This window comes from Thunnus maccoyii, chromosome 16 (genome assembly GCF_910596095.1).
Source record: "Thunnus maccoyii chromosome 16, fThuMac1.1, whole genome shotgun sequence".
NCBI lineage: Eukaryota > Metazoa > Chordata > Actinopteri > Scombriformes > Scombridae > Thunnus > Thunnus maccoyii.
In genome coordinates this window covers 18,024,146-18,168,324 of record NC_056548.1, presented here as the reverse complement: position 1 = coordinate 18,168,324, position 144,179 = coordinate 18,024,146, and the positions used below count along the sequence as shown (strand labels likewise).

The 144,179-nt window shown below is 41.4% G+C and overlaps 5 protein-coding genes across 10 annotated transcripts; 1 reads left to right on the top strand and 4 right to left on the bottom strand.

Moving 5' to 3' along the window:
* Positions 1 to 8,960: 8,960 nt before the first annotated feature.
* On the top strand, positions 8,961 to 16,226 carry LOC121881085 (synapse differentiation-inducing gene protein 1-like). Of its 2 annotated transcripts, none has more exons than XM_042388726.1 (4): positions 8,961 to 9,249; positions 10,974 to 11,450; positions 14,498 to 14,635; positions 15,325 to 16,226. In XM_042388726.1, the coding sequence occupies exons 2-4, from the start codon at positions 11,034 to 11,036 to the stop codon at positions 15,481 to 15,483; spliced, it is 714 nt and encodes a 237-aa protein (XP_042244660.1). In that variant the 5' UTR covers positions 8,961 to 9,249; positions 10,974 to 11,033; the 3' UTR covers positions 15,484 to 16,226. The 2 variants fall into 2 exon arrangements, with proteins under 2 accessions (XP_042244660.1, XP_042244661.1); XM_042388727.1 differs by lacking the exon at positions 8,961 to 9,249 and adding an exon at positions 10,269 to 10,354.
* Positions 16,227 to 27,869: 11,643 nt separating this feature from the next.
* On the bottom strand, positions 27,870 to 34,447 carry vsx2 (visual system homeobox 2). Of its 2 annotated transcripts, none has more exons than XM_042388822.1 (5): positions 33,363 to 34,447; positions 32,927 to 33,011; positions 32,280 to 32,403; positions 29,282 to 29,462; positions 27,870 to 28,910 (listed from the first exon to the last, which is right to left on the bottom strand). In XM_042388822.1, exons 1-5 carry the CDS (start codon positions 33,778 to 33,780, stop codon positions 28,531 to 28,533), a joined length of 1,188 nt encoding a protein of 395 aa, XP_042244756.1. In that variant the 5' UTR covers positions 33,781 to 34,447; the 3' UTR covers positions 27,870 to 28,530. The 2 variants fall into 2 exon arrangements, with proteins under 2 accessions (XP_042244756.1, XP_042244757.1); XM_042388823.1 differs by having other exon boundaries at positions 27,870 to 28,847.
* A 4,047-nt stretch (positions 34,448 to 38,494) lies between these two features.
* Positions 38,495 to 50,002, bottom strand: lin52 (lin-52 DREAM MuvB core complex component). The gene is made up of 6 exons (XM_042436760.1): positions 49,931 to 50,002; positions 48,443 to 48,517; positions 48,296 to 48,333; positions 48,110 to 48,176; positions 47,840 to 47,923; positions 38,495 to 38,932 (listed from the first exon to the last, which is right to left on the bottom strand). Exons 1-6 carry the CDS (start codon positions 49,947 to 49,949, stop codon positions 38,877 to 38,879), a joined length of 339 nt encoding a protein of 112 aa, XP_042292694.1. The 5' UTR covers positions 49,950 to 50,002; the 3' UTR covers positions 38,495 to 38,876.
* Positions 50,003 to 51,813: 1,811 nt separating this feature from the next.
* pomt2 (protein-O-mannosyltransferase 2) lies at positions 51,814 to 58,747 on the bottom strand. Of its 3 annotated transcripts, none has more exons than XM_042388348.1 (22): positions 58,538 to 58,747; positions 57,992 to 58,117; positions 57,818 to 57,902; positions 57,633 to 57,737; positions 57,410 to 57,518; positions 56,941 to 57,049; positions 56,119 to 56,278; positions 55,916 to 56,022; positions 55,725 to 55,807; positions 55,259 to 55,368; positions 55,102 to 55,168; positions 54,945 to 55,005; positions 54,760 to 54,838; positions 54,443 to 54,594; positions 54,265 to 54,356; positions 54,090 to 54,166; positions 53,924 to 53,995; positions 53,760 to 53,819; positions 53,563 to 53,668; positions 53,341 to 53,481; positions 53,137 to 53,248; positions 51,814 to 52,495 (listed from the first exon to the last, which is right to left on the bottom strand). In XM_042388348.1, the coding sequence occupies exons 2-22, from the start codon at positions 58,054 to 58,056 to the stop codon at positions 52,390 to 52,392; spliced, it is 2,058 nt and encodes a 685-aa protein (XP_042244282.1). In that variant the 5' UTR covers positions 58,057 to 58,117; positions 58,538 to 58,747; the 3' UTR covers positions 51,814 to 52,389. The 3 variants fall into 3 exon arrangements, with proteins under 3 accessions (XP_042244282.1, XP_042244283.1, XP_042244281.1); XM_042388349.1 differs by having other exon boundaries at positions 58,580 to 58,747; XM_042388347.1 differs by having other exon boundaries at positions 57,992 to 58,747.
* Positions 58,748 to 59,990: 1,243 nt separating this feature from the next.
* On the bottom strand, positions 59,991 to 143,965 carry LOC121880933 (latent-transforming growth factor beta-binding protein 2-like). Of its 2 annotated transcripts, none has more exons than XM_042388568.1 (41): positions 143,172 to 143,965; positions 140,533 to 140,606; positions 128,290 to 128,560; positions 109,797 to 110,062; positions 108,626 to 108,811; positions 105,489 to 105,686; positions 103,691 to 103,974; positions 102,386 to 102,488; positions 94,372 to 94,446; positions 90,404 to 90,526; positions 90,120 to 90,284; positions 88,311 to 88,640; positions 87,453 to 87,472; positions 87,168 to 87,204; positions 86,595 to 86,681; positions 85,617 to 85,742; positions 84,982 to 85,110; positions 84,649 to 84,768; positions 84,241 to 84,360; positions 81,691 to 81,810; positions 81,380 to 81,502; positions 81,141 to 81,266; positions 80,908 to 81,033; positions 80,592 to 80,717; positions 80,289 to 80,414; positions 79,635 to 79,760; positions 78,566 to 78,691; positions 78,182 to 78,301; positions 77,915 to 78,040; positions 76,024 to 76,146; positions 75,246 to 75,374; positions 69,083 to 69,211; positions 68,142 to 68,276; positions 66,951 to 67,157; positions 66,710 to 66,802; positions 66,286 to 66,414; positions 65,773 to 65,913; positions 65,381 to 65,554; positions 65,018 to 65,293; positions 63,923 to 64,072; positions 59,991 to 62,343 (listed from the first exon to the last, which is right to left on the bottom strand). In XM_042388568.1, exons 1-41 carry the CDS (start codon positions 143,648 to 143,650, stop codon positions 62,168 to 62,170), a joined length of 6,300 nt encoding a protein of 2,099 aa, XP_042244502.1. In that variant the 5' UTR covers positions 143,651 to 143,965; the 3' UTR covers positions 59,991 to 62,167. The 2 variants fall into 2 exon arrangements, with proteins under 2 accessions (XP_042244502.1, XP_042244503.1); XM_042388569.1 differs by having other exon boundaries at positions 65,381 to 65,551.
* Positions 143,966 to 144,179: the final 214 nt, after the last annotated feature.

Sequence of the window (144,179 nt, the reverse complement as noted above, 5' to 3'; positions counted from 1 at the left end):
TAATTAGCAAACCCTATCACACTAAACTGAGATGGTTAAAACATGTTAAACATTATACCTGCTAAACATCAGCATGCTGGCATTGTCATTGTGAATATGTTAGCAGTCTGATGTTAGCATTTAGCTCAAAGCACTGCTTTGTCTGAATACAATGTTGCAGAGCATCAACGCCATAGACTCTTAATTTGTTTAAACTCAATGTTGAATAATGTCATCTAAGAGATTATGTAAGAACAGGATCTATGCCCAAACAGGCATAAAACAGCAGCTACAGTTTTTTTACACTACAGTACATGTCTAATTCTGCAAAACTGAACTTGATCTCATCTCTATTCAATTTCAGTGCAAGGAAAGTCCTTGGATTTTTCAGAGATCAGTGAACATCAGTATCTCACATTATACTTTTATTTCTAGCTTCCAAAGGGAAAATCTACATGGAACTTTCTTACTGACAGTTCGCATTGCCACAGTAAAAAAAGCATGCCCACCTCTGACTCAATGTCAAGTGAGAAATAGGTCATTATGAAATGAATGAGAGATTAAAAGGGACCTGATTAAATCTCCATCCGAGCCATCACTCAACATAATGAGCACTTCAATAAAATATGGATATGCCAATAAAATATGTATACTTGCAGCAGTCTCCAGAGTGAAACTGACCTAACTTTGGCGTCCAGCATCTCTGGAGTCACAGTTAGTTTATTATGGGCCTTGATAAGCCAATATTGCATGCATTCACATTAATGCATAAACGTTCAGTTTAGAATTTAGACAAAGAGTGAGAAAAACATAACACCCTGCACTGCTGTAGTCTAGTTTGCCCTGATTGCTTCAATTGTGGTTGTGATGTTCTCATTACGTCCTGCATCTGTTTTTCTCTTGATGACTAGAATTAACGACTGACAGAGTGACTGACTGTGACAACTCCAGCCTTGAATTCAGGAAAAAGAATTCCACAAATACTGCATTTCAGCTGAATTATGCATAGCGGGGCATCTATTATTCAGCTTAACAAGGTACATGTCGTCAAGTATCATCCATAGTAAGATCTTCTCATGCAGAGTCTTTCAGTAATCATTCTCACATTGGACACATTTTCTCAGACAGTGTCAACGTCATGTGGATTTCACTGCCTATTTTTTAGCATTATATTAACCGAACCATTATCCTTCTTAGTTCGAGATCATGAGAATATTCCTGCCATGAAATAAGATATGATGACCATGTTGACCATGAAAAATATCACCCACATCTTCTCCTGCTGCATTGCTTTTCAGAGGATCACTCTATTGCAGCTGACAGCTGTCCAGGGATAGATGACCAAACTAATATGGCAGAGCAGACTGGTCATTTAAAGGGCCTTGGACCAGCGTGCTCAAACGGATGAGCAGTTATAAGAATTCATCTCTCTTCATCTTGGATCTCGATGATTGCTCCTCTCCCAGGGGTTACACATGTGAGCATTGATTCTCTTAAAAGGCTGCCCATGTCAACACATATCCTGTGGAGCAGTTGTGAGTTGCCATTGACGCAGAAAACGATTGTGGAGCAGAACATCATAGATTTGTGGCAGGCTGTAATTATGTCCAGATTGGTCCTTCACCATGGAAACAAGAGTCACATCTCCTGTGGGTCCATTATAGGCTTTTGAAGATTAGAGGTAAGATAGCACAAACAAACAAGTAGTCCTTTCTGACCTTTTGACACTGACAAGAATCCTGGGGTCTCTTGTATTGTTTATTGGTCACAACATGAGCCACACTGACTGTGTACTGAAAATAGCTTTTTAAATAGGGGCACTAATGTCAGCCTGCCAAGGCTCACATAATAAACCCACCTGAAATTACAGCTCAGAGAAGAACATTAAAGAGGAACATTAAAGAGGAACCTTAGGGAATGTGTAACTATTGATTGATTGATTCAAATCAGAGTTGGGAGCAGAGGAGGAGTTTTTCAGTGCATACATAATGCAAGCTCCATGAAATGAAATAATTAGTTTGAGAGTTTTTGTTTCCACAGAATATGGTTTTCAAAGACATAACACTGCAGAAGCTCATGCAATCTACTATGATCTTTACGTCAGCATTTTAGTTGTATCTTTTCACACCGCACCAAATGATTTTGTACATGACAGAAACTGTAATATACAGATAAAAAATTTCTGGGACAGCCTTATTTCCACAGCTGCTGATTGCACAAAGGCATTAGACTTTTGTGAATAAACCACAATCTTTATCAGGGCTCTCAAGTGCCGGAAAAACAATATAAGGCTGGGGAGCTAAACTAGCTAAAACTACAGTTAAAGCACTCTTAGCTTCAACAGAAAATGCTTCTACTGTGTTTAAATGTTTCAGATTGTTTTGGTAAAGGCCCTGAACAACAACCCACATTAGCTTTTCTGCTTCTTATCTAACTTACAAACATGAACACACATCTTGTCCTGCACCTTAGCTTGTTGAATGAGCTAATTAGCTGCTCAGCTGCAGCACATTAAACAACATGTCAATCAGTCCAATCAGATGCTGGTTTGGATATTGCTCTTCAAAATATCTGTAAGGAACACTGCCCATGACTTTTAGCTACAGTAGTTCGTTGACTTCAGTCCATACAGTGTAACAGCAGTAGCCTGCCAGCTAATATCAATCAAAGACGTCTCCCCCAGACTTAGAATCAGTAGAATCAGTGATTCTAATCCACATGGTCTACTAGCTGTCTGTTCTCTTTGTGCGCTGAAAAAAAATCCAGTGTTCATACACAGCACTAGTTCTGTAAATGAGCTTGTAAACACAGTGGCTCGCTGAAAACACACTGAAATAGTGATGGCTATGGATACGCCTATCTCTGAATCTGGGGTAACACCATGGTTACATTACCTAACCAATGCTGTCACTCAAAGTGGCCATGCCCTTAATTATGCATAACTTTAAGCCTTAATAAAATTTAAACAGGCGAGTTATATAAAAATTCACCTGTTGTACAGTTGACATGAAAGGGGAAATTAGCTGTAGAGACCAAAGTCGTTTTTTTGTACCAGGCTATAAACATGTTTATTTCTGCTGCAAAGTTGGGCATTTTAACATGGGGTCTAAGGGGACTGACTTGCTTTTGGAGCCAACTTCAAGTGGCCATTCCAGGAACTGCAGTTTTTGGCACTTCGCGTTGGCTTCATTTTTCCACCCCGGAGGTTGCCGCTTGGTGAGGACATGACAGTCTCCCATCTCCAGCAACCACTGAATGGTGGGGGAGGGCTGGCAAACTGGAGAGAGAGGGCATGGCCAATTCACATAGAAAGTGTTTTCTCACAGAACAGATACATTTCCATTTTATTAAATATATCAATCCATACTGAATTAGAGACAGTCACACAGAGACCCCCTGTGTTTTTTTACACTAGTCTGTTTCTGTCATGTTTAGTGAAGCATAATCTGAGCAGACAGCTGTTTACATCACACAAATATCCTGGTGTATATGTGTTTTGAACTTATTAACTGTATCAATGAAGCAATAAATACAAATATTGTCGATTTCTTCCCGTGGAGCCGACAGGCAAACTATTTTGGTTCAGTTAATTTCTGTCAGTCAGCCTGGTGAAGGCAGTTTTGCTGGCTGCTCTCCTCTCAGCTCCCCAGGAGCTGAAGCTGAGGGCTGCTTCTGTGGACAGAGACAGTGAACGCGCACCGAGTGAGAAGTGGGGAGGCTGCAGAGAAGCGGAGAGTGTGGATGGACTGCTGTGCTCACATGAGACAATGACAGAATTTTTTTCCCACTCGTGATAATGTATGAGAGGAAGAGAAGTGACTCTAGCTGACGCATCTCTCTGGATTCCACCATACAGTATTTCTCTTTTGGTCGTTGCCATGGCAATGCTCATCCATGAATTTGGGGGGCGGAGCTTCTGAAGGAGCACAAAGGGCTTTGTTTGAATGTTTCGTTCAAATATCAACAATCTTTCTCCAGAATGACTGACTCTACCTTTAAAGGAGCATTTCTGACATTTCCCCAAAGACCGCGACATTATTAACTTTGACATAATTTTTGACTTCAAAAAGGGATGATTAAATGTGATTTCAGTTGGATTTTAAAGCTGTGAACACAACACTGACATATAATCACTTTAGGTTGATATGCTAACATGTTAGCAAACAGCTGCCTATTCACACAACATTTATTTAGAGTCATGTTCGTGTCCACCAGATGAACATAAGAACAATATTCACTTCACTTTGAGCTCTAGTTCGGTCTCCACTAACTCCCAAGAGAAACACAGTATTTGCTTCTTTAGTAATTACTCTACTATAGTTCACTAACTGGCTGCTAATTTTATCTGCTATTTGGTGCTAGGCAGGTAAAGTGGGTTTTTATAGTTTTTTCAGTGAAAACAGCAGCCTGCTGCGGCTGGAAACAATGCCATGGGAGTAACAGTAAAGTCGGGGGCCGTAAAACCAGAACAATGAGCTGAAAAATGCTAAGACGCTCTGCTAAAGAGCTGAGAGTTGAATGATAATTCTCTGTGGGTTTGTCGCTATGTGACTCCTTTCACATTACACACAGTCATTTGAAAATATGGATAATAGCAGCTTTATTAAATTGGGGGAAATGTTAGTATAGTAGATTACAGTGATGCACTCTCTCCAGCTGGTTCTTGTTTATGCGTGCAAATCAGTGGTTCAGAGGTGGTGGCAGGGGGTGCAGTGACAGGTGCAAACATCAGGTAACTGACATGATGCAAAGAGACAGGGCGATGAGTCACCCCAGCCCCCAGCAAGCTCCCTTGCTTAACCTGCAGCGGCTCCTAAATGATTAACTATTTATAACTCTTCTACAGCATTCCCCAAATCTGGCTTCATCTGAGCTCTGTTTTGCTCAGAAGCCTATTTAAGACGTACTGCTAAATCCAATGCTGTTTAATAGGTGGTATATTAGGTTTAATAGGGAATCTTAAAGCAGGGAGCTCTGACATATGCTGACTGTTCCTGTAACACATCAGGGACAGAAGCTCTCGCAGGGTTGAGCACATTTAATTGTTAATTCTTCTTATTGGACTGATGGGATTCACTGTGAATAAAACCATATCCCTGCAAGTCACATGGCAGACTGTCATGCCTGGCTGACTCATCACCTGGTCTACCTGCACGAACACTTTAAGACAGGATTGTCTGATTCACTGGCATTTTGCTCATTAGCTCTAATAATGTACTTCTTTGAAATCCTCTGCGGTAATACTTCTTTAAAAATCTTTAATCCCCCTAAAGAGGAACAGCCTCAGTATCAAATTATGACTGTTTACAATCTACAAATCAATAATGCAAACAATGTACACTGCTATTATATTTTTTCCTTTTATTTTACAGCTAGGACTTCTGGCACGGCATCTCTACATTAGAGGGAATCCATCATATTAATGATCCTGAGGCTACTTCATTATTCACAGAGAAGCAGCTCGGCTGTCCAAATAAATTATCATTGGTGTTCCATTAATGGAAGTTTTCAAATCTCACCACGGAGGATGCCATTAATCTGCACACAGTATCTCTCTGGAGTGGAACGGTTGGCTACTGTACCACTGCCAGCGATCTGTGAAGATGAGAAACTCCCCACTGTCCTCGTTCACTTTCCTTCCATGGGAGGAAGTCCAATTATGATTGACGTTAACTACAGCGGATCCAGACTGGATCTCTCCCAAGTTGCACACTTTGCATTTTTTATGCATTGCTAAGGGGATGTGTGCTTATAGGTGAAGGGTAGAGCTACAAAGTGGTGCTTCTTTCTGAAAATGTCGATGACAAACTCCAACCTTTCCCCTCCTGATGGAGCGCTTTTCACTAATTCGACACATATTGCATTTGTGTGTTAGATAATGGCAAAGCCAAAAGCCTCTGCGGCTCCCTCGGGACTCCCCACATATCCATTCTCTTTGCACCGTCACACAGACGTGGGCCAACTTCCACACACATACTGTTAATATTCTGATTGAACATTTGTAGAGGGACCTTGAAAAGTCACATACTGTGCAACTTTCTAACACTTTAATGAAATTGCTTCTCATAACGTTGGCATTCACAGACTATTATGTTTTTCATTATGACAACCTACGGTAGGAGTCAAACTCATTTTCATTTTCTCTGGACATAAGAGGGCAATAAATCCATTTCCTTTAATGCCCTACAGACTGCCTGGCTTTGCTATCAGACCTTAACAAATAACTAAAGTGAAGTTCTGTAATACGGCTCTCAGAAATTAATTCTGTGGGAGCCTGATAGCAGCGTTTTATGGTAAACAAACTGAGCTTTATAAAAGGGCTTTTGATGTGCTTGTCGGCTGTTAAGCTCAATTTGCTCCTTTGGAAAAGTGGTGTCTGTTTGAAGGTGAACAGCAGGATCTGTTATTTATTTCCCCACCTACTATGTTATTCATCACCACCTCTGATTTATATACTCTCTGTTCACCCGCTTTCCCACCCGTAACAGGACATGACGCTGTCATCCGCTTCCTGGCCAATTCATTGTACACTGAGTCAGGTGGCAGTATTTGGCTGCGGCTTTCTGTTTTCAGTTTGAGGCTTGCAGCATGCCTCTAGGTCTGGAAGCAGCTCCAGCCTCTGTTCCTGCCAAAACCTTCCCATATGCCTGAGCCTCCTCCTGCTCTGCACCTGAACCTGGCGCCGCAGGGATTGAAGTCTCGCTGTTTTCTGCAAACTGACCTCTCTGGCCAAATGGATGAGTTCCTCACACAGCACCTGATGTCTGCGATGAACACCAGCAACAGAAATAGTTGTTAAAATGTCCACAAATATGACAATTGGTTGACTTCTTTTGATATGAAAACAGTGGGACAGAAATAATGTTGGTTTAAGTGTTCTGCCTACATTAAATACCAAGTATTCACACTGATTTAATAGTCTATTTTTACTCTTTTTCATCAGTCTCATGGGTTATTTCAGCGGTCAGAGGTGCTCTATTGGCATACGCCTTCTTAAAGTGTTCAATCAAACAGGAAATAATGCACAGAATGGCCATGTGGGAAAAGCTGCTTAAATCCCCCCTTTTTTCGCAAAAGCCGCCTACGGCAGATCAAATTAAGTGGTTTGATACTTTCTCTGCCAATCGGATTAGGCTGATTAATTCCCAAAAGCGTTTAAATGATTAAAGCTGTTTAATGGGCCTTAGGAAAGTTCATGGTGTCAGAGTTGGCTGCGATATCAAACAGGGTGGCAAAGTCAATACAAGTGGTTAACTGTAGAAACATTTTCTGCCTCAGTGTTGCTTTTTGTCAATTGTCAGTACATGAATACCATGCAGCTCTAATGATCTTTTTGTTTGTGAAATTACAAGACTTTGAGAGAAAAAAAAAAAGCTTGACAAATAGCGCATCTGCTCTGTAGTGACACAGTGCCTAAATATAGAGTGGAAAATGGAGCAGAAGAAAGGGGCACAGTGAGGACCATAAATATTCACAGTCCATCTCCAGAAGGGTGGCAACAGACTGGTCCAAGGAGAAACCTTGTCTTCTTATAAACTTAAAGTGGCACCAGTTGTACTGTTTCTGCCTCTGTGCTGATATACTTTAGATCTGGATGTTTCAGGTGCTGGATGTTCCTGTGCCAATTTGACATTGATCTTTATCAGAAAATGTTACCCTGAAGTCTGCTATGAAGGCAGACAGACAGAGAGAGAGAGAGAGAGAGAGAGAGAGAGAGAGAGAGAGAGAGAGAAAGCAAGAGGGAGAGAGGATAAACAGTTACAGGTTCTGGTCCCCCCCTCGCCCCCTCTTCTAATATACTCATCTCCTGAGGGAGTGGGATCCATCACGGAGACGGCAGGGATGTTATGCCACGTTGCCTCATGCATGTGAACACAAGGTGACTCCGGGATAGACGCAGCTCACGTGTGCCCAGTCTTATAAATGCAGCCCCATGTTTCCACCATAAAGTGTCCATCAGCACCTTAATGCATCTCACAGTGAAAGTGACAGAGCCTGGGCTTGCACATTATTAACTCCAGACATTTTTATGAGCCTGTGGAACAGAGTGCTCCTTCTGAATAAGATATGTGTCCAGTGTTCAGAGGCTGTATATCAGTCTTTTACTTTTAGGCATAGCATTACAACCTGTGATAGACACTGTTTTTAGTGTGTTTTTAAATGAGTCCAAACCACAGACTGACTCCCTTTAAATACTGTCGTTCTGTCATTATCATTCTCCACTGGGATCAAAATAAATTAGGCTTAATTTTGTTGTGTGTAATCTATTATGCCACACATTTGCTTGCATAGGAAATACATCTATATTAATGTTATGTAAACTGTGTTTACAATGATAAATGGTGACATAAAAGCATAAGCAGCTTAGCAGAGTGAGGTTAAAGGCACAACCAAATTGGCAGGCTCATGATAAATGCATGAGATTTGTCTAAAATATTAATCAAATATAAATGTGCAATGAATTTAATAGTGGCTTATTCCTGGGCTATATTTGGAGACAGCTCAGAGGCATGTAGGGACCAGCCATTTGTTGGAAATTAAGATAAATTGGAATCTTCTCTGGAAAAAAAAAAAAGAATAAAAGTGGAAATTAAGTGAAGAAGGGGAATCCTTTATAACAAATGCAACAGATTTGTGAAGTTGCCGTCTGTGTTGTGTGTTTTCTACATTTAGTGGGCGTCCTCAGTGGGGAAGAAAATAACACTTAAACAGCCTACAATGAAACTGTGAAAGTATAAATATGAGTCTGCAAAGTGAGAATGCTGCCTCATGTTTGATCTAAAACTAATTCGGTGTCTTCCTCGGGAAGTGGGGGCGGGGGCGTAAGACCCCCAGCCAGAAGCAGTCATCACCAGGATGGAGCTATGGGATGGAGGCAGACGCCCAAGCAAGGCAAGTAGATTTTTGGAAATGTCAAATCCGTGGTCGGCAGTAGAGTTTACAGCGCGCCTCACACAGCCAATCAGTTGGCTGGAGTCAGCTCAGCCTCTGCCGGAGTTGTTTGGGAGTCTGAGCTCAATGTGATACTGTGCGTAAAATCTACCTGTCAGACGCAGCGGTGGTATGGCAGGCAGGGCTCAGCGAGCAAAGTCCATTCTTACACACACACACGGAATAACTTCCTTTAATCGGATGCCGTATGTTGTACTAGGATGGCAGCTTCCCAAAACTGATAATGTGAAGTAGAAAGGCTGGTCCGTCCGTCTCCATCGAGTCAGTTGCGCCGAGGAACGATGCTGAATAAACCTGCCGAAGGATTTTCCACTACAGGTAAGACTCATTACTTATTATTTTTCGGATATTTTCAGCTAGTATCCAAGAAATTCCCCCTAGATTGTCAATTTTGGGCGGATGTGAGATTTCTTTATAAAACAAAATAGTCCAAAATTCTGAAAATTGTACTTATGATGAGGTAGAAAATTTGTAAATGTGGTATTTCCAATGTTAATGTGAAGTAAGATCATGAAAATAGTATGTTTTTGCTTGTGTGTATGAGAGCGAGGGAGAGTGAGAGAGACAGAGAGAGAGAGAGAAAGGGAGAGGGGGACAGAGATGTACATATTGTAATAAATAAACAGAAGGAGAGAGAGAAGGTAGAGGGTACTCATGATCATTAATAATTGTGGAGTCCAAGCACACACACACACACACATAACACACACACACACACACACACACACACACACACACACACACACGTGCTAAGTGCCCATCTCCTTGTGTCAGATGAATTATTTGTGGATGTGGGATGTGGTTTTTGTTGTCTAATGTGGTGTATAATGGCATTCTCTGTTATCTGAGAGAGTGGCTCAGACTGAGAGGCATGTGAGAATGGAAACCGCAGGACACTGTGTAGAAGATACCGAGCCTGTCTAGTGTGTGGGATCAGAATCAGCCGCTGGCCCACATAATTCAGACTGAACAACTCTGCGCATACCGTGTCTGCGTGCACTTTGGTTCTCGGGGTCACGGAGGCAAAAGGTCCTCTGTAGATCCACTTATCTTCTCTTGAAGGACAGTGGAACTATTACACATGCAGGATATATGATGAGTCCAATACAATACTAGCTTTGTGAGCCTTTCTATATTTTAGCTTTTGTTAAATTTGTGTCTTGAGGCTAAAGTTTATAATGTTCTTGCACTAGATGGCATTACATTTTAAGGTGTTTCTCTGTATGTCTATATTTCACTCTGTGCCACTCAGTCCCCTACCTAAACCACATAAATCAAGCCCTGCCACACTCGTTTGACTCTGACTTGATTTGCTACTTTCTGCTGATTCCTAAATTTGATGCAGCTGCTTCAGTGGCTAATATGTTATTTCAACATGGGATGAAAGATTAATTTGATGGATAAAGTCTTTGTTGATCAAGAGGTTGGTGCTGAATGGCTAATTTACAAAATAAAATATAATGTATTTGCTTACTCAAATCTGGACATGCTCAGATCACAGCTTGTAAGTGGAGGAACTGTTCTCTCTTGATAGTGTTTCTGTGTTTTATAGAATAGATTTTTTCCCAAACTCAATTGTCCCACTCTTCAGTAACATGGCCTGTTCGTGATCTGTGCATTTGAAAACATTCAGGAGACGTCAGGGAGGCCAATCCACAGACTAGTCAAAGTAATCAGTATGCACTGCAAGATACAGCAGCACCTGCCACACTTTTGCCGGTTTTCAATATAGGCAGCTGTGACATGTGGAAGATATTTTTTCCCTACATGTTTATATGAATCTGGGGGTGTAAGATGCAACAGTTGAACGTACAGCAGATGGTGATTTTATGGCTCAGACTGGAGAGAGAGTGTGTGAGAGGAATACTGATTGCTAAACAAGATTAAATATTCCACCAAATAAATTCATGTACTAGAGAGCAGATTATTGCTAAAACCCCATGTTTTATCTGACTGCACAGTCACGATTTTACTCTTTTAAAGGTTGTATTAATCAAGCTTTATTGTAACTGTGCTTAACGTGTTTTTTTTCCCGCTGCCAGACTGCCAAACCTTTCTCGGACTCCATCCTCTGATCCACTAGACATCTGAACCTGCCAATCATGGAGAGCCTCAGCGAGCTCCAGAACCCTCTGCTAGACAAAACCAGCAGGCACACGGTGCACAACGACTACCAAGGTTACCAGTGCGACTACCCAAGCCAGCCTTACCAGGACAGCCTCATCGGCTACTACTACACTGGGACTAATGGCAAGAATAAGACTCAGCAGTTCCTGGATGCCACTTCTCTTCATCTTGCGGTCGAGGCCTTCTACAGGCCGAATTTCATCTTGTACAAGGATGACACCAGCCTCCACAGCAAGGACTCAAAGAGCGAGAGTTTTGAGACCACTTTCACAGAGAGTAAGGACACTGTGTTGGACGGAGTTTCCACAGAGAACCCTTTGGACAGCATACAAGGAGACAAGATCCAGACGGTGTCATACGAGGTGGAGGAGGAGCAGGGTCCTGAATATGAGGTCAGAGATCACACACCAGAACAAAGCATGATGTTTCGGGCATTGTAGGTGCCTGATATACTGGGTCCCCACAACCCTGCAGTATATATTTCAATTGTAGCCTGATATATGGTTATAAGTGTGCAGAGGCAGAAAGGTACTTCAGATGTCTCACTTCTGCTCCAAGCTATATGGAAATAATTACCTTAACCAACATATGCAAAATGGCTTACTTGCAAAATGATGCAAGTAAGAGCCATTTGGCAGTGTTTGACAGCGTAATTATAATATTGAGGTGCTATATGAAATTAAAGGTGTTTTAACACTTACTTGTGACTGTCAGGTCCATCTTTCAGTGAAATGTGACTCATGGTGATGCTTATTATTTCATTTACTGTTCTAATAGACTGCCAGTGTGATTCATGCCCATTTCTCATGCTGTTCTCTAAATGGTCAATTTGCTCGACCCTTTCAAATCTAGTGCTGGGTAATTGTACACTTTTGTTTTATAATTGCATTTTAAGAAAATGACACATCTGATTTCATCTATCCAGGCTATTGTTCTCTTAGAACTATAACTATGCTCCCCAAGGAAAGCCATGACAGCAAGAGAGCAAAGTCTTTTCAGAAGTGGTAAAAATCTAATTTCACCCAGGAAGGCTTGTGAAATACCCAGGGCTCTGAGCTGGCAGAAGAAGAATAGCACCCTAACTGGGCTGATGATCGCGCTAGCTCTTGTCACTCGGAGGCCCGGCAGATAGATAGAGACATGGCAGCAACTGCCATTAATGCCATAAGTAATGCCGTGCTTTGAGCGTATTAAGAGGAACTCTGCTGATGCATGGCTGTCGGAGCAGGTGAGCCAGGAGCTTAAGTTATTCCATGTCAATTGAAAAGAGCAAATGAATATGATGAACAGCTCTGAGATGAAAGTTGGTTTTCCAGCTGGATTATAAGACTAACTGCTCAGCACCTGTGTTTCTTTACTTTCCCTTCCTGTGTGTGTGTGTGTGTGTGTGTGTGTGTGTGTGTGTGTGTGTGTGTGTGTGTGTGTGTGTGTGTGTGTGTGTTACTATGTGCACAGATCTCTGTGTTTTGTATACATGAAAACACACACAAACCTGCACATTATAGATTTATTTAGGGATAAACATTAATTCAAGTCTTGGGTATGTGCCAAATGTGTGTTGATGTATAGAGGTTTTATACAACAGCAAGTCAGACATTTAGAGGACTTTCACAGTTATTGGCAGATGGCAGAGTTTCGTAAACATCCTAAAAGTCCAGTATATAATCTGTAGCAGTTTGCATCTGCTGTTTACACAGTACAGTAGTGTTTTTTCTCCTCCTTACTGCAACCCATATGATCACTGTACATTTCCACTGCAGACTATCCACTGTGTAGACCCAGCAACAGAAAAAAGCAAGTAGTGTTACTTAATAATAATAATTCCACCCATAGTATTTATCAGCAGATGTTTGACATCTGTGTCACAGAGAAAAAATAAAATCCATGCAACAAAGTCACAAGAACCTGTGCCACTGTGATTGCCTCTGACTAACAGGGCACTGGGGTCTGCATGTGTTCCCTCTTGTTGCGTCGACTGTCCCCTCCAGACTCTAACGAGGCCTCGGAGAGAGCTGTGACAGGGTTATTAAAGGCACTGCACCTTGATGGAGACCCATCAGTTATACTGGCAACCAACCAGACTGGGACCGTGTCCCCAGCTGACCGGACTCAGTGTCATGCAGACTGTCAGTGGGACTGAATGCACCAGTCATTCAGAACTGTTATCAGGTCTTGCTACAAAGATAAAAGGAGATTACTGCTGTTTGTGCCCACCAGTTTATTCATGTGATGTCAGATTATGTGGTTATGACCAGCTGCTGTTTTGATGGATCACACCCAGCTGTCCAGGTGGACAGTGTTCATAAAGCAGATAACAGAGAGCTTCATAATCTTTTCTTGGCAAAGGTAGTTGTTAGGAGACAGTTTGGATAGTATAGCGCTGCCATCCTCCACTTCCCTCGTATATCTAAATAACAGAAACGCTCCCAAAATAGCACAAGATAATTACATTAGATCCTGTGGTTTGGTGAATGTAGATAAGATAAGAAGGCAAAAGAAGGAATTGTGCACAACATGCTTGAAATTTTGTTTTTAGTGCACAAATATGCTTCCTTTTTTCTTTGTCCGCTTCCCTGACAGTTCTTTAATTACCTCTAAAATGGTTGGCTCAGTTCCTGCCTTACATATCGATTTCTATTTTGCACCTTCTTTTTCCCTGCTTTGATTGATCCCTGCAGGCAGCAAGACTAACAAATGAAAGCTGGTCCTTATGGGAGCTATTTATTTAGACAAACATCCACTCCGTCTCTGGGACAGCAGAGAAAAGTAAGGCCACGTCCTTTTAAAGGTCACCCATGCAGTCACATTGCCACCCTTGCTGCAGGCACGATGTGCCAATGTAGTCTGAGTGGCATTCGAATCCATCATTCATTAGTCGGCTCAGCCCCTGTGGCTCGGAGTTTGAGTGTTGAGGCACAGTAGTAGGGAGCCTGTTGAACACTCACTGGCTTACAGGCTGCCTGGTGTATTGAGGAGAACGACGGGAGAGATGGTGGACGTCTCTCATGCTGTAGAAGCAATTTAGCACATAAATGACACTGTCTTCTTGCCGTTTCCCCTGTCACCTCGCAATGATGGAACAATCCGTTAATCCTGTGTTATCTGTCAGGCCGCTCATGGGTGTTGACAGAGGCACCAAATCCTCTCTGGCTGGCTAAGCACATCCTGTCCTGGGTGGTAGTGGAAAAAGGGCAGATAGGCTGGCCTGTGTTGTCAAGCTGCACCACTGTGAAGATGTCCAAAATAGACCTGACTTTCTACATGTCTCCCTTACTCTATTATTATTTTGGTGTCAATCTCACTACTGCTCATCTTTGTCTCATTCTAAAGATGTGTCATTTGTCTCATAAAATGTACTTCCACTGTGAAAATATACACTAAGTACTCTCATCCTTTCCTTTTCTGACATTTAATTATTTTTAATCAAACTGTCTTCCAGAGTGACAGCTCCAGTGACAGTGAGAGTGAGGACAACTTCATTGTGCTGCCCCCTCGAGACTACCTGGGCCTAGCCATCTTCTCCATGCTCTGCTGCTTCTGGCCCTTGGGCATCATTGCCTTTTACTATTCTCACAAGGTAAAAGCCCAGAAACCTCAAGCCTGTCATTACCTCTGATTATACTGCATTCTACTTAAGGTCAGTGAGCATAAGCACTAAGACAAGAGCTACTGCAGCCCATTTTCCACCCTGTGACCCTCCTTGTAGTTGTTTCAGATGATTGACTGCGTAAATTTAGCAGGTTCGGCCCTCTTGTGAGCGCACTGTATTCTCATTAACAACCCATTAACATTGATATTTTTCTCTGTAAGCAGTGGACTGCGATCGCATTATTCTGCTAATACACGGTCACAGCATGTCATTGTATTTGTCATTATAGCCTCACCTTAGGTGTGTCCAATGTTAGTATCTTTCTGATCTGAGAAAAAACAAGGCTCAAGCCCTGCAACCACAAACAAAGTACAGCATACATCTTAGTGGTTTTGCAACATCACCCAGAATAATTGCAGAGACAATTATACTGAAACAGAAAATAATGTGTCAGAAGAATGAATAAAGGCCAGGCTCATTTTTTGATAGGAAACCAAAACACCCAAACAACACATTTGTCACTGTCAGAGGTATAATGACCTAATTGCCATGGTAACTAATGGCTCCCTGAGAGCATTTCTTGTTTTCTCTCTTTTAACTGTGGCTTAACACCTACTCATACACTCGGTGCTGATGAGTAACACCGCCTCATTTCACTCTCTGTTTTGTTTTGTCAGACTGGCAAGGCCATCGCTAAGGGAGACTTCTCCAGAGCAGGAATGAGCTCCAGAAGAGCCCTATTCCTGGCTGCTCTTTCCATTACTGTTGGAACAGGGATGTATGTGGGGGTGGTTGTGGCCCTCATAGCCTACCTGTCCAAGCCTGGACACGTATAGCGCTGGGACTGGTCTGCTTGGGGGAAGATAGAGAGAAAGAGGAGGTAAGGTGGGAGGAAGGGAAAAGACGAGCTTGGACAGATCTGTTCGCCTGTCCTGAAGGTGTGTGCTGCTGCTGCTGCCTGTCTGTCTGTCTGGGAAAAGAAGAAGCTATACAGTATGAAGAGAAAAGACTAACCAGAGAGAGAGAAAGAAAAAAAACAAGATGTGTGGATGGATTAGCTACTTGGACTGCATATTGATCTGGACTGAATCTTTATTTCTGGGATACAACACTCCCACCAAGGTATTCCACCACCACAAGAAGAAGAGACAGTAAGAAGAAGAAAAGACAGTGCTGACAAAGATGAAAAATCTTCCACAAAGACTATGCTGTATCTATATGTTAGAAAAAACTGAGCTCATAGCGGTCAAATAACTACCTACCGTCTGCCACATTAGACGTTTACAGCATTTTTATTTTACCTTTACAGTAGATGTATTCTCTGTCAATACTATTGCAGATTGTGTATTGTCCACTTTGTAAATTAATTCCATGGAAAACAGTCAGCCAGTGGGTTTTTATGTGACTGTTTACTGAAGGAATACACCGAAAATTAATCCAGTTGGTAAACAGTGAAAAGTGGACCCATAATAGAGGGTTATTGTCAGACTGTACACAAAGCTGCTGAGCAGTGAGGGTTATTTGTGTTTATTGTGTACTGTAAATTGAGTAAATAAATACATTTGGCATGAATAATGAATCATCTCTCATGTCTCTCATCTTCATATTAATTGTCTCTCATGAGCACAGTGTTTTAGAGCAGTGAGTTCCAACCAGAAGGTTATCCTGCAGTTGCCAGGGGATACATTGAAAGCTCAACTAATTAACTAATTAAGGTAAACTAAAGATTGGATTTAATAAAAATATCCACATTCTTATGTCAAGGAGGAAAATAATCAGTCAAATAAGGTTACAAATTGGTTTTATGCTAATCTTTACTATATTTATAATAAGCTGCCCATCAGTCTGAGTTGTAGCACATGTCTGCTAGTATGTGAAAACTAGTGAGCAAATGAGCAGGGAATTTGAAATTATTGAAAGTTGAAATTGTCCGCTAAAAGTAATTCATAAACAGTTCAAATAGTTAGTTAAAAGTAATGGATAAATAGTTCAAATGGTTAGCCTAAAGTAATGAATGAACGGTTCAAATCTAATAATGCTAACTTCAAAAAGTTGATGCCAAGACATGTTACAAGAGAAGGTGGTTTTTCCAAAAAATACAGTTGGTATCTGGTAGTTGGTAACTTCGGTACTTAATTTGACATTTAAGTACAGGCATTTGCAACTTAAATAAACTTCAACAGGATATTATTGAGGAAAACCCAAAGTGTCATTCCTCGAGGTCCATACAACCACATATAAAGCTCACTCCAGCGCCATCTTGGCTCCGCCCAGTTCAAATCATTGACTGCCTATAAATATGGACGTCATGACAGCTCCCCAAAAGTGAAGCCAAAACATCTCAATCGCCCCCTGGTGGCTGGCAGCAGTATGGGTCTTAAGTCCCACCCCCTTCATGTTAGCGGATGGGACATGAGCCAAACTAAAAAATCAGAGTACAACAACAAGAAGCCTATGTGACGTCATTTGGAGCCAGAGTCTGCACAGTAGATTCCGGTGGCGGGATGATGGCCCGTGGGACACGCTCCCCCAGCCGTCCTGTCGCCTGATGGAGGTTTGAGAGCAACCGTCACAGCTGTCAATCACGACGTTACACCCTCTTTTTATATCATCAAATAACTAATTAAAAACAAACTTATCAGAAAAATGAGCACTTGGACAAAGATCAGTGTGATAAGAACTACCTAAAATGACAGAAACCATCTTTTGGAAAAATTTATTTGACGTGCACTTTAATTTTTATGGATTGGTTCATGTCCCATCCACTAACATGCAGATCGCAGGATTTATGACCTTTACTGCAGCCAGCCACCAGGGGGCAATCAAGATATTTTGGCTTCACTTTTGGTGAGCTGTCATGTCGTCCATCTTTATATAAAGTCATGAGTAAGACCCACCTTCTCAGAGTTTGCTGACCAATCAATACACAAATGACAACCTGTGAAGTAATGGATAAAGGGTTGAATCATACAGCTTTGGACACTCCAAGTGATACAGTAGTAGCACAAATGCAAACTTGAGCAAAGCAACCACAATATTGACAATTTAACTGTATGAAAAAAAATGTAACTATATCCACTTTTATATCGTTCATAATAAATAATATCCAGTTTATATTAAAGTCATTCATAGCATATTTGGAACATGATGGGTGGGGTTGATGGGAAGGGCACTTAAGCTCATCTGGGCTGTGGTGATACATCAGACAATAAAGGTTGTGAAACACTGTTCTAGAGAACAAGACATGAATTGTGTGGTTAGAGAAGCCTGTCAGAGCGTATTGTCGACAAAAGCGTGTTATATTGACAATTTGCTATTGCAGGCACAAGCCTCTGCTGTAACTGGCATGGCTCTTCGCCGTCTTTTGGCATCACTCACTGTCTAGCCTGGAGGTGACTTTAGCTGCCAAAGTGCTGTTAGCATCAGGAACAATGCCTGCTCTCTGAAGTCATGATGTCAGAACAAAATGAGAGCTGCACTTTATTCCCCTCTAGGACTTGGAAGGATCATCATGCTTGTCCCATTCTCTTTCCCCCCACCTGCCATCCAATCAGAACATTTGCCCTCAGAGCCAGTGTATCCTAAACCACTCAGTGCCCCTCAGATTCAACTTTGCAGACAGCATTGATCATATGCTCAGCTCAAGAAACAGAAGAGAAAAGATTCATTACACCTCTACCATTCACTGCAATAGGCTAAATGGAGCAGATGGCAAGGTAAGCAAGACTTAAAGATATAGCTTTCGCAGCCTGACCTCTCCTATATTTGTCTGTTTTCTCTTTTGTACCTTCTCTCCAGGCAAGTCCCTAATGCATGAAATGTGGCTCGATGGGGGAGACGGGGGCGAAAGTGCTACTCTCATCAATGGGAGCTGTATGGGGTGCTGAAGTGGGCTCTCTCTGTGAGCGAGTGCAGCACTGCATGTGTTTTCTCTCCCTCAATAGATAGGAAGCTTCACCCACGCCTGCTCACTCACTCACTCACAGCATCTATAGCTCAGACCACCAGAAGCAAACTGATTTTATTAGTCATCCACCCCCATGTGAATAAAAACTTACCAAGAGGCAGACGCAGGTTGAATCTGAGCTACTGCCAGTATTTCATTATATAGATTCAGTTATAGAGTGAAGAACATTGTATGCAGCACAGGTTTTGTTTTATAGCGATTATTAAATTGTGCACAATGTGTTTCTAAATATAATCATCTCAACTAAAATTAACCACAAGTCTGTTTTTGTCAAGTCTGACAAAGTCATACTCCGACCTGTCACATCTAGCAAATGACTAAAAAGGAAAATGAATGGGTCTAGCATGCAAAACTGAAGTGGAAAAACACATTTCTAGAGGAAAACAATGATGAATGGGCTGAAACAAAATGGATAAGAAACTTGAAGGGAGTGGAAAGACAAAAAGACATTAGAACTGAGAGCTACATTAATAAGGAGCATGATGCTCTTGACTGTTCATGCGACTGAAAGGCATTTTCAGATTCTTATCATTGCTTTGATGAAATACCTGTCACCACTCTGCTCATGGACAACACACACATAACAACATTGTTGGTTTGTGCCATGCCTCCACAAAAGAGTATTCATTTCAAGTGGTTGCAACAGTAACAGTGAAAAAGCTGTGATGGTAGACTTTGTATCATTTCGTTTACTGGACATGAACAAATCCTGGAAAGCTACAGAATTTCACTCGTGAAAAGACAAAAAAGTCAAGTGAGAGACACTAAAACAAGATTCACACACCTTTTCAACTCACCACCCAAAACAACAATGTGAGGATGGGAATGAGGAGTGTGGAAATTGTGTCCTGAATTTTAAAGTCATTTGGGGAAACAGTGGTTATGTTGTAAAAGTGGAAAATAGATCTTAAATTAGAACCACGCAGTTCATTTTGGTAGATTACAGACACTTGCATGCTGTTTGAAGTTCATCCAGAGATTATTTTTCATGCAGCCAGATAAATTTAATGTATATTTGATTATTACAGGGACACTTTCTAGGTCAACAGCAGAACCAATGACGTCTCTGACAATGGATGGAGCCAAATGTCTGGCGCCTTTTGAGATTTCAACAGGTTACACACAGAAATGAATAGAAATGAGAATAGGATAGCACTTACTCAGCATTGCAACACACTGGGAGTTTCATATACTGGTATTCCAACACATCCAGAGCCAAATCCAGAAGATTTTTACTGCAGCCAGAGTATGTATTTTATTTTACATTCACAGTAATTTTGTGAACTGATGATGAGTATATCCCTCCTGTTCCCTAGTATATGAAAATAGATGTAAGCATGGATTAAACTCATGAATTGTTAAGAGGACTAATAACATGCAACAGCTAAACACAGAGCTTATGAAAATTGTATTTTTGTTTGACTTGTACTTGAGTTAAGATTTAAGTCTGCTTCTCAAGAATATGTGTCTTGCCTTTTGTAAAATGGAAAATCCTTGCATAAAGCAAGTTTATCATTAAGTAATTCTTTATGTCAAAGCAACACGTTTTTGGTTTCTAGTTTCTGGTTTCTGGTTCTTCTCTATTGGCTCTACAGCTTACTAAATGCAGCAGTTAATTAGATGAACAAAGGGAGTCTGAGAAAACTCCCTCAAGCGATTTCACTTGAGGCCAGAGGCATCATGCACATGCTCCATTGGACAGCTTTAGAAATCGCAAATGTTTATTTTCACAGTAAGTGTTTTTGGCCACAATAATATAGGCTACTTAGTTCCCTCCAGCTATAAAGCAAGTGGTAGCAGAAAGCTCGTACAGCAGAAGTGTGGAAGCATAGACTGTAAAAAACACAATGGACATAACCACCGACATCACCCATTGCTTTGTGGACTCCCAAGTTTGGCATTTTGACCATCAGCATCTTGGATTTTTGGAGCCAGAGGTGACCATATTTGGACTAGAGGGTAGAGCTAGCCCTAACACTAGCTGCTAGCTTGGTTAGTGCAGCGCATTTACAGTTTATGGTTAACTGTGATAATGCTAATGCTAATTTTGGCTAGCGAAAAACAGGCTTAAAACAAAATGTACTTGCCGGAAAAACTGAAGAGCTGATTCCTTAGAGGGTCTTTTAGTACAACCGAACCCTGAACAAGACTTTTTTTAGGCAATCAAAATGTTAGTTAACTTTCATGAACTGAAAACATACTAAAATAGCAACAGCTCTGCCTATAGTCCTATTCTAATCTGGGGTTACAATATTTAGTGTACGTAATCAATTTACGCACCACAGTAGTGACTTGTCAATCACAAGGTAGCCAGGCCCTAAAGCAAACCCTACTTTATTGGCTATTTTACTTTAAATGGGACCATAATTTCCAAAATGAAAATCATGCTGTGTTGAAGAAGACTTGTAACTAGCAATTGAAACCATAAATTCATTAGGAAAGTGTTTACTGAGGTAATAAATCAAGTGAGAAGTAAGGTCATATTCTCATAGACTTATATACAATCAGACTTCTTTTTGGAGGAAGCGGAGTCACCCCCTGCTGGCTATTAGAGAAAATGCAGGTTTAAGGCACTTTGGCATTGGCTTTCAGACCCGGAGCTTCCCGCTTGTGTGGAAGTCGTGTTGATCGTTGCAAACTGTGGTTGTGTTAACTGCAATGTAAGTATGAACAACCGATCTTAGCTCACATCATAATATGCCATATTATGGTATGACTTGAATGAATTTGTAAATTATTTAGAGCTTCAGAATTTCTCTATTTAAAGTGACTTAAGCATCAGTAGTTTTATTTTATAACCCTCAAAGTAATTAATATTAGTGTTAACAAGTGCCAACAAGTGTTAGTTTGTCGTCCCCTGCTATTATCAATAGCTAAATTTCCATCCTACAAAACAGGGAATGTACATAAGGAGATTTTTTTACAAAGAGTAAAGGGCTAAACAATGTCAGTAAAAACAGCAACTACTTGTTTGTGAGCTTTCTTTAATTAACATTAAATAATCATCAGTGCTAGCTAGCTAACCAGCTAACATTATCCCTGAGCTTAAGGCCTTTTCGCTTTAAATGCAGTATAGTGTCATTCAGTGATAGTTCCAGATAGTTACTTATACAGGGACTGTTTGGTCATAAAAATGGATGCAAAAGAAGATAATTACTGGTAACAACTTGATTGGCTGTGAACATTAATAGATGCATGGTGAAATATGCTTGAGGCAACACTGATTATAAGTTTGAATGTGTGGAGTTAAGGTTACCAAATCTCTGTAGCCCGCTCCTCGTTTCTGCTTGGGGCTACATTAGCCGCTACTAGCATAACACATCCCAATCTCCGACCAAAATGTAGGAGCCAAGTTTTGACACAATAAGAAGAATGTATGGAACACGAAAGGCGATATCTCTGGTTCTGCTGCATCAATTTTGATTTTTAAAAAACTGACTCCATCTTCAGTCGGACAGTGATAAATTGGCGGAGAGCTCTTTTAAGTAACAGATCTGAGTACTTCTTCCACCCCTGCTTAGCTTTAGCAAGACAAATCTGTATCCCCAACAGGATTTTTATGGCATTTTTCAGCATGCATGAGGAAATGAAGACATCCCTACAGGAACGCTTACCACAACAGATGTCAGCATCCATTTCTGAACACCCATCTCTCTCTCTCTCGCTCTCTCTCTCTCTCGCTCTCTTTCTTTCAAACCCCACTTTCACATCAGAGTTAAGCTCATCTTTGAAGCATTTCACACATACATGCTTATCTGCCCTGACACCTTTGTCACACAGCAACATGACTCTCTCTGTGGCGCCAGCATTTGCCAGGATGCACTCTGGACTGATAAGGACCTCACAGCCTCATCTACTGGCTTCACTTATCACTCTTGAGCAAAAAGGGAACGCTGTCTATCTGTTCATATTTCTCTTTTCTTGATAAGTACAGACTGGACTTTTTTTTTTTTTTTTTTTTTAATAGCTCTGAGCGATCCTCAAAACTGCAGTCTTGTGCCAGCAGAAACATCTATGCAGCTTTCAGATAAGACTCGGAGAGATGTGATGGTTTTTAATTCCAAACTGAGTACCTGACACTTCACAGGGAGATGATGTCATTTTCTGAGACAAGGAATATGAAGAAGTAAGTAATAGAGACTGGTAAGATAATACTAAAGAAAACAGTGACTAACACAGTTTATGTCTGCCCCATAAGACTCCCATAGCACTAAAAGTTCCTAGCAAAGAGTTTCCTCTGAAACTTATACTGAGAGAACTCCTAAGCTAAGAGGAGCAGGATTGATCCTGTTGTTATGTATGACATCATGTTTTTGAATTTATTTACTCACTGTGTCTACAGTGATTGGTTGACAGCCGACTTGTCTGTGTCTGTGAAAAGTTTCAATAAAAAATGATTAATTTAATTTCATTGATGAATTCAAGTCATTTCATTTCATAAAAACATTAAGTGATGTTCAATTAAATTAAATTGAAATTGAAAAATATGTCGTGTCTATTCAATTAAATTAGAAATTATGTTAAATAGATGAATATATTTACTTAAAAAATATTTAAATACATTAACTCTAATCTTAAATTCTTAATTTAATTTAAATACAAATTTAATTTAATACACTTAAATTAAATTAAGTTTATTTATTAAATTTAATCAATTGAATTCAATTTCAATTTAATTTAAGTAAATTAAGTGTTAATACATTCAATTCAATTAAACAGAATATTAAATTAGAGCTTAAATTTTAATGAAATGTTACTTTTACTATAATTTTAAATCAAAATTAAATAATTAAAAAAAGATCAGCATTTAACTGACTTTGAGTAGGTCTTTGTGATGATGACCCACTCACTTACTTTTCTTTTACTTAGGATCTACTTGTAGCACAAAAGTGTTTTGTAAATTACTCTCAAACCAAAAACTTAGCGTTAAATGTTAGCAGTGACATGCCCATTATTTTTACAAATTTCTCCTAACTCAGCCAGTTACAAGCTACTTTTATGCTTATATATTTTATGAACATGGCCCCAGAAGTTGGCATCCAAACTGCCCACAGATGGCCTGCTGAAAATACCGGGCACTGAGGGCTGGAGTGGACGGCTGCTGGTGATGTGCCACACATCATAAATCTTTCTGAGACAAGCAGTCAAGTCCAACTTCAAGAGAAAACGATATCCATTAGACTAGGCAGAACTGACAGAGAGGAGTCTTGGTCTATGAGAGCTGAGCTGTTGCAGAAAAGGTTATCCAGGGATACAGACCTCCCATCATCCTACTGTAATCAGTCCAACCCTTTAATCCAGACTGCACAATATTCAAAAAGCTTTTAAGCCCAACACCTTTTTTTGTAGGGAAAATAAAATAATAAATATGTTTTATGCGGGCTTGGACAATATGAAGACAATTCATTCTCTTTTTCATTTCACTGTTTTACTTTACAGCTTTGATGCTAAAGGAAATGCCAACAGCAGGCGAGTAAATAAAATACTGTCCTGATACTAAAATACTTTTCATTATGTAATTTCCTTGTTCCCTCATCTGGTGTAATCAGACTTCAATCTTCATCATTAAAGTATAGAGTAGTATTCAATAGGCTGCAGATGTAACACTTCAATCAGCAGCCTAAAAGACTTGTTGAGCTAAATTGGCGTTATTATTGCACAAATATAGCTATAATATCCTGCACAAACCCAGATTACTGATTTCTGTGAGATGGAGCAATGATGATTCTTATCCAGTGAAGTGTAAAGGAGAACTCCATGTGATCAACCCAGGATGGCTTTGGAAAAATGAACCTTGGAGATGAAATCAGCCCCCAACCAGGACACATCATTTAGCCGCAGTATCAATCCAGTCTCCATTAACCCACAGCAGACAGCCTCATCACCGGCAGCACCACAAGAGTGACAAGAAATGACAAATATTGATCAAAATAACAGATCATGTCTTCTCAAAAGCCTGTAATATAACTCTTTTTTTCACCCTGACAGATGTGAATCAATTTCAAGATGTACATGATGTTTCAGTGCCAGGATTTTCATATATTGACTGTATTATGGCAAACGATGTGATGGTGAGCTTGTAATTTAATTCACATGCACATCAGTTTACAAGGGTTCTGATTTTGAATAAAGCTCAAGACCGCCACCATGTGGACAAATATTGCACTTCAACATTTTCGGCAAATTCATCTCTAGATTACAAGCATCAAAAAGAGAAGAGAAAACCAGCTCTAATATGTCATTAGAAGAAGCAAAATGAACAATGAATGAAGCAACTGCACATTCATGTACACATGTATTTACACATAAATAAAGGTGTGAGAATATGTATGTAGTATGTAAATATACTGTACGTGTATACTGTGTGTACTGTATGTGTGTGTGTAAACATGCTTTATGTGTGTATCAGTATGCCCTGTATAACAGTATACAGTAGTAAATAAACAGTATACACATACAGTATACAGTACATAAATACACACACCATACATAACTACTCACACTATATAATTTAATATAAATACTCACACATAAGCACCCACATACTGTATAACACATGTACATATACATTTTGTGTATGTATGTTTATGTATACATGTGTATACACTACATTGTATACATATGTGTTTACAATATATACATATGTATGTGTTTATGTGCAAATGCTTCATTCATTGTACATGTATATTGCAGTTAATGACTAACTCAGAAACTATTTTGACCAACAGATTACAAAAGCAGCATGCAAAAGTTTAACATTAAGAATGGGATTCATATAAAGTTTAATGGACAAAAAATACATTTTACACAAACAACTCAAATCAAAGTCTGTTAACTCACCTTTTCTGTATCTTTCAACTCCATCACAGCATTTTTGTCTGCTGTTTCCAAGGTCAAGAATGAACTGTCAAGCTCAAGAAACTGTTTTTTGAGCACATTCGACAAATGTAAAACATTCATAATTTAATATGAAAAAAATGCCATTTCAGTGTATTTTGCAAATGTTTTTTAGTTTAACCATGTCTGAGAGCTCAGTTGTATGACAATAAATACATTTAAATGATGCATAATTTTAGTTGAATTTTCTTGTTTAATCTGACAATTTTCATATGGACACGTTAAAAGACAAAACATATGCATACAGGCCTGACAGTAACTAATGATTATGATATTTACTTTTATTTATTAATTTTCCTCTCTGCTTTTGTTTTTGTTGTGTAGTTCATTTACTCTCAAGTACACACTGGTATTTGAACAGATTTAATTGACATTTGTGCAGTAATTCCCCAAAAATCTGCACACTTTCAAGATTCTCTTCATTGCGTTTTTGTATTTCATTGAATATCTTGAGGGATTCAGCTTTAAACACAACCATCTTGGGTTTTAGCTGTACTGATAAATCTGTGCAGCAGAGGGCAGAACAATACCACAGTTCAACACTCTACAGTCTGACTACATCCAGTGTTTCATCTCAACTCTACATGCAACTGGAGCCAAGACTCTTCCCAAAATGATCTGTAGGCACTTAATCTCACCAATGAAATCATACTGCTCATAACCCCATCAAAAAAGAAATTGAATATTAATATCACATTAGTCAAAAATCTTTCCATAAACCTCCCCTGATCTCACTCTGCATGGATTGGGATGATCTTATGATGGTCTTCAACAAACAGGCTGTCCATCATAAGGGATACTGTGAATTACCTCCTCATATCCAATGTAAACAGCTTGATCTTCACCAAATCTGATCTATCATAACCTTCTATTCCACTCTCAGAGGATTAAATAGCTTTGCACTTAGAGGAATAATCCTCACTCTGTATATGTCTTGGCCTCAATAACAGAATTGGGATGAGGGTCTGTGGAGGTGGGGGCTCGGTCTGTTTGCAAAACTCACTCAGCCTCAAATGGTTATTGGACTGCATAAGAATTCCACCTTTAAAGAGGATGTGCAAGGAGGATGTTTGATAATGTAGGCCTAATTCTCCTGAAATTACAGACTCAAATCAAAATGTTCTGATTTGTGTGGGTTCAAAGATACTTTTGGAAATGCTGCTTCCAGCAAATCATCATTTACAAGTTATTAATTTTTAGTTTTAAGAAGGTTTTTGGCGTAGTTGAAGGCCAAAAAAGTTTGGGTCAGGTGAACTCAATTGAAATGAAAAGGAAACTGTTCTGTAGCTGACTTTCTATTCTGACCCCAACATATAATAGGCAAACGAGGATTTTTACAATGAATGTATATTTTTGATGTATGTAAATGTGGATGCATGATTTCACAGAACTTTTCGTGTACTAAAGTAACACAAAACTTTTTTAAAGTGAATTTCCCCCCCTAATCTCATGTACGACTTTTTTCTTGTGATAAGTGGTCAAGCATCCTCCCTGAATCTAAACTTCAAAATACACCAATCAATGTTATTCCCAGGCTCATAGTCTCAACATTTCTATTATCCTGACACACTCAAGTCCATCTCCCTAGCCATCATTAATTATTGTGTGTATACTTATCTCTGTCAACAATGTAATTAGCAACCTTTTCCCCATCCGATGACATTATGGTTCCAATCTGAGAGCCATTCAGTGCTGAGACATGCAGCAGCATACTGATAATAGTCATCCCTTGTCCTTTGAAATTGCTCTCTGTTTAATTGGAATAGAACTCAACTCATTAGGAAGGCCCATTAGTTAACTGAGGATGAAGTGTAAAATGTGTTATGGATTACAGCTAATGCGCCTGCATAGACGTGTTATAAAACTGAGTTCAAGTGGCCTGATGCAAAGTTTTATGAACATGTCGGAGCAGCTTGGGGAAAAAAGAAGATTGCCAACAAATAAAGCTGTTAGACTTTGGCTTGACTGTTGGTTGGTAACAGCGTCTATTAAAGTGATTTGAAATCATGCTGAGGTCAATCTGCTTGGGGGATGCTTGCACTCTTTCTCCCGTCCCGAAAGCACTGGTCCCCTAGTTTAATCTGAAATTGAAGGCTGTCAACTGCGACGGATTACAGGGGCTAACCCAGGCATTCAGCCGGGGGACTGTCTCCTAATGAGCCAAGCCAGCAGAGCATCAAGTGACAACAAGTAGCTACTCCAACAACGAGGGCGACTTCATGCCATTTAGGAGCTACAGTTAAGCCTTGTGCAAGCTCATATTGAAATCATGTTTTTAGAGCATTCAGCTGCAAGGAAAGTAGAATGACAGACACCAAAAAGCCACATTTAATAAAAGGTGATTTCTATTTTATGCTTTGTGAGTTATACATATTTTCAAATGAAAACACAAACATTTTTAAGACTACAAGAGGACATTTTTCAAATTTGTGCCTTGGTTAGAGAGGTTAATATATCAAGTATATACAGCGCGATATACAGTAGGACAACAATTACTTTCTTTCTCTTAAAAGAGAACTGTCGGTGGGATGGTTCTTATTTGAAGTTTCACCATTTAGTAACTGTACAAGCAACATTAAAAATGAATGTCAAGGATGAAATGTAGATCTTCAAAGACTGACTGCTCATTGGTCATTGGTAGTCCTAATTAATACTGGATAAAATGTTACTCATCTGACTCTAAATATAATTATGGGATCTATATACATCAATAATACTTTACTCCCACGCAGTCAGATCTCCTCTACTATGTATAAGCAACAACAACTGGAAGTAAATCAGAATAAAAAGTGCATTTGCATCTTCTGTGCAGCAGTGAACCAGCCGGATGAGTTTTCTTCTAGAAGAAGTCCAGATGCAGGCCAGTTTAGAGAAGTCAATGAAGGATGAGGTGGAAACGGTGGAACGGTGGAAACCTGCAGGACAGTGAGAGATGAGTATGTTGGGTAAGTCCGTACACATGCTGAAAGCAGCCAGCTCCACTGCATGAGAGTAACAGTCCTCAGGTACTCGATCGTCTCTACGGACTTGTCGCCTCCTCTGCTGGACTCAAGGGATCGCTGGCTTTCTCCTCGGCCGCCTGTCTCTCCTGTTTGCCCTCCGGCTGTCTGTCGTGAGAAACCGTCCCCAGCACTTTGGCACTGTGTTCCTGTGCCTTGGCCCTGAGTGCGGCAATGCTGTTCTCTCTCAGTTCCTCTTTAGAAATGGTGGACTTGCCCTCCGATCTCTTCTCCTCCGCCTCCGAATCTTCTGCCCTCTGAGAGCTCGGCTGCAGGGGCTCATCGCACTTTCCTGTAGGCGGGGGGACGACAGCCTCCATGGACTTTTTGTGCATCCCTGCAAAGAGTTGCGGGTATTCAGATTTAGAATAGCGTCTGTTGATTGGTAAGCCATCTTGGACTGAAAATAGCAAGCAAAAAATAGTTCTGGTTTAGAATTTAATGTCTGAATGGACAACGGCAATGCATGACCAGGGACGAGGATGAAAATATTTAATGTGATGCAAAGATTGCGCCAAGTTCTTTATTTAAATACGTTGCTTAAAAGAGTCATGCTTAGTAAATGAGAAGATCTGCCATACTTGTCCTGCACATGCAGTATTAGTCAGTATTGCAGTGAGATATTACGCATAAATACCTTTCAAACAACCACATAGAAAATACTGATGATGTTACAATTGAATCCTGTGGTAAATATACACTAAACAATCATGAAGTGCTGACAGGATGATACTGAATGTGTGAGAGGAAACAACAAGACAGCAGCCTCACCAAGCAGCCAGGGGGCACAGGACTCCATGATGCCGTCCTTGGCAGACTTGAGGATGGACTCTGGCAGGGGGATTGAATGCCTCACCATAGCACCGTACAGCCCATACTCAGCCATCACAGTGCTGCGGCCCCAGCATTTCTCCCTCTTCCTCCACTTGGCTCTGCGGTTCTGAAACCACACCTGTAACAGGAGAACAAATAAAACAATTATGTCATTATCTTCTACAGTAATGTGTAGTCTTCCAACGGAAGCAAACATTTCAGATTCTGCCAGGAAGGAAAATATGTGGATGTAAATATTTGATCATGAGCTTAAATTTGTTGCATGTTTTATGTTTTTTTTTAATATTTAATGGTTAACCTGTTGTCTACTTGCAAGGAGACTGAGACTGGTGGTCCTGATCATTTTTGACTGATGTGGCAGAGACTAAACAATGAATGAAATCTCAATAATTTGGGAAACATTAAGATGGAACTACTTGAGTTTGAGCTTCAGAGGAAATTCTAAGATTCATTATTCTTTCAAGGATTACAAACAATCCAATTGCATTTCCTTATATGTGCAAGATGCAGCTATTGGTACCACTTTCCAATAAGTTCCCCTTTATAAAGGATTTGTATGTTGTGACCAATGTCTTTATTGCTCTTGATATAAATCGCCAATAAGAACAACTTGGATTGCCCTGTGAAAAATCCACTTAATCCTTTCTGATTAGCCATGATGAAGTTATAAATGTTAGTAATCCATTAATAAATGCTTAATAAATTGTCTTGGACTTTGGTCCAGATCCTCAGCAGCCATTTTCACAAAGTACAGTCCAATTAGTCAAAGGGATTGTCCACAACCTGGCAACTCAAAAGCTGCTCTTATTAATGGCTTATGGCTGATCTTTAAAACTTTAGTAAACATTCATTAATCAATAATACATTATAAACATTTTATAAAGGTGGCACCAAACTATTTCTATACTTTGTACAATGAAAACTCAATTTCAGCATTTCACTATAGTTATTTTAAAGTAGGCCTACTTTGAAATCTCTAGTGTGATTCACAGTAACTTAAGATAACAACTGCTCCGTTTTGATTTAGTCCATCGATTTCCCGTAACCTCCCAGCTACAGGTGTGAAGGATCTCTGCCTCCTGTCAGAGCTCATCTCCAGCTACCTGTGGTGACATTATAGATGGTTTGACACATCAAGACACTTCCACTCGGCCACAGCCAACAACTGCTTAAGGGCTGGAGGCTATCTGTCAGCTCAGAGAGAGGCTAAATTGATTGTATAGCACAACACAGGATTGTTAAACACTCTGCTTAGACACCTGTGATGGCTCTGTGAGGAGAGCTAGAAAAAAAAAGGAAGAGGAGGAGGAGGAGGGGGGGGCTAGAGAGAAGATTCAAGTGAGGGGACAGATATTAAATTGAAAACGATCAAAACGTTTTCAAGCTCCTTTTTTTTCTTGGTAATTTTGATGATAACCCTTATTTCATACAAGATACTTTTTTTTTTATGAGAAATTGCTTCTCTGCTCCTCAAAAGAAGCCAGTGTGGAAGCTGCGAGGAGGAGCGACCCTGGGGCACCCCGAGGCTGATTGAAAAATAAGTTAATTTCAGTCCCAATCGATGGCGGGCAGGCGGGCAAATATCACGGGAAATTAAACTACCGGGACTCGGGGGAGCAGCGCTATTGACCCGTGCTAATAAATTCAATGTAGTTATTTCATTTGAACTCCCTGCGTCTCTCCAGCAGCAGCCAGCCTCCCGAGCTCGTCTGATTTAACTAATTACACTCAATGAGAAAATTGGGTGTTAATTTTATTTAGGATAGGAACGGGGGGCCTCGCGGCTTATTTATTTATTTATTTTCCTTTTATTATTTATCCGCGGCTGTGCTGTTGCAGCCCGTAATGAGAACGAGATTAAAAGGCACCACGGCAGATGGATGGTCCAGGTCACACTGCAATCTTCTTCCGCCTTGATAGCTTGATTAGGTCGTTAGTGGCTCCTTCTCCGAGAACAAATTGTTTCACATCCAACTGCGCCTGATGAGAGATTATCTGTCGTGGCTGGCTGAGAGGATGCTGGAGGAGAGCAGCCTTTGTTGAGACAGGAGGGGAGCATCGCTGATCGATTTACAGGGGCTCACTTAGCCTTTTCTTCCCCTTAAACATTTTTAGAACAGCAGAACAGGCAGCTGGTAGCCAAATATTACAGTTGCATGATGAGGTTGTTGCCACTGACGGAGAAGTGAAGGATGTGTTAACTGCAACGTGGACTCCAATCGGTGCAAGAATTTCACAAACAATTGTAATATTCACACAAATCAATTAGGTCTTTAATTTTTAAAAAAAAAAAACCTCATCAGGCTGTTCTTCAACATAAAACACACAAACTGTTTTTTATGACTTATGCGTTGCAATGTGCAGTGTCAGTCTAAACATGAAGAGATATTTCATGTTTGCAGTGAAATCAGGAACTTGTAAATGTTTGGCTTATTATTATATTTTCCATATAGCATCTGAAAAAGCAGCCAGATTTGCCTCTTTAAAAAAATATTCATTTTCATGGATCCATCTGTATCTGAATATTTTTACTTGTCATAAAAAAAATAAATTACAATGGTCAGCACACAGGGTATTATCTTGTTTTATATTTCGTGTTTTATCCCAAAAATATGGGCAACAAGTGGAGCCTGAACACCTTAATGTGTCATTTAAATTATGGTTCACTTGTTAATAATAATAAAAGTGAAAGGCTGCGTCTAATTCATATTCAGTCTTAATAAATGTACTGTAAACACACTCATATAAGCTCAAACACATGACATACACTCTCTTCTGCTAATAAAAACTGCCTTTGTCAAAATATTTAGGATCACAAAAAAGCAGGATGATCCATGTTCAAATGTCGTTAAGAATTTTTTTTTTCGATTGAATAATACAGGATTAATATTATTAGCTAATAATAAAAACACAGGGTGATAACGTGGAGCTTTACCTGTATCCTGTCTTCAGGTAACTCTGTTTTCATGGCCAGCATCTCTCGCGCGTAAACATCCGGGTAGTGCGCTTCATTAAAGGCCTTTTCCAGCTCCTCCAGCTGATATGAGGTGAATATGGTCCTGTGGAAATGAAACATTTAAAGAATTAACGTGAATAAGTGAAATCCTGCAGAAATATTTCTTTGTGGTCTTCCATTTAAACTAAAATGAAAGGTAAATGTGATTTAAAGATAAAGCCAGGAATAAAAACGCAGAAGGTCAAATTTTAAGAAATAATCTCCAGTTTCAATAATTGATTCCTTCCTGTGCATTGATGTAAAGAATGAAGCAAACTTGCTCACACAAAAGTCTCATATTTTACACGATCTACATATCTGTATTTAACTCAATATGAACCTATGACAGCTGTGAAAAATACAAACAATATGTGTCCAGTTTGTAGGAAATTCTGATCAGCATCTGGACTCATTTATTATTTGTATCAATAATGGCAGCTACAATAAAAACACAAAAAGAACAATTATAATTGCACTTTCATTGGAGTAATTGTCCCTGTAAAGGATAAATTAATTTCATGAAAAAAGATGGTCTTGTGTGAATATCTGAGAATGAAATTTCTGAGTATTAATAAATCAGCACTAACCGGTGACGTCTTTTCTTGCGTTTCTTGCTCTGACTTACTGATGACTTTGAGAGTTTTCGTTCATTTGAAGACAAATCGTCCGAGTCTGGATTAAAACAAGAAGAAAGATTTCAGGTTATTGCAGCGAGATGAAGAGCATTTTAGAAATTTCACAAACTGTTCCTCTAGCATGACTATTTTTTTTATTACACCATTAGATTTGAATTATTTCATTCAAAATCACACACCCTATACTCCAACTACTAGACTAACAATAATAATAATAACAATAATAATATATATATATAATACATATAATAATATACTACATCGTATTAAAAAAATAGGCAATGTATGCATAATAACCCAGACTGTAAATGCTATTACTATAAACAGTGTTGCAGTGAGGTCGGTGTTCATTATGCACAGTAGTAATCAGACAGTGGTTGCAGATCACCTGAGCTGGCGGACTGGCTGGTGTCCAGCGGCCCTGCGGACCTGCTGTGGGGCTGCAGGTGAACATCGTGTGCGTCCGACAGCACAGTCTCCAAAAATGCAGGTTGGCTGTAAAACGACGGAATTCCACCAGGGCCGATTAATCCCATCCCGACTCCCACGCCAGCGGGGCCCAGCACGGACCTGGCGGCGATCAGTTGCGCCCCGGCCGGCAACGAGCCCAGAGGGTGTCTCGGGGCCACAGACGGTTCCTTGTTCAGCCCCAGTATCTCCTGGATGCCAAAGCCGGTGCACCTGGGCGGCGGATGGGTCGCGCTGCTCTTCGGCTGGTGGCTGTTACTCCCTCCATTTGCGCCCAGAGAGGTCCTCTCCGATATATTTAAACTTTCCGACAGCACGGCGCCTTGTTTCCCAGTCATGATGTCTTCGATGCTACTTGAAAGGCTTATTTCTTATTATACCGTCTTACAGGAAGGTCCCCAGTGCATGATCCACTGTGTAACACATAGTCCTTTAGAAAATGGTCCTTTTATCCAACAGGTCCATCCCAACAAGAGGCAGGACCCAGCAGCCAATCAGCTGCAAGGATTCAGGATTCCTGTGGATCATGGATGCATTATACGCCCTCTCGGATACATATCTGCATTTTCCTGAGGACTATATGGATAAACGACGTAGGGATTTAGGCTACAGAAAGAAAGGAAGGAACGAATTATGCTGTCTTCGAGGCTGCATGCAGAAAACCAAAAATGCTGAAAATGGAAACTACATTACGAAAAAGAACCTAGAATGCTGCTCATTTTACATTAAATATCACATAATAGAAGGAACATTAAACTAAAAATATTCTAACAAACACCTTTTCCACCATATGTGAACTCACTGCTGCTATCTTAGTGCGTTGGGGAGACAGACCTAATTAAATAGTCTATTTCACACCTCTTACTTATCTTTGAAATGCTGCGGGTTTAGAAAATTACCTCAATCTGCTAGAATAAATCAGTATATATTACCTTTCGCTGAATGGTTTACACACACAGCCAGCTATGATCTCTCTGCCCAACCACTGGCTCAATGGATAATTGATCTCCAGATGCTATGGGAAACTCATCACACGCAAATCAAAGGCCCTCCCAAAAAAAAAAAAAAAAAAAAAAAAAAGAAAAAGAAAAAGAAAAAACGACAGCTGGACGATATGCACCCACTCTGCTGCTGCTGGTCCTGCAGAGCGATAATCCCACAGCAGCAGAGGCTGCAGAGCAGATTAAATCACAGGGACCTTTTCCTCCGAGGAAATGGAAAATGATACAGAATGTGGGCCAAAATAGTAGGACAAATAACCAGGTGATATTTTACTAATTATTAGTCTTTATTTATTTTTAATTAAATAATAATAATAATAATCATAACAATAATAATAATAATGAACTAATTAAAAATGATATTAATTTCTTATTTAGTATTATCATTCTAATAGAAATTATTATTGTAAACTATGTCTGTTAATACAGTTAATAATGAAGGCCTGAAACTGTGTAATAGAGGTGCATAAAAAGTGGGAAATCTTGATGTCGAGTTTATTAAACATGTATGATTTATTGATGTGTTGAATATTGGTGACATATTTGTATTTACATGTGAAAAATCAACAGATGATTTTGGTTATTTGGTGAGTTAATTGCAGAGAAACAGGACCAAATGCTTATTTTTGGGTTATGTGTAGTCCTGCTCTCTTAAGCATGTTCAAGGTGTCGCCCAGGTGTTCCAGTATCATTCAGAAAAAACAGACATAATGTTGACAGAACGGGTTTAACATTTCAACTCATCATATGACGTGAATATGTTGTTTTCCTAACTGCTTATGATATCATTTAGTGTTTATTACACTGGTAATTAGTACCAAATTAGGATTAGATCACCACATGTGGTACTAATGTAATCCACACAGATTGCATGTGCACACACTGCAATAGGCACAGTATTAGTGGTTGTTGAAACTAATCAGGGCCTATTTAGTGGAAATTCTATTAATGAAGAAATCAATGTTATTAGGATATGCTAATGACTCATCAGCCTGTTGGGATCAAGTCATTTATTAACAAGGAAGGGTGAGTCAGGATGACCCGTCGATTCCAGGCAAGTTACTGCCTCCCTCTTACTCCATCATCACCTCTGCTGCAATCTGTACAGACTTTTCTGTTTGTTTGTTTGTTTGTTTGTTAATAACACGTTCTCCTCTCTGTATGGCTTTTTAATAATCCATCTCCCATGAAAATGGCTGCATGCTGATTTACATGCAGAAGAGAGGCTGCCTAATAAGGCTCTAGATTAAGGGAAGATTTAGTTCAGTCATTCGTGTAGATTGGGTTGCCAATCAAAGGCCGCAGGATCTGACGGATGCAGATTAAAAAGCAAACAGCTGTTGGAAAATGTGCCCCCCCACCCTCCCCTTCCCTCCTCCTTTACTGCTCCTGTTGTGACAGTTTTAGACTTGATGCAAAATTAGGAACAAAGCTTTACAAAGTCTTTACAGATATATAGTTCCTCTTCGCAGGAAGGTCAGAAGCTGACCCCCCATTGTGAATAAGAAGTAAGGAGGGAAAGCTCTTACGCAAGACTCTGGTGTGATCCGGTCTCTGTGGTGCTGAATCAAGCTGCCTCCTCGGTGTTAAAACAGGGCGCAGGCAACTTGATGACAGCACACATGTAGCGCCGAGTCAGGGGAAAAACTAAAGCACAGCCGGAGCCTCTGCTTTCCCAAATCACTTACAGGGCGTGATGTGATGCGATGCCCTCCTCCCACCCCCCATCCCCCTTTTCCTCCAGAACAGAAAGAGTTTGCAAGCCCCGCAGCTTTCTCATGGCTCCTCCACAATGGCATGTTTGGTAGCTGGCCGTCGGCATTGCTTAATTAGGCGAGGAGTTGATTAATTTGCACTAATTGACAGCTAATTTAAGGACTCGGGGCACATCGGATTGACGTTTGTCGGGACACAGAGGCTATGTGAGGTCAAGGCAACGCACTGTGGATGAATGAATGGATGGATGGATGGGTGGGTGAGTGGATAGAGGGGCTCTGGTTTTTTTTTCACCCCCTCCATATGGATGACCAGCTCTGAGGGGGGCTGCTGGCCCGTTCCTTGAGGAGCCTGTTTGGCTGCAGGGAGGCTGCGGGTGACTGGCAGCCACCGGTGCCTGCACCATATTGAGGATGTCAGGTCGCTTACCACGTCAACGCTCTGCAAGACTGATCAATGTTCATCAGTCAGCACCAACAAGTGTCCGCATCCCAGCAGTCCCAATGACAGCAAGGTCACCTTGCAATTTTTAATACTTGTAAAAACTTTAGTATTTTACACAGAACTTGCGTGCAGATGGTTCAACTGAGTTTAAAGTCTACAGTAGCTACAACACTTTCTCATAATGCATCCATACGTTGTAATTATTTAGCATTATTTGTGGTTAATATTGTATGCTTTATTGATCACTTATAAGCTAATAATTACAATGATTGGTGGCAGGTTGTGATTCTTTATCTTTTCTCTTATTTGGTAATTATGATAATAGTTTATAATGCATAAATAAATACTGATTTTTTTCATATTCTAACTAGCCATCAAGTCTGCAATTATGAATGTTAATAAGCAGCCTAATTAATAAAGTCTGCAGTAAACTGTTCATGAATGGATTAAGTAGAGCTGCAACAATTAGTCACCAACAATTTCCATGGACAGAAAATTAATTGGTAACTATGATAATGATCGATTAATCGTTTTGAGTCATTTTTTTAAAAAGAAAAATATGCAAAAATTCTCTGGTTTCGGCTTCTTAAATGTGAAAGTTGCATCCTGGGTTTTGTAAAACGGTGATCAATATATTTCAAAATTTTGTGGCATTTTATATACCAAACGACTAATTGATTAACCGAGAAAATAATCTACAAGTAAACTGATAATGAAAATAATCGCTAGTTGCAGCCCTAGGATTACTGTCCAGATGCTCTGCAACTCTTTTCCAGAAGGTGATCAGATGTTACATTAACAAACACAACAACCTCAGGAATTTTTCACGACCTGGCAACCTAAAAGCTTTTCAGCTATACGGTATTAGTAAAGGCTCCTTATAGGTCTATATTCAGTGATAAATATGCAAATATACTTAGACTAATTGTTTAAAAGTAACAATTAAAAGCATTCATTCATTTTTCTAAAAGCCCACAGTATTTTAAGGGACGTATCAATCAGTTTGTCAGTGATAAGTTCCAGTAGGCTACTATTATCAGACTGAGCACTAATTAAAGGACATTTTCTGCACATGCGTCCAAGACTTCCCACATGGGTCTCTCTCTCTCTCTCTCTCTCTCTCTCTCTCTCTCTCTCTCTCTCTGTCCCCACACTGGAGCAGCACACACAGACGAAGTCACTCTTTCTGAGTGCTTGTAAAATTGTATAAATAATCCATATTTTTTCGGAGGGGTGAACCAGGGTCCGTGTGAGAGGCAGGGGGTGAAGCCACTGAGGCAATGGCGGCCTCTGTCCGTGTGAATCGGAAAGACGATTAGGGGCTTATTAGCGGCCTGGGGAGAAGTGTAACTTGTTGGGAGTGAGCGACCAGAGCCCCAACGACATCTCCAGCTGAGAACAGTCCGAGGCATTGTCTTACCTAATTATGGCGGATGGACTTCTTTTTGTTTCCCATTCGGCATGCCTGTCTGATTCTCTTTTTGCCTGGCCGCTAGCTCCGACAACGCTGAAGTGTGCTAATTAGAAAAGAAATGGTCCTAGTAATTATGTCAACTCTGATTAACGGCGATGACAATGAGCAATATTATTTTTACGCAATGTTTTGTGTATGGGACCCTGCTTCCAATGCTCATTAAATGGAAAACATGCCCTGGTAGCCGGGAAAGCACTCTCACGTCGGAGCTCTTTACATGTGCTCAGCCGGAGAGGTGCTGCACTTTGAGGAATGGCAGAGATGAAGTTATTGCCCTAATTAAAAGCTCAACAGTCTCTAAAAAAAAAAAACTGTTGCATCCATTTTTTTTAGCTGCAAACTTCATCAACTTGAGGGAACTTTAAACAACAGGCAATCCTCTCTTCATTTTAAAACTTTTTATTATACAACTTCACAAATTGCAAAAATGTAAATCATGTTTAAAATAGAAATAAGAATAAATAGGGAACATTTAATCAAGGCAGGTCTACAGTTAACTTTAGCGAAAAGTAAATAATCATTTTTGAGTTTTGATAAAAGTAAAAGGCATCTATCTATCTAGGAGGACAGGTGCACCCAGGAGTTTGGAGCACTTGGAAGTTTTAAAGGAGGCCACAGCTGTGGAGATTGAGCAGTTTGCTCCATTTCAGTGTTGAAATTGAATATCGAAAGTCTTTGAACATTGTTGCGAAGATCTGAACAAGTTCAGAGCATATTGGTAAACATAAATCAGATTCACCTTGCAGTCCCAAATTTCCTGTTGCTTGCAAGAAAACAAAAAGAAAAAGAAAAGACAATGTCACTTCTTGGGCCTCTCCAAGATGTTCAGGAACTTGCCTCTGGTCATTTCCCTGGCTGGAAAAAAAACAAACAACAACATCACATATTTAAAACAAACCATTGAACAGTTTGATTTACCACCTTCCTTCAATCTTGGATAAGTTGGTAAAAATCATAAAACTGTCAGACTTACACAACAAGTGCCTGCAGCACTAACTAATCCAGAACTGTTGTTTAGTAATGCAAAGCATGTATTTAATATCTGCAGTGTCACACTGGGAGGTAATTTATACAAACATCTGTTCATTCAGGACATGGAAAACAACATAAAATGGAGACATAGCAACCAAAGAGACTTGTGATTTGCTTGATTGCTGTCTCAGTGCAGTGCGGTACAAGAGCTCAGACCTACACATGTATGAATGTTCACGTACATGCAACTCATCGAGATGAGAGAATACTGAGAGGATAAATGTCTCTATTCACTTTAACATGTGATTATAGAATATGCTCATGTATGAAATCACTGACAGATGACCAGAAAAATAAAAATAAGGAAACCATTTTCAAGGCAAAAGAGCACTTTTCATCTTAGCAGTCACAAAGACTAAACAGTAACAATATGCTGCATGTGATGCATATAACATGTACTGTATATCTTTTTTTTTTTACTATGTACATACTGTATATATATTTGTTTTTTTTTATCACTGCTATTTACTTGTGAAACAATGGATCGCATTTTAACTTCAGTTTTCTAAAAACGATTCAAATTAAACAATGTGAGATGGGCACCGTAGATTAACGCTTGCCAAAGTATATTTATGACAAGGGGTTAAAAGTAGGCACCACTTCATATAAAGGTTAGGTAGTCCCTAACTTTTGACAAAGGTCAAAGGTTAGGGACAACACACTCTGGTAGTTTAATGGTTGGGATACATGCCACAAAACAGCAACTAATGAGGTTAGATTCTGGACCATTGTTGTAGGGCTGCAACTGACATTTATTTTCAGTATCAATTAATCTGGAAATAATTTTCTCAACTAATCATTTAGTCAAGGAAATGTTAAAAAATAGTTTTAAAAAAAACACATTCACAATTTCTCAGAAGGCACAGTAATTTCTTTAATTAGCTTGTTTTGTCTGCCTATGAGCTTAAAATGTTAAGATATTAAATTTACTGACAAGGAAATACAGCAAATTGTCACATTTGAGAAGCTGGACCTAAAACTGTTTAAAAAATCTCTGTAACAATTAATCAGTTGTCAAAATAGCTGTCGATTAATTTTCTGTCGATCAACTAATTGATAAATAGACTAACTGTTGCAGTTCTAATTTGTTGCATGTCGTATGCCTCTTTATATCCATGTTTCCCGTCAACTGAGACAAGAAATGCCCCCAAAAAATCTTTGATTCTGTTTTTTTTTCTCCTCAGAGACCATATCACTAACACCTGTAAATAAATGGACCAATAATCATATTAAAAAACACAGTCACATACTGTTCCTGACATCATGGTATTGAATGGATAATATATCGTTCATTTTGCAAATATTTCACAGCTCAACTACTCGTCCCCTGCTGAATTGTAATGACATGCGCTGCAAATAAAACTTTTTTTTGTTTTGCTAATTAAAATGGTTAACATGGGTAAACACAACAGCGAGGTAATTCCATGTTGCCATATTGAAGATGTCTGGGTGGAATCTGGTGAACAAGCGCCGCACACAGTCCTACAACAGAATTGTCCCAACTGGAGGCTCTTTGTGAAACCGCTCTTTACTGAGAGAGCAAACATTGCTGAGGCTTTTCTGTCAAAGACAAACTCTTGTGTCACCACAGAGACTGCAGGGACCTTCCTGCAGCATCATCATAAACCCTGGAGAGGCGCCAACCAGGTACAGTAATTACTCTTTGTTAAAGATAAGAACAGGATCAGGCTCTCAGCTCCACTACAGTGTTTATGAGCTGCCAAGCTGGAATCACCTCGGTGACTTTATTCAGCGTCTAACTAACCTTGTACATCACACAAATGCAAGACTACAGAGGAGCAGAGTGAGGACTGATTTCAAATGGGCACTAAGCAGAAAGTCATCCACCTTCATAATGCCTGCAAGAGAAATGTGATCAGGATCTCAACTGGCTGCTGTCTGCCTGTGTGCTGGCGTGAAGGCGCCCCTCCTCTCCTGCCCATGGCGGCTAATGAAAAAGCCGGGGCAGTTAGTAATTTAGATGAGTTGCCCGGTGTGGAATGATAATGGTGCATCTGGGCGTGGGGGCCACGTCACCTTGAGGTGTCCGTCATTAGGTTAAAGATGATGCTAATTGGAATGGGATGGATTCATTTTGCACTTTGCTGTCTCTTCAGATCACCCTAAACAAAGTCATCAGGGGGACCTCTGGACATGCGTAGGGTGCTTCAGATTGAAATGAAGCCATCAGAATTAGGTGAGGCAAAGTAATTACATCAGGATGACCTGGAAATCGCAAGGAGGTTGATGTCACTTTCTTATTAGGAGCAGTTATGCTAGGAAAGGTAAAGGGTAGCGGTTCATATTTTTGATTTTTAAGTTGTCATGCTTCTCTCTATTTTGTTATCTCTTCCCCGTCTCTCGATGAGCCCAAACTTTAAAACAGATCAGGGATGGTTGTGCCACTCCTCCTGAGACCCCCTCGCCCCGCTGAGCGTCTCATTAATTACGGTTCAGTGCAGCCTTCCCCCTACTCTGATAGAAACTCATACCATTGATATCATCGCATTAAAGACCCAATTAAACATAAATCAATGCTCAATTTACGATGCATGGCTCTTCTTTTTATAAAAAGGAATTATGTGGTTGCGATTGGCAGGCTGAAGGTGAGCTCTGTGTCAGTGATGGGGCTCAAAATTCAAACATCAGCATCTCATTACAGTACATGAAAGATTGGGAAGAACTGAAAGCAAGTAACTTAAAGGCCTGCAGTGCAGGTTGTCAGTATTTGGACAGTTACACATTTTTCATTCTTCAGGCTCTGTATTTCAGAACAGTCAATACTGAAATAAAATTGTGGACACTACATAAAAGTGCCAAGTCTTAGATTTAATTTGAGAAGGTTTATGTCAATATTGAAATAACTGTGTGTGAGATATTTACCTTTTAACACACAGTGCCCAAATTGCAAGGGTTCAAAAGTAATTGGACACTTATTTCATGCACAAAAGAGCTCACACATGGCTCAGAGTAACTGTCAAAATGCTTACAGTGCTGGACTGTACGTAGTAGGAGAACTGACAATGGAAAGAGCAGCAATATGCTTGTGTCGCAGCAGACATTTGAAGTTTTTATAGTAGGAAAGGCACAGGTTAACATTAACAATGTCTCCAAGTGTCCCAGTAAGCCATGACAGTGTGACAGTGAGCCAGAATTCACAACACCAGGACCCCGAAACTGTGGCAGCTAAATGGAATTCAGCCATCATTAATTTGATTATTTACACCTGTGATTTTCCTACTGTGACACGTCAAAATGTCCTCAGTGAAAAACTGGTCATAAAAATAAAGAATATAAAAAATGTGTACGAGTTATTAAAGTTATTTAACAAACTATATATATGAAGACATTTGTTTTTTGTCAGAAGAAATATGAAGACTAATCATCAACATAAAATACTGCAATGCTTGTTAATCTGTATGATAAATACATAAACAGATGAGTATAGGAAGCTTCAAAGACACACACGCCCACACACTTGTACACTCCCCTACACACACACACACACACACACACACACACACACACACACACACACACACATACACACACACACACACATGGGCTTTGTCATACAACAGGGCAGATCAATACTGATTAGGGGGACTTAGAGATTTGTTTAGTTGATTAGAAAGGTCAATTACTAATTTTGCACTAAGTTAATCAGCATCTTGTTACGACTGCCATCCATACTAAATGACACCTTATGGATTGTGCGGGCCATCTCCTCGCCCTGTTGATTTGTTGCTATCTAATTATCATTTAGCACTAACTCGTCGGCGATTCCATCAGAGTCTACTGTGCTGAAAAGGGGCACGTGTAAACAAAGCCACAAAATTACTGTATTTAATCATTTTACCCAAAATTCACGATTCCCCTGTTGCTTGACTGCAATTCACTTTTTTTTTTAAAATCATTTTAAATGTTTCAAATAGACACACAAACTGAGCTTAGCCACGTTATCATCAGATGATGGCAGGAGGCCAGTATGGAGCAGATAACTGAGGATGAGCTGCTGCTGAAGGCTCCTGTACCCCCCCGGCTCCAGTAATCCTCAAGCTGTAGATTTTGGCCTGATTACTGCTGCTCAGGTACATTGTCAAAATGAAGATTAACCCAAATCTGCAAACAGCTAAATATGCCCTGTGGCTATTTAAAATCTTGCCCTTTTTCCTAAATTAAACACCAAGCGCCAAAAGCTACACTGTAGGAAATCCTGTGGTGCAACTCGGAATGTTCCTGCAATATTCTCCGCGCTCTGCACTGGCAAATCATTTTCATTAGGCAAACGCCGAGTGGTTGGAATGTAAATGCACAGGAAACGCTGTGGTGTAACATCTTACTTTCCCCTCGTTTACGGTGAGTGATCTCGGTGTCATTGTCACAGCCCACTCCCAGCCCCCCACCATGACTCCCCTGTGTATAAAATGAGAGTAATCATCACTTCGCCCCCCTCAACAACCCCTCCCCCGCAACACCCACTCACCCCCCCCCCCCCCCCCCCCCCCCCCCCCCCCCCACTCCCCTGCCCGCCTCTCTCAGTGGCACGCTCCCGGTGAGCCGCTGGACGCCTGTTAGCTCAAAAGACAGATGACCACCTGGGTTAACTGGAGTCCTGGACCCCGGCCCTGACTGCCCCAATTCACTTTCATTAAGAGTTAAGAGGACTTATCTGACCCTCGCTGCCCATCTCCGAGTGCTGCTCAGCTATTACGGGCTGTAAGCTTTATTTAATGGATTTAACATCCACTTTCACTGCCCTCGTCCCCGGGGACAAGGGAGACACAGAGGAGATGACACACACAAACACACACACACACGCATGGAAACACTTGGAGACACACACATTCAGCCTAACAACCCCCCCACCTCCCCCCCAAACACCCCCACCCTGCAACACATACACCTGACGCTCATGTTTGTGTTCAAAATTCAATTACCCACTTATTGATACTTCACAGGGATATTTAAGATGCAGACACGAGCTGTGATTTCCCAGGGGAGCCACTGGTTCCTCTTTATGTCCCAACCGAGAGGGCCCACCCCTCCTCTCTTCCTCCTCCTTCTCCGATGCATTTTCGCCTGGCTGACACACACACACACATTCACACACCAAAACAAACACATCTGTACCTCCCAACCCCTGCCCCAGCCTATGCCTGTTCAAGAGGTGTCCTTATTAATAGGCAATCAGTCAAAAATCATTCATTAAAAAGCCTAAAAGGTTTTACACCCGCACTATGATTAGCTGGGAAAGAAAATCCAATGAATTCCTAATGCCTTTATGGAAATGAGGTGTCATTTCCGATCTGCTCAGGGAGGCGGCAGGCAGGCAGAACTGAAGAGCGGTGTATGAGAGTGTGTGTGTGTATGTGTGTGTGTATGTGTGTGTTAAACTGCCTCCCGTTCTTTTCACATAGCTCCAACACTGATCCTGTTTAAGATATGGACAAGCTGTATCAGATACAAGCTGCAACCTGCTAACACCGTGGAAGGAGATACTCATGTCATCCTGTTTTGCGAAATGTGTGTGGAACTGCTAAAGATTTTACAACAATGACTATAAGTAGCAGCGCCGTTATGAAATAGCAAGCCCAATAAATGTGACGGCTAACGCTACGGGAGCTAATTTGAGAGAACTAATCACATAAGGCACAAGGTTAGGCACAAGGAATTTGATCATGTTTGAAATTCTCGAGCAAAACTCCAACAGCTCAATGCCCTTCCATGTTTCACTTTCCGTTCAAGGAGACACACCACAACACTGCCATTCATCGCCACTATGAGCCTGTGGAGGAGCTGGGGAGAGGTGAAAAGATGAGCACAGCAGAGTAAAGGAGGTGATGAGGAGGAGGAAGGAGGGTAGCATCCCCTGTTCCTCATTCAGCGGCTGTCAGCACAGGCACTTCATAACCGCCCGCCCCGCGGTCAGCCCGCACTGATGGATTGATGGAGGCACATTAGCACCAGTGGGGCCCAGTGAATGCAATCATATTCAGCAGCGGCACGCTTCTAATAGGCCGGAGATTGATCCTGAGGGTGAGGAGGGGGGTGGGGGGGGGGTGGTGAATGCAGGCCCATTAGGAGCTGTCAGGGCAGGGCGACCTTCAGTCTCACCTTCACACAGGCAGACGCAACAGGGGTCAGCCCGGGTCTACGCCAGGTGGCATCGTGGCTGGGGGAAGAGGGGTGTTCAACGAGAAACAACAGGTGGTCCGATACGGAGAATGCACTAGATATGATAAGATTTTGCTTGTTGCGGAAATAAATGTTGTCTTTTCCTTGTCTTAAAAGTTAAAAGATTCTTTTCTGAAGTATCTGTCAAAAGAACAAAGAATTTTCTTACGTGTAAATATCTCCAGAAAGGATTACCCTGAAAATATCCTCACATTATCAGAATTAACTTTTACACGGCCCTACAAGCTCCTTAGTTAGCTTCTGAGTCTCAATTTTCTTTGTAATTGGTGAAATCCTTACTGAAGTTAAAGATACAATAATGAAGACGCTGCAGAGACTTCAACTTGAGACAAATCAAAATTAACGAGCAGAGTGCACAGTAAAAACCTTTCCTAATTAACAGCCCGTCCTAGCAGGACACGTGTTAAATGGTGGTCTGTAGCCTTGAGCCCACAAGTGTGATAGAGCACCGTCACCAACTCCAGCAGCCATGTTAGCAGCCGTCTCAGTAGCCGAGGCCCTCCAGTGTGTCCCAAAGGAGCACTCAGCTTTCAATTACCTCCAATAACAGCACTTATCAGAGTCCTCGGCTTTCCCCAGAGACCTGGGGCTTGATGCCCACGCTCAGCGGCCCGAGACAGCGGCATTCATCATGGGGCGGAGTAACAGCTGGGGCCTGAGGAAGAGGCACGCGTCAAGCCCCGCTGGGACTAGACCGGGCCAGCGTCACACAGCCATTGTTGGGGGTGCTTGTGGTTAGGGAGGGGGGGGGGGGGGGGGGCATAAAGGGTGTGTCACATCCTCCCCTCACATCCATGTTAACACATATGTACAAAGTGAATGTGCACAGTGTACAAACAGAAATGAACACTAGTACTGCTTAGGTGTATTTTAGAGATGGAGGTATGGTGTTCTCATATTAATTTCAGGTTCAGGTCCACTTTCTCACTGCAGTAGGGTAGGCGAGTTTTTACTGCTTGATTGTGCTCTGCCCATTAACCAGCTTCCTCTTTAATGGTCCACATGTTGAAGGGGGAGGGGCAGTAAATCCTGTCCCCTGCCCTCACTCCACCGTGCCTCTGCGGAGTCTCGTTTACGGGTACTGAAGAGTACACAAACATGATGAAAAAGTAGCTGAGATTTACGAGGCCTCCCCTGACAGCCAGGAAAAGGAGAAAATTAAACCAGAGAGCATTAAACAGGCACCCATTACAGGGCTGCTCCGACACCAATAATAACCATTGTGTCCCGTCATCCCGGGGTACATGACATGATTGCAAATCCTGCAGTCCTCCACCTATGACAGCTAACATCTTTATACCAGCCAGATTACATGCTTCTGCAGGTTTAGGGAAGTCAGGGAGATTAGACACTTTTTAGAGCGAAATTAATTTGCAACTTGTGGTATATGCAAATCATCAACACACGCTACACAATCTATAGACACTTTCTTTAGCCTTTTAATATGATTTACTCCTCTCTAGGCTCTCAAGATTCCTATATATGGTATATATTCTATATATGTCTATTTGGGTACCACTGCAGCAATGTTTTACTCAATATGGAGTCAACTCCCCTGCCAAAAATCTGATGATCTCTTTTGATAATTAAAAAGTTTCCACATATGTACTTATCAAATTTGATCAAAGACTTTCCAATTTATGTTTAGCTGAATTTGATTCATGAGGGCATGCCGTCTTTAAGGAATTCTACAAAGCATTGAGCTCATTACAAGCCAATGGGGCAGGCAGGCCGCAGTGCAACATTTCTACTCTTTAAACCCTACATTATAATGCTCCATCTTTATGTACAGGCTTGTTGGTTGTATTTAACTGACTTGGGGGGAAAAAAAAACATTTATACATTTCATCCTAGTAACAGGGTGGGTGGGTCTATACCACAATTCCTCATTGCTTGTTTGCTTTTTCGCTGGAAAAATAAATACCCATTTTTCTCTTAGGAAAATATGAGCACTTAGCTACATCTCTCTAATCCACACTCCATAAGGATTATGACAATGGAGGTAGTAAGAGGGGAATGGATTAAAAACTAGATTTTGCATCCATCAAATGCTTGAGCACTTGTTGTATGGGCTCATGCGGGCATGCCCTTGTTTCTTACCTTTTTCCAATTTAACAAGATTGACCTAAATCCATTATTTTAACACCTCAAGGTCAACTCAGTGATGTTGTTTTGGAGATCGGAGTTGAGTCTGAATATCAAAGTTCACATTTCTACATATATTCTGTCTTTGGATAACAATACAAAATTATTTGTAGTCAGTCTGTTTATGTTCTGAATGTGAAAGCACACAAGGATACTGAGAAATCAACTACTGCTGGATATAGATACAAAAAAAGCTAGAAAGCTTATGAGCACCATCTAGTGGTAACATGAGAACTTCAATCGTCTGTTTCACAGCTCTTGTTTGTACATTTGCACACTTGTCACACATATTTTTAATGTGTGATCAGAAAAAGCAACAAAATTTTTTTTTTGCCTCTGTGCGCATATGCACTGAATTACATGGTTTGTGTTGTTCATGGTACTCACACTCCTCTAAGCCCAGCTGGTAAGCGAGGTTCTGAAGTCCTTTGACCTTCTCCATCAGGTTGGCTGTAGTCAGACTACCCAGCTCTACAGAAGGATAACAAGATCCATAATCAAAGCTTTTAGCTTCATGTAACTAGTTTTAGCAAAGTGTTATCTTGTGTGACAGGATTATATGTCTATATTTCCTCCACTCTCCCTGTTTAACACCAGCTGTTGCAGGTATACAGAAAATAGTTCAATATAACAGATTTCCAATGTTTTGTACATTACCTTTCAACATTTCAATGTCCTCACTCTCTAGTTCAGCCATCCACTTGGGGGGAGAATTAGTGATGGGCTGTGACATAAGAAACAACACAGGTCTTATTATAGATCAGGACTGTATATTACAGTATGTCTAATCTATTTAGATTTCCAGTTTGTAAATCAAAGTGAGCCGAGGTGAATTTAACTCACATTTTTACAAGATGCAGCAAATTCTGCAACTCCAGGTACTGTGTGAGAGATTACAGGTTAATTAAGATTAAAACAACGTAAGACATAGTAACCATAGTAACCATCCATAGTAACTAATGACACAAGAGAGAGAGAAAGCAAACTTACACTGCTCCGGCCACAGGTCTGGTGACGCTCTGTCTAGCTTCTCAAAACTCAGCAAAGAAGACTCAAAGTCGTCACCTATAAAGATACAAAAAGTAGTTTTGCCTTTTATTTTCTACTGAAAATACATTAATTCCCTTTTTCTTAAATAATGTAGTTGCACAGTTTTAGAGAATTAGAGTGAACACAGAGTTGAACACTGAAAGTGACTTTCAGTGCTTTGTGTACATTATTTTCACTTCCAGCTGAGGGACTCAACAGTGTCATATGTCATATGTTTACCTCTAAACAACAAATGTGGAGTTAAGACAAGGGTGTCGCAACTTGAGTTAGATGAATATAGCTGACAGGTATTGGCCTTTTATTAAATATAGTAAATAATTTACATCACGAGAGATACATGTAAAACATTAAGCCTCTTTTTTTCCTCCATATGTGTTCATTTGATCCTTTAAATATGATCCTGTAATTTATTTCTTCATCTAAAGGTCTGATGTGGTCCTTTCTGTGACTGAACAGGTGCACATTGCTAACAAACAACATCCAGCTGTGTTTCAGTTAACACACAGAAAAGTAAAGCAAACTGTTATAGAAAACTGTAAAAAGTTACAGTAAACCACAGCGTAACTTTAGTCAGGAGTAATGTGAATTTACAGCAGCCTTTCTGAGGGCCCACTGATTCATAGTTGTTGTAAAATGTACAAATCATATATGATTTGATACTGCATATGATCGTATAATGTTTGTTATTTTCTGCCATAATATTGGCCATTTTCATGAAGATATCATACAACATTATAATGACATGTTTTGGACATTGTTTTAACACTATATACATGTTTTGTACGTGACATGTACTATATGTCATATACAAAACATTAGCACGTAAACATGTCTTATATACAAAACTTATTATATAGAATCTGTATGAAAGTAACCATCAAATAACACAAAATAAATAAAAATATAAAGTTTATACTGTGATAGTTTGTCACCAGATAAGACAACTCGCGGGTTTAATATAATGCTGTACTATTAAGGTGCTTTACTGTAAAAACGCACAACTACGCAGTAATAACAACAACGTCACTATCACAGCAAATAATAGTCAAGTAAATAATAACGATGTTGTGAAACATAAGACTGTAACTGTTACCCCATAATGTAACATAGTTTAGCAGCACAGAAGCAGGATTCAGAGAGTATTTCTATGTTTAAAGCTCAGCTGTCTGGTTAAAACTACACGAAGATGTTCAGGCAGCTTGTCTGCTCTGCTGCTCTGGACAGACAAAACACTAGTGGCTAGTGAAGGCTGTAGCCAACGGTGAAAAAACATCTCCAAACAGTAAGAATACAGAGCTAAGATGTGTGCTCTGTCGTCTTGGGATGTTCGAGTACGACAGGAGAAGAGTGGTTACCGATTTACGGCCCTTAATAATGTCAAATGTCCAGTTTATACACGGCATAGCAGCGTAAGGAATTAGAATTTACCTCCATTTGGAGACGCCATCTTCAGAATAAACACGTGACGGACGGCAGCCAATGACAGCAGGCGTCCTCAGAGTTGACGCGTATTGGTGTAGTTCACCAAATCTGCCACTAGGAGGCCGGCTGGTTTATTCCAGTATAAGTCCAGGGTCCAGGTGTATGGCGCACAAAAAATGACACAACTAAAAAAAATATATATATATATCAAAAATAAATAAATAAATGAATGATTATTTATGGAAATGAAGAGAATAAATCCAAGACATTAATTTAATTATGTCCCTTTTCATTACCAAAATGCATTTTTTTCCCCCTTTATTTATGTATTTAACTATTTATTTCTGCATTTATTTATGCTTATGTCATTTTTTGTGATCCATACGGGTGAAGCTACAGGTATAAATATTTATACGTACTAGGCTGTACTATGGCTACATTAACATTTACTGCATTACACTACACTACACTTAAGCAACCGAGTATGAGAATGGAGCTCACTGAGTGAGAGTGACAGTTTAGTGATAAAGTGCTGCAGAAAAATAAAATCAAAATTAAAATTTGTAGCTCTGTACTACAGTTTTTCCTTTATTAGGGCCCAAGCACCTAACAGTTCGTTCACACTCTCCATTCAAATATATGAGTATTTTTCTGTGTCCAGCTACAGTTACTTATTGTCTCTACACACCTGACAGTACACATTTCAATCAAACTTTGACCAGGTCATGTGGGTTAAAAGTCTTTATTTTTCTAAAAATAAACTTGATGAAAATTAGGAAATTAATTTGTTTTACACACAAACTCATCAGGAGTTTTGTTTACTGATTGCAATTCAAGTGAATGGGCCCAAAACTTTTACATAATTAATTAACAACATAATTTTGATGCCACAGGTGTGAGCAAGACAGACATCTCTTACCCTGCAGTAAATTCTCATCCTCGCACCATTGAGATTTGATGCTTCGCCATGACAGAGGAAGTTGCTATAACTTTATTGTACATGCTCCAGTCTGCACCAAACTTTACATGTTTGATAAAAGTCCCAGCCTGAACAAGTCTACATGACAATATTCCATCAGTGATGCAAACTGGCTGAAAAGCCCCCCCACGAAATTTCAGTGAAGCAGCCCCAACAGCGGGCAAAACAGTGGACAAAGCAAGTGATGTTTATCTCCTTCTTGCATTGTCTGAAAACAGCCCGGGTCTGAAGACATCTACATGTCTGTGACAGAAGACCTTCGATTGCGTCGTGGCCCGACGTGCATGGAGGCGCGAGGGCCCATTCATCGCTGCCTGCAGCTTTAATTACATTTCCTACTTGAAGTCATTTAATTTTCATAGAAAATTTTATGGTTTAATGATACCAGTCTATGTAACCAGACCCAAAAGGTACTGAGATCCTCAAAAAAAAATTAATATGAATATATAAACAGATATAGGAACAATTCAGATTGGTTTTATAGCCTATTTTAAGGTTTGAGGCAACTCTTTGGTTGCTTTAAGGCACCATTTAGGTTGTGTCTAGGATGAAAATGTTTTGTATAATTGTATACTAAATTCTATCCATTATTTTTTACAATTGTATTTCTTTTGATTTCTGATTTTATGGCAAATCTTATGTTATCTGTCTCACGTTGTTATAAAGTCTGTAACTCTCTGTTACTGTTTTCTTAACCTGGACAATTTTAAATATCAGTGAAGCTGTCCTGGTTAAATAAAGTTTTGTTTTTGTTTTTTTAAAGAGAAAATAATGGAAAGACTTGCAACTGTGTATAGAAAAAAAGACTATAGGTTACTTGAAGCAGTTTCTTAGTGAAAGTGAAAACTCAGTTTTTGTTGTTACTGAAGAGGATGAAATATTGATGATAGGAGCATGAGAAAGCACAGGCTACAAGAATAACATAGTTTATTGATCACACACAGTCAGCAGTAGTCTTATTGTCAAAAATGAAGCCAGTACTAGACAGCATTAATGGCTAAAAACAATACAAAAATACCGGGCACAAACATCAATACAGTCTCTGATAGCCTATTAAAGGGTTTTTAAAAAGGGTTTTCAGTAAATTAGTCGAGCAAAGAAATGTAGTAATGGAACATTTCAGGATTTACTTTCACTAGCTCCTTGGAGGCACTTTAGCTTATTATTGTGACATACAGTATAAATCCAGGATGTAATCTGTGTTGTGAGTTAAGGCAGTTTGGTGACAATTAGTGTTTAGATCCTTCTTCTCAAACACTCCACAAGACTCTGGCTTTCATATTGCACTGGTTCAAGTCCATCTTATACATACATGATAAACTACAATACTTGGACATAAGACACATAAATACTTGGACAGGTAGAGATACTATTGTAGTGTGTACAGTACCTTTGAAATATTATTTCTATCTGTAAACGATGTCCCTTATATTCAGAACATTTGTTATATATCACTGTCATTAGTGTCATCTTAATGCAAAGCTGACTAAAACTCCCAGGAGTCCATCCACTTCAGGCCAGCCATGGAGCTGCCCAGCTCGTGCGCCAGAGGCCCCGTCATGCCATAGGTGAGCGGATGAAACAGGTAGAAACTGACAAAGAACAAATGCCAATCAGTTACACAAAACGAAGCACATTTAAACTTTACATGTTACAGTCATCTAAAATCATTCGATGAGAATCTCATCTAACTCTTGGCAAGAAAGTTTAAATGTTCAATATGAAGTTAATTTTCTTTAGCTTAGTTAAGCATAAAAAATGGAAGCAAGGGGAAACAGCTAGCCTGGCTCTGTCCAAAGATAAAAAAATCTGTCTACCAGCACCTTTAAAGCTCACTAATTATCATATTATATCACATTTAATCCTTAACAAACAAAATATAACATGTTAATTAGTGAGATTTAGTGGCAGTGTTTTTTTGCCTTTGGATAGAGCCAAGCTACAAGTTTCCCCCTGCTTCCAATCAGCTTCTAATTTAGCGTGCATACATGAGAACTCTTGGCAAGCAAGCCAATAAGCCTCTTACCCAAAATGAGAAACTATTATTTTAATATCACAATCTTTCTTCATCTATACATCAACCCACAGCAGACAGAGTAAGTGCAGGAATGTTTTTTGGGGCTATCAAAAGGCATTTTGAGATTATCAAAGGAAAGAATTGATGCTTAATCACAAGAGACCTCATTAATTTCAACAGATATCACACATTGATGATATACTGTTTACGACTCACCTGTAAAGAACACTAAGCAGAAGTAAAATCTGCACGACTCTCTGCAGCCAATCGCAGTAAGGTGGATGGAGCAGCAGATCAGCGCTCTTTAGCAGGATGTCTAATGTAATTCCTGCGAGAAACAAACAGAATGCTTCAAACAACATGATCGCTTCTGTATCTTCTATCTTCTATCTACATAACAGGATGCATAATGTGATGTACCTGTCAGCATGCTGCTGAAGAGCATGGCAGGGAAGTAGTGATGGTAGTAGAGGACACGGCCCATGGTGTAGAAAGGTGCATAGTGCAGAAGCCAGCCGAGGAGTAGGAGTCCTCCTCCTCTCATGAGCACACAGGAATGCTCTGAAACAAAGCAAGAAAAACTGTTAATTTATTTGACAGTAAAAATCTACAATGAGATGATGCCACTGTCGATAATCCTACCTCTTCTCTTTTGGTCCACTGAGACACCTCTTTGTAGGGCGATAGAAGCCACGACCACCATGATGAGATACAATCCCAAACTGGCCAGATTCATCCACCAGACCACCTGAGAGGAAGAGTATTTAATCACAGTGTGTACTGATAAAACAAAACCTACAAAACCACATAGAAATGAATAAAGCCAAATACAGACTTACAGGGTTCCCCAGCAGGTAAACACGATACTCTGTTTCATTCACTCCAGAAAATCTCAATCCCTTCACAAAAAAAAAACCAAGAACATGTGCAGAAGTAAACTTAACTATTCATTTAACTGGACCACTGTGTATTAAAAAAACAGATCATAGATCATGTGATGCACCTGATAGTTGATGGGCCAGTGCCAGGGTTTTGAGTTCATTTCATTGTCTTTGGGTTTCAAACCACTGTTGCCCTAAAAAGACACATTTTTTGTTACAATAATCACTTCAGACAAAACATATTAATTAAGAACAGGTGGGTAAACATCTTTTTGCATAGCTCCTTACTCTTATCATAACAATATGGGACTCCAACAAGATCTCCAGAAAGTGAGGCTTCAGCACTGACAGACTAATGTTGGGCACTGTCAGAACATACAAGGAGAAACAGCGTGTTGGTTAATGCTCAACATCTAAAATATGAAAAAAAAAACACAGGAGCTCAAGGAAATGTGTATCATACATTTGGGATTGATGTGATCTTCAATGTTCCACTGAGAGCTCGGAGTCTCCTTCAAGTAGGGACTACAGGTCACCTCCACCTGTTCCCAGCCCCTGAACAGAGTCAAGACCTGCAGTCAGCTTCCACTGTCCACACACAGAATGAATCTTTATTTTAAATAAGATAAAGCCATTCTTACCATTTGGGAAGAGTCTTGCCAGAGGAGTAAAGCACACAACCGGTTGCTCGGTGCAGAAAGCGGACTTTGCTGCGCAGCACCTTCACCAGGTCACCCTTCCGACCTCCACACACCTCAACCTGCCAAAGGTCATTGGTGTCTCCTGTACCGTTCTAACAGGCCAAAGGTTAAAAGGTGTTTAGGACATAAGCAGAATTTAATGTTATAATACTATACAACTGTCCAGCAACTTTACATTGTGCTTCAAATAAGGTGGGTTATTTATTATTACACACCTAATCATTTGGTGTGCAGCTTTATGTTATAGGCTTACTCACAATGCCATATCCTGTAACCTGGAAGTGTTTCTTAGTCAGAGGGGCCTCATGGAGGTGACTATGAAGGTTGCGAGTTGTTCTGAAGGAACAAAGAAAATGAACAGGATAGAACAAACATGTAAAGTAATTTTGAATAGAAAGAGAGTGAATCATTTAAATCAGCTCTGTGGTGTCATGATACTTACTCTTTGTGCTCCAATCGGATTATGTCACCGTGACGGACCAGATCAGGGGCTCCAGACTGAGCTTTATAAGGATAAATAATAGAGGATTATACATTACTTTAATATGATTCCATAATAAATGTTATTGGTATTGATGAAACAGTAAATCAACCCTCACAGTTATTATCATCCTGTCTGTGAACCAGCCACAAGTTGTTGTAGTCCTTATGAAGGTAGGATGTCACCTGTAAGCACACAATGGAAAAATTTAGAGGAAGTAAAACTTATTATGTATATATTTTATTATATTTGACAATGTTTCCATGTGGCCTGACCTGCTGCTGCTTTGCTCCCACTCCCTCTGGATATAAGTGCCAGTGAGAGTGCAAATAGCCTCCAGCAATACGCAGGTTTTTTATTGTAATGGTGGAGCCGTACGCCAAGTCTGCAGCAGAAAAATAGATAGAAAAAAAGATATTGCCTCACATTGTAAAAAACAAAAGAACGAGTACATTTAATGGAAAATGTATTTGAGAAATAAATTAAAGTGGCAGCCAGTCCCCACAATAGGCAATTATGGAACTGAGCATAAACAAGAACAAAAAGCTTTCATAGAATAACTTCGATATTTCACTTTGATTCGTGAAGACAGTGAAATGTAAGCAAAACGTTTGACCCCGTCTGGCTATCATCAATACTAAAGGAATGCATAAATTTCTCTTTGAGCTTCTTTTCCATTAGTGTTTTAGTAAACACAGCTGCACTGCCATGTGGTTTTATTCACACGTGTTTGGGACTCACACTCAGGCATGGATGCATTATGTAGATTGTTCCCGATTAGACGAGACTGGAAGGCAGAACTGAAGAAACCGTCTCCTGGTCCACTGGTGAAAGAGAACGATTGTGACTACTCAGACAATGCAGTTGGATGTTATCGCACAGTATTGTGTGAGCGGAGCAGTAATCACACTGTATCCAACAATCAAACTTACCTTTTGTTCAAAACAACAAAGTGGATTGCGAATATTGTAATGTAGAGGAAGAGGGGAAGCAAGATGAGTCCAACAACTCGAGCCAGGAAGTGTTTTGCAATGTCAACCTAAAGTCAGGAAAGACAGAAAAGTCAGCTGAACTGCTAAAATCACTCATCAACACCATCAGTTACCAGAATGATTAAATGAATGCTGCTGTTTACCAGTGACAGACTCAGGTCCCCCAAAAGTCTCCAGAGGTCCGAGACTGTGTTCAGTCCCACCAGCAGGATGACAAATAGACCCACAAACTTCACCCCCAAAGCTCCAGCAAGATTTACACCAGTCAGTACCAGCCACAGCCACCAGGGGGGAGTAAAAGGCCTGACAAGCAGTGGGACAAATCAAATGTGTACCATTTACTGCTTATTAAACCAGCAGTTATACCCTGACTACCTGCCAAACATTAAACATTGCAAGTAAGGAAAGTGGTTTAATGATAAGCACCTTATTGCAAAATTAAAAATGTTTTAAAAATCTATCATTCGGTTAATAAAATACAAAAATAAACTAATAAACTAAAAATTAATGACAAATGCAGATCACAGAGCACAAAAGGAAAGTCTTAAATAAGTTAATTTAGTTTGACCAAAAGTCATCAGTGTTCCATTTACAGTAACACTAAATCCCCTTATTCAGCCTTTAAAAGCAAATTGTTAATAAATTGTTTTAACACACTATAGTGTAGTTATAAACAGATATAAGGACATTTTAAGGTTTATTAATGTACTATATTTGTCAACAATCATAACTGCTCCTATGAAAACATATTTGATATTAATACAAACCACTGAACTGTTACTTATGAAGCCATAGCCAGCTAATGTGTGGTAGTTTTACTTGAAAATGTACTTAAACGATTAATTGATAATCAAAATATCAGTCAATTAATTTGCTGTTGAATTCATTGGTTAATCTATTTATAATTTTAACAATATAAAGCAGAAAACAAGACAGAAAACTTAAAGTTCTAGTGGTGTCCTTACCTGTGTCTCTGCTGGTTGAACTTGACCATGCTCAGCACTGCTGCCATGATGAAGAACATGAGTATGGGGTCCAACAGGATGTACTGGGAAATAGTGATGCAGCCGGTGTCTGTCAGGAGGGTGGAATTAAACACAGATTCTTCTCATCTCATCATTTCAACAGAATAAATGTATGCTGCTCTTGCATGAATTCAATCGTTTAATGTAACATGCAAACTGATTATCTTAACACACAAAACACTCATCAGTTGTCTAATTGCCATATTGGTAAAATCAGCATATGACAGACTTCTGCTAATAAAATTATATGGAAAATGACTTAAATTACACTTTCCACATGGTCATTTCTCTCTCTCTCTATATATATATATATATATGTCAGATCTATCCAGAGTTACTGTGCATGTTGTTTTTATTTTTTCCAGAAAAAAAATCATGCAACATGTACAATGTAAGGATGATTACTTACCAAATATGAGCAGAGTAGCAGTGATGAAAGCAGCACGGTGAGACTGAGACAACTCCAGCACTATGAGGTAGGCAAAGATGGGGAGAAAGGATCCTAACACGGCACAGAACTGGAGGGCAGGAGGAAGGACAGAAGTTGTGACAGGACCACATGGTTATATATTCAAATTATATTGTAAAGCATTTGGAAAAGGGAAGGTTTCCCAGTGCAGAGAGCAGCATACCCCTCTCATCCCCCAGTAGTTGTGGTGTTCATATTTATCTCCTGGCTTTATGAAGGGAAAGGTGCCGTCATAGCCGGTCATGTAACCAGCGAGACCTATCAGCATCTAGAAAAGAGCAAAGGAGGTCAATATTCATCAAACTAGACAGTTGAACCTATACAGAGTGTAACAACCTGTCATCTTACTTTTCCAAGAGGAGGATGGACATCAAAAAAGAAGGTCCTGTTGATGTAATAGCTTCCCATCTTCCCAAAGTGTGTCTCATCCCAGCTGAAACACCAAGAAGAGCCCTCGTGTGACAAATGATGCAGTAAGATGGGCAGAAACCACACATATACATGCAGAAGACATTCACTCACCACACATGAGGGGGCTCTGTTATTTTGTACAGACGTGTGGAGAAGGAGAGCCCCATTACCACCATCAGCAGCAGCAGTCTGCATGAGGGTTCCTCACTGGTATTAGAGGTTCTTCCTCTGTTTGACCTGTGAGCAGATGTTCCATTTGAAGACTGCCTGTCATCCTCTGATGAGTGTTGAGTGTTTTTGGATGGATTTTGGAAGGTCTGAATTTTTTCTGAAGTGGGACAGCTTTTCCTGTTTCGTAGTTTTGAGGTGTCCCTTGCTATGTTGCACTGTGTGATGCATTCCTCCTTTGCCATTAGGATTTTAAATCTGTGTGTAAACCCCCTTCCAAACCAGCAAGGTGAGATCCAATACTGTGATAATACTATTTACTCATATAGTCATGGCCACCAGGGACAAATATCCCTAATATCTACAGTTAGCATAGATATTAACAAGATTTAATACTGGTATATTCCTCAATACTGTAACCCACAATATCTCACCACTCAACAAATTATCACACATAATATTTGTTACATTATCGAGCTATTAACACACTTTCATCAGTGAAATACTTATCCGAGCTTGCTACTTTCTAACCAACTGTCCACTCGTCCAATGGCGGCATCCCAAACAACAACAGACAGGTTTGTGTCGCCTCAAATAAGTACAGTTTTATTCTTCAGAGGTTTACACACTAGCAACACAGTCAAAACGAGAGGTTACGGATCGAGTCAACGACAGCACGTATGAAGAGAGGTGGTTTCTGGGAAGTGTATTCTACTGTGCAATTTATGTCGGCAAGGGACGTGCGGCTAGACTCAATTTCCCAGCATCCTCCTGGAATAGCTCCTCGTCCCACTGGTATCCAATGGGAAAAGAGCGGAGCCTGTGATTGTGCGGTTTGCTTACTGGACACTAGAGGGCAATATCGTTTAATAAATCATTTTAATGCCAATTTCTTGTTTTTCATGACAGTTAACGTTTTGTTAATATAACAGGTATTGCCCAGTTCTGACTTATTCGTAGGTTCGAGTAGTGGTTTTCAGAGTGGGTTCCGGGGACCCCCAGGGGTCCATGAGGGGGTTCAAGTGGGTCCCCAGCAAAAAGGGGAATAATTTATTTTCACTATAAATCCATCCAGAAGTAACACAATGACAGAATGTATGTCTGTTTTGGTCATAGTTTTCTGTAATAAAACATCTAAAAGCAAAAATCTTATCAGATGGGGGTATATGGTCTAATTTGAGTCAGTTTAGGGGTCCTTAACGTGGAAAAAGTCTGAGAACCACTGGGTAAGAGTATTTCTGACTATAGGCTACAAAATATGTGGTTCATATGTGCTGAAAACCCAAAACACCAGTGGTAGAAATGAAATACTGGAGAATATTGTACCTTATTCCACTACATTTATTTTGCAGCTACAGCTATTACTTCTCAGACTAAGTTTTTACATAGGCCTGCAAAACATGAGCTTACATAACACGTTGAACATGTTCCTAATTAAACTAACCAGCAGTTTATAAATGAGTTGCAATCATCTCCACCTTGACCAGCTGCAACATTAAAATGGTGCTTGCATGCTAACATGATCATTATAATCCAGTAGTGTAATATATAATACCAACACTCTGCAAGGGCACTTTTACCTCTTATGCTTAGTACATGATAAATTTTGCCACACTAATTCACTTTTACTTGAGTTAAGGATCTAAGTACAACTATTTGGACACAACTTGAGAGTTACATAATAATGTGTCAGCCATCCCTGTGCAAACATATAACAAACTGTTCCACTGCTGTATTATCATTGGTCGTGGTTGTAGACTATTAATAACTACAACTAACAAAACACAGCATCCTGTCAATTGTTTCAATACAGGTGAGAAACTTTCATAAGTAACTGAATATTTACATGATGTGTGCCAGGTGTGCTGGGTGCCATTTCTCAAAGAAAATTCTCAAAGAGATTTATATTTTTTACATTTTTATTTTGATGACTGATAGTGATTACAGTCAAGAGGTAAACAAAATGAATGAGCATGATATTTCCAATGACCATAGCTTTACAACAAAACATTATCTGAAGTTATTTGCGGGTTCAAAAGGCTTTAAATATTCCAACTTTGACCTAAATGTTAAACTTCTGGTCCGGTTCCGGTTGATGATTAGAGCAGCACGGTAAAGTACAGTGGACATCAAGTGGAAACATTTGTACATTTGCAAGTTTATAGTTTATGAATGCAGGTTAAGGGCATAAGTCATTAACTTAACTCATCCTACAACATTAGAATTCCTTCTATGTTTATGTGCTGCTGAGATTTCTGGAGAGAATTTCAGTCCATTAAACAAATAATGACATTATTTTCTTAAACCTGAATATAAAAGACAAAAAAGCATGAGTGGGAATTCAAATACAGAAACCAAACAAGTGGGCTGATACTGCTTATGATACATTCATGACATAAGGATCCAACAAAGAGACTAAAAGAAATAATGTTCACAATTACTAATATTTAACCGTAGGGTTGTAACACACAGAAGTTGGTGCTTGCATTTCAAAAGCATTGTCTTTGTAATGAACTTGAAGAGACAAAATGTCTGCAATCAGAACGATGCTGCCACTTCCAAAAAATATATTTCATTGTCTGCTCCACAGGGCAGGGTATACACACACAGTTCTTCTGGTACAGTGTCAGCCACTCTCCTCATACATAAAAAGATATGCTTTTTAAAAAAAAAAAAAATTTTTACAGACATGTATAAATCTACAAAGCTATAATGCCAGATTTTTCTTACATTTTCTGTTTTTATGTCAAACAAAATATTGGTTGTGCTATAATGCATTAAGAGAATATGTAACAAAAATAATACATAGTACTAGATCTGTACAAAATATACCAAACCTCTCCAACGAAGCCTTTGTCTTTACATGCATTCAGCGATGCACACATGGGAATGGAGACCAGGGATCCAGTGGCATTGCAGTTGAATGAATAATCCTTTTGCCTGTGCAACATGGTAACATAAAACTAATCTTTTACTTTAAGCAGTGACATTTGTTGGATCATTTCAACTAATTAAGCTTCCTGTAGTTTCACAGAGGTGAGGCTAGAACATCGCCTCGTATCAGACTTCAATAAGTCTTTTTAGGAGTATAAAACAAGTTAATACTGTTAGAATCAGCAACTGTCAAAATTTTACTACTTCATTGCTGGTATTAAAATTGTGAAATTAAAAAAAAATAACTGCAATAAATGATGTCAAACAAAGGAAGGTAGGTAATACCTATTGCACCTTTTACAAAACATTATATAGTCAGATCATCATATACATCTACAGTTTTTCCAGGTCCAGGCTGAAGCTTTTAATATTAAAGTTTGGCTGTGTTTTCATCCCAGTTCTTGGTCCAGAGATCCAACAACTTGATGTATAGCTTGCAGTTAATCTTGAAGAACAGAAAGATAGATGTGGGAATAGTTCTTTCTTTGAATTTCTGTTGTTTGTCAACCCCGGCATGATCCGTTTAGTCCGAGGTCAATGCAATTTATAATGAGTGAGATATTATTGGTGAAAGGCTTGACAGTGATGCATGATGCTGATTTCAGGCTGAATTCTTATGACATTCCTTCTTTTACAAAAGACATTTATTATCTCCCCACACTGTCACTGAAGTCAATTGGTCAGACAAATAAAAAAAGAGGAATCAGGTTTGCCCTCTGAAATAGGTTTCTTGCTTAGTTTGCAGAGGCCCGTCATGTAAATGAAATAAATAACACAACAAAAAAAAAAAGAAGAAGAAGAAGAAAGTGACAGAAAATAAAGTGGAAAATATATCTGCATATCAAATTGCCTGGGGTTACTGAATAAAACAGATCAGTCCACAAAATCCCTTTAAGGCAAATGGATATCTGGTAAAATACTAAATCCCATGTAATTCATTCACTGCACAATTCCTGGTCCTCTTGTAAATGTAGGAGGGGAAATTAGTGTATTCTGTGCTGAATGCAAGTGTGTATGTTGTTGTATATCTGTGGTGTGTGTCAGTGGTATGTAGGGAAACGAGTTTGGACGTTTCAGCGTTACTGTTGGAGGTTTAGTGCCAGGCCCTTTAGGGGAAAAAGGGCAGAGGGGTGTATGGTGATCTTTGAAGGAGCAGGATGAAGCCAGCGCTCAAAAGTCACTGTCTCAGTTTCCTGTCTCTCGAAGCACAGACTCTGGGATCGTTGGGATGCATTTGTGCGGCTTGGCAGAGGCAACGAAGCCGGGCAAACAGGTGCACTTGTAGGACCCTTCCGTGTTGGTGCATTGCCCGTTCTCACACAAGGGCACCTTGTCACTGATGTCCTCACATTCGTTTATGTCTGCAGGAAAAGGAGACATGACGATTTAGTCAGTGGGGAGATTTCACAGCTGAAACAGCTGCCTGCACCACATCTGCAGCTGCGTGGTCTTATGGGTATGAGAGGTGGAATGCTAAAATGATTCATATTTCTGATTTCTCTTAAACTGTTCTTTGGTCTTTCTTTCTCATTCTCTTGTATTCTCTAATCATATTGACTCAAACTTTGGGGATTTTTGATCATGAGTTTCATTGTTGAGCTTGGAAACGGCAGTTGATAAAAAAAAAAAAAAATTCCATTCCAAAAGGTCCATTAAGTGTTGTGGAGCCTTCAATCATACACATAAGTTTTGGATCACATGCCTTCTTCAGCAGATGGAGTTTGAGACATGGACGAGAAGTCCTCAAAATGCTCAGTAAAAATGAAAATTTTAACATCCACATTTCCATGAGAACTGGGCAAACTCCTACCTGTTGATGAAGATCATGTGATATGATCGAAATCTCCACAACAGCTACTAAACGGACCTTGAGGTGAAACTGTCTTGTCAACTACATTGAATTTGTTTGAATGATCTGAAAGTTTTCTCTGTGTTAAAAACATTACACGCTGCTTATGAGCCAGAACCAAAGATGTTTTAATTAGTTCCACTAAACTTCACATTTGGAGGTTTACAACATAAATGATATGTTGCATAATATCCCATCTTGTATATCTTTAATCAAACATGCCGTCATGTTGCGTGTTGGCTGGATAGACTCTGAACTTGAATTCCCAGCCACCTTGAACACTAAACTGTTCAGAATGATGGTAAAATTAACAATGCATTGGATTCTGTTTCCTTTTGGCCTTCAACTGGTTTTTCTTTCCTCTTTTCAGCCCGGGAGGTCTGATTGTCGTTTCAAAGCAGTCAATCTCAAATGACTCTCCTTCTGTTTATGTCATGTTCTGATGGGGAAATGCTAGTGTGGTGATATTTATAAAAGGAGGCATGGCACGAGTTGTGCAGCTCCCACATGTTTCCACAGTGTCGGAATTCACTTCGTTTCCTTGGGAAAGCAGCTGACCTTGGAGCTGATAAGCCCATTCGCAGACTGAATATTGTAATCATTGCATTTCATTACGACAAGACAGTCTCACTTTCTTACAAAACAAACAAAGTACACTTCAAAGATATAATATCTGATGTAATGGCTAAGATTCAAGGTCTTACTCTTGGCAGCGTGCGACTAGTCAGACCAAAGGGTAACACATGATGGTTTTGAGGAGTACACTGCTTTCATTAGTTTCCCATAAAACATAACTTAATGCAACGTTGTTAAATTCAAAGCTTCTCCTTGAGCTTGATGATATACTGCACGAAGAGTTACCTCACTGAAATTAATCCGAGACCTGGCTCCAAAAGGATTAACACTGAGGGAGAGAGTTCACCGTGGTTTGATTTCAAAATTCAGCACCACATCTTGAAGCAGGATTAAATGAACTGATTGATTGCCTATTGATTCTAGGAAGTCCCTGAACATTTTTGACTTGGAACACGGAGTCTAAATGTGGGTGGTCTGTTGAGAAAGATATCCAAGATACTGGAGAAAGGACCCACCTATACAGGCCATCTTGTTTAGGTTGAGCTCATAACCATCGAAGCAGTCACAGGTGTAGCCTTCCCGCACACGAACGCAGCGGCCGTTTTCACAGCCATTCAGGACTCCACATTCCTCCGCTCGGAGACCCTCAAAGCCTTCATAGCGCTCTGGAATGGAAGGAGAAATATGTAAGAGAAAAATCTTTCTCTTTTTTGACACTTTTATAATTAAAAAAAGAAAAGTGTTCTCTTATTTACAGGGAGGAAAGGTCAGTATCAATACATCCTCATGGAAGGATGGTATCCCTCGTCTCCATGCCGCCTTAAATCATCATGTAAGAACTGGATGAGCTCAGAGGTTTCCTTAAGAGGCAGTTAAATCCATCTAAACTCAGTTAATGGATCTGTACTTTTTTATTGAGAGGGAGTTACCCATCTAAATGTGGCATGTTCTTTTTTTAGCATAGCTCTTTTTTGACTGTAAAATCAAAATAAATAAAGTTTTGTAGTATATACAGTCAACTGTGTTGGTTATGCACATTTAAATTACACATACAGTACAAAAGTTTGGACATACATTCTCACTGAAGAGAGAAGAAATTTGTGTTTAAACTTTTGACTGGTGCTGTATAAGGAAAAGAACAATGCATATGTGCTGAAATATTGTACATTTTATCCAGAGTAAGGTTTTATAGGCAACATATTTCACAAGCTAAAACTTTTGCTCTCAATACTTAGATCCATTTAAGAGATAATATCTATATAGTATTAGTAAAAACATACATTTGAAGGCAAGACTTGTACTGTAATGGAGTCATTTTCCATTGTGCTATTGCTACTAATGAATTTAAGGACCTCACAAGTTAGGTATGTTTTTTGCATCATGATGGTCACTAACTGGTGTTCATAGTTTATAGGTATCTTATTTACCACTGCATTATTGCATATAATATACAGTACCAGTCCAAAGTTTGGAAGCACCTTCCTATTGACTTGAATGAGAAAGTGTGTCCAAACTTTGGACTGGTACTATATACTATACACAATTGCTCTGACCTATAAATTTATTGGGGAAACCCTGACAATGTCTCTGTGTCTGAAAAAGACACCTACCGGCGTAGGAATCCACTGGTTGTGGCTGGTGCTCCCATGGTCGATGGTTGGGGATACGGGAAGGTGGCTGTCGAGAGCTGTAGTCATTGTCGTTGAACAGAGGAACACTCTCAGGAATGTCATAGGGTCCTGCAGGGCTGCCATAGTTGTCCCAGTATGGAGGAACGAAAGGCTCCGCAGGATCCTCTGGCCCCTCAAGACCGTACTCATATCCTGGCCGCTCTCGCAAACTGTTTGAACCTCTCCGAGGCAGATTGCACATTACTGCGTAGTCATCTGGAAGCAGCAGCACATATGACAGAGTTATACAGGTATTTTGGAAAATTAAAAACAGTGTGTTTGCATGCACATTCTGCAACTCACCAGAGTCTCTCCTGGGACAGAGGGCACACTGTCCACTCCAGGCTACACCATACAGGCAGCAACACTCAGTGTATGTAGTTCTGCGGTTCTGGAGGGGTTCGGAACACATGTCGTCTATCTCCAGATGCTGCCAGCAGACATCCATGTGCACATCGTGATCAGACTCTATAGCTTCTGGGACGAAGGACAAAGAAGGATTAACAAAGACTGACAAAATTGGAAAGAACCATAAAGTGAGGATACCAAAATTATCTTATCACATTCAGTGGTGGAGAAAACAAAAGTGAATGTATCTGTACTTTTCTTAACATGTTCTCTGTTTTTGCTTTTTCTGTGTACAGTACTTTTGTAATTGTGCAAACAGTATGATCAGATGTGTTTGTGTGTCACACCTTCTGTTGTGTTGAGACGAATGCAGCGCCGCCGGGTGTTGTCCAGGACTGATGGAGGAAGGCAGAAACAGAAGAAAGACCCGGCCGTGTTCACACATACTCCATCCTCACAGTAACCTCCATGTTCACACTCATCAAAATCTAGAAAACACAGTGGCACACAGACACATCTATAAAGGTGCAGCATGCAACTTTTTAATCAGTAGCAACACATCAGCTGTGACACAGACTTTCCGTGAAATCTGCTGGATTGTTTTACAAGCACAGAGGAATCTGGATGGATAAAGTACAAAATAAAAAGTAAAAACATCCTCTATGTGACTGAAAGAAATGGGGTTTATGGGAATGTGGTCTTGATAAGAGAAGTCAAAACATTGTCATGACACATACAGTAGGCGACCAATCATCTTGAATATGGTCTCATTTGATGAAATACGTGTACAGTTGCATCATAGTTCATACGTAACATCACACTGATGTTGTCAAATGTTAAAAACAGACGTCATTTCTTACCCACACACTCAAGCCTGATGGTGTCATAATAGTAGCCGTGGCGACAGTAGCAGGTATATGTAGAGAAGAGATTCGAACAGTGTCCATTCTTGCAAATGTCTGAACCAAACATCTCACACTCATTTGCATCTGAGGAGAGAGTGAGAGATAAGTAAGTAGCTGCCAGGACACACTACCATTACAGTAATTATTCAGGTATGCAGGCAGGTATCCCATTAAGCCTTGGCTAGCGGCAGAGACACCCCCATAAAGGCGTTGAAAGATTATGTCTGTCTATCTGGCTTTAAAAGTGGCTGCAGCTGAAAATAAAACAGGGGCTGACTTTGCACCTTTTTGTGCCAATGTAAAGTTTTGTGTAAAAGGAAGCTGTGAAAGCTTATCAACAGGGGATATCAATAAAATAAGTTAGTATTTATGAAAGTACCTATGTAAGGCCGCTTTTCTTCAGAACTTTGTGTAGAGGAATGAGGCTGGGGTAATAATCCACTGCCATGAGGGCACAACTGGTTATAATCATCTGGAAAATAAAATGTGGCTTTATTAGTGAACAAGAAGATGCAATAGGACTAAAAACGAGTTGCAGATGACATGTTAACACGCAATGAAAAATCTTGAATCACTTTATTTAGATTGTGTCAGTACAGAGCATCTGCCTCTTGTTGTACCTCTTCCTGGGACAGGACAGGCATGGATCTCACAGTTGTCCCCCCAGCCTGCCCCCACTGTGCAGCAGCACTCCTGCTTTGTGGTGTTGCGAGACAAGACATTGTCACAGAAGTTGGCGTCATTCAGGTTGTAATAACACTCCTTCCTCTCCTCAGTTGAAGGAGCTGAAGGAGGGACTGGAACAGCCGGCTTCGGTTCAACATCAGCTGCAGATAAAGAGAAAGACACCATTTAGTTAGCTCAGAGGGGTCAGAGGTCATTTTAGCTACAGTAAAGGGTTTATCTGCCAGTAAATATAATCACAGTAGACCATAGCACTTCGGTATTATCACACAGGAACAGCATCAAGTGGCCTCTGCTCCTCATCTGTCAGAGTGTGTCCGCATGCCTCCCAGCAGGTAATGCATTACCCTCGCCTGCCTCTGCTGAGCCTGCTCATTTGTCCAAAGGCATGGGCTTAGGCATTTTACCCTTAAGCTGCCGGCTTAGCCAAATGGAAACACTGGCATGTGAGTCAACACACAATTCACTCTCACATGATTGATTAACACACGTCAAAAGCAAACAGCGGAATGTGGCAAAAAGGTACACAGAGGCATAGCTGGGGTTTAGTGCCCAGGCAGAAGAAAAAACATCCCTGCTGAGGGCGCGCCGCTTAATAATGTAAATAAGCCCCAATTCCCGTACACATACGCCTATCAAGCTGGAGATGTGATGGTGTTTCCATGACTCAAAGTGCTTTTTCTGTCATTCTGAAATTGCAGTACATTGCATATCTGTAAGCTGTGCACTTAAGATGATGTTGGCATGGAAAAGAGCAATGTGTCTATAGCATTAATTGACAATAATTACAAACTATTTATCCTTGTTAGTGGGGAAATAGGGTTACAGTAACATGACCCTCAGGGAATTCGCTTGGCTTTACTATAGGAGAAACTACATCATTTGTCCACGGGACTAGGTTAATGCAATTTTTTGTAGGAAATCCACCTAACTATAACCCTAGCCTATAAAACAGCCAAGTCCAAAGATACTCTAAGAGACGTGGAGTAAGTCATGTCCACCTCATCACCCTTGTTGTTTGGATAATGAGAGACGGCTCATTAAATAAGGGAAAACTCTGTCTCCCAACGATGGGATGGAGAATTAAGTCCTGTGAGTCACTGTGAGCGCTAGTCCTGTCCTATTACCCAGGGAGCGGCACTGGCTGGTGATGGGATCAAATTCCTCATTGTCGTTGGGGCAGATGCACAGGAAGCTGCCATCGAAGTTCTCACACAGGGCCTCCCCACACAGCGCCAAGCTCATCTCGCACTCGTTCACGTCTGAGAAAGACAGGAAGGTGTGAGGTCAGTAAAGGATCAGGCATGTACGCACAGGCATGCGCTCAACAAGGTCGTGGCAAGGTCACACAAAATAATCTTTATTGTCTTGTTGCTGGAAGAGTAATTCACCAGTTTTTCCAGTTCAAGAAAAAAGTAATGCAGAAATTCATAATAGATAGATACATTTCTTAATAAAGTACCATATACAGTACATTTGTGAAATCAATCATTTTCTGTGAGGAGGAGACACTTTTTCCAAATGGTGGATGTCAGATTTTGGAGCAAATCTCATCTCCCTGTATATAAAATGGTGAAAGTTGTTTAAATTTGCTAAATAAAAGTGTCACAATTGTAAACTGAAGGATTAGTCTGATGATATTCTATATCAAAACCAAGAAAGTGTTATTCCATCTCTCAATGCTTTGTACTCAACCCCAAGCCCACTGATTCCTCCTGAAGAAATAAATATTTAAAAATGGGTCAGAGATATATACTCTCCTTATTAAAAAGACTAAATAATTTCCTAAATCAGCTGGGCACTGCAGGTTTTAGCAAGTATTAAATACTGCATTGGTTGAGGACTATTTTCAGCTGCGTATTAACACACATTTAGTGAGTGTTTCTGGCAGCAGGACAGCATATGTGGGATTGAATCAAAATAAACTACTACTCATTGTTAGTTTTAGTCTTTCAGGAGATTTGTTAATAACAAGAAAAAATGTAAAATATCACCAGATGTATCCTTTAAGCAGTAATGTGAAGTGGGCTTATCAATCTTGAGTATTTATTGCAGCGCAGTTACACACCAACACATCTGCTCATATCTCCGGATGGGTTGGTGTAGCCTTGGTCACACTTGCAGCGGAAGGAGCCGTCTGTGTTCTCACAGAAGCCGTGGCTCCCACAGATGGTTTCATTGAGGCATTCGTCAATATCTGCAAGGTCAGAGAGAAGTGCACAACATTAATATTTACAATGTCACTTCACCACAACAGACGTTCAAACTCAGTAAACATGGTGCCACTTTCCCAAAGTAAATTACCATTCTGACCTCACAATAACAACAGAAATCACTGCCATCATAACATGTCAGAAATTATGTACAGATTAGACAATTCATTAAGAGGGTTTTCAAACTTTGTGGTTTGAAATTCAGGGAGACTTTGTGACACTTAGTTCACTGGGACGTTGGTAAGTTTACAGCCTTTGCGTGGGCTAGGCATTTAACCAGACACTTCACATGCAGTAAGAGATTTTATGGCAGATTTTTGGCAGGAATTACTTCCCATCCTAATCGATTAATCTGTTTAAACCCAATTTTAAGTGTTAAATTGAAAGAATTCTGAATATGGCTTGATTTTAGGTCCAAAAGCGTCGCCAGAATCAAATCTGGCAGGAGGCAGCCCACAGTAGTTCCTTGTTTGCATGGCAATAAATCATAAAACAACATTAATAAAACTAGAGGAGGGACCATGCTATATATCAGTATATATGGAGAGGGAGAGGTTGTTAACACTGGACCAGCACTGCCGATTCTCGACCACTCACTGTTTAAAGGCAACATTTGTTAGCAATTTCTTATATAAATGATTTAGTATTTCTTGGCATACAGAGTACAACAGAGAGGCCAAAGACTGATACTGTTAGAGGGCAAGGTTGATTATAATTGTTTAAAAAACAATCAGAGAGTTTTAAATGATCACACTTTAGTCACGTGAATTTGTTCCCTGGTCAGTTTAAAGATATATTATGCAGGATTTGTCAGTTTGTGTTTGTAAACACAGCATTCAAAGTTGTCCCCTCCTTCCCAGGTCAACGAGAGCAAGGTGAAAGCAGAGCGAGAGACAGAGACAAAGAGTAGCGGTGGTCAAGCAAGCTAGAGAGTGAATGAAGAGAGCGAGTAGCACTGGCGAGAACAAAGCTATGAATCAGATGAATAAAACGTTATTTTTTTATTATTTTTTTAAAGCACAAATAAACACGCCCACAGCTCCTCACAACCCTGCGGGAGGGTGCCGCACTGCCTGATTTTGTGTGAATGCAGAGCTTCATCCTGTTTGCTGTGGGCTCTCTGCTCTGCGTGTGTGTAGCTCAGCCCCACCCTCAGTCAAGCAAAGCTCTTTCTACATCCATGACACAGAGACAGAGAGCAGAGCAGAGCGAGGAGGAGAGAGACGGAGAGAGCAATGTAACCTGGTCGCTACGCTACGAGTCCTGACCTCACACCCTGCACGCTGTTGTTGGCGGGGGCTACACACCCACTGCCCAAAGGCTGAGGCCCAGAAGCGTCCAAACACAAGATTGAGAGGGATTATTTTTGTATGAGTCTATAGATTGTTTTTTAGGAAAATCCTGCATAGTTTACCTTTAAGTTGCCACTGGTCAATATATCCCTACCTGTGTTTGGACAAGTTACCAAGCCTGGTGACATGCACCAGTTATCAGTTTTTCAATTCTGTTAAACTAAGACAGAACATTTTGGTAAATGCTTATTTAATCTAAAGAGCAAAGACACCCATACGAAATCCAATCTTGGTCCAGTCTATCAACCTTTAGTGAGGTATTTGGCAACTTATGTTACCACATCCTGTGACAGGTCTTTTCAATTTAGAAATGTTTTAAAATGCAGCTAAACCTAGTATTTATTTAAATCAGCTCTTCAATGTTTTCTGCAAGTCATTAAGTTCAGAACATTATGACAGACAGCTCTGTTATTTGATATGAAGTGCGTTGATGAAATTAGAGGACACACCACTTCATCTGTTTAAGCATCAGTGTGATTTTTTGTTGACTTTTTAGTTTCGTAACCACCCTCCATGTCCATCTCATTCAAAGTTTCCATGACTAATGGTAACTTGGTTTAGAAAAACAGGAAGGCCTATTTCAAACACGGAAAATAATGCTGACAATGAAATTACAACAATTTCAATATTTACATAATTTTTTGATTGATTACAATAAACAGCCTCATTCTGTACTTGTAAAGCTCATTTTGGACACATCTGATTCAGTTGGGAGACACAAGATGTCAAGTCCAATGGCACCTCAGAGGTTTCAGACAAACTGATTTATAGAGTGAAAAGCACATGTCATTCACATGTTGTCTAAACTTTTATTTTTCCTCTGAGCACTCATAGAGGCTGTGGGCCACAGAAACCACAACCAATCTGATTTGAGCACAGTGCTTGGCCAGGGCCCCGTCTGCGCCCCCCCCACCCCCCACCCCCAAACACAGACAACTGCTTTCTCAGGGTTGCTGAGGGACTAGTCTTCTGTCAGGGTTCCTGTCCTGACTTGGCTACTTCTCTAACATGCCTCTGGGGTCAAAGACAGGGTCTCCCACAAGCTAATAAAACTGCGGACACAAAACTGTCTTTGTCATTTTGTACAACCTTTCATAGGGAATTCTGAAAAGGACCTAAATTACTAGAATAGACTTGTGGGCTTAAATGGCTGCAAATGAAGGAGAATGGATGTACGCATACTGAAAACCGCCAACCCAGTAGATTTGCATTTTGCAGCTGAGGATTCATATGCCAAACTGGTGTAGTAAGAGGCTGCATAAAATTGCAAAATACATTTTTGAGAAGAATATTCCCACAGGTTAATCAAGAATATCCTCAGAGTAAGGTTTAGTGTATTCTACATCAGAGTTTGAGGAACATTTCCTCAAGTCTGAATAGTGTAGTTTGGAATGTTGGAATGACAGCGGCAGCCAGCTGGGAGGTCGGGAGAGGAAAGGCAGAGAAAGCTCTCCGCTAATATATGAAATAATCAGTGTCTGCAAGCCGCTTTTCATTCATGTGTAACATGGAACAAAATCCGTTGCAAACCACATGTTGTGATGAGATGCAATCAAAGTATCATCCCAGGGAGGAATGAGTGCACAGAGACCAAAACAATTTTAATGACTTTTGTTTTTCTGTGTAGTGCTTGTGTGGCAGGTTTACTTGACCATCCATTTAGATCCGTCTGCATCCAGAGAGAGAGTCAGCGTACTAATCATAGCATTAATGGCTTGTGGGAAAAAATGAATAACACAGAATGAGATAACTCCAACAAGAGCTAGTCTCACACCAGCAGGACATGGGGTTGCCTTTCTTACTCTTTCCATGTAATAATCAGTTACGTCAGGACACATGCAGCTTTGTAAATTGGCCGGAGGGAAGAACTGAAGCAGGGGAGAGGGTGAGGAGTTCAGTTTGGATGGGAGTTGCTAGGGGTAAGGGGCGACCCGAAAAATAGGCACCCATCCTAATAGTTTGACCCAGGAGAACGGGCTTCCTGGATAAGTGTGGGTCTCTGTGCTTTGTGTTAATCTGGAGCACATGGTGGCAGGCAACAATAATATAAGAATCAGTGACTGTTGGCTCACACTCCGCAGCCCACACTTCTGCCATATTCTCTGGGCAACCCCTTGTCTGATTGGACCCATATGCAGAGGTTATTTCACACGCGATTGGGCAAGGATGGGGTGAGGTATTTGTTTTCAGGGAACCATGTTTTTGCACTTTAACTGACATTACATCTTCAACCTGTCTTGGGTTGACTACAATGGAAGTTAAACTGTCAGATAATGAGCGTCCATCAAGGGAAAAAACATCTGCACAAGAACATGAGCAATCACACACATGGTAAAGTCTTTACATTTCTATAAGTTTACTGGGGTGGGAGGTTGGCATGAGTGTGACCGCAGACAATTTCCGCCCTTGGGCAAGCCTTACTAAAGACATGGCATAGCTCGAGTGAATTTATGAGCATGATGGTGAATTAAAGCTTAAAAACAATGACACATCCACTCATACACACATGCTGCCTTTTTCAGATGCTGTGCCCACAGGGTCCATGTGTGCAGCATCATTGCAGGGCTGCAATGATGCTTCACTGCTGCGGAAAAAACCCTGTTTTTCCCTTTTGTATTATGGCCTCTAAATCTAAATGAGTGCAGCGAGAAAGCCAAAGACAGCCGCTGCCCCTTCGAAGGTCGGTGAGTAAAAATAAAACAACGCCCCTCGCAGAACCTGCAAATTACAGTGTCTGGCCTCTTCTTAAATATTTGATGATTTTTACAAGCAGACAAAAAATGCCCCAGAGTAATTGAGCTCCCTCCCTTGACTTTTATTGGGGTGACGGCAGCATCTTCCACAACTTTTCATCGTGAGGTGAAACAAGCTGCTATTGTGTGTGGTTTTGGGCTTCTGAGGGTAAGAAGGGCTCGGTCCTCGATCTGGACGTGTGAGTCAATACTGAGCTGTACGAATGTTTGTTGTGGGGTCTAGTGAAATCATGACCAGCTGGCGTCATAACATAGCAACGGGAGGAACGATGGTCAGACATGGTCATAACTGGGCAACCGTACAGACAAGTTTAATCTGTTTTGTGGCACCAGAGGGGACACTGGGAAACTTTTTAAAATCAAGTCCCACCTAACTATAATTCTCTACAAGGCATGTCTGGTCAGGAAATGTATAACTTACAGCATATAACATGGCAGTTGAAGTCCTTGGCTGCTGATGTTAACATCTAACACCAAATAACGCTACACTGATTTGAATCTACAGTATATGAGCTGTTCAGCCGTATGTTGACTCTGACACTAAAGGAGCAGAGGTGAGCAGCTGGTTTCAATCTGCCCTTATCACACTGCAGGCCTCCACACTCTTCAGCTTGTGCCAGACAGACAACATCATAAAGTGCAGTGAGGAGGCAGCCACACGTAGCTGGGATAAGGGTGATGGAGGGGGTGGAGGTCTGATCTGTCACTGATCAACGCCGCAGCAGCGTATTCTCCCCTGATCTCCATCTGTTGATAGTCCAATAAAAACTCTGGGTCATGAGAATATGTGAGGCTGCGCTGCACTCCGAATGCATCTCTACAACCGTTGCAGTCTCTGGTTCTTTCTCTCTAACACAAACACACAGGCGAGGACGCACAAAAACTCACAGTTAACCACATGCACACACACAATCACCCACAAACACCCACAGCTTCCATCTGCAGTCCAATACATCATTCCATTCTGATGCTCTCAGACTGCTTTCCCCTCCTCGCCTGTCACTCTCCGGTGACTGTTTGGATTCTGTCTTAATACGAGGAAAATATTTGGCCTTTAGTTTTTTATCTCTCATAGACCTCATAAACTCGGCTTGTTGTTTTATGGTGCTATGAGAGCAACAAAGACAAGCAACACCACACTACAAAATAAAGAGTGCTAAGCTCAAATCGTTGTGCAACAAACCATATTAATATCACAAACCCAAGGTGTCTCTTATTGCCAGTAAACACATAAGGCTCCATGTATTCTGGATGTCATGGAGATGTGTCTGTTGTTGTTGGCCAGCTGTGGACCCAGATGTAGCAAATGTACAAATGCAGCCAGCCAAATCAGGTGACTGGGCTCCTCCATAGGGGGGACAAGGAGGTAAGGGACCATGTAAGCTGGCCTCACAATCCTATCCCCTATCCAAAGAAGAACAGCAGTGATCAGATTCCATCTTCTGTCTGCCAGAGGCACTCTATTAGCTTCATTGTCAGAAGGATGAGATTATTAGGAGCTACTGGCCTCACACACTGCCTCTAGTGACAGTGCATTCCTCTTTCTAAAGTGCCCCTATTTCAGGGGCCATTTCGCCTCATCTCCCCCATGGCCTCTTGTGTAGAAAGACCTTGAGTACCTGATAGCTTTTCATTCACATCAGCCTCTTTGTGTCTGTGTGCCAAACAGATATCATTATCTTCAGAGACCTGAAGAGTATGTAGAGTGATGAGTGAATTTGAGGCTACCCTATCTAAAAGTCAATCCCAAAGTGAATGGTAAATGGACTGACAGAATGGACTCCAGATACACACTGTATTTGGTCCACCGTCCATCCAATATTTTGCTTCAGCCAAAAAGGCTCAAAATCTGCCAGTTTTTTCTCAACACAGTGTTTGCTATTATTTTAACTATACGCGGTTTGACCACTCACCACAGTCTGTGGTGTCCTCTCCCTCAAGGCCGGGCTGGCAGTCCCTGAAGCACCGGTAGGAGCCGATGGTGTTCTCGCAGCGCCAGGTACCACACACTGAGCTTCCAAACTCCATGCATTCATTCTGGTCTGCGCAAAGAGACAGAGAGACAGATGTTGGTTAGTAACTGACAAACAGAGGCACAAACGCAACCACATGTGCAATCAGACACTAACACGGACGCATGCGCCCCCGCACACACACTCTTAATCCCTCCTCAGCTCCTTTGCTTCCAGTGTAATGGCTGTGCAGTAGAAGTCGGCCAGGAGGCCTGTGGTGTAGCTGTCCTCAGTAAACGCAGCAGGCAACGGGAATGGCCAAGAAAAATATTATCACAGCAACTAAAGAACTTGTGAAGGAGCTAAGGGGAGACGTTCCAGAGGGAGAAACACCTCCTGCTCACAATGGGGTCATTCATACTTCCCTCGGGGAAGAGGGAGTACAGGGCTGCAGCCATGTCATCCAGGCACCCCTCAGTCCTCAGACCATGGAGGAAAGCTGTAAGCCTGGCTTGAGCAATTTCATTGAAGCTCGTTCCCCACTGGCTATAGATAATCAATCATAGCCAAGTGCGCTATACTGAGTATGCTTAATTCTAAATGTAGCATGACAATCAAAGAGCTAATGCTGACATCTTGGGTCACGCAGAGAGTAGAAACCTCAGAGTAGAGTTTGGGGTCAATAATCACTATTATGTACACTACATAACTATCAGAAGGGAGTTTTATTCTGTCTTACCTTCACAGTCAGCCGTGTCAGCATTGAACTTGAAGCCAGATGCACACAAGCACAAGAAAGAGCCATCAGTGTTGAGACACTCGCCCCGGATGCACACGTTGTCTTTGCTGCACTCATCCTCATCTAAGGCAGAGAGAAGGGGGGGGGGAGGCAGACAAATTAAGAGAGATAATTAGAGAAAGGTTGGGCCAAGATTTGTTAGATATTGATTATTGCTAAATATCACCGTATATTCTCTGTCTTCTTTAAGTCTACGGGGAACACCACTCCTTTTCATAAGTATCCCAAAAAGAATGTGTAATCAAGCACTTGTCTGAACACAAGATGCATTGGCCATTTGGAGCACTTAACGGCGTACTGGCAAACAGGAAACAAGGGGAAAAAACACATCTACCTCAGCTTCTCAGGCTACAAGCCCTCCCTCTGACTCGTAAAAATTTATAATGAATGCTACATGCTTGATTAGCTGTAGATTGGTGGATAATTGCAGCATTACAACATAACTTGTAGGGTACTTGGAACAGGGGTAAAAAGGGGAGGTAGGAAAGTGCGGAAAACTCATCGCAGGGGAAAAGCCTGTCTTCCTTTTCCAAACTTTGATAATCAATTGAATCTTTCGGAGACGACAAGGTAAACACCCATTTGCAAAGATAGGATGAAAAAAAACAATACCCCAGACTATGAGTAAACACATAAATATGCAGTGACTGGATTGCTTTGGAGTTAATTCAAGGACTTCAAAGCCTGTATTGAAAGGCCCAGCTAGGCTATGGCACAACCTTTTGATTTGGATTGAATTTAGATGTGTTTCAGTCTGCTGTCAGCCCTTTATTATGTGTGTTCTGTTCTTTCTGAAAGGCTCAAGGCCAAGCATCATTTTGGCCTCACCTGACTAAACCCATCTTTCATTCCCATAAACTCACATACCCTCATCCTCCCTTCACCTCCCCTTGCAGGCCTATGTTAGAGGGGTCTGGCTTTCATTGTGTCAGCACTGTACACACAATGGTGGACTGCATGAAAATATACGACAACTGCTGATTTATAGGATAATCAGAGCCCAGTATTTGTTGTGGCGGGCAGCCAAAGTACCTGATGCAGGCTGGGCAGTTTGCTCGGTGTGCTGTGGATGATATCTGGCACAATGAGCCTCCAAAGCCTCAGTGGAAGTATGTCCCTATGCAAGGACTAACCCTAGTCCTCTTAGTCACCCTCGCCAATTGCAGGACCTTGCCAGCATTTTGCAAGACAGAGATTGAACACCTACAGCACCTGCTTCACATCACCATAGGATTATTCACTGCCAGGCATACTGTCGTTTACTTAACTTCACCTCTTACTGTACTTGCAGGACACACCAGAAATAACACTGATCCAATTCGGACATCCTAGCCAAAGCTATTTCATGTATTTTGACAGCAAATGCTTCAGTTTGTTGAAAAGAGAAGCTTGTCTTCCTTAGCTGATGATCAGGCTACATTTTTTCCCCCATTGCTATGACCAGTGGGTCACTGGGTGCGGCTGGAATAACATCAAACTGATGTCCGAGCTGAGAGCGAGTGAGCCGAGACAGTTGATGAGGCCATGGCCAATTACACAGAATGGTTGGACTGAGCACCCATGCCAGGAGTCCCAGGCTTGGCCTCAGCACCCATGAGGCAGGTATGCAGGGACAGTATGGTGAGGACACTGTCTGTCAGCCAGCTGCCATCGTATAAAGAAACTTTTCTATAAAACAACTTGGGCGATATGGGCTAAAAAACATTATTACATTATTACTAACTTTCTCCAATTGTGGCTGTGCCTCACCCAGTTACACAAATCCCATAAAACCATTAGAAAAATGATTTCCCATTGCTTTTAGTATTCTTGCTGCAGTGTGTTACTGCACCTTGGCAGCCAGTCCTTCCATTGATGGTGCTATATCCATTAGGACAGTTGCATGTGAAGGAGCCCTCGGTATTCAGACAGTTTCCCTCTCCGCAGATCCCCATGATGGTTAAACATTCATTGATATCTGTCACACACACAAGCACAAATATACACACATAGCTGTGTCAAAATGCCGACATGAGGTAAGCCACAAGAAATGCTTAACCACTAATGATATATTTTACGCGTGTCAAATGACACGCAGTGCATATGTGAGTGTGTATACCTCTGCAAGACGTCCCATCCACCAGCTCCAGACCGGCGGGGCAGGAGCAACTATAGGAGCCGATGGTGTTGGTGCACTGGCCTCCCACACACATGCTTGCGTCCTCACATTCATTCACATCTGCATTGACACACACATATAGACGTCATCATTATGAAACATTCACACCAGCTGTAAATCACTGGGTCTCACGCCAAAATTTCCCAAGTTTTGTCATCTGGGTGAGGAGCTTCCAGACCACAGTGAACATGTCAGAGAAGTCATGCATCATCTGCATCCGCAAGTAATAACTTACTATAATAGGTCATACAGGGCTGGAACGGATGACTGTGAAAATGATTACAAAGCCATCGTATATGTTAATGACCACTTTGAACCACCCACCTTCACATGAGAGTCCATTGGGCGCCACTGTGAAGCCTGGGTCACAGGACATACAGGAGAAGGAGCCCTCTGTGTTAGTGCAAACACCGGTGGGGCACGCACCTGGGGTCTCGCACTCATTGATGTCTGAGAGATAGAAGAAGAAGAAAAGGTTAGCTATAGGTTGTCATCTTAAGTAAAGAGTCCATTTTTTGCGAGTCCAATGTCTTATCTGTTAAAATTATTAATGGCTGAATGTGACTCAGTCTAACTTACTGCCTAACATACAGTAAGCAGAGCCCTCTTTATTAGATCGCACTGACAGTGTTTTATTAAAAAGGGTGGAAAGATAAGTATGCGGGACGGTCATCAAATCCAAAACAGCAAGCTATTACAGGTGGTGTATAATTACTGTATCTACAAACAGTCACTGGCTCGCTGTTATGTGATCATTGGAAATTCCTCGGCCTCGGTACAGATTGTATTTCTTAAGGAGAAAATAGTGTGGGCCATTGTTAAGTGATTGAGACGGCTCTGTTATGCCTTTGGGTGAACAGAGCGAGTTCAACAGGGCGAGCTCGCTGCAGTACGTGGAAGGCAGGGGAGTGGCTGACTTCATTTCAAATTAAGCCCTTAATATTTTCCATGGCATCAGAGAGACATCCATTAAAATCCTATCAGAGGCCGACTTGGACTTCAGCTTGTTTTGTAAAACTTTTTCCAAGCACAAAGACACATATCAGTGGGGGATCTTCCTCTCCGGCTAGATCCACACTTCCATTCAAAAACACACCACAGTATATGCAACTAACCGAAGCCATGTTTGAATCCATTTAAATAATCATTCCTTTTCCCCTTCCCATGAAGTCATGACAGATCTAACCTCCCTGGATTCGTCAAAGCAGCCGTGTTACTGCATTGATCTCATAAATCATGTCATGCTAAATTACTGAGTACTGTAAAGATTTTCTGTAATCATACTCTGGGTCTAATACATTCCTTTTTTACTGAGGTCTAAATCTGGTCTATTGTTTACTATAGTGACAGCTCAAACTATCGTAGGCAGGAAGGTAAATAGAGGTTGTTTTACCCTCACAGTTGTGACCGTCCTCAGACAGTTGCAAGCCAGCTCCACAGCTCCTGCAGATGTAAGATCCTGGTGTGTTGGAGCACAGCTGGCCCAGGCACACGTTAGCCACCAAGCACTCATCCACATCTGGACGCAAATACATGGAAACATCATAACACAGATTACCATCTCTGGCTTCAAATAAATACAGCTCGCCAGTTGTAATCACTTATATCGGTAATCACTGGAACTAGGAATTACAAATGTCGCCACCTCTATCTTTCTAGCTGAGCTATCTGCAGAACATTTGCCTGACATCATCATGTTCTATTTGAGGGCTGGTGTCTCATTGTGTTGAGCAAGGATCAGATGAGTGGTGCCAGAGACGGATGATTCCAGGATCCAGCTATGATGTGATGTCTAGGAGGTGTATTTTGGGATTTTGAGCTCAGATGATGGGGTTTTGTGTCCAAGCTGTCACACCTGATGCTGTTTACATACAACCTGAACCAGCTGGGAAAATGCTCTTGGCACATTCACCCTTAACAGAGACTCTGTTAGGTATGGAGGCAAGGCCTGGCATGTTTGGATGAAAGAGGATGCTACACGCACCTGTGTGCAAGTATACAAACATAACAAAGCACATTCCTGCACAAACACAGCCAAAAGTCTCACCGTCGCACTGTTGTCTGTCCTCAGAGACTCTGAAACCAGGTTGACAGACGATACATGTGAAGGAACCCTCTGTGTTTGTACATGTTCCTTGGGGGCATGTAGTGGGCAGCACACACTCATCAATATCTGGCATGAAACAACACAGACTATTAGACATTTATTGCAGGACAGGGGTGTCTCCACAGCCAAAACATCTAAATTCATGATGACAGGGAAGAACCAATATTCCCACCAGCCTGAATATAAGATATATACAAATGTTAAACAGTGGTCCATTTAGATGAGTGGTGTTGATAAACCAACCTTCACAGAGCTCTCCATTATATGATACTCTGTAACCTGTAGGGCAGTTCTCACAGGTGTAAGAGCCTTCAGAGTTTAGGCAGATCCCGTTGGCACAGGTCGACAGGGACTGGCACTCATCAATGTCTGTGTGGAACACATGCACACCAACATAGACATGCTTGGACATCACTATAAGACTGACAAAATTCTGTTGTAAAGCAAAGAATTTGTCCTGAAAAACTGCTCAAATGAGATGCTGAAAAAGTCTTTAACAGTTGTTACAAAACTAATGTTTTTTTACTAAATGAGGAACACAGCTGGAGATTGATTTTACCTTCACACCTCTGCCGGTCTGGAGACACTTTGTAGCCAGCCTTACACCTGGTGCAGGTGTAGGATCCCTCCGTGTTGGCACACACCCCACCAAGACACAAGTCATCCTGAGCACACTCATTCACATCTGGACACAAAAAGACCCTAATTCACCACAACTGGGAAAAATCATCACTATTTACCAGTGTTTGTCGACAATTGCATCTCAGTGTAAATCAACAGAGGATTTCATACCTTCACATCTAAGCCCATCAACAGATGGTCCAAACCCAGGCCTGCAGTTCTGGCAAGTGTAGGAACCTGCAGTGTTGATGCAAATTCCCGCGGGGCACACATTACCAGTTGCGCACTCGTTGACATCTAACAAAAAGAAATAATTTGCAGACATTATGCTGCTGTCGAGAGAGCTCCACAAGCTGTAAAGTATGCTGTGATGAGTTACACCCAAGAGCTCTAGATAATCCTTTGCAGACCTTCACAGGCTTTGCTGTCTGAGGTGACTTGGTAACCATGGTCACAGGTGCATTTGTGGGTACCGTCCAGATTGAGACAGCGGCCATGGAGGCAGACTTCTGGGAGCACACACTCATCCACATCTGGAGAGAAGATAAAGAGGAACAAAAGGGGGCCTCAGAAAATAAAAAGACAACCGCAAACTCTTTGTAGCCTTTTTATAAACCTTCAATGGTACCGCAAAGGCTTCTGTAGAAGCGCTGTGGAGAAATATTTACAGAGCTGTTACTTTGAGATGTTAAAAATGTCTGATCTTTTGACTGACAGTTACCTTGGCATACGTTGTCTAGTGTGAGTTTGTATCCTTGGAAACAGTTGCACCTATAGGAGCCCTCAGTGTTGACACACCTACCAGGACCGCACACAGTTTGGTTCAAGCACTCGTTAACATCTGGGGACAGGCAGAGTCAGGACAGGACACAACATGTACAGTATAAGTTTGTGATTTTAGGTTTTATCTTGCAACAACTGCAAGGGTTAGTTTACTCAAAATACAAAAAAAATATTTTCTCACTGAAACCTAGCCATCCAGATAGTTTTGGTTTTATTTGTCAAGGTTTTGAGATATCGGCCTGTGGGATTTTGAGACAAACATAATTCACCATAAGATGCATGGTTAAGGATCCCTGTGGGAAAATTTGCCATAGCTATAAAGATGTGTATACAAAATAAAGGTTGCAGTACAGCAGTAAAGGGGAAACAATTACAGCATAATTAGTGTGCAAAATAACAGCAGTCATTAAATTGCATCAGTGCACAGGTCCAAACCTCATTCATGAAGGCCTTTTACTGTTTGGGGTAGTAGCTGTCTTTTCCACTTCATGAGTCAGAACAGTTGACCCAGGAATTATACTTGTGGAAAACCTCATGCAGAAACATTATTTTATAGTGGAATTTATCAAGTGTTAACAAGAAGGTAAAGGTGTGGGGAGAGAAGGCAGTCCGATGATGTGAGAGTAAGAGACAATAAAGAAGGAGCAGAAGGAGGAGGAGGAAGGGAAAACGGGTAGAGGAAGGAAAAGTAAGGAGGTGGAGAGAGGACGTTACTGAGAGGTGATAGACACGGCCAGAGCACGGTGAAAATACTGCGAGAGAGTCACAGGCTGGGTTTTGTTTGGCCAGCCGCGGGTACTGCCAAACGTCTGTCAGTGTGGCCCAATGCTTTGTTTCTGCAATCATTCCGCATATCTCAGGCCTCTGCGATAAGCCCTGACAAGGGAATGGAGCTGTTTTCTCTATCACACCAGCAATTAGGCTTATCCACGTTTCAGCCAATTGGGCCCAAACTACTGTGCTGCTGTCAATTGACTGAAGCAAATACTGGAAACCCTGCACTCATGTTGCCTGTTTATGTGACTCCCACAGCGCCAGCCATGTACTGTAGGTCTGTTAGCAGTCTGAGTGGATATTCAGAGTAAAAATATTTACCTAATGTTATCCCTCATTTACCAGGTTCCTCTCAGTTACTATTTATACACCACAGATTTATACAGACTGGACAATATTAGTGAGCTGACAAACAGAAACTAGCTAAAGCGGTGTTTTCTCTGGAAGCAAAGAAAGCATGAGACTTTAAACAAGGGCACACATGCCAGTGATTTGCTTCCATCAGACATCAGGCTCACTGAAAAATCAGTTTTAAAGAAGTACCAGCAACTTCTAAAGTAAATTTCCATATTTTCCATCATTCATTCAGTCTCTCAGCCTTTCACATTTCTGGAATACTGAAGCCATAAGCTTGGGTTTCTAAACAAATTAGAGGGGTGCAAGGTCATAAAGAGGGGATGTGGTAAGTAACACCAGTCAGGCTGTTATGTAACTGGGCCACTTTCAGGATGGGAGCTTCTAGCGTGTTAGCTTAAACACAACACACGCCGAATGTAGTTTGTTGGCCTTTTGTGTATTCAAATCTAATAATCCGCAGTAAGATTTTTACAGTGGATCACAGACAACACTATGGGTGAGTGAGAGAATTTGTTTGTGTTGGGACCTCTTCGCAGAGGGGAATTGAACCTTTGACCTTCTCATACATCTCCTTTGACTGCTCAGCCTTCTCACCTAGCCCAGCAGTGGTAATAAAGCTTCGCTGGCCTCCACTGGGCCCAAAAGTACAGTGGCCAGAGCTCTCCAACAATAATATGCTGTTTGTTCAAGGCTGTGGCCAAGAGAAAATATTTGGACTCTCCCAAATTGAAGTATTATCAACAATCTTTTTACGGGGGCCAGTGATATCTAAAGATCAGCAATAACACGGCAAATGTGTTTAAACAATATTGGGGATATGCAGAGGCTGCTGGGCGGAGGAGTTGATATTTCATACGTAGAGATGCTGAATGGACAGAGAGGGCGGACAACTGAGCCCAGCCCATGTAATATAGCTATTATCACTGTGGTTTTGGGCTGTCGTTTGGGCCCAGTAGCGGTCCACAGTGGATATAAAACATCCAATGCAAAGTCCTTTGAAGCATAAATGCAATTTATTTTATATAATTTTCGTGCACATCAGCAGCCGGCATGTCCTTTTGAGCAAAAAGCCGCAATTCAGTAGAGCCAATTCAGCTTGAGCTATTCAGTGAACTGTGCATCACAGGCTGTCAGCAGGTCATTAACGGCACGGCTTGTTGCCATGTCGCCTTGGTTATTTTTGGTGATGCCAACTGGGAGCAGCAGCTTTGTCTACGTAAATGTTACCTAATACAGGAAGCTTTTACAGCGAGGGGAACCCAACTTATTTCCATGCAGTGGTTGGAAACACCCTTTGGAGTTTGGGAAAGATGCAGTGGTGCTGCTGCTGCTATGATGGGGCGTGGGCTTGCCTTACCCAGACATCTTTCACTGACTGGCCTGAACCCTGGGCCGCAGGCCTGGCACTGGAAGGAGCCGGGAGTGTTGATGCAGACACCGTTGGGACAGGAGCTGGGATCTCTGCACTCATCTATATCTGCTCGAGGAGAAGGTGAGACATGAAAATAATCATTTGAATCATCAGCTATTATCAAAACAATTTGCACATCCATGGAGGGAAAAGAATGCAAGGTCACAAATGCTAATATATACAAACTGAACTGAACATAGTTTTCTTCTTGGCTCAGACTAGAGGAAAATCTACCAGGCTACATATAAACTCATGGCAGCAAACAAATAGGTTTGGCTAGCATTGTGCCATTACATTAAGTTGACTTGTGTGTGTGTATGCTTCAAAGGCTCTGTGTGTGTGTGTGCATGTCACCTTCGCATTGGCCTCTCCAAGACTTGGCATAGCCACTGTTGCATTCACAGGTGTAAGATCCTTCTGTGTTGATGCATTCGCCATTCTGGCACTTGTTGGGCATGCTGCATTCATTAATGTCTGCCAGTTTGAATGAAAACCAAGGAAAATGGAAAAGAAAGTGACTATTGTGTTCCACAGCATTAATTAGGGCAGGATGCTTTTTTAAATGAACAGCGCTGACAGACAAGAACCTGCAGTCTAACAGAAAGTTAGACAGCTAACAGCAGCTTGTGGTGTCTTTCATCCATCAAGAACATTATACATACTGCCGTCATGTGTGTTATGTCTTACCTTGACAAAACTTCCTGTTCTGAGTGATCACCTGGCTGTAGCCGCTGTGGCATTGACAGGTGTAGGAGCCATAGCTGTTAATACAGCTGCCCTTTCCTTCACATGGGTCATCGTCGCACTCATTCACGTCTGCAAAGGGAGACAGAGAATGACAGAAGACAAAGAAGGAGAGGAGTTTTAATGCAACATTATATCGCAGCTCCATTTCACCAGGAGAGACTGTTCACTTTCCAAGCTCTGACTTTGGAGCTCCTCTACTGTACAGGCATTCCTCTGTGATGGGCCCGAGCCCAGCCGATTGCAGCAGAGGCTGCAGCCAAGGCCTTCACCGTGAGGTAAGGGATCACAGCACCGTGGCAGCTCTTTGGATGGCCTATACGCTGTTGTCAGGAATCACAGAACAGGTCAACATAAACAAACGTATCACTTTCATTTTGGCTCGCTTCATTTCTCAAGGCTTCTGTGCCGTGTAATGTTTGGTGTTGAAGCCTTGCTTGCACCGAGATGATGATAGACAAAACCGCCGAGGCCTCTGCTGTCAGCATGTGTGTGCTTGTGTGCTCCTCCTTCTCTTTGAGTGTCCTACCATTACCCCTGTCTTAGTCCGTATGCCTCTCTCTCTCATCATTGCTTACCGATGCAGTTGGTCTGTAGCGCACTGAGCTTGAATCCAGGCTCACAGTGGCAGGTGTAGCCGGTCTGCACAGGAATACATTTCCCATGGCCGCATATGGTGGGGGTGGTTGCACACTTGTCAACACCTTAAGAAAGACCACAGATAGATGTGCACAGTCAATACTCAGATAACAGATAACAATATTGTTGACCTTGGGTTACGCAACATCACAGACACTAAAAAAAAAAAGAAGAAAGTGCATTCCACTAACACATGTTGCTCTCCATGGGAACCGTCTTACTGTTTTATAGGTGGGGTCTTGGATGAGAGGACAGGTTTTACAGCACTGTAGCGTTCTAACAGGTGGTATGGACCACTTACAAAGGGGTCGGCAAGGAACAGGTCATGCACAGTAGAGCCTAACATTACTGTTGTTCTTGTCTTTTTCCGTCCAAATGGACTGTGGTAAAACAGAGACATGGAACTGAGCCCCTGTGTCTGACTGAACTACGTCTTTCTCTGTAGGATTACTGTAAATTCTCCTCACTCCCTCGGTATCTCTATCACTCTTTCTCTCACTTTACCCGCCACCCAAACAGACTCTGTTCTGCTCTTCTTCCATTTTTCATAAATCTGGACTCTGTCCACTCAGAATAGCTTCACCTTCCAAGAGGCACACTTTTTCTTGGTTTTGTGCCCTCTCACCCTCTGTGCAGCACGGCATCTTCAAGCCAATTTGGCTTGAGAAAAGGGGTCAAATAAAAGCACAATACAAGCTCTCCTGGGCTAAACTCGGGGTAAGCCTACAAAAATGTCTTATAAGACATGCCTGTGTCTGCCAGCAGTTGACTGAGAACAGAAAAAATGAGAGTTGAGTTTTATGCTGCTCTTATGCTCTTACACATGGTAGTCATACAGCTCCACACCCAACTGTCATTTGGGTTTTTAGATATATATTCAGTGAGATGGGACAAGCGCAGTTTAATGTATGTCTTACCTGTGGCTGTGGCTGTGGCTGTGGCTGTGTCGGTTGTTTCCCTTGAATCTGGCTTCGGGTGAATGCTGGTGGAGTCTGGAGAGGTTTCTGTTAAGTAGAATAAGGGTAGTTATGAGGTACTGGGTGAGCACGAACAGAGACAACCACTGGCACACAAAGTAAGTTCTCTTTCTCTACAACCTAAACGATACACTGCTTGTTTTCCCAACCACTACTGCCTTTGGCTGTCATTCACTGACACAATTGTATAAAAATGATCTATACTTTTCTCTAGGCTAAAAACAGCACACGACTGGACTCACAGGACAGAGTCAAACTTCAGACTTTATTGTCAATGTTTTCACTGGCGCAAAGGCAGAGCCGACACAAGGACTAAGACTGCCACCGCTGTGCAGGAGTGAGCAATTTATAGAGAATACATCACGTCTGTGCCTGACTGAAAAAACAGGAAATCACTGTTAGCCCTTGAGCTTGGAGATGCTAAATCAAATCACAATAGAATAGATAACAGTCATAACTCTTGTTAACGGTGAAAAAGTAGTAGTGTATGAATAAAGGCAAAAGAACAAATACCTGGATATTGAAATGGTGAGTCAGTCACAACAGCTGGCTAGAAAACAAGCAAATATCACTTGTTAAAAAGATTTTGGTTACAGCATCGCACACTTATGTTCATACAGTATGTCTGGTTTTGTCTTCCTATTCAGCGCTAATTAGCTGTGTGCATACACCAAAATGTGGTCTGAATAAGTTATGTAATCATAACAAACCCTCCAGCTGAGATAGCTAGAGCATATCGTTCTAAGATAAACATTTCAAAAGCATGTGCCCAGAGGTCGACAGGGAGGGAGAACTTACCGGGCTCAGAATTTCCACATCTGCCACGAGACAGAAAGAAGAGGAAAAGTTTATCAGTAGCGAACGTTGACATTCTGTTTGCATTAAGAAGCACCTTTACTGAATACACACAACATACACAACAACCTGTGTTCTCCTTAGGCACTTGACTTGCAGCTTTGGAGGTCTTTATTTCCAATAAAACAAAGCTTATGCCACATTTATCCTTTAAGCTGGGCAGAGAAAGCTGCATCTAAAAGGTAGTGCAGACAACTGGCCGAGGAAAAATGCAAAGAGAGACGAGGAAACAGATATCTGTGATAATGAAGACAAAAATCCATAAATATTTACGGAATTTTTTCCTGATATAAATCAAAATGTCATGGCTTAGCCAATAAAGTATCTCACAAGCATTAAATCAGGAAGATACATTTTCAGAAAATCCTGAGGATTTAGATGTATGGCCAGTGCGGATTACTTGTGTGTATTGCTGTGATGCTCGGAGGGGTTTCACTTTGATGGATGGGGGACATGAATACTACTCTGAATATGCTTGGTGCTGGATGAGGCATTTATTTATAGAGATGAAAACATCCTGTTGATGTTTGGATTCTTACAAAATCCTAAGCTACATCCCGTAAAAAATTCCTATTGCTTAATCGTTCTGCTGCATTGCATAGTTCATACCAGGGACTGTGGTAAAAATGTTCAAGTGGTTAAGTGAATGCCATTTTTGGATGAGTGCAAGGCCTAAGTGCATAATATGTAAGGAACATTCAGCAGAAACAACTATTCATCTATTTACTATTCAAAGTAAACATTTACCAACCTTAAAGTCAACTTGGCAGAGATGCAATGTACCAAACATTTTATTCTCACCTTCCGGCTGTGTAGGTGTCTCTATGGCTGGTTGAGAGGGATGACTTGGCTCCTGTGGAGTGAGAGGGTACTGGGGTGCTTGCGGTGTCTCTGGATACTCAGGGTACTGAGGTATTTCTGGAGTCTGTGGGTAGCTGGGATACTGTGGCCCGCTGGGCAGCTGCAGTGAGGGCTGGGAGGATGGAGGCTGAAAGTGGGTGGGGCTCTGCTCCTCCCAAGACACTCCTGTGCTCTGCAGAACACCGTGCTCCAGCTGTCTCAGAGAAATCTGCACATCAGAGCGCGAGTAGGTATATCCATGACCGGCTGGGCAGATCTCCTTGAAATGGTCTGCATTGTAGGAAACACACAACAGCAAACCATAAACCATGGAAAACATTACCTCTGTATCCTGCTTTCGAGCTCCTAAAGCTAACACGAAACGCTGCCAGAATATAATTGTAACTCATGTTTCTGTCTGATGTTCACAGCAATACCATAAGCCATCCGTGTAATACTGTTATGTTGAGCATGCTATGCTTTACTGTGTGCTATGAATGACGAGGTTGGGTTTCAGCTATTATTGCTGCAGAACTAGCTAGCTGGCAGGCCAGTGACAGCTGTCACAGAGGGTTACCAGCGGGGGGATTTGGAAAGATTGGGGGATATCTGCACACTAAAACAAACAGCCATGCCAACAAGGGAAGTAGAGCATCATGTAATACCGAATGACCTTTGAACTCTTTGGTGTAAAGACGTGCGAGTGAGAGGCTAATGGAGGATTGGCTGGCTAGATAAAAGGAGGGAGACTGCACCTCTTTGTGTCTGAGCCCGGCAAACCTCAGCAATGGTGAATCCATTACAAGTGAGAAGCTCTGTGTCCCCTACCTGACCTGAAACCAGCAACTCTACGCCAAAAGAGTCTGGAATAGAGATATGAGTAATGACAGATATGTGGTCGCTGTAAATGCTTGTGTAAATGCAGGAAATGTGGATATGATAGGCTACTGAATGATGAATTTAAAGTGGAGGGAAATGAGGCTATATATGATCAGGAGCCACATCAGAGAAACTGGAGTAAATATGGAATGAAAGTCAGCAAGCTCCTGTTACGGAGTCTCAAGTAATGGGCCTGGCCTGCTTTGTTCAGAACACGGCTCTAACAGCTTGTCAGGCCATACAAAAGCCAGGGTCCGAGGAATCAGAGGCTGTGTGTCTGTGTACTGTGTCAGTCCTGGCTGAGCAGCACCATGGAGGTCTGTGTCTGTGATATCTGATCTATGACAATCCCCATGAATCACTGGCCAGTACAGACACTCCATAAAACCAGCCTGTTTCTCTCAGACTTTGAAGATTAGATCGGTATGAAAAAAAAAACCTACTTCCCATGTTTCACTTGGCCAAGCTATTTATTTCTGCTGTGAAGCTTTGCCGGTCTATTAGTGGGGTTTCTCTCTGAGGGTTGGAGTGATAACACAAGACTGACTCCCACTATTATGTAGTCTCCAAAATATGAAAACTGTTATGTTTTTGGTCCCTATCCATTTCAAACACATTTGGTTATTTTGAACTGCTTTACACGCCTGGCAGACAGCAGAATGTGACTGAGTGGTAAATATTCTTTGCCTGTTCTTTCACTATCACTGCTAGACATTGCGTAAGATTACACGTGACATTTTATATCTGCAAAAGCGTATAACCCTGCAAGATGTTCTTCAGCAACTACTGTCCAGTAAAACCAGAAACGGACTTTAGGTTTGCAGATTGAGGAAAAGACAAGTCTTAGAATTTAAACTGTGTGTGTAGTAGAGGAGTTTTTGGTGGTTATACCTGTTCCTGGCAAAGGGCAGCGATCACACCCAGCACCCCAGGCTTTGCCCACTCGGCTGCAGCAGCAGATCTGCTTGGTGATGTGCTGAGAAAGTGGCAGAGAACATGTGCCTGCTGACACTGATCTGTAGCAAAATGCCCTCTGGTCTGACACCGCCTTGTCCGCTGGAAAGAAAGTTGATACATCCATCACATAAACCAATGCAATACATAGCAAAATGATCTCAACCTTAGATTATGTTTTACAGATAGATAATGTTTTACAGACAATGAGCAATACTTACAAACACAGTGGCTCCTGGCAGGGTCTAACATGTAGCCTGGTTTACATGTGCACCTGTAGCTTCCTTTAGTGTTGAGACATTCAGCATTCTTACAGAGCCCAGGCAACAGGCACTCATTGATGTCTGTGAAACATGCACCACGTCAGTCATGTAGTATCTAGTACATTCAGATTATGGAAATATCATGAAGTCATGTTTTTCCCCTGACAAGAATTTTTTGAACTCCCACTGAACCCCTATGACTAAACTTCATACAAGTATCAATATCGGATTAAGAGCTCTTAGAGCTTTCAGGTCTGCAGACCAGCAATGATGTAAGGCTTCAGAAATAATTTACACCTTGAAAGGTGACAAAATATTGCAATTGATCATGTAGTCAAAACCACCAGCTGTTGGAAGGGAATGAAATATGGAAACTTTTAGGTTGCACAATTGTGTAAAACCAAGGAGGAGTGATGACACAAGGGAAACACATGCAGACCAGAATGCACTCAAAATAACTGAGATATTATAAACTCTCAAAGCTGTGGTAACCTTGACTTTGAAAGCTGGACAGTCAGGCGCACACTGAGGAAATAGTAGAATGTTGTATATAATCATTCTTCCTCCGCATCTTTCCGTTACAGTGTCCAATAAGGTCACAGCATCTTCCGCTTACGTCAATGAGTGAAAGTCATAAAGAGGTTTTTTCCCTCTGTCTGGCCTAAACCGTGTGCTGGAGCGATACGGGGGCCAGCAGAGTGTTTGCTTATTGCTCCAACAGCTCCCGAGTCACTAAGCCAAATGGAGGCAAGCAAGCCAGTTAATGTGCCAGGCAGGAGCATAGGGGGACATATTTCAGGCGCTTAGTCATGCGATCACACTGGGACCAGGCAAAGTTTGTTGTTCTACCGTGTTAAACAAAGAGTACATCATTAGGTCTTTTCCTATTGCTTTGATGACTGGAACCCGACAGCCTGCCACCACAGATTTTCCCAATTCTAATTAATCTGCTCTTGTTTTGTTGTTTTGCTTCCTGCTGGAAAAAGTGAGCTTATAAGGGATTGAGGCTGATAAATTCTGTGGACTGAAGCAAATCCAGGGAACGCCTCAATGTTTCTTTGTTGTTTACTTTGCAGTTGTTTCTTCTTTTGTATCTCAGTGGCTCTTTGTTTCTCTTTGCACTTTTCTATCACTCTTACACATACATTTAAACTGAACCTGGCCTTACAATCACAAAGCATCCAGCTTCTATGCCATTACAGTATAAACAAGCCTGTTTCTCTATAAGCAAAGGCGACCTGTCACTGCAATTTGTTTGGATGAGCCAGGATGGGGCACATGCTGTGAAGACAATGAAGCAGACTGCAGATGTCATGCCTGCCTCTGCTGATATTAACACTTTAAAACCTAAAAACAACAGTATTCTGTATGCAGGTGCTGTGGGGGCTTGGGTTTAGTTTTAACAGCATGCTTTCTGGTCAGAGTTCAGGTCAGTATTGGGCTCAGTCTTCATCACATGGGGTCTTTAATCCCTGGTTTGGTTGAGTCCCAGATTAGTGCTATTGTTACAGTCTGCTGGTGGGTTGACTGGGATTGAAACTGACTTCCATGACAACCTGTCATGGCCAGCACTAATCTCAGCATCATTTTTGAATTTATGCTTGGTTGCTCTCATTGACATATTGTGGTAAGAGCCCAGAATCCATCAGAAGCTTGTATCATGACTGTTTTTATTGCTTCATGACATATATGAATAACTGCAGTACATCGAAAAAGTTTCACAACTCTGGCCTAAGTGACAACCAGTTTGCTGTGGCCTTACATGACCTTACCCGCTCCTAACTTCTGGAAAAACCAAGATTCACATTAACACCTGCAGAATTATTTATGGGCACTGTAAAGAAAACTGGCAGCATTACTCTCTTTATTATGTATTGGCTGTTATAGCCAAAGGGAGTACTGTATAACTACTTTGGAAGTCTTACACCAGACATAACTTATGGAGCCAGAAATGCATCCATTTAGAAACTGTGAATAGGGAATGCTCATTCCCAAAATACTGCCAGAGCAGCTATTGCTGGGAAAAGTTTTCAGTGGCTTTCTACTGCATAACCAGATACATCGAGGACTCTCAACCTGTTGACCCAATATGATAAATGTTAAATGAAAGTGTTTTTAAATTGTTTGTAGCTTTTATTAAGCTGATCCAAAATGTGAAAAGAGTTATGTAAGACTTCCATCATCTCATCTTTGAAGTGGTGTATGAGTAATGTGACCTGCTCCCAGCACCAGTTTACTGCCTACAATAGAGACTGCACATGCATCTATGTGGGCCTTTCATCTAACAAACACAGCTACAAATGGCCAATTCAGCTGACCTAGTTTCCGAGAAGCACTTTCTCAGAAGATAAGGAACCTTCTCTGAAGTCAGAGATCAGCATATGGCTTTGATGGGGCATCTTATCGTATCATAGTGTGAATGTTTCTGACCACAAGGTTCACCATAAGGCAGAGCAGTGCATCATGCCTGTTACCAAATGTGAGACAAGCTCTGCTCTTTTCCAGTAAAATACACTTCAAGCAGTGCCGACTAGAAGTCCCAGTTTGGCAAGCTGGACACCATCCTGATAATAATGAGAAAAATCCCAGAAAAAGCAGGTTTTTGCCTTTTTGGCAATTGTTGCAAAACCTGAAATTAGAAATAATTTTTGGGAATGGAGCTGCCACTGAACGGGACAGAGACTTTAAAGAACTCCAGTAAATATTGTGGGTAACTGTCAGCTTTGCTTTTTTGGAACTCAAGAAATGAGCAACTGAAAGGGAGGAACATCTTGAAGCAATCATACAAGAAAAGCATGAATAATAGAAAGCTAAATTTCCACATTTGTTGGCTAGTTGACACACTATTGGAAAATAAGTACGTCCTTGTCCACAGGTCTTTGTTATATTAAAATATGTTTCCCAGGTCAATCATTACCTGAGAACATCAATAGGCCAATAGTGCTGTGCAGATCAGAAAACTTGTTGAACTTGCTGAACTAGTGGATGAGGCTACAGAGGTTACAGATGTAGTCAAAGCTGCCCATTGGACCATTGTTGTTGTTACACTCCACGGGCTTCAGCAAGCATTGCCCTTTGGATTATGACACCATTAATCAAGTCAGTGGGTATCAAGAGGACCTATAAATCCTAACTGTCATTGACAGAGCTTAAACAAGTAGATTGTCAGTAAAGCTGCATTTTGTTATTCAAAGTCTAAGCATCAGCTGTCAGTGCTTTCCCTTGTTCACAGATCAAGCAGCACATTTTTGTTATGTCTCTGAACCAAGGTTTATTTGTCGATTAATTCCAGTGTTGTAAACTAACACCACCAACAAATATAAATGGTCTGAATTCTACAGTGGATGACTGTATACAGAGCTACTGCTTCATGTACTGTCAGCCAGCTGACATCTAGCCATCTCTGGGATGCTGTGATAGAGGAAAACACAGTGTACATGCAGGACCTGAGTTTGTTTTAACATACAGATGGATGGGTGAACTGCCAGCCATACAGCTTTTCATCTGCTGGTACACTTAGGGAGGCTGAGCAACAAACAAGTCTGCAACCTGAATAATACTTTTACCATAATCGCAGCCTGCTGTACCATTCTCCACTCAGAACCCCAAAGACCAATTAAGACAACAGCCCCATGCGCTTATTGGCTGCTGAACTCTGACCCTGGAGCAAGGCTAATTGTAGTCTTGAACTGATTCCCATAGGAGCCAGACATACAGCAAGGAATACTTTTATAGAAGTCCTCAGGGGTCCAAGTATGCATGGAAACATATGGGCAGTAACTTTTTATCACATCCATGCCATTATATTTAATAAAACTTAGTAATCCTATGTTTCTGTGATGGGTAAACTACCTATTCAAATATGCAGAGGGTTAAATCATATACATACATACTGTAAGCATTCTTCAACCTACTTTATAACTTACCTTGACAGTGTGTGAGATTCATCCGTTTATAACCTTTGGAACATTCCACTTGTCCATTTGCAATCACTGCATATGCTGCAAACAGAAAATGAAAGCACAACTTTAGAAGGGGCAAAATGATCTTACAGTGTAGTGCCTTTCTGTCACAAAGCATTGCATTCATTACAGAGGGAGCTCTGTGATGAAGACGAAGGAGCTCAGCATTAGGAGGGGACCATATAACTTACAGATGTGAGCATCTTGGCAAGAGGAAAAATGAGGGGACCCACAGCTGGGCCCCTTGGGACTCTAGAGTGAGTGTATGGAAATGGATCCCCATCAACTACATTTATAAGACAGCACTGCCATCCAGCAGAATGTAACGATAACACTCGACGTCATTTATAATCATATTACCTATAATTCTCCTCAACCCCCAGGGACAGATGAAGGAAGTGCTTATATCATAAATATGTTGAGGAAGCCTATGTGACAGCCCTGACCTTTATCATCAACCACAGTGCAAATCTACTTAAACAAGAGACTAATGTTTTAACTGTATAGACTAGGAATGACGATTAATGTACAGCGCACAGGAAAGTGATTGGCCCAAAACTTCTTTTTGCTTGTTTTGCCAAAGCAATAAAAATCATATGGAGTGTGCTTCAGGTGTATACATTAGAGGTTCACAGAAGAGCTGTAGTAAATAACACAGTGTGTCTGTTAATGCCCCAGTGCGGCCATACTATCAGTGACAAGAGGCCTGAAAACAGTGTGTCATTACTCATTCGGCACCCAGTCAAGCCCCAGCATGCTCCATTAAATGTACAGAGGTCAATGTGACTATCATGTGGCAAAGGGAGAGTCTCTCTTCGTCTTTAAGAGTGTGTGTGTGTATCTGTGTTTGACAGAGAGAGGGAGAAAAAAATCTTGTGTGTTCTATAGGTCTGTTCACGCTGAACAGAAACAGGGTGATTATTAGTTACAGATCTTTCCATTACATAAACTGTGATGAAGAGTTCTGCCTCATATAATGATGAAAGGAGGAGATCCAAATTTCTGATTTTGGAAGGAATGTGTGTGTTTAGGTGAAGACATATTAGCATGGCGAAACTGTTTCTCACAGTTACAGTCAGTCCAGATTACAGTCACATCTCAGAGAAATTAAAGCAATGATGGTAGAACTTGCTTCATCTTTCCTCCTGGTCATGATACACATGATTTTGTTTTGCACATATATACAGAGGAAAATAGGCATTTCACATTTTTTTTATATTATGGCAGAGTATGTTACATTTCTTTTTATATTAAAATATTAGACTTGAAAGTTGCATTACCATCCAATGAAAGCAAATGTAGAGCGAAAAATAGTATCCAACATTTTCCCACTCACAGAAAGCAGGAACAAATGAGAGTGTCAACTAACAATCTTTGGATTTATCTTTGGCCAGCAAAAATATGATTTGACCGAAGTACAGCATTGCTACCACAGCGACGAAAGGTTGAAAACAGAGGTGACGCATGCAAGAAACTACAGTCACAGCTGCCTTGCCAGCAAAGAAAACATAGCTCTTCCCCTGGCAAAGTGTTCTGGGAAAGGAAGAAAAGTTGCACTGTTAGAGACCAGGGCTCCAGCAGTTTGCTGACCAGAGTTTTGATCTGTGTGATTGACAGGGAGCTCTGGCAAGATATGACTGTGGCCAAACAGGACCAGACAGGATCTCCTGATCATTCCTTTTGGACAGCAGCTCAAATCTCTTCCTGTCTTCTTCCTGTCTTCTTCTATTCCAACAGACATTAGAAGCAACAGTAAGCAATGAACCACCAGTGTTGCTTTATTTGTTTCGGAAGCTTCATAAATTTTCTTTTCCTTCCCACGCAAGTTGGTAACTGGAAAGAATTAGCCATGATGCTCCAAACTGAGTGACCAACTAAAAGACTCTGATTGCTTTCGATATGCACAAGACGCCAACACAGCAATCCTGTAAATATATCCAGTTAATACAAAACCCAGCAATCAGTCATAAGTTTGTGTCATTTTCCCAGGAGTGACTGGAATGTGTGCCACATGGAATCTTTCTGGGAACGAAGTCCTGGAAGCTGAGTTATGTTTTGGTCCTGCTGTGACCCAGTGGACCAGGCAGGGTCGATGTACCTGAGGGTTGACAGAGCAGAAGTGGGTCAGTATGAAGGGGGCGACGGGAAAAGGGGGGAACTGTGTCAATGCGACGCCCTTGTTCCTGTCTGCCCACCTCTTCATCTTCCTCCACACCATCCTAATCCCCCTCAAAAGTTTCTGAGTAATGAGCTGTTGTGGTAGGGCGGTGGGCACACCCTCCTGCAGTGATGGGATCAGGGAAAGTCTGGCCTGAGTGACAGCAGGGCGCACATGCCAAGGGAAGCCCAGTGGGGGAGGTCCGGGAGTCTCAATAAAGCTTATTAGCAGGGAGGAGAGGACCTCTGCAGTCAGTAACAACTTCAACATGAATCTAAGAGACAGCTCATTTCAAAATTACTTGTCCAGTGATGTAAAGTTGGCATGTTTCCGGATATTCGAGACACATTTACAGTATATGTTCATAAACTTTATTTGCACATAGGATCTAATTTGGCTGACAAACATTTCCTTGTATGCATCTAGGTTCTAGAAATGCTTGTTATCAGAGTTCAGTTGAGTAGATCTTTATTGTTCCCTGGGGGCAACATGTTTGCAGCAAGGCTTAAAAACCAGCTGCTGAAAGTCAGCATACAGAGGTTGACAAGAGCCCTCCAAAAGCCTTCTGTTGGATGCATTTATTGTACAGCGCAGAGAGTCTCATCTGCTGGAATTAGTAATTAGTTTTGTAATTTTGGAGCAAAGTTTGATAAATCACCCTGTAGTTGAGTCTTTGGTTAGTGTACCAGCAAATCTGAACATTTACCTCAAGAAACGATGATTAACACCAGGACTTTAAATCAACGGCAACTTGGCCGTGTCATTTTTACTGTCACACAAAAGGCTAAGAACTTTGGTATTCTAATTATTCTCAGATAATTTAATGATGTGTCTGTTCTCATGCTGGCTTCTAAAGACATTTGTATAGAAAACATTTGTGTAGAGTTACACAGGCAGTGGCTTGCAAGAGTGAGCTCAAGCTGCGCATCATTAGTGTCACCCTTGGTTACAAAGAGTGTAGACCCAGACTGGTCTGTATCCAGTGAGGGTACAGACAGAAACTTCCATTTGTTGTCTATCCATTTAGCCCTGTTCAACAAAAGACTTTGTCACCCTTCACTAATTTATTGTCCGTCTCCATTCAATTGTGTTGTGCATTCCACTGGAGACTGTTCAATAATATTAGCTTGAATTCCATGACCTGTAAAGTGTAATTCAAATTCCTTGGAGCTTCTTGATTGGGTATGCTACCCTAAATCAAATCTGAATAAATTCTTTAAGTCTCTTCAATATGAAAGTGAAATTAGCTTATGCAAAATGAGAGAGAAACTAAAGAGAGAAGGAGGCAGGAGGCTGAGAAAGGAGAGAGTTTATAGTCAGCTGCACAGAAATATTTAATTAGTAATTTGGTACAATCATTCTGTGGACCACCCGGCCCGGGAGCTGTGCTTCTAAGAGAGGTCTATTGAGAGGTCTGGTCTATCAATCACACAGGCTCAGAGCCCTTCACCAGTATGCCCAAGGACCTCCCTGGGAGGCAGGCTCAGTGTTGGGCTTCTACCCTTAACTAGATGGAAAACCTGAGAATGCGTAGGAGGAGGGAGGGAGGACGGAGGACGGACTGATGCCATCCACAGGACGGGAAAACGAGACAGTCTTTCCTTCCATTCCATTGGGGGCCACTCAATAGGAAAGTAACCAACACCCAAACCAAGACCTCCTCAGGACCCTTTCCAGAAATTTATTCTGACATACTGCCATGGGATAAACTGATGCACACAGAGAAAACCAGCGCTCTTTAATCACTGCAGTGGGTTTCAGGTCTTTTGAGTTTCAAAGATGGCAAAACCACCTCTTCTTAGCCTTAGAGCCAAAGCTTGATTGGAGCAAACAGCTTAAAAGGAAGCCATTTGCTTTCAAAACAGAATGTCTCCTTATCATGTGCATCATTTGCCATTCAGGCACGGTCCATATCACAGGCCCTGTAAATAATGTGTCCCTGCTTATGCAGCTAAGGCTAATCAGTTAGGACACATGAGACTAATATCAACATCCTTCTACTGATACAGAAACAAAATCAACATATAAGCTACTTTTTTTTTTGCTCTGTCATTAACAGTCTTGGCTGTGTATCTGTGACACATTTTACCAACAGAACCAACCCACAGCAGATGTGAAGCAACAGCAAACAAGCTTTGATGAGGAGATTATATCATTTTTCTGCAACATTAAATCTTTACTCAAAACATACTTTTCATTGTTTCTATTCACGAAAGTATGAGTTTTACATCTCTGTTTGTAGTTTGATGATTTTGCTTAACGCCCTTCTCCAAGATGCTGATGGCAGTGTAACACGCATCAAACACACATTTAAAACAGACCCACATTCCTCTGTAATCTCCAATTCACTGTGGAATATTAACCACCTGGGTTTGTTCCAAAAGAAGGCATGCCACGGTACATTCCCAATAAAAATGTGCTTAACTTAGCTTGTATCCAATTAAGAAATGCAACACAAATTTCATATCCATCTGCCTCCAACTGGGATTTATTTCTTGTAGTGGTAAGGTCTGCTCAGCCCTGATTAGCTACACTGCTGCCCAGCTAATAGATTCCATCATTCTAGTTCTGAGAGGATAACACTAAGTCAACATCAATGAATCAAATGCTGTCAAACTAATGTGACATCTCTATCTAATCACCATAAGAAACTGCTCTGGAGCTGTTCCAATGCATCTGTTTTCCTGCTGCCTATTTCTGAGGCAAAGTCATTGCATCTCTGGTTTTCGTTGGTCATTAACAAGTGTTCATGTTTGATCAGTGCTAATAAAAAGCAATAAGCGCAGGCTTTGGACCCTCGATGAATGTCAGATTAAATGTCAGGGGGAATAGATGAGAGATTTGGAATGGATGAGTTCATGTGGGAAGATCTGGAAGTGGTGGAGCTCTGTGGGCCCCCCTGCTTCTTTGCCTCATCTGACTTTATTGATCTAAACCTCATGAAGAACAGTGTCCTCATTACACAGAGACACAGAGAGGAGGGGGGGGAGCGCAAAAGGCAGACAACTCCCACAGATAGAGAAGCGAGGTGGAATAGAGGGCGGGGCAAAGACAGCGCTAGGGCAGTGACATCATGATGACCTTGTTGACCCAGAGAGGTAGAGTTAGAGGAAGCCAAGGCTCCTGTGGGTGTGGTGGTTACTTTAGGCCCTGGGGACTTCTGATTTGGCTCCTTGGGAAGCCTCCCAGCATCGCAGACAGGGAGAGTCAGAAAGAGGGAAGCTGCCCAGCAATGACAGATGGGGAGACAAATGGTTTATGGAATTCCATTAGCTGTGAAATGCACAGTGAGGGAGGGGCTGCCAGCACAATTATATAGTCATGCCAACACTATAGTATGGGTCAGACTGGGGCCACAGCAAAAGGCCTTCAGCTGGCTAAGAGAACCTGAGATTACTGATAGAAATGTATTCCAAACTCATCCCCAGCATTGTACAAATAACAATCCTGGTTCTTTGCTTTTCAAGGATTAAATTCCTCTCATAACTCAGTGGATTGTATATGCAAATAGTCTTTCCCACCTATTCCCATCCTCCCTTTGCTTAACCAATCACTGGTTAGCTCTCAGACTTGAGGACAGTTTTGACCATCTCCATGTCAGCCTCTATATAAAATCACAATTTTATAACAAACTAGTTCAGAGGTCCATTGCAAGTTATTTTCCACTCCACCTCATCATCAGAACCAGAGGGAAGCAGTTGACTACAGCCTGTTCTGGTTGATCTGGATCTCATTACAGGCTAGGAATCCTCAGCATGTAACTTTTAAAGGCACTGGCTCCTACGGGGTTTCGGCTCCCACTGAGATGGTGCATGCTGGCATTCATGCCTCCATAACGTCAGCTTCCTTCACATACACATACACCCATATATACACACATATTCTCCTCCCTTACTGCCACAACAGTGACATAAAGTCCTTATAGTACAATAACAAATAATACCCAGCTATATAATGTCGTCAGCCACAGAGAGACACAGCTTAGACACACGGCAACAACAGGGATTTATTATGAGTCTATGTTATTTGAAAAGCCCTGTGCTGCTTATCAGTTGATACAGTATCATTCACTATATCAGTTGAGGCTGATACAAATATAAAGACAGTGATGTGGAGCCTGACTGGGCCTAGAATAGGATAATAAAGATGAATCTTAAGTAAATCAAGACTTACAAAAATCCTTTCTGCAACAGAAGTAGCTATTAAACTGTGGTCATATTGGCATCCTCTGTAGATGTAATAAAAAATTAAAGTAGTGATGCTTGCTCACAGTCAACAACACTTTTTGTAACCAACTATAAACTGACCAATGGTAGCGTCACACCCACAAATACAAATTGGGCTTTCATGACATCATTATCACATACTCAACAAGGGACACAGGAGACTCTTATAAAGCTATATGCCTTTTCCCCATATTGCAAGCCGACAACTGACCCATTCATAATGAAATAAAAAGAGCAGCATAATTTTTCAGGGGCCGTTGTCTCCAGGTTGCATATCATTCCTGTCAAATACGTAAGAAAGTGAACATCTACGCCAATGACGGAGGAATGTGGCTTCAAGATCAAGCCAAGTGTCTAAACTGAGAACAATAACACTCAAGAGGAATTCAAAGCATTTCTCTTATTAAAGCTCCCTCCAAGACTTCTGGGACATAGTACATGACTTCATTTTGACTTCATTTTTCCTCTCTTTCATTCTCTATGCTTTCTTCCCTGCCTGCGTGTGACCTGGGACCCAGGCTTACAGTATGCTGCCCCCCAAAACAACCGCAAAAATGAGCGAGCGGAGCATTCACTCTGTTTCTCCCCCAAACTTCAAAGAAAGAAGCAGAGGAAAACATCTGGGAGCCAAAAGAGATCGTGCCGGGGATTTAGGAAGAACAGGAATCTGGCATACCAAGGGAGATAGAGAGTAGGAGAGAAAGGAATGGATCGGCATCTATGATAGATGGAGGAGACAGAGAAGGATGATGTCTGCTTCTGATTAAGGTCAGACATTAAACAGGGCATGAGGACTCTGACAACCAATTGACATCTGCGGACATGGCCGTAATAAAATTAAGAGTAACAGGAAATGAATGACAGCAAAGAGTCCTCATGTGCCACCAGTTTCACCAGAGTCTCTATCCACAGTGAGGGGTGTCACCACCCACCCAGCCTGTGGGCATACAGCCGTCCTGCTGCTGTTTCTCAAACCCACCACAGCTCTGGTTGGGAAAGCAGTTGGACTGCGGCTGTTCATTTCCTCGCTGTTTCAAGGCCACGCTGGCTCATTCTGCCCACAGGGTGGGTGGTACATCTACCAGGCTCTCATCTTCATGCTAAATGTGTTTTCATTTGTTTCCCAATTTTGGTTTTATGGAAGCGAAAACAGCTTCATTTTACAATTCGGTGCATAGTCAAGTCACGCAGCCGCCTCAGAGGAGTTCAAGAATCTAATCAAACTGCTATGCACTGATCATCATCAGTCATCAGTATTGTTTAGGTCTGTGATAAATGCTGTAAATATCCACCAAGCATAAACAACTGCTGGTGAGGAATATAACAGGCATCACTGACCAAACATTTTAAAATACAGTACTCAGAATTCGAAACTCTACCTAGAAAGGAAAGTAGAGCCCAGCTGTGTCTTGCTGTTTTGAACCAATGTGCATGACAAGACAAGAATACCAAGAGATCAACATACCAATAGCACAACACAAAATCATGCCAGCAGAATTAGACCAGATTAGAAATAGATTAGATTTAAGTATGTACTGGAAGAAAGCTGAACAAAAAATGATCTGATCTGATGGCTTTAGTCAAGAGGGCTTACCTGGTTTGGTTGGACACTTTTGGCACTTGTTTAGACCCCAGGAGGCGCCTACACTTCCACAGCAATCATCCTGTTTGGTTAGGCCTGGCAGAGGCTTGCCACACTACAACAACAACACACATCTGTGTTAAATCTAAGAAATTAGTTTTGAGAATGAATGTTACATGTTTGCGCCTGCATGTGTACAAATGCCTGTGCGTTGGCAAGGTCAAAATCTGTGAGTGTGTTTGTGTCAGAGTGTGCGTGTATACCTATCTGCAAGGACAGAGTGAACTAGACACATCTGAGACTAGTTAGTCGGAAGAGGACATAAAAACTGAGTTTCAGGAACAACTATGAACCTCCTGGCATGCCTCATTAAGGCACTTGGCTAATTGTGAGAGATTCCTATCAGACCTTACTTATTGGATTTTTGGCCAGTAGAGATTTATGAAACTCAAGAGGCAACAGAGAGGACATTCTTCTGCAGAACACCAAACTGGTATACTGGCAAGAGAAGAGGGAAAACTGCAGGCTAAAGCTTTTATATGCTTCTTGTCTGTGGCAGTTCTATTGGGGTTCTGAAAAATCACTGACTGGAAGGTTTAATTTCAGGCTCTCCATGAAACCAGAGTAGAGAAAATGGGAGCTGTCGTCTAGCACATGCAAACTTGTTCAAGGAATAATGCTGGCAAAAACAGCTCTACCGTCGATCATTGTGTTGTTGCCACTGCAAACTGAAAGGCTAAGAGTAAAAAAGAACGCCTTATCACAGCCGAGCAAACAGATGCTGCATTAAGCCTCAGATTAGCAAAGCTCACGCACTGCCACTTGAGTCTTTCCTCTTCCTGACTTCTTTTTCCCTAAACTACTTGTCTGTTGTGACATCCAAACATTCTCCTCACCACACGAAGGGCAGTAAATCTGCACTACATGCCATACTGTATAGTACAATACAGACAACATGCAAACTCTTCCCATATGAGTCACAAGAGGAGGGACCACATGGGCTGGATTTCAAGCTTAACCTTTGTCCTCTGAACGCATCCTAACTTATAACATGCATATGGGGAACTGGTGGAACATGAGATGACCAGTGTGGTCAGTGCTCATAAATCCTAGACATGGGATAAATCATAGCCACTTCCTGTTTGAGACAACAGCTATCAGTGAAAGGTGATGAGAACGTAATGATACCTGTGGTAAAACAACGCTTTCTCCCACTGGTTTCAACACCTACAATGGATCATGATACTCCAGGTGGCTTAGATCAGCTAATGATGACTGTGTACATAGTGTGTACATAGTAATGACTTAACACAATACCTGTCCGTCGACTGTTTCCTGAAAGCATCTTCCCACATGTCCATTCTGACGGTTATGTGGTCTGGCATGGCCATGGCCGTTGTCATTGGTGTGTCTGTGTCTGCTGCTATGATCATTGGTGGATTCATGTCCATTCCCGGGTTGGGAGCGCTGCTGGACAGAGTGAGCCCCTTCTGTGGTGGCCGACCTCTGACCAGGCTGGACCCGGGCTACTTGGTGGACCTGGACCTCGGCCTCTGGAGGGTGCTGAATGTGGACGTTCACCAAGGATGGGTGGAGAGACACTGGAGGAAGGGAGATCCACAGTTTATATAATATAGAGAATGCTTTATTATCTAAAATTTGAATTAATGAAGTATTAATTAAGTGGAAGCATTGTCAGCTAAGGGATAAGAGTTGTATACACATGCTACAGTATAACAACTAATCAGCTAACATCCTGCACAAATTTGTTCAACACACACTTAGTTTTCTTCATCATTGAGTTATGAGATCTTCATGGGGAATTCCCGGCAGTGAAGATGCTATTAGGATACTACAAAACAACAACAACAAAAAGAGTTTTGGATTCTATGATTTAAATCAAATCATCTTAAAGACCAAAAACAGATTTGCTGAAGAGTTGAAAAGATGTTGCAATGTGGAGAATGAGCTCTTTTGTCCTTCTGACAGAGGGGAAGCATCTATCTTCGGGGAGTGCCAGGGCTTTTTCCCAGAATCCTGACCCACTGTCATGAATCACAGTCTCACAGACAGACAGCAGGGAGAGTCCAAAGAGAAGAAGTAGACCTTATCAAGAGTTTTGGACATGAAATTGCCTCTGTGCATATATAAAGCATACAGATTTTCGAATTTCTTGGTTGTGACATGACAATATGGACGTTGGACTCACGTCATTTAATTATGATTATTCATGTAATTTAATTCAAAATGGATGATGGATCAACTTTTAAATTACCTAAGACAGACCTTCTGCTTTTACTTAGTGTTAGACAGAGTGAAATGCTGAGCAAGACGCAAGGATGGAATAAAAAATGATACTAGGAGAAAATGGAAAGTGAGCAAATCTTTCATTTCTATATTTCTTCTTATAACTTCATGATGTTGCCTTGTTCTGTTTCTAATATCCCCTTCTGTCTGATAAAAGCAGCATTGTGCGAACAATGAGGACTTCCACTGAGTCATCCATTACTTATTCTGCTCAAAATAGAGTCTTACCTCCACTGCTGGCCCGCAAAGGCAAGAGCACTACAAAGTAAACAGTGTTGAAAATCAGGGAGTAAACTTGTGTGCATATAAAAAAGAACTGTTATCATAAGGAGAAGTGGAGCAATTTGCAAAGAATAAAGGTTTCATCACACCAGTATTTAAAACAGTGAAATTTACTGGCAAAATCATTCAATCAGTGGATTTGCTCACAGGGTAGAAGTAAATCTTTTGCATCAAAGTTCAACTTTGGCAAACTAGCACTGTTGACCAATAGCAAGCTGTTTTGACAGTGTTGACCTTTGGGGGAAGGAAGAGCCAAGACTCCAAAATGGAAGAGGCGATGATAGCTTTTTAGCTGTGTCCACTGTCAGAGTATAAACTGCTTAGGGAGTACAGTCAAAATAAAAAGAAGCTTGGGCTTGAGCTGTTGTGACTGACTGTTAACTCTCCAGCTAGAGTAGTTTGCCAACTGGCTCCAAAAGTAGTAAATTAATTTTGCTATGCCACTCTCTGGTGTGACTGGGCCTTAAAAGAGGTCAGTGGAAGGATGAAGACTGCCCTCCCATGGGTCACAGCACGGGCTGCTTACCTTGTTGATTGGACAGTGGTAGAGTGTACATGGACTGGGATGGAGTCTTTGGTCCCGAGTTGCTGGCGTCATGAGGGGGTGTTCTGGCAGGAGGTGGGGCTGGCAGGTGGCAAAACTTCCCCGTTGAGTTGGATGGACACCAGCACACGTCCCTGCCGATGCATCGGCCTCCATTAAGACAGGGGATCTGACAGAAAACTGCAGAGAAGAAGAAGGTGAACAAGAGGGGTGGGTGTGTCAGGAAAAGAGGTAAAGAGAAAAAAAGGAGAGGTTATTGCAAGTGAGATATTTGTTGGCGTAAGCAACAAGCCACATTTATTGCACAGGTTTATGCATCCTCGTACACAAGGATCTATACCAGTAATAAGAAACAGAAGGGGTAGTCCTAATAGGAGGGGCATGTGCTGAGGCTTCATGTGGACAAGCTTTGTTTGCAATGGTTAGCAATGATCCTGCTGTTCTCTATTCTGGCACTACCAGACACCTCATTCCACATGACGGTGATAAAGTTTCAACTTTGTCCTGAGGGCACTGCCCCTCTTGCTGCACCTCCTTCACCGGTATGTTTTGCCTCACATCGGTAATTACATACTCGTGTGCAGAGCGATGACTTATGATTCATCCTTTAATAATTCTGAGAAAAATAACAAGTACATGGAACATTTGCTTGGTTGGAAGCAGGACAAAAAAAAAAGAAATTTCCAAACTATCAAATCTTGTTCAAAATTTCAATGTAGGACAACTGGCCTTAACCTTGTAAGAACATTGAAAACGTGCTCAGTCTAGAGTTTGATTTATAGTTTGCAATTTACCATGGCAAGAGAGAGAAAAGGAAAGGCCGGCATTGGCCAGATGGTGTTTGACAGTACTGCTTTCACAGCCCTTTCATTGGTCTTATCTTTTGGCATAAGGGATGGGTGCCAGCCGAGCACCCTACATACCTAAGCTTGCTCCCATCTACAGAATCGCTCTGACCTGACCTCTTCTAACTCAAAACATCAAAGACTATCAAATGAAAAAAATCTATCAAACCATGACGAATAAGAAAAGAACCATTCTGGGGCACAAAGGATGAAAAAGTGAAGCGGTACACTTTTTCAGTTCAGCCATACCACACATCACGAATATGAGGACTACTTTACAAGACAGTTGGAGATACGGTTGGCCGGCATACTATGAGATGAAAGAGGAGCCGAGTGATGGAAACATGCTGTGTGCTGCATCCTCTCTGTGTCATTGCGACAGACAGTAACACACTAACAGGGTGCAAACAGCGAACAGAGAGGCGCTGGACAGTCTCGATGGCATGTAGGTAATGAGCCTCTTGTCACAAAGCATTAACAACAGTGAGCCTGGAGGAAGAAAGGGAGGGATGGAATAAGAACAGAAGAGTAACAGATAGGGAAAGAAAGTGATTAGGAGAGGAAAATGTGAATAGAATAGATTGAAAACAGAATAGAGGCGGGAATAGAGGGAATTAGCAATGAAAAAATAGATGTGGATGGAGAGTACGAGAGGTCCAGTGTTGGTGTCCAAACACACAGGAAGGTCTCCTGTGATTAGACATACTGGCTAAATTATCCTCTCAATGTGGGATGCAGGTCTGCACTGGTCTGTGTCAGGCCAGTCCCACTCCGGCATGGGGCAAGAACTATTCTTAGACAACAACCTACTGTTGACTCTGCACACCACACTCCCTGTCTGCCTATCTGTCTGTCCATTTAACAAGCTCTAACAACCAAACAGCCATACATACGCACACACTTCTCACTCAATAAACAGATTTTTACCCAATCTAATATCAGGCTTTAAAGTAAGTGTTGTGCACAGGGTGCGTATCAAGGGAGCCTGTTATAATTATCCAGCCAGATTTTGCTGCACTGTGTTGGGAACATAACAACAGCATGAGATAACTGTTTGCTGTCCACTTGACATTCCTCGACGAGCACGCACGCCCGAGCAATAACAGGATGGAAGCCTAAATGGAAAGCATCTCTTTTTAACACACTCTTGAACACGTGCTTTTACATAGTGAATGGAGATTTCTGGAGAATAAAAATGGGGCATGAAAACAAAGCGCTGCCTTAGGAAGAAGTGGAGGTGCCAGGAATGTAATCTTGTGGAAGGCCTCTGCCAGGACGCTGAAGTGTTTGGAATATCTATACCACGTTCCAAAACCCCATTAATGGGCACATAAATCTGCAACATCAGCCTGTTTATATATTCATAAGTCAGCTAGGTCCTCCCCAAAGAGCCTAGTGCACTTAGGTGAAGGTTGATTGCTTGTATGTGTGCTTGAGTTTGTATTTATGTGACTTGTGACTGGAGAGGACTTGTATGTATATGTGTGTGGTATGTGCACCCTTCACCTCTAAACCGCAAGTAGTAATTAGTCTGAGCCCTAGCTGGACCTTTGCAACTGATGAGAAAAGTAAGAAACATGCAGGGCTACGACCCTCCCCTTGGCATTGACCGCCCCCTCCCTTCCCATGGACACTCCTGTGTGAATTTGGAGCAAAGCCCCCCGGATAAATGGCAGGTTTAATGTAATCCCTATAAAATCCTGTTCATGCTGCTACTCTTTCTCTGTTTCTGCCTCTCCCTCTCCTCTTTCATTCATTCCTGCTCTCCCAGGGAGCACGTTAAATGGTTAACGGCGGGGCCAACCGCGAGGTGTAAACCGCAAAGAGATGGGGCTAAGTGTTGGGAGCGTGGGACCACCAACTCCACGTGTGTGTGTGTGTGCGAGGGGAGATTAGCCTCCTTTTTACAGAGCCCACTTTTAATCTGCTCTACCCTTTTCTCTCTTGCGTTCTCTGTCTCTCCTTCTCTTTGACAGTGAGATTTTTTTTAGCATTGCTCTCAGCTTTAATCTCCACCACTTTGCCTCCTTTCTGAGCTTGGTATTCAGAAGAGACAGCATGCCACTGAGAACCCATTTTGTCAAGCTCACCCCATAAAAAAAGGAATGAGAAACTAGAATGGACACATAGGGAAAGTGTGTGAGAATCAGAAAATAAGCAAGAGAGACAGTGAGAGTGAGAGGATGAGAGAAATGAAGAGACAAGAGAGAGTAGTAGAGAAAAACCGGTAGACAAGTATCACTGTTAATCAGAAGGCCTGAAGTTGACACTCACAAAGACGGAAGCCTTGGGTCTTTGGCTGCTGCTGCTGTTGTTGCTGGTACGCAGTCTCGCTGTAGACCGTGGTGATGTCTCCTTTCTCACAGCTGTTGTAGCAGCGTCCACTACTACACAACCTGCGGCACATCATGGGAGTGAAGACGATCTTAATGCGGTCCAGGTTGGAGGTAAGGTTGGCCCCTGGAAAACACACACAGACCTGGTTGAGAAGGAACAGCAGCAGAGGTAAACCGGAGACGAGCTGCATCCTTTCTCCGTCAGCCTCACTGTGACACACTCCCAGTCTGGGCAACAGGAGTTTTATAAGTGTGCAAGGGTGTGTGCTGACAGCGGGCCAGTGGCACGCTGCAGCTGAACGAGTGATGCGCCACAGGCCAGCAAATGGGAGAGAGAATACTATTAGGTATCGGGCTAGCCTCCAAGCACTTTATCTACGGGAGAAGGTGTTTCGGATGTGTGTATGTGTGAAAGAGACAAAGAGAGCGTGAGTGCAAGTGAACGTTGTGTAATGGTGGGAAGCTGTTCAACAGCCGTTGCCCTGGTACACAGCTAAAAAACAAGAGAAACTTGAACAGCAGACAGCTGTGTACACTGGATAGTGGATCAGAGGAAGATGAACAAGTGAAAGAGGGATGAAAATTATGAAAGACGAGATCTCATTTCATTTTGTTGTGGGTAGAGGTGCCAAGGTTCAGTTCCTGTCACGTCAGAGAGGTGACAGTGCAGATTTCCAAAGATATCAAAGCATGTAACTGTGCAAATACACAAGTACACACACGCTGCTCATACTCCTCTCCAACAGATGAATGTTTGTGGCCCAGCAGCACACACACATATGCATGCTCATGCAGTGCATGCAGCTTTGATATCAAACTTTGTCTGGTGTGACACAGACTACAAAGGGGGTGGGGTTGGGTGGACAGTGGGAGAAGGGAAGTGCAGCCTGGGATGCTGCCAATTCTTTTCCTTGTGGCTGATGTTCCATTTAGCAATGACACCACAGGATGTGTATGTATGTATTCTAGCCTCACCAGAATGGCTTGTGTTTGTTTTGATGTGGCTAAGGAGAGCATAAATGTTAAGTATACCATGCATGTAGTGAGAACAGATCCAAGTTTTATGATATTCATTTCAGAGCATGCAACAGATACAAAAACTTTTTTACCTGCTGGTGATAATGCATTGTTGAACTGTCCATGTAGCTGGCTGTCGCTGGCTGGCCTGTGAGTGTTAAAGGAGTGTACGTTGCTATGCCCATTTCTGTGTCCGTGCCAGTTCCTGTGCTCATTTCCGTGGCTGTTAGCATAGTTATTGCCACTGGGCAGAGCATTGGAGGTGATAGGCCCAGAGGAAGACGGATAGCGTTTCACAGTGCGGGAGGTCCCGGTCTGCTGAGGGGAGGAGTCAGGGGGTCCCCGTCTCACTTGGGTCCTGTCGATCACATCATCACAAGACCATAAACACATGACCTCAGACAAAAGCTAATGTCCCGCACATATATACACTCAGACAGATACACCCATCACCAACGTATGTGCATCAGCGTGAAATCCATTTAAGCATGGTGAGTATGTGCAACAGAAAATAATATTCCTGAGAGACAAACATGCTGTCTTAGGTCATAACTTGGCTTAATTGATTTTATAGATGAGACACAATGATTTGGAAATAATTTTGTTTTAATTAAATTAATAATACCATATCATTCTTTAAGCACAGGGTTTCTCAACTAACATCTGCTGTAAGTCAGAGAGCCATGACCTTCACTAATTAATGAAAGACTCTGTTTGACATTAAAGACATTTCGTAAGAGAAGATTATTCATCACTGATTAACAAAAAATAAAGTATCAGGCAACCAAAGGGAATAAGATTCACCAGTCCCAGTTTGTGTGTGAGTGCCTGTGTGTGGCTGGTCTGTTTGCCTCGGAGAAATGACTGTGATTAAACACATTAGGTCTTTCCATTAGGACTACAAAACCTTTCCATCACCCATTGTGTCTGCTTGACTAGATTATGAACTCCATGTTCTGTCTGACTGTGGCCAACCAGGGAGCAACATCCTGAGTGTTGCACCAGGCTGGAGGAAGTATTAAAACTAGGGTCGAAGAACAAAGCTCAAACGGGGCTGCGAGGGGCACGTTTTTTACCGGTGAGCATTTGATTTGGGTCAATTACTGAGCCTGTGTTGCACGACCTGGAAGCTGAGCTCACGTGAGCGACCTGGGGGAGGCGCGTGCCTCTCAGACAGACAGAGAGCCAGACAGGCCTACCTGGGCTCTGGAAGTCTAGGAAAGCTTGGGGAGTTCTGGGATTCAGCCCTGTGAAAAACATCTGGATCCCACTGATCTGCTCTGACAGACGGTCAGCAGAGCAAGACAAAGATGAACTAGGCTGGGTAGATCAGAAGAATGCTTCTACAAACCACACCTGTGGCTCTGTGAGGTAATTTAGGCTGTAATCAAACCCTAAATGAGGATATAAACCACACATTAACTGGTTTTAAGCCACACGCCACGTATTTACACACTGAAACCACAGATACACAACAAGAATGAGACAAATAAACACATATGTGCATGCTCTACAAAAATGCATACATGCACACACAATTGAGTACACACACACACGCCCCATCCCAGCTGTGCTAGATGTAGCACAAGCCTATGCATGTCTCTTTATTCACAAACTACATTCCTGTTGCCAAGGGGAACAGGACACTAAATGAGAAGGGGAAAAGGGAGACAAACATTTGATAATGGTCCCTCACGTCATCTTTTTGAAAGACAACAGGCAGCAGCATCTATAGCTGACAGCTGCTGACCTAGATCCTAAATCTTCAGGGCGGGTCCCGGAGATAGGACGTGACACCGGGAAACAAGAGGTGCTTGGGTCAAGGTGGTAAGGATGGACAGGAGGTTGCTATCTCAGCTACACCGTCCACTCCAAATCATGATTGGGTTTTTCCAGCGTTAACGATGACACCTGGCCTGCAAGTATCCTGCCTCACTTCCTGGGCTAAGCCAGATGTTGCTGTTTCTGTCTATCTCACTTTCAACAGCAAAGTGACTTCCTCGCAGCATGAGCTCACCGCTGCCCTCTCTGCCTGCAGATCAGGGGGGCGGTGAGGGCAAGCACGACTCCCTCTGCACGTTTGATGTCATCATTAGGAACTTCAAGGCCCCAGCGATCCAAGGAGGAACAATTCCCCCGCCTTGTTCTGGGTGACTTGAAAGCAATTTTGAAGACCTCTGCCAAGATTACATGGAACATGGTTTGAACTTACAGATGGAAAAATGTTTTGGGTATCAAATGATGGTCCATACAGTTTTAATTAAATCACTGATGGACCTGGTAAGAGAGCTGCTGAATGAGCATATGGTGCAAAGACAGAAACAAGGCAATCTGTTAAAAATGAGAGGGAAAATATATTGAATTTACAGAATTTGACTTTATTTCTGATGCTGTTTGCTTCCAAGCTTATATCTACAAGTTGTAAGTGGAGTCCTCAATATTACAGTAGGTTCGTCTTGACTCTACTCTTATCAGTATTTTTATATTACTAATGCATGTATAATGTGAACCTTATCGCTCCCAGTGAATTATCACCCAACTCTGCATTTCCCCTCTACTCAACTTAGCTCATAGTTTTGGTTCTACGGTGCACATCTTTACTAATTTGATTTATAGACACAGGCAGCTCTTTTCAGCAAAAAAAGACTTTCATAAACCCACCATATGCTACCTGACTGCTGCACCAAAAAACAGAAAGATTTAGCAACTTTGGTGACAAGAGTGGAGCATTTATCAGGTAAAGAGCCATGTATATCCCCCAGACTTTACTGAAGAGCAAAACCAGAACTAAAAGGAAATGAATATTGAACTTACAATGGCCAGGTGGCAAGAAACACAACTCTAAATTAGTCTCATGATTATACTGCAACTTTATAAGGTAGCTTGTTGCCCTGCCCCCAGCGACCCAAAAATATCAATTAGGAAGATTCATACCACCCTCATGTTTATGTGTTAAGCTGAAATGATAGTTTCCGCATCTGAAAGTCCGTGAGGGTCTGCTGGGGTCCGTGTGAGGTACAGAGGTACAGAGCTGGAGCCAGGAAGTGGTTAGTACAGCATAAAGTTGTCCAAAGTCCAAAAATACACCTTCCAGCACCTGTAAAGCTCATTTATACAACTTGTTTCTTTAATCTACACAAACAGAAATTTAAAATCTACAGTTTGTGGTTCTCCGTGCTACAACTATTTCTTGACAAACAACAGTTTATGTATCCACCTATCAGCTGTAGCCACTGCTTCCTTGGCAACATCAGTGCAACAAGACTCATTCGCCAAGAAACAGTCACAGCAGATAACTCCTGCAAAAACCAAACAAACAAAATATGTCCTAATTTGTGAGCTTTCGATGTGTTGGCAGGAGTGTTTTTGAATTTAGAGAGCCAGACTAGTTGTTTTCCCCTGCTTCCATACTTTATGCAAAAGTTTTAGCTGGCTCTAGCTCCACATACTAACCCAGACATGACAGTATCAATCCTCTCATCTAACTCGGAAAGAAAAAGAGTAAGTGTATTTTAAAAATGCTGGACATATCTTTTAATTAAATACAGCAATGACCAAAGAAAAAGCATTATAGACATCCATGAATCCATGATGTTGAAATCATGAGTCCAAATAACGTTTTATCATTTAGACACATTGATTACATTAGGGAGACACACTTGCATTAAGTGTAAGACTTGTATTTCTTAAGCTCAGAACATGTGCTCAATAATTATATTCAAACAGAAACAATCAATTCTATTGCGCCGATAAATCTCAGTCCAAACACTTGATCAAAGCTTCAGTTTATGTCTGATAGCAAAGGAGGTCTCCGACTAAGACATAAAGCCATTGGCGCTGTCCACTTCCACTCATCATCATTCATTCATGTATGGAAAGCAATTAGAACTAAACCTCATCACATTTAAGGAAATTACAAATCACAGAGATAGCCAAGAATCAACACTGTGCATGAAACAACACTATAAAGCTTCCAATATGTTGCAAAACTATTACTTGGCACTATTGCTCCTTATCTTTGAACTCATGGCGGCATTACGGCATGTGAATATTAGGCTAATTCTCATGAAGGCATGATAGGCAGCATGTATGGCAGTTCCAACAGTGCCTCTTGACCCAGATGAGCTGGAGAGGAGGTCGTTTTTCAGAGCAAACAGCACACAGTCAAGCATTGTGAAAACAAAAGCCAGGTCCAAGAACTGGAGGCACAGTCAAAAACCATCTGAATCTCTGAGCTTCTGCCGATCCTGTACATGAACCATGCTGTTAATAGTGCCCAAAGAATTACACTGCCAAGCAAAATGCTAGGTGTACTTTGAAGTTTATGATGAGAGTGTGTTGAGGGGAAGGGGGTGTTTTGTGGTGAAATTCCGTTAGGTGGCTTTGTTGAAGTGCCAGAAAACCCCATACTCAGGGCTTGGAAAACACCGCTCCCCATCATCCTAGTGGTTCCACTGGAAAACAGCAGGGTCTTAGATAGATGGGGAAATTCTGGATTTATCTGTTGATTCTGTTCACCCAAAACATTCACACACACACCCACACATAGACACACACACACACACACACACACACACTCATACATGTAGTGACCCAGATCCTCAGGAATTGTTTACATCTTAAACCATCTCCGTAGCCTACTCTGCATGACGAGCCCAGAACAGTGTTTATGTGAAACACAGCGCAGTAACGTATGGACCACAGCTGATTCATTCACTAACAGCTCAGTGTGGGTGCTTTCATTATCTTCTGTCTCTGTAATTTTCCATATGAAATGAAGCTTATTTGTCAGGTACAACTAATGTATTTCAGACAGAGAACCTAGTTTTTCTTGGCTTACAGTAGGATGCCAAGTAGGATGGAAAGAGGTACTGGATTGTGATATAAATGGTTTTCACCAGCCCTCTCAGCACTTGACACTCAACACAAGTCTACCTTGGCAAAGCTCATTTTTCATTTTGATTTGTTTGAGAATACCAAAGTCTGAACCCACATCTAATGGCTTGGATTGTTGGCTTATGGCAGCTAATGCAGAAAATAGACTGATATGAAGAGCTTGTCTGGAAGTTGGATGGAGCCATTTGGCTTTGAACAGACTGTCTAAACAAGACAGTCTGACAGCAGGCAGAAGTGTCTGGCATGAGCATCCCAATCTGGGTCACATCGCACCATCTGATAGCTCCCAGCTTTGTCACTTCGCCCCATCACAGTTCTCTTTGTGTTGGACTGGATATGACCTCCAGAGCGACGAGTGGCAATCCTCTGGAACCATCGGTAGGTTTACAACCAATCAACACAAGACTCACTCTATCCTGCAAAGGAAAATCGAGTCATTATTCTTTTTATTTAAACAAAATGTTTAATGGTTCCATTTACCTCTTTCCAAGAGGCAGCCTCAGCCAAAACCCCTTATTACATAAGAGCTGCACATAATTAGGGCAATTTGAAGGCTACTTGGTAAATGGGAGAGTAAATGATGGTCATCAAAGACCAAGTGTAAATCAAAGTTTACACACATTCATCTCATTCAGAGAATGCGTTAAAGACTATTGTTCATTTCAAAGCTTGCGCTCCTATATGCAGATCATCAGTCTAACTGGAGGGAACAGCAGAAATCTAAAAAATTGTGCAAACAGCAGCTAAAACAATGAGAACTTTGTACTGCTCAACCACTGCAAACACTGTTGGCAACAAAGGAGGAGAAGATTTATGAGTGTATTGGGGACATTCAGTCAAAGAAGCAGCACTGAGATCTATACAGAGCACTATGTAAGGGGTACGAACAGTTTTTGGATGCAACAAAGCATATTGGCCCTATTCCAAAGCTTTTAAGTGTTTCAAGTGTCAAAGTAACAGATTTAGATTCAGATGGTCTGTGATAAAAGAATATACCCAGAGCACAAACACTATATTTTTCATAGGAGGCACCATTAGACCACCACTGGGAACATATTGAAGTGGACAGAGATCATGTGTATTTCTGTTCTTGATTTTAGGTTTAAGAATGTCAAGAGAGAGATGTTTTTCAGAAAAAGGCTTTACAACAGATGGTGCTCCATTTCACAGGCTAAAGCTTGCAGACAAGGAAGGAGAGTGCAGACTGCTGAAACTACTCCCGGGAGGTGTTATTCAAGAACATTAGCAAAGACATACACACTTGACTCTTGTTCATGTTTTGCTATTCAAAGCCCAACAGTGTTATGAATCTCTGTGACATCCAAAACATTAACCACGATGTAGCTAGGAAAAGAGAAAACATTCTAGATTAGGAGTCAAGATGATATCGTAGGTTGACTGGGATTCCTGTTGCCAAGTATGACATGTTTTGTTCAGGATTTGATTTAGCAAAAAGTAAGCTTTTATATCTGATACTTGATAAAAAATTAATTACTAATTGGATATTTTAAGCCTATTTTGTTTTTACTTTGAGAAGATGGGGTTGCTTTCCCATATTTGATCTAGCACTCCAAGCCCACAGGAAAAGAGGGGAAAAGTTGAATTCAGAATTCGGTCTGTCTTAACAGTCTTGGTGTATTTTAGGAGGTGAAAGAAGTCTCTGCGGGCTGAGAAAGAGTTATTCCTTTCTTATCCATCCAGTCAGTGCACCAAGCCATCTGTACCACCAGTGGTCAAACCCCACTGTGGTCACATATCTCATTTCTCAGGCTTTATGCAGAACGCCTTCATCCATTCATCATTCACCACTGAGGTCCGTGTGTGTTTCTTTCAATAAAATTCTGAGGTCTGATCCTTAGCATGCACCAATAAATATCATATCCAATCCCAGGGGCATTTTCATTACACTGTTGTTGTGTGTTCCTCATGGCAACAAGGTCATGTAAAAGCATGGTGGTACAGTTTGTGTTCATTGGAAGTTCAAAAATAACTCAACACCAGCCTCTGTCACAGTAAAATCTGACCTTAAATTACAGCTTTTTGTGAATGTTTAATCTCTGGTAGTAAATGTTTAAACCTCCAAAGTCTTGGCTATATTCACAACTTGTTTTGCAAGCTAATTCTGCACTTGAGAGGCTTGCACGTCAAATCTGCATTACTATTGATGCTGTTTTAAAAGAATAATTTGAAATTTTGGAAAGCACACTTATTAGCTTTCTTTCTGGGGGTTAAAAGAGAAGATTGATAGTAATGTCTATGCAGTAAATATGAAGGGGCTGTTACTGACGTGGTTGGACAACAACATGTTGAACGAACTCATTCTTGTTGTAGCATAACATACCCCTTACCTTACAATAAAGACTTGGAACAGTGGGAAGCAGCTAGCCTGGCTCTGTCCAAAGGTAACAAAATCAACCTTCCAGCACCAAGCCTAACACATTATATTTCATGTGTTTAATTCATACAAAACCCAATTATATAAATGACAAGTTGTGAATAGTCAAAATAGAGGGAAAAATAAAAAACGCTTGGAAATTAGAGCCAAAGTTGCCGGCAGTGCCAGTAGTCCATTATATGTCCCATACTAAACTAGGAATAACAGAAAACACCAGCACAGAAACATGTGCAGGGCTTTAACGATAAGCTTCTTTCTCCTGAAACAAGGACAAGTTCTTCTCATATACGTGGCCGCATAAGGCCAAACATCAGTGAGCAATTAAGGCCCAGTCTTTCTTTGATAACATCTCTAGTCATTATGACTTGGATAATTGTAGGTCCTGGCAGAATATTTCCCCTTGTGAAAATCTGGGTGTGTCTGAGGGCTTATCGCACCAGCCATGGAGGCTGGATTAAATCATGCTCTCTCTGTCTGGACGGCCTTCCAGGAATCTCGCTAGTAGCAGCCAGGGCCTGGGTGAAATGAATTACAGTGGGGTTGGATTGATTCAGAAAGCTTTTTTTTTCCTCCCCCCAGGGGATGAGGCTTATATTAGAGCAACAACTGGGCCTAACGCAGAATGGAAAGCAGCAAAGGTTCTTGAGAAATTTATTTAGCAAAGACTGTTATTTGGATCAGTCAAAGTGCTACACAGACAAATGAAGAGATTAAGTTCCACTTAATTTTATAGGTATAATTTCCCCCACTGCCTGCATGAAAATAGATTTTCTGTAAATTTGACCTCATTGAGGTTTTCAGACATTACATGATCAAAACATATGACTACTCCCGTCTACTCAATCACAGGCCAAAAGCTGTGAAATAAACAGTTCCCTTTTCATCTCCAGGGGGGCAATTGCAGTGCCAACCTGTCTGTTTTCACCTTTAGCATTTATAAATTGAATTTTCCAAGCTACAAGAGATCCAGAAGGGCCTGATTCTGGATAGAAGTAAAGCAATGTGGTTGCTGTGGTTCAGGGGCCAGAATCAAAATGCCTGGAGACATGGTGAGCTGAGAGGCCATTCAATACTCTCCAGTTTATTGTAGTTGTTCTGATCATTCACTCAGTAAAATGCCACAAGACAGTTCAGCAGGAAGAGCCATTACAAAGTGCTGACTGAGGCTATGCCTACGCTGGCCAGTGTCATATGTCAGACTGCTCTGACAACAGGCCAAAGAGGGTTTCCAATAAGTGAGGTGATTGAGGAAGCTTTTGAACGGGCCTGTAACGTCGGTTTGAAAAGCAATAAAAACTTTGCCGGAGGTTTGCAGAGAACATGAGGGAAAAATGCACGATCAAGAAGGCCAACACAAAGTTAGGTTTTCACATCTAGATATTAAAGAAACAAGAAATTCATATGTGTGGAGGTTTGAGCTGTTAGATGTGTCCATTTGTCGCTTTTGGAGCTGGAAGTTGAGATCTACTGCATTGCTCAGGCCCACAGGAACCCCTCCATCCTGACATCTGAATGGATTAACTGGTCCCATGCACAGACATACTGCTAATTTATGCTTTCAACACCATGCCCCATATCTGGGAGATGAGCCTGATTGATGCTGTCTCCATCTGCCTCAGCTCCGGAGCTGGAGGCTGGAGTGCATTCTGGGATAGGCGCCCCTCTTCCTATAACTGCAGTACAATATTTGTCCCTCTGACAGCTGCATCTGCACAGTCCTGCTTGATGAGTAGGATTTGGCTGAAGATGCTGGGCCCGCTGGCAGTGCGGCACAGACAGCGTGTTTCGGACGAGGCTTTGGAGAGTTGGGATGGAGAGAGAGAGAGAAAGACATATCTGTCCCACGCTGAGTGCTGAGTTCTCTATGGTCCTTTGTTCCCTCTGGCCTAGCAGGAAGCCAAACACTCATGGGACTCGTTTGGCTCTGTATTTGTAGAAAGAAACACACCAACTCTTCCTGGCCTGGCTCAGTCAATATTGTTGTGTTAAGCTTCCTCAAATTCAAAAAATCTACCGCACATTTAGGCTGTCTTCCACGCACATGTTACAACATATGCTGAATCAATCTTTGTTCATATTCTACAATCATATCTTATACAAAATTAAACGTTTCCTTTCTTTTTCCAGCCTGTGGAGGGTTCACCTGAGGACAGTGTGGCCTCCACAGCTGAGTCTGCACTCTGTCATGTTGATGTTAAACCCACAGTAGCAGAGGTACACAATGTCCCCCCCAATACCACAAAACCATAGTAGAGGATGTCCAGCCATGTTCCGGAAAGCCCTTTCCCATTCATATCACAAGTGAAAATGCTCACAAGAGACCAGGGTCAGGGCAAAGGTCAAGTTTGTGGCACCAGCACACAAGACAAACATGCCTGCAATCCACAAGCAGAAAGCCAGTTAACCTGACCCCATTCAAGTTCATTCCCACTCTACCCACGCAGGGATAGAAATCACAACTCTAGACACATGGTCATTTGCCTGGTTTGGAGAGGAGTTAGAGCCTATTCAGAAGAGAGCAGCACATACAACCTGTGGGAATTACCCATTGACTGTATATAAATATGGACGTCATGACAGCTCCCCAAAAGTGAAGCTGAAACATCTCGATCGCCCCCTGCTGGCTGGTTGCAGTATAGGTCATAAATCCCGCCCCCTCCATGTTAGCGGATGGGCCATGAGCCAAACTAAAAAATCAAAGTACATATGGAATATATTTTTCCCAACGATGGTTTCTGTCATTTTAGGTAGTTCTTAACACGCTGATGTTTGTTCAAGTGCTTATTTTTCTGATAAGTCTGTTTTTAATAAGTTATTTGATGATATGAAAAGGGGGTGTGACGTCGTGATTGACAGCTGTGACAGCCGCACTCAAACCTCCATCAGGCAGTGGATGAGGGGTCATGTCCCATGGCCCATTATCCCGCTTCCCAACTCTACTGTGCAGACTCTGGCTCCAAATGACATCACACAAGCAAGATGGCAGCTCCCAGAAAGGAGATATTTTGGCTTCACTTTTGCATAGCGGTAGAAAGTGGAGACGCATCATCCATCTTTATATACAGTCAATGGAATTACCCTGCACTTTACCCCTCTACTCTACTTTAGCCTGACTCCCCATCTGCAGGCCTCCTATGTTTTGGCAGTGGCCGAAAAGGGAGATAAGAGGATGATTCTGGACACGTCCTCTTTGAGTAGCAAAGCAGACTGCCAGGTGGTACAGTAGAAAAACTTTCCCAGGCTGAATGATATATATTTTAGTCTTAAGAACACACATATCTGATCAAAGTCAAAGGCATCAAGAGTATTATGAGATGGAAAGCTACTGTGGGATTTGGCCTACTCTCTTAAATTTATTATCCTCTCAACTGAGTTATGAGAAACTTGTTAAAGTGAATTTCCACTCCCGCCTTTCAGTGTAAATGATCCTATTTTATTCAATCTCTGCATTGCTGTTACACTTGATACCTTAAATTCTTCTGTGATCTTTACTACCAAGAGCACTGCTGGTGACAATAAAATAATATTTCCATACAGGTGCTGGGGTCACCTACAGGGTTTTAACAGCGGCTCCCATCAGTGCTGGTGGTGTGGTTTGTCTGGAGTGGGAGTGAAAGCAAACAGTGATCCATGATTAACATAGAGAACTCCCACTATGACCACAGTTTCCTCTGAGGAACGGCTGTGTGGCTATGTGCAAAGCCTTGAGTCAACAAGCCACACAACCACCAGGCCGATTAGTCACCAGGCAAATGGTGGGACAGATACAAGCAAAACAGTTCATGCAGAGAAAGACGTATGTATCACCCTCTTAAGGGTCGTTCTGCTTCATGGAACTGGGAGTTTTTGGTTTTCTTCAACATCTCAATATGTTACTGGGTGTGACCAAATTTGTCATCACTGAAGCAAATTGCACTTTGCACAATTGTACAGAGCAATTACTGTTTTAAGCATGGGCCAAAACACTGATGCAAATTAAATTTAAAACATTTTAAATAAATAACCAGTGGTGAAATGGGGGTACACAGATCCAACTCTCTCTCTTCCGATACTGTTTCCAATACCTCAACTGCGGATCTCACTGCCAATACCAAGTATCTATCCCATACCAGTTTTTTTCCCAAATTTAAGGCTAGGGGTTACTGTGGCTCTTAAAACTGTATCGGCGGTCAGCTTCAATGAATGTAACTGATCATGGAAACACTGAATCAGTTTTTAATGTAGATCAGTATGGCCCACACAAGATCCACTTAATAAAGTCAGTGCCTGTGTCAATAGTGATCTAGTGTATTAGATCGGTGCATCTCTAGTGATGAATTATATTTACATTGGCCAAGTAACTACAATTCATCCCCAGTGATAATTACAATTTATCCACCTACTTTCTCTACCAAAGTGTTGTACTGTCGTATTGTGTCCTCAACTATCATATCATGTTGTACTGTCCCATCATACTCTATAAGTATCAGATCATATTGTATATTGTATTGTATATCATCCTATTGTATGTATCAATACGATTGTATCATATCAAATGGAATCAAATCACATTGTATTGCAATCACTGTCACAACACATAATCACTTCACTTGAAGGGGGGGTTATTTTCCCATTTTTTGTGACAAATTGGTATGCTCACTGTATGTTTATGAGACACATTGTTAATTTTCTTTATTCCTCTAAACTTGTTTGGTTTCACCTAAAGACAGTTGGTTCCAGAGCTCCACAGTAACCTCTAATGAAACAGGTTTGAGGTTCACTAAAATAACAATAGCATTATTCAAGTTCCACCGTATTGATTGGCTGGCAATATTGTTGCCTCTGTCCTTTGGGGGCAAAATGATTTAGATGCTGAAGATTGATTGCCCTGTGTTAAAAAAATGCAAGGGGCTGTGCTGTTTCAGCTACTGGTGAGATGGTAAAATACGAACTAGAAAGGCCAGTTTGAGTAATAGATCCATGAGTTTGAAGATTTATCAAAAGTCAAAATATTGCACAGCAGTTTACAACTTTGGAAAGTTATCCTCCATCTTAAGGATTACAAAGGTAAACTTTAGAAGTAACCTATGCACTTGCATGGATTCTTTGTGGGTAGCGGTGGGGACGCATCCTATTTCTTTATTAGGCTGTGATAGTAGAGTCTCCCAGTTGGGTTCAAATGGTGTCTCAACCCCTAAGCCATAGGGGTACCCCGCAAAAAACAACTTTTTGACTGATGATCCTGCACTGTGGCTATGCAGTGGGCTTCGTTTTTTCACGCAGAAAATGTAGAAACAGAATATCATTACCTTTTCCCAGTTGTGACATCGCAATGAGGGGCTTGTATGAATGATGAAATTTCATCACATCACAAAGTTGGTGAAGCACTGAGGAGTACCATCTCTGTGCTTTAACAGAAGCTAAATAACATCTATAACTGCAAAATCCAACCCAAGATTAGACAATTCCTGTTTTCCATAATACAGCCTCTTGAATGATTAGTCATCATGATGTGCAGAAGAGCCAAGTTATTCATCTAGTCATCATATTTCAGTTCCAGTTAAAAAACCATGATAACTTGACTGTACAGCTCTGTTGTCAAGATAGGTGCTGCCAACCTTCTTTAGTCTGATTATGTAACAGAGACCAGAGAGAGATGACCTTTGTAGGGATGACCTGCACACTGTGCACACATCCTGCTCTGCCCTGCTCTGTTTCCTGCAGAGGACTGATGTCAGAGAATAGTGGGGGTGTGGAGTTGATATGAAGGACTCATAGGAGGTGGTGAATACGTCCTCTATGCGTTATCACTGTTCCAGCTCAGCCAGGAGTGTTCACCACTGGCCCTGACCTTCATACTGGGAGCTGACAGACTAGCTGTGATCTACAGGATCTTGTGCTGACAGGGACAAGCCTTTCACTACTGCTGAGCACAGCACTCACAGGAAACGCTGGGTTACAGTGGAACGCATTTGTTCCACGGTAAAGACAGTACAGGTCTGAAGAGGAAACAGTTATTTGTTTGCCAGCTGCATATAGGATGTACCTATTTTAAATTTTACAGTTTTAATCCTACAGAACCAGCACATGGGACATTTGGGACACAGTTGAAAGGGTCAGAGGAGAGGTAGAAGACTGGAGACAGGAACACAAGAAGAGGGAGTAGGCACAAAATTGTGTTCCAATATCCCAGAATCCCACTGTATATAAGGCTCCTCATGTGTTTTGTCCATCCCACCAAGACTTTTACTCTAGGCTGTCATTCTTAAATGTGCTGGATTCATTCAGTGGGACTATTCATGATTTACATTCATATTCTCTAAAATAACATTTTAGAGGGCAGCTGTGCCCAGACAGGGCTGACAACATGTCAGTTGTCATTAGATTCTGAGAGAAATTCCATCTGAGCTAAAGTTGGGTAGATTTGTCACCATTGATGTGGCCAATATGAAAGGAGAAAGCGATGTAGAAAGGATAAAATACTCTTTGCACTAAGTCAATTTAGTAGCTGTTCTGGAGCTTTCAATCATATTACATAATTCTTGACAGCAGACGGAGTTTGTCCAGTTGTCATGGTATTATAGATACTCCAATTTCATTTTAGACTTCTCTTCCAAGTTGAGACTGAAAGTTCATTCTTGACCTTGGAACAGCAGTTGAAAAAATAGTCTTACCCCCCAATAATCTTTTGTTTGGTTAAAAATGCCAGTGAAAATTTAGACTCTAGAGGGTTTCTGACTGCTGCTGGCCTGGGCAGGGTACCTTCAAAGCATTTTAATGTTTCACTTGTGAAATGGACCTTGTCCATTTTGAGTTGATGTTTACATTTTGGTGAGCTCATTAGGAATTTTAAATCCTAAAAAATATGTCTCTGATTATTTCGGTATACTGTTGGGTAAATGCCAAAAAAGACTGGTGGAGTCTATGTCTATAATAGAGCTAGCTATATTAACTTATTACAGATATATTGGTATTGTTGTGTGAGCCTATAAGAAACAGGAAACTGCAGTAAGGAAATTGCAATGATATGTTTGAGGTAGAGCTGCAACAATTAGTCTATTCAAACAACAGAAAATCAAAAAACCTACAAACACCAACGATTTTGATAATCGATTTATCACTTTGAGTCGCTATTTAAGAAAAAATACACAAATTCTCCCATTCCAGCTTCTCAAATGTGAATATTTTCTAGTTTCTTTAGTCTTTTATAATAGTAAACTGAGTATCTTTGGGTAATGGACTGTTGCTTGCAACAAAACAAGACATTTGAGGTTGCACCTTGGGCTTTGGGATATTTTTCACTGTTTTCTGACATTTTATTAACCAGAAAACTAATTGATAATGTTAACTGCAGCCTGAGTTTGAGGTTATTTAGAAACACTGTTGCTATGGCATTGACTGTTCACTAGAGAGCACTAATACATTTTTTCTTCAACTGTCCAGCTCACTACACGTCTCGGTGACAATTCTTTAAAAAATTTAAGGGATCCTTATCAAAATTTGGTATGTGTTTATGTAAAAGAATGACTATCGGCCGATATATAAGTCTTGGATTTTTTAAAATTCCAAAATACTGATATCAGTTTCAGCCTATAAATCCAGAATTGGTTGGGCTGTTGACTGATATGATATGATATGATATGATATGATATGATATGATATGATATGATATGATATGATATGATATGATATGATATTGCTGGTAACATGTAGACACTTGGGAAATTCTGAAATCCCCTTATTCCAGAACTGAGTCAACAGTTTAGTAAAAAACACTTAACCTCTAACAGAGTACCCAAACCACAAAATCTCCTTTGGTTGCTCAATGCCTAATCAAAAAAGACTGTTCCTAGCCACACAAGTTTTAGGTGCTGGCCTGCTGAAAATTGAGTTAAGCATCATCGTCACTGAGATGTTGACAAACCTCTTAAAGTTGACCGCAGACACTACTTTTTCCCTGCCTGCCGCCTGCTGACATGTACACACAGTGGGGTTTCATAACTGTGAGCCAGAATTGACTGGACAGTAAGACGTGAGGCCAAGTAGCAGGTCTGGGCATTGGAAAGTTTAACAGATCCTAGACTACAATCTGGACTTTAAACTAGTGCTGTCACCTTACCTTGTCCCAGTAGACAGCTCACTTTCTCTCTCTGATTGCTGCTTTCTCTTATTATCATTCTTTACTGTTCTTTCCCTGCTTGTCTGTTTCATTCCTTCTCCACACTATTTCTTGTTCTTGGCGCCTCTTGACAGGCTGGGTCAGTAACAGGGTGCTGCTGACATAACAAGCCAAATCTGCTCCAAGACAGACATATATAGTACCTCGCACCTTCTCTAGTAGGGAGAAATGAAAGGAGACTAGCTGGGTGCTACATGTATAGGGTGACCTTTGCACCCTGGGTATATAAGTAGGAGATAGAACAACATGATATATCTGAACCCCAGCGTCTGTCCTCCCACTCCTCTTCTTACTCACTCTTAATTGAGCCTAGTTGGCACCGGTGTTTGTCTCTCTATCTCACTCTCACTCTATGACCTCACATTGCTCGTGCTTTCCTGGCTTTGGAAACAGTGGAACCTCAACCTGATATATGATACCAAGACTTGCATCCACCACTTCTCCAGGGGGAGCACTGTTCCACCCCTAAAAGATCATTCTGGGCCAAGACAATGCAGACCATTTGCTGCTCCTTCACAAGGGCTGAGCTTTAATGTGCATTACACAAGCACTCAATACCTTCCTGGAAGTACCAATGAAACAGACTAGTGACTAATGTTTCAATGAAAACATTTTACAATTTTGGCAAATGTTTTCATACTGACCAGCAAATTTCAAGAGAAATCTGTATACTCCATTACAACAACTAGGCTAATAACTGGATTAGTCAGAACTGTATCCTTGGAAATTCCGCACTCCAGTAGAGGGAAATGGCTCATCTTGAACTTAACAACACTTCTTGTTAACAGTTAGTCAGCTTCAGCAGAAGCATGAAAGGTGAACACAATCATAGTAAGGGCATGTGTGACTCAAGAACAGAGTCTGCTTCTTACAATGTTTAACCTGCAGCCTCGTCTCTTTCAATTTGTCCCAGATCTGTGACTCAGGACACAAAAATGTCCTGTGAGTCACGAACAAAGAAAACACATGCATAGCAACTGTGCAGACTTCAGAGGTCTTGTATTGATTAGAAGATTTACAATGACTCCAAAATAATTGTTTTGGGAAGGAGGATGTATAAAAACTCTTTTATGAACCATCTGCCAAAACATTCAGTAGAATTTCATTGAGCTACCACAAACTTGTGGATGGCTAAGCCAGCGTAATTCCATAACACCAGCAAAAGCACAAAGTGACATGAGACCCTCACAATTAGCATGAGGAGCACCATAAATGTCAGCTGTAATTGAGAATGTTAAAGTGGTTTGGTGGAGAGAAATTACCCAGATGACAAACTGGCTAAAAAGTGAATGATGACCTCAGTGCCCAAACAAATTATGGCACTTAGACCGACTGTGAGTGGATTAGAAAAGCACTGGGCCTGAGTCCAAAATGGAGAGCAATTTGACAAGATAAGTCTGAACCTGTAAGCAATCCATCAAAAATATTCCCGGAAACAATTACTCCCTTTCAACATCTTTGATCAAGAATACAGTTCTAGCCATGGTAAAGTGATTAATCAAACCAAAAAGTTATTTCCAACAAGATTGGAACAAAAACAGTGAGACATTCAAGCCAAGAAACTATTAGACCTGACTGATTAGCAGTCTTTGGAGAATTTGCTGAATGTACTGAAAAGAAGCCTTCGTCTGAGCAATTATAAGTTGGATACATTATAGTCACAGTTATTCCAATAAATCAAAGAACAAACTGAAATAGTCAAAGCCTAAAAATATAATCATCCCACCCTATTTTCATAGCAAATAGTATGGGTTAATACTTCTGCCTGGTAAATCATGCTATATTTTCCAACATTTTGCTGATTTACCTTAATATCTTTTCAAGCATGGCAGCAAATGCTTACTTGCTTTACTTAGTGTTTGTTTTACTTTGAGTGTATTAAAGATTTAACATATGAACCCAGTCATCTGGTCTGATTTATTGCAACGATAAACACAACCAGCGTTGAAAAGGAGCGTAATGAACTACTGTTTGTTCAAGGGCTTTTAATAATTTCAAATAGAACAGTGTATCAATTTGTTTTCTGTGAGCCTGCCTGCATGACAGTAATGGTAGCTTAAACAAATATCTCGCTGTGAAAAACCACAGCATACAGTATATTAAGATGGCTATGTTTACCTTTTTTCTGATTCGAGAATAATAGATTTTAATGCAAAAAAAAGGGTGAGAATCTGTGTGAATGTCAAGGTTTCATTATTAAATTATATAGACAGAAATTAAAATGTACAGTTGCATATCACTGTGTCATGGCATCAGACCAAATTCTGTGGTTGGGCAGCAGGAGTGACATTGTGGATTAGGAGATATAAACCAAAACCTGCTAATATTAAAGTTCTAGCATTACATCATTTTCATGAGTCTGATGGGCTCAAAACCAAAGTAGAATTTAAGAATCACTTTATGCTGAGTGCAAAATGATAAAGGCATGGTCAAAACAGCTTTTAAAACAGCAATTTTTCGCAGCAGAATCACATTATTTCAATGGAATCACTGACAGTGGATTTTGCTCACTTGGGCACAGAAAATCCATGCAAATTTTCCATGTCAAGTGAAACTTTGACTCACAAATTTGCACTGTTGACCAAAAGTAAACCATACTATCCTTTGAAGGAGAACCCGAGGGTCCAAAATGGAGAAAGCTATTGTAACTTATTAGCAGTCCTACACTGTATAACATTAATTGTTAAACTGCTTCATAAAAGAAGTATGGTTTGTAGCCTGTTATGTGACTGGAGTTTGTGGTACAAATATGTTTGTTGAATAAACTGCGTGATCTTGTCCTGTTGGTGACCTAGCTAACAATCTTGCTAACTGACAGTTAGGCCTAATGCTAGTTATCTGACAGTTAGCAAGACAGCAAGCTAGAAGAACTTTTTCCCACTTCAGTGACTCATTACTGAATGAAATAATGTACCACACTGAAAAAAAACTGCCTGAAGGGAGTAACAGAGAAAATACCTCAGTAGCTTGTGGTTTGACAGCTAGTGTACAGTAGTTATCTAACCTTGACTGGGCCATTAGTCAGGAAGATGTTTCTCTTAAAATGTAATTTGTTTGACTCATCCTTATTTGGCAAAGCTGTGAGGCTTCCTGGCTATAATAAGAAGAGGTAGAGAGGCACAGCTGCGTCACTTACACAGCGTGAGCAGGCTGTCTGGTGGTCGCAGGTCGTGGGGTCTGCACCCTGGTGATATCGATGGCTTGCCTTTCTGAGGGCCGTCTCCGCGGTTGGTCTCTCTGGAAAGGGTTGATCCCGGGTTGAACACGCCTCAGGGCGCCTCTGTCGCGGATGTACACCTGCTCTGGAGCCACCTCCTCACAGCGGGGCCCCTGGAAGCCTGAGCGACACACACAGGTATGTGGCCGGCTGCAGGAGCCACGGTTCTGGCAGGGGGGCTGGCAATCAGCTGAAGAGAGAGCACAGATGTAGATCAAGTTTTCAACAGGTCATGTTAGAACATGTGCCCCCCTTGTATGAAGGAGCAGTAGCAGAAATGGCTTTCCCTGATCTCAACACTGGGGCTCACTTTAAATTGATTCAATCAAGGGGCCATTAGTTTCACTTCTCAACCCTTTTCGTCCTTTTTATGCAGTAGAGAGCCTGGAGGGGCTCTCATGTTCAGTTTCTCTTGAGTCTTTAACTGCCCTGTTCAGTCTAAATGTATATGATCACCTACATTAAACCCTTATCCAATTTCTCACTAAGGTAAAGCCTATACTCAAGGTTCATGACTCGGTTTAGGGCATTTCTATATGGAATGATTTCCTAAAAAATACCTTCCGTTGCTGATTGTGAATCCAGCGTGCTTTCACTGTAACACAGGCAGCTTAAAAGGGTAATAAAACTGAGGTCATAAAATAATGAGCGAATGGGAAAAACTAGAAGGTCTAACTGTAAATAGCTGACACTTCATCAAAGAAATGGCCTACAGAGCTATATCTTGTATTTGAAAAACAAACTAAATCTGAAGGGGCTTAACTGTACTTAAAAGATAAATGTGTGCATAATATTTATCAATAGTCTGCAAATGCACAGTGCTGAGGTCATTTCATGGTCATGGAAAATAATCCGTGTCACTCTACCAGCCCACCCCCACACCCTCCCATCACACTCCTGCTACTTCAAGTACTGAAAGACCTGTGGCACGCAATTTAAAGTAAACAAGCCCTCGATCTTGTGACACGAATGTATGTAGTAGACGACACTTGAGGATTTATGACATTGTCCTCAAACAGTAAATCAGGCCACCGGTCTGTAGTGGCTAAAGCAAACAGTGGCGCTCTGTCAACAGGGCTATGGAATGCTATTGACACAGATGCTGTGGACACTGACAGATCGCAGGCAGGAACACTGCCACAGCTCTTGGCAGTGAGGAGTGCTGGCAGTCAAAAGGGCCCCACTGGGTGCAAACAGCGCTCTACCTGCTGCACACTTCCTGTTATTGCGATATTGCTAAGACTGCGGTACCACTTTATGTTTCCTTTAGGCTTGAGTGAAAGCACACTGCACCCCAAAAAATCCTGTTCTTGATGACATGAGCTCAAAGAAGAAGTGACAGAGAGAAACATGACGGCGCTGTAAAACAACTGTAACTTCAGACTTTTATTTCCACAGACATATTGCCAGAAAGAACCCCAAATTAAGCTCTGTAGTTTTCTCAGATCATGATGCGTGTTTATCGAAAGGCCACTGCATTAAGCACTGACAGGCTGTGGTATGATGAGAAAAACTAACAAATTGGGGATTAAATATCACACAATTACCACTCTCTTGTGCTTTATGGTGAAGCAAATTTTATTTAGACCAAACTAATTCACTCAAGCATTTTGTTTTAACTGCTCTGAGGAAAATGTCGCCACTTTTTTTGATGAAGCGTACACATTTAGAGAAATGCGGTCGTGGATTTGTATAACTTGGTATGTGATCTGAATTTTCCATCATGGAATAAAACAGGAATTGCCTGAGCTCTGTTTGGCAAAGAGTTAAATACATCATCGAAGTCAAGTACGAGCTGGCTGAGTGCCACCGTCTTGTCCGGAGTCTGTTTAACCTCAAGTTTGGGGATGAAGCGGCGGATCAAAAAGGCCACAGATTCCAGCGACATTATGCCGAAGGGGGGCAGATGTCGGTAATGTGTGAAACTGCATTCTTAAAATAAACTGTCTGAATTGAAACGAGAAACAGCGGGGGCCAGAAAAATAAGCCAATAAATGGTGGTTCACGGTTGGCTTATGTTGGGATATGTGTTCAATCGCGTGACGTGTGTCCCCTTTTTTTTCAGCTGCAAGGCACGGAATCAACACCAGACAAATATGTCGCCTGTACTGACAATAGAGTGGACAGGTCAGTGACTCTGGGCTTGACATGTGCCCCACATGAAACCTCTTGCATAGCCGTAGCGTACAGTGTCACTGCCTGTCTGTGTTGTCTCTGGGCCCTGCCTCTGGGCTGTTGAACACATTGTCACAGTAATTGCTGTCGTGCAGATTTGTCTTGCACATCATTAAAACTAATTGCCTCACATTCCATCCATTTCACAAATATGCGCAGCAATTATTACTTTGCGAGAGTAATAATAAAATGAGAATTCATCGGAAATAAAAGAGGAGAAATGGCAAACATTCCTGGCATTGCCACTTCAGCCTTAATTACGACTGAGACAGACTGGCCAAGTTTCGGGAGGTTGTGTCCAGATCCAGTCATCTGAGAATAGGAGACTATTAAGACTGTTGTTGGCAGCTTCGGACCTTCCAAACAAACATGCTGATCCAGACGAATCAGTAATAAAACTCTATTAATATGGAATGAGCATTTTCTTTGGGCTCAGCTACAACATCTCCGACTTCATATTTAAGTAAGTCTGAGATCTGTATATGTCTTTTACCTCCAGGCCTCTCAAACGTAAGCTACATAATGACACTCATCGGGAAATTTTGAGGATGCCTGACCAACATCTCTAAAGAAATGCCGGAAAGCTGAAATTAATGTAAGTATTCATCCCTCTACAAATACTATTCACTTAGGGGTCAAACAAACAGTTTTCTAATAAAATAAACCATAAAACTAAGTTATTTATATTGTCAAAATTCTTTGTTGGATTTGAGGTGATCACACCAAAATCCTGTATGTATATTAAAGCAACCCAGGGGTCTTTTAGTGAGGTAAGTATTGTTTATAATGTCTCTAGCGGGTTACAGTTACCTGTTATAAGGGTAGGATTACATGTGCGTGTATATCTAGGGAAAATTACCATTCTTATTCCCCCTCCACTGGACTCTCATTTCCAATTTAGTGCTCGTTTCCAGCCCATTACAATCCACCAGAGATTCGCCTTCCCCTCACTCTGACTCGACGTAATACAGCACATCAAAAGTTTATAGTCCTTTCATTCAGCAAGGGGCAATTTGAAACCAGTATCTGACATAACTCAAACATGTAAAGGAATCTCCTCTCTTTACACAGGTCAACAGTGCTACCAGCAGTAACCTGACATTTTTGAAAATAATATTGATACTGAAAGCATAATCGTAATAATCTTGGGAAGGACACAGGCTGAGCGCATTATGCACCATTATGAGATTTAGAGGCTGGGAGCTGCTCTGGAGGTTAGAATTTAGTGGAATATGAAAAAAGGCTTGACTAAAGGCCCTTTCAAACCCTGTAACTGAGAGACAGGAAGTTAGGAAACAAGAATGAAAGATAAAATGTCATTTGAAATTATGGTTGCAGCAACTTACCTTTGATTGGCAATTGCAGTATGGCCATTGCTGAATGCATCTGACACTTTAAAAAGGTTCTAAAAATTATTGCAACTTTGCACAAAACTGCACAGACAACTGTAAAACTCTTGTGACGGAATATGTGGTCTGGTGAACCTCCTGTGATGACAGCAGGGGCCTCTCTTTAGGAGTCACCACAGAACCTGACAGATCTCATGAAATAGGTCAAGTGGTGTAAGATTGTGGGAGGCAGCGGGGAGAGACAAGCTTCAAAATGTGCCTCTCATCCAAATACGCTATCCACTGAAGAAGTAAGAATTGGTCTATTGAGCAGTTAATACAATTGCTTCTCATTGCTAATCGTTTCAAGTGAGTGTTAATCTCTTTCCAACATGTGATTTCCACATGGTTGCCAGTGCAATTGCTATCTTTTCAGGCTTGCCAAAAGCTTACTTTGCTGTCTACAACCAAACTGCTGTTACCGTAACTCTGCTGTTTTCATTAAATGTTCAGAATTAAACTTCTCAATTGTTCTAATCAGACACAGAAGGGAGGGAGATTGACACTGTTTGACTGATCCTTATTTTCTCCTTGTGGTAAATCTTACATGGGTAATATTTCACCAAATTGAGGTGCTTCTGTCAGAGATGCACATTTTTCAATCACAGTGTGGGTTTTTTTTTCAGTCCAATACAGTAGTTGGAGCTTTTAATTCTCCAAACCCACCAGCTCCATGGGGGGATTTTGTTAACCTACAGCTGACCCATGACACTGTGTACATTACTTTTAGCCATGCTATATTGTGCCTCTACCGCACCCCTTAAACTCCCGCATTCAGCTTCTAATGAGCCACATGCTGGGGCACTCTGTGGAGGATATCTGGATCTGTGGGCGTGTGCCCGCAACTTGTAAAGCTGACTCTGTGAGACGTGGTGTGCACTGAAAACCCACAAACCCTATCCTCCTGAGGGATCACATCCCAACAACTTCCATATGCTCTTTAAGCAGGAGGGTGCTATGATATATGGTTGGTGAGGGCTGCCCTAACAACACTCTGGCCTCAGCGAGCATGTGTGTGACTGAAGGAGAGGGGAGCTTGTTGTTAATGTTGCTCTGTAAGTGTCAATCAAACCCACTCTTGCTAGTTTCTTTAGAGGCTAAATGCTGAGTGATGTGTAATGGCACACGAGCCCTTAAAAAAGTATCACCAAAAATACACTCCAGCTTCTCACTGCCTGTTGTTCTACTTCTCTCTCCATTATTTCTGTATAATCAATAGCTTATGGGTAAAGACGTACGAATAAACAAAAAAGGAGACCTACAGGAAGACGTCTAGGTCCAGACACTGAGTAGTACCTCATTTTCACTACACTTTCGTCCATGGTAGCAATTAGAAAAACATGTGGTGCATGAGGCCAAAACAGGACCCAATTGCAACCTACAAACAGACACACCAGCTGGAGTGGAGAAAGCAGCACTCCTGGTTTGGGGAGACAAACTGAGAGCGAGCTGTCCAGCGTCTCTGTTAATGATGGGTTTTGGGACGATGGGATGTGTATTGATTACAGGATCTGTCTAATGGGCCATAACTCTCTACAGGGCTGCCAGGGGAGTTATACCCCTGAACTGTGAACTGTGCAACCCCCACAGATCCACACATGACATATAAAGCCAAGGAGGGCTTTTGTGGCTGTCTGCGTAGCAGTAATTTTAACCTCAGCTCAACGATGTCACCAGAAAGACCAGCATTTTAAAAACCTCCTGTTCTTGTAAAATGGAAAGCACTGGTTCTCATTGGTGTTAACTCTTTTTTTTCAAGCTTTGGGAAAATACAGTTGCTTTCTGTCTTACTTTTTATAATGTGAGTGCTTCAGTGCTGCAGAATAATGGCGAATGTATAATTTAATTAGTGAGATATAACTCTTTCTCATCATTAAATTCATCTGCGTCATATAAACTGAGAAGTAAGACATTGTTTTCAGCCAATCTGTAGCAACTTGCATTAAATTACATGTCAACTCTGCAGCTCCCTGTATTACATTGTAGATTAAAAATTACACATTCCACAGGATATTGACTCATCATATGTACAGTAACTCTGCTGAAAAATAAATGCATTCAGCAGGAAAGTCCTGGTCCTGCATCACGTGCTTGAATCTGGCTCATGACCTCTAGCTGAATGTTATATACTATCCTCTGAAGTGTACACTCAATGACAAACCTTTACTAGTGCAGTTCAAACATATGTTATGCACAATAAATCTCTTTTCTTCCAATGAAAAAACATACACACCTGACTTAAGAACAAATAACATGGTGCTATGAATGCGTAACCGCATTTGAGCCAACTTCTGGGAGTTCATCATGAGTTTGTGTGTGAATTCAGAAGACAAATACAACAGTAAGATCAGGGCTGATGTATTTGGATATTCTGTCTTGCTTCAGTGTGGTTAACAAAGAGCAAACTGACACGGCTTGTATCTATTAGGTGGTGACGGTGAACCTACATTTTTGGGTGCTGTTTTGGAGGTTAGAAAGTGTTCACACGTGTACTGTGTGTCCTTGATACTTTCATGGAGCTGATCAGCTGCTTTACACATGTGGAAGCAAAAGACGAGCATTAAATGCGTTTCACACATAAGGTATACAGGTATACATTTACAAATCTAAAGAGTAATTGTGATAAATGATTCAACAAAAATGTAAAAAATGTTGATTTTATACTTATGCTAGGAATATATTATTATTTCATTAAATAATTCACATAAACTCTCAGTTTGATGACTTGGCCATCTATAAAAAACCCTAATTTCCTCTTTTAGACTTTAAATGAGCTTTCACTAAATCTAACCAACAAATGTTATGAGTGTAGAATGAGGTAACTATAAAAATGTTGAACAGCTGAGTCAAGCCTTTAACACGACTTAAATGACTCAGTGTATCCACACTGGAGGGCTTTAATCTTGTTCAAGCGGCACTGGGGACCTGGTGGAATTACTGCAGAGAAACATGCTAAATGCTATATTTTTTGCTTGGAAAGAGAGGGAGAGTTACCTTGTGAGAGGGGAGAGGTAAGCAAAGAGACAGAGGCAGAGAGAGTCTTTCTGCATGAGGAGTTATTTTAGGGTTGGGATGGGGCCCTGAGCGGCACAGCAGGCCAAAGAAAGCTGGAAGGCAATCAAAAAGAAACTCCTCTCTACCGTGTTTCACTCTGTCAATCATCAACTGCTTAAGGGACTGAAAACAACTTTATTCCTCTACAGGAATGATGCACCTTTCATCTGCACTCTCTAAGGCAGCAACAGGTTTAAATCAAGGGCCATCTGTGTGTGCTTTTTGGTTGGGGGTCATGCTCTCAGTGTTGGCTATACTTTCAGCATGTTGCTACAGTATATGCCGCGTGCTTTCACCAAAATTTTGTGATGTATAGCTGCAGAATCTAAAAGCCTTAAGGGACTTAAGGGAGCACTATGAGATAAAACGGGGTAAAACATAAAGCCAGTTCCTGTCTGTGCTAAAGGGGCTTTTCCCCCAATTCCCCTGTCTGAAGTATTCTATATTATCTTATATATTCACTCTGTGTGGCAGACCATAATATTAATCCAATTCTTAAAATAGTCATTTGGAGAAGCCAGAGCAACACAAGATGACTCTGATGCATAGTGACCCTGCCAATATGAGCTAGTCATGCTAGCACGAACCTCAGTCTGTCAGTCGGTCGGTCCACCACTTTGATCCAGATCAAAATATCTCAACAATTATTGGATTGACTACCATGAAATTTGATTCAGATATTAATGGTGCCTTGGGGATGAAGCCTAATGCCAATGGTGGTCCCCTGACTTTTCCTCTAGCACCACCAGCAGGTCAAAACTCTCACTTATCCTGTAAAATATCTCAATATCTACAGTACGAGATTACTGGTTGCCATCCTGGGGTTCCTGACCCCCACTTGAGGTCACCAAGGCTTCACAGGCCCTGTTGAATTTAAGGGGTGTAAGAAAAAACTTTTTTTTTGTATTGTGCTAATACCAATTATTGCTAATTCACAATTTTCAACATGCTAACATACCAAATTAAGATGGTAAACCTGGCACACATTATATCTTCTAAATATCACCATGCTGTGTCTAAGTAGCCTCACAAAGCACTAACATGGCTGTGGAGCCTTAGTTGTAAAATTAGTCTACACTACAACCCTGCCTTGCCAAATAGCTCATTTAACTCACACTACACGTCAGCCTATCCAAGAAGACATTTACAGTCAGAATGAGAGAAAGTCACATTTAAAAGCACAAAGATAATTTAAATTAGTTTCTGCAGTTACACTGGATTTTCTTTACTTTTCCGATGTTTTATTTGAAGTCTTGATATCCATAAGAAGATATTTTTGTGGTTTTAAGTACCAAAAACTACCTCAATACAGTTTTACATCTCCTCTTTTAAGCTTCTCTCTGGAGCTCTGGAGACTGTTTTGTGTCTGCTCTACGCCCCTCTCTTCTGATTGGCTGACTGTTTTTTGAGTGATGAATGCCCAGGCCAACAGGTAATGGATTGTAGCCTAGAGTAGCTACTGTGGATAAAACCAGGGCTCTGGGTAAAACTCACCGGTAAATTGTGATGGCCACCACTGAGGATAATGTTATCCAACCTTTGGAAGGCTGTGCAATGACAAATTTGCTTCCTGACATCCAACAACTGAGCAGCGTTTCCTTCACTGTCTGTCTCTCCTCTGTTCCGCTGTGTGTATGTTTGTGTGTTGTGTGGACGGGCAAAACCCAGAGGAGACGAGGGAAACTAGCACGACCTTATATGACAGTATAACACACTAGAGACTCTCACACTGAGCTGAAATGAAACGAGTGAACATAAATTAGGTAAATGACATCAAAAAGCATATTTTGTTTCTTTCAGGAGGGGCACGAGGTCCTGTTGGAGGGGAAGGCTGAACACTGAGCGTTATGACATCACAACCTTACAGATGTCCAAACGGCTCCTTTAAAGGCACAGTTTCTCCTTGGACTGAGCATTTCGATATTTTCACAGTATTTTTATAGCACGTAGACCTGCTTTGAAAGCAAAAAAAGAAATAGAAATCTCCCATTCTACAATATGGGACCTTTAAGAGTTCTGGCTTTAATTGTTTCTTTTTTCCGAGAAATGTTGTAAACCAAAACTTGAAAACAGTAATTCTACACTGATGTACAAGATCTGATTGAGGGTTACTGTATTTATCCTAAAACATGCCAGCAATACAACTTTTATCTTAATTCCACAGGTGGGTAGCTAACTATTTTGTAAACAGATTTCTGTGGCCATTCCCAAATCAAACAAATAGCAGAGATTTTACTGAACCAACAATCTTTGTCTTCTTTGGCAATTACTATTTAGGCAGGTGTGCAACATTCCCACGGCCTACCGGTGTTGACAGATTTTAGGATAATGTTGACGATCCGTTGGTGAAACATTGCTTTCAATTGGTATAAAGAAGCGTGGAAATTTTTCTACAGGATTGAGGCTGAAGACATTTTAGACAGCATGGGCTTTTGAGTCAGTTTTTATGTCGAGGCAATGTTAACAATAATGCAGCTGACAGACAGTCTTGTCTTATAACTCAGCCGGGACTACTGCTGGGCCGTGACTGGGCGAGAATATGGCCTTCCTCATTTTAGCAGAAACACTTTTGATGAGCAGATGTGAATCTCAGCACAGCGGGGAATACCATAAATGCTGATATAGAAACAACATGCTCCATTTATCTCGACGGGAGCTGCAATCCTGCTTGCAAGTAAACAGATAGAAATACAGCCAAGCTTACACCTGGCCTCGCTTTACCAGCCAACAACAACAACACACATACAAGTTTGGTTCTTAGCCACCATTAATAAAATCAACATTAGTTAGGTAAAACCTCAGTCATAAAAACCTATGACCATTTATCTCTAATTACAGCGGTTACTTACTTGACTAGAAAAGAAATAACCATGACGCAGCAGTGGGAATGCAATGTTCCGTTCTTCTTAATGGATCAAAGTGTCCTATCAAAACATCGGCTATTTCCAGCACAAGGACTTTGCTTTAATACACAAACAAGCCTGCTATCCATCCATCCTGACGCCTACAACAGAGACAGTCAACAGCGAACCTGCCAGGACATGGGCAGGCTTTAGTCTTCAGAGAAGCAGACAACAATCTCCAGACCAACAGAGACCCAGACGAAAACCTTTTTATAAACACATTTCTACAGACTTGCACTCCCTGGACAACTAGTGATCCAATTCCTGTCATATATTTTGTAACAAGCTGGCAAAGCACAGGTTGGGTGCTATGGTTGCCCAACTGACCATCCCCTTGTTTTCAATTAGTCCAACTGTCACAGTCGCTTTGAAATTATGTTACGTGGTGTCCAAAAGGCACGCCTTCCTCGTAAACAGGAGTCGGAGGATTTGATAGGTGTTGGCGAAAAATAGTTACACAAACTGCGGTAGAGTGCGAAAAAGTCGAGGTAGCTTAGTCTTTCGTCCCGCTCAACTCAACACAAGCCAAGGACACCACAAGGAACGTTAAAGTCCTCCAACTGATCAGTTTTCATAGAGCTGGCTGTTGGTCCAACTGACTGACGTGATTGACTGTGTATTTCCTGTTAATGCTTGTTAACGTGACTAGAGGTTTTTCCTCAAATCGTGAGAGACTGTTCTGGTTTGGTTTTTGTTGAAGTGATTTACATATGTATTTTGTTTTTTCAAAAAGGACTGAGTATTTTATGTTTTTTATGGACTGAAAAATGAACTCTTAATCACACATAAACGAACAGTTTTATATTGTTTTGTTTATTGAAAAAGCTTTAACTCTGTTCATATGGTTCTTATGCATTTTTTTAATAATAAAAATGTTGTGTTAGTGTGCTTTTTTTTTTTTTTTTTTTACCAATGTCTATTTAAGGTTGTATGAGCCATTTAATTTATATTTAAGGCGAACCTCCTTTGTGTTGGCTGACTTTTTTTTTGTATGTGTATGACTTAATGACTTTTGTCAGGATATCTCCTGGCTGGCACCCCATAAAATAATAATAAGTTACACACAAAAGCTGTCACAACTTGCTCTGAGCTCAACCCAACTGAACAAGGAGGCCATAACTCAAGACACCCAATCCAGTCTCGCAGGTGAAGCCTGCAGCTGACACTTTTCCTGTAATATTAGACATTACTTCAATCCCTTCAGTGAGAATTTCCTAGACACAGCTCAGCCATGATATGTTTTTACTTATGCTCCCAGCCGACAGGTTTGTTCCTTTTCTTTCCCCCACTGTGAACATGTTTTCTCATGCTGCCATCTCCTAATAAAGCAGCCGTGGGTCTCAGGCGAGGACAGAGTAAAGATAGCCTGAGCCTGTTTTCTCCACGGAGGTCTTCTACGTGGGGGCTTCCAGTCCCTGCTCCAGTCTGGGACCTTTGTGTTGGCACCTTGCCGGCCGTAGGGTTTCACTCAGCTGATGATAGCATAGCCTCCAGTCAGACCTGGGTGAGGGCCAAGCTGTAAGAGGGTCCAGATGCTTGGACAGACCCCTGGCCTGCTCAGATGCACTGCCTTGTTTAACATAGGCGCGTTAGACTGGACCTGTTACTTTCTGGCAGATTAAAAGTATTTACTCTTTTAATTTGGGTAACTACAGCTCAACGTTAAATGTAATTTACACCTCAGTAAGTGTGCCTTTAGCTGGGACATGAGAAAAAATGGAAGGAGGCTTTGCGCTGGGCAAGAGGGAAGGAGATCTAATTAGGAGGCTGGGGCCAAACAGCATGTTGTGTAATCGACTGGCTAAATTGTGTGTGAACTGTGTATGGATGTGTGTGTGAGAGAGAGATAGAAAGAGAAAAAACAGTAAACAAGTAAAAAAAAAAATAGATAGATACATAGATAGATAACTGTGACTAAAACAGCTCCAGTTCCAACCTGTTATTACAGCCTCCAAGAAACAATGGTGGACATAAACCTGATTTGAAACATGACATGCAACAAGTACATCTGGTGTAAGTTGTAGCCATTTGTATTTTAAGCTTTTTTTTAACATGATCAGGTCTTACATGACAAGACTGTGATCTGGCCAACCAGCACAGTCCAGTTTAAAACAGAAATAACAAAAACTAACAATTTGAAGTTGTGGCTGGATTATTCATCCACAGCCGGTGTCTTCTTCTCCACTTTTAATTATCTGGCAGTTCAGATATCCAATACTGCTGTGGTCAAGTAAAAGAAGAGGCCGTTCCACCCATAATTAAGGGGCTTTAGTCAAAAAGAGAGCCAAGTGCTAAGTGCTGGTAATTTCCACGCAAGGATCTTACATGAAAAGAAAAGGAAAACACTACATGATGAACATGAACATGAGGGCAATAACACCCTAGGAAAACTTTCACAGGGCAATTTCACTTGACAGGATAGTTATTAGTAGCCTTTTACTGTTATTTTTCAGTCTGTCTGCATACGGTTGTAAAGCCTCTCTGTCTGCATAGTTTACTGGTGGAGAAAACTCTAGTATAGATAATGCAGGCTCTTTATTAACATGTAGGAGCTTAGTTTGTGAACAATAAAGTGTCAGTAGATGAATGAAAGAGTATTCTTCACATTTATTCAGATTTTACATATTAAAGGTTTTACTTACGTTTTATGCAGCGTCTGGTTCCAGGTGCCAAAGCCCAGCCGGAGCAGCACTGCTGACCTCCACACACATTAGGCCTGAATAAAGGAAGACAGACCCAAGAAAACAGGATGAGATAAAACACTGATCATACTGGTTCAAGCATACATTAATATAGAGGACCTCCTCATAATCCATATAATAATAACAATGAATGTGGAAGGCCTCAAACCTTTGCATGACAAAAGGATCTGATTCCTAAGGCTGTTACAGTTTCAGGTCATTCTGATGTGGCTAGCCTATTGATATGAGCACCTTTTGAGATTACACTTTAATTGCATTTTATTCGATAAGCATTTCTGGGCAAGTCATGAAACTCTATCTGTTATGCGAGAGTCCAGAGTGAAAACAAATACAGAGTTATCCGAGCCTTGAAGGGATTACCCGAGACACATGGGACATGAAAAGCACCCTGCATCTTCTATAAATCACTGAGCAAATGAGAGATGACAAGTTTTAAACAGTCATAACTGGATTCTTTGCACTCTTTAATCCGTACTTGCAGAGGAGGCCAATTTCTTGCAGAGAGATAGATGAAAAGGCACCAGACCGCATGAGCAACTTCAGGGCAACAGTCAACGCGCTGGCATGGATCTGCGCCCCATCATCTTTTCACAAGATATTACAGTAAGTGGATGTCTGACTCGTGGTGATTTGAGGAGATAACAGGGATTGACTCACTGACCTCAGTCAGATTGCTCTCATTAGATACTGCGAGTGAGGCGTCACAGAGATAACATGCAGTTGTTTGGTCCCTTGATCTGGCAGGCTTAGCTCTGACATAAATCACACACATCAGACCAGACCCGTGCCAAAGACATCAGTCACCACATTCAAATTCCATCAAGGGACACATGTATGTAATGGAGAATTTCATGCAGCATAATTACTATGCCTCAGGTTAAAATACAGATAAGACCATGTTCACACCTTGTTATATTTCTGTTTGAACCCCGAACATGAGGAGTGGGGGTATTATTTCACCACTGAGCTATCTGGATCACTCAAATGTCTGACAGGTGCACTGAAAACAGAAAGGGGAGTCATACTGAGTCAACTCGAATGTAAAGGAAAAGAAAGGTTAAGTGAACCTAGCGCTGCCGGTGCCGCGGGGTACAGTAAATGAGTAAGCTAAGTGGGAATTCCAAGAGGAAATGTGTCATGAAAACACTCTAACAAGCAGCAGATGATTCCTCTGAAAATAATGAATCAACGTGTTAAAATTGCTGTGTAGACTACTATAAGGTAATGTTGCTGCAGATTTATGTAACACCACGTTTATGCTTCTTTAAAACTCAAAGAACCCTATTCATTCAACACTGGAGTATGTTTTTTTGGCAGTGTCAAGCAAGGCATTCGGCCCACGCTGCAATAAAGCATGTTGGATCTAATACTACAGCGCAGGCAGCTATTTTCTTTATGTGCTGCTTTAAATAGACAGCACCTCAATTCAAGCATGCATCACTGCAACTGTCTGAGTGACGGATATGTTCAGGGCATAAGTCCTTTTCCTCTTGGCTTTTTAAAGGCTTAAGGCAGGTGAGTACACATTATATGTATTCTTACAGATGGCAAACCAATTGGTTGAATCCTCCAATTGCTTGTAAAGAGTCCCCTATAAATTGGCCATATAAATAATATATTTCCTAAAAGCAAGAGGGACACACAAAAGAGATATTTCATTTATATTTCAGTGTCTGCAACCCAGGCCATTCAAATCCCCTTCTGATTATGTAAACACCCTCCCCTCCGGTGTGTATCATGCTTTGTCCCTATGGAATAAACAGGACTGGATGCACAAGGGTTCATTTAACAAAAAGAAAAGAGCTCTAATATGGAAACAACCCATGGTCCTGTTCAGAGATTAACAGAGACAAAAAAACAAGGATTTGTAGCATTGACAGAGGGCCATCGGAGAAACAGGTGTTTCTGATCACTAAGTGAATGTGCAAATGTTCACCAGGCAAGGCTCCAGTTGAGCCACTACAATACATGGCCACAGGCAACAATGTGGATCTCCCAAAGTGGGGCACACACACTGAAGTGGTCTGCAGCCAGTTCCCCTGCTGCAATTTAAATATACTGTAATGTGTAGTAATGAGAGGAAATGGTCATAATGTAGAGTTGCATGAGTTTCAAAACAGTTCAAATGCAGTTCACCCATTCACATTTGCTGTGCATTAGATGTTTCGATTATCAGCATTTTAATCAGCACAGTGTTTAACCTCAGCTATTATTTCATGTCCTGCCATGACCGTTATATCAAAATACATACATTGGAGACATGCATGTTTATTTTGTGTACAGCACTTTCACCTATTGGGTAACACACACATTATCCTTGCAGCTTGTATTGATGTGGAAAAACAATTTACAGCCACTTTCTCTGGGTTGTTAAGTTACATCATCACTTGGTTTGCCTTGCAGGAAGATAGTTCCTGCTAAAGTGGGCCACCACCTCTTTGCAGTAAACCACATGGTCTGGTGTAGAAATAGGTCACACAAATTCCTAAAATTACTGCTCATACAGTGAAGCTAAACTGCTTGAACAGTTTGATAAAGCAAAGTAGAACATGCTTGTAGCACTTGGCTGTCACTCTTACCCAACAAGTCGCCTTGTGCTGGCAGAGCTGGGCTTGCTGCTCTGCCTGCGGTTCACTCTGGTTCTGTGCTGTGGGGAGTTCTGGCTGACCGGGTGTCTGGCGGTGCGCAGCGCACCATCCCGCTGCGCAGAGGCGAGGTCTTCCCGAGAGCTGCCTGCACCATGAGCCGGTCCTGCTTTGGATGTATGCCTGCCATCCCCTTGGGATGATGTGCCCCTGGGAAGGCGGACAAGAGTTCTAGACTGGATGGCCCCAGTAGAGGTTTCAGCGGATGGTCTGGAGGATGCATCGTCCTCTGGTCCCCTTGGCGAGTGACCTTGACTCCTCACCCGGGACTGCTGCTGGTCCCAGACCGCCTGTTCTGCGCCCGCACCCTCTTTCCTCACACCTGTTGTGTCCTTGTGACTATCACCAAGTCGCACCAGTGCAAGAGTCAGAACCATTAAAACAGCAAATCCCGCACGGTCCATTTTGGGCATGCAAAGTTTTGAAACTACCGCGTAAAAGGGCAGATCGCGTTACAGTTTTATCAACAGCCACTAAAATATGAGCAAATTATAAAAAAAAAACCGCGACTAGGCTACACGAGTTCAGCAAGACGGCATCCTCTCCCAAGAATGAAAGCCTGGATACCTCCTCATAATGCCCAGGTAAGACTATGCAGAATGCCTTCAGGTTAACAAATCAGCACTTAACTACAGTCCAAAAGTTAGAAAGCCTGTGACCTTTTCTTCTTCCAGCGCTGAAAAAATGATATTTTAAACAAACATTATTCCATCTGTTTTAGTTTATGTTAAACAAGAGAAGAGGCGCAAAGAGAGCAGCGCGTTGGCTCCAGGGCTGCTGAAGCTGAACTCCTACTCCAAGTGAGAGGACTCGAGTTTGAATCGTGCTCCCATGAATATCACCACCTCCTTGGATCTGAAGTCACCGGGAATTTTTGTAGGGATAGCATGCGCTTTGCAAGAAGAAACTCCCCCTTGTCGGCAGTATTGTTGCTTCCACTCA

Excerpts from the sequence above, each read along its gene's own strand:
- LOC121881085 (XM_042388726.1), top strand. The coding sequence starts at position 11,034 with ATGGAGAGCCTCAGCGAGCTCCAGAACCCTCTGCTAGACAAAACCAGC. Across the intron at positions 11,451-14,497 it reads AGCAGGGTCCTGAATATGAG|AGTGACAGCTCCAGTGACAG; the intron begins GTCAGAGATCAC and ends ACTGTCTTCCAG. Across the intron at positions 14,636-15,324 it reads CCTTTTACTATTCTCACAAG|ACTGGCAAGGCCATCGCTAA; the intron begins GTAAAAGCCCAG and ends TTGTTTTGTCAG.
- vsx2 (XM_042388822.1), bottom strand. The coding sequence starts at position 33,780 with ATGACTGGGAAACAAGGCGCCGTGCTGTCGGAAAGTTTAAATATATCG. Across the intron at positions 33,012-33,362 it reads CAGCCAGTCCGCCAGCTCAG|ACTCGGACGATTTGTCTTCA; the intron begins GTGATCTGCAAC and ends GTTTTAATCCAG. Across the intron at positions 28,911-29,281 it reads CTGTGCCCCCTGGCTGCTTG|TCCAAGATGGCTTACCAATC; the intron begins GTGAGGCTGCTG and ends TGCTATTTTCAG.
- lin52 (XM_042436760.1), bottom strand. Across the intron at positions 48,334-48,442 it reads AGACCTGTGGCCGGAGCAGT|TACCTGGAGTTGCAGAATTT; the intron begins GTAAGTTTGCTT and ends TCTCTCACACAG. Across the intron at positions 38,933-47,839 it reads CCAGCTGGGCTTAGAGGAGT|CCAGGGAAATGACCAGAGGC; the intron begins GTGAGTACCATG and ends TTTTTTTTCCAG.
- pomt2 (XM_042388347.1), bottom strand. The coding sequence starts at position 58,293 with ATGGCAAAGGAGGAATGCATCACACAGTGCAACATAGCAAGGGACACC. Across the intron at positions 57,050-57,409 it reads TGCTACTCTGCTCATATTTG|ACACCGGCTGCATCACTATT; the intron begins GTAAGTAATCAT and ends CCCTCCTGACAG. Across the intron at positions 53,482-53,562 it reads AGTGGACCAAAAGAGAAGAG|AGCATTCCTGTGTGCTCATG; the intron begins GTAGGATTATCG and ends GCTTTGTTTCAG.
- LOC121880933 (XM_042388568.1), bottom strand. The coding sequence starts at position 143,650 with ATGCCCAAAATGGACCGTGCGGGATTTGCTGTTTTAATGGTTCTGACT. Across the intron at positions 80,415-80,591 it reads TAATGGAGAGCTCTGTGAAG|ATATTGATGAGTGTGTGCTG; the intron begins GTTGGTTTATCA and ends GTTTCATGCCAG. Across the intron at positions 66,803-66,950 it reads CTGTCCTGTCCCAGGAAGAG|ATGATTATAACCAGTTGTGC; the intron begins GTACAACAAGAG and ends TTTATTTTCCAG.